Source organism: Vulpes lagopus, chromosome 12 (genome assembly GCF_018345385.1).
Source record: "Vulpes lagopus strain Blue_001 chromosome 12, ASM1834538v1, whole genome shotgun sequence".
In the NCBI taxonomy this organism is placed as follows: Eukaryota; Metazoa; Chordata; class Mammalia; order Carnivora; family Canidae; genus Vulpes; species Vulpes lagopus.
The window spans coordinates 34,737,975-34,859,870 of NC_054835.1; the positions used below are offsets into that span (position 1 = coordinate 34,737,975).

At 46.9% G+C, this 121,896-nt stretch overlaps 5 protein-coding genes and 1 long non-coding RNA gene across 17 annotated transcripts; 4 read left to right on the plus strand and 2 right to left on the minus strand.

The window, feature by feature from the left end:
• Positions 1 to 2,423: 2,423 nt before the first annotated feature.
• On the minus strand, positions 2,424 to 19,946 carry WFIKKN2 (WAP, follistatin/kazal, immunoglobulin, kunitz and netrin domain containing 2). Of its 3 annotated transcripts, XM_041723726.1 has the most exons (3): positions 19,887 to 19,946; positions 17,653 to 17,711; positions 2,424 to 5,207 (listed from the first exon to the last, which is right to left on the minus strand). In XM_041723726.1, exon 3 carries the CDS (start codon positions 5,136 to 5,138, stop codon positions 3,687 to 3,689), a length of 1,452 nt encoding a protein of 483 aa, XP_041579660.1. In that variant the 5' UTR covers positions 5,139 to 5,207; positions 17,653 to 17,711; positions 19,887 to 19,946; the 3' UTR covers positions 2,424 to 3,686. The 3 variants fall into 3 exon arrangements, with proteins under 3 accessions (XP_041579660.1, XP_041579661.1, XP_041579659.1); XM_041723727.1 differs by lacking the exons at positions 17,653 to 17,711; positions 19,887 to 19,946 and adding an exon at positions 8,962 to 9,281; XM_041723725.1 differs by lacking the exons at positions 17,653 to 17,711; positions 19,887 to 19,946 and adding an exon at positions 7,862 to 9,016.
• Positions 8,549 to 16,274, plus strand: LOC121472541. Of its 2 annotated transcripts, XM_041723729.1 has the most exons (3): positions 8,549 to 9,061; positions 9,267 to 9,494; positions 15,120 to 16,274. In XM_041723729.1, the coding sequence occupies exons 1-3, from the start codon at positions 8,549 to 8,551 to the stop codon at positions 15,219 to 15,221; spliced, it is 843 nt and encodes a 280-aa protein (XP_041579663.1). In that variant the 3' UTR covers positions 15,222 to 16,274. The 2 variants fall into 2 exon arrangements, with proteins under 2 accessions (XP_041579663.1, XP_041579662.1); XM_041723728.1 differs by lacking the exon at positions 15,120 to 16,274 and having other exon boundaries at positions 9,267 to 9,773.
• A 39,029-nt stretch (positions 19,947 to 58,975) lies between the features above and the next one.
• ANKRD40CL (ANKRD40 C-terminal like) lies at positions 58,976 to 65,314 on the plus strand. 2 transcript variants are annotated; one of them, XM_041723909.1, is made up of 6 exons: positions 59,022 to 59,129; positions 59,770 to 59,868; positions 60,140 to 60,277; positions 63,470 to 63,544; positions 64,133 to 64,308; positions 65,152 to 65,314. In XM_041723909.1, exons 3-6 carry the CDS (start codon positions 60,238 to 60,240, stop codon positions 65,293 to 65,295), a joined length of 435 nt encoding a protein of 144 aa, XP_041579843.1. In that variant the 5' UTR covers positions 59,022 to 59,129; positions 59,770 to 59,868; positions 60,140 to 60,237; the 3' UTR covers positions 65,296 to 65,314. The 2 variants fall into 2 exon arrangements, with proteins under 2 accessions (XP_041579842.1, XP_041579843.1); XM_041723908.1 differs by lacking the exon at positions 59,770 to 59,868 and having other exon boundaries at positions 58,976 to 59,129.
• A 7,088-nt stretch (positions 65,315 to 72,402) lies between these two features.
• Positions 72,403 to 98,525, minus strand: LUC7L3 (LUC7 like 3 pre-mRNA splicing factor). Of its 8 annotated transcripts, none has more exons than XM_041725090.1 (12): positions 98,282 to 98,525; positions 87,134 to 87,200; positions 84,076 to 84,115; positions 82,810 to 82,954; positions 82,311 to 82,385; positions 81,212 to 81,316; positions 79,685 to 79,846; positions 79,010 to 79,293; positions 78,020 to 78,180; positions 74,501 to 74,641; positions 74,290 to 74,395; positions 72,403 to 72,946 (listed from the first exon to the last, which is right to left on the minus strand). In XM_041725090.1, the coding sequence occupies exons 1-12, from the start codon at positions 98,378 to 98,380 to the stop codon at positions 72,913 to 72,915; spliced, it is 1,419 nt and encodes a 472-aa protein (XP_041581024.1). In that variant the 5' UTR covers positions 98,381 to 98,525; the 3' UTR covers positions 72,403 to 72,912. The 8 variants fall into 8 exon arrangements, with proteins under 8 accessions (XP_041581024.1, XP_041581028.1, XP_041581027.1 ...); XM_041725094.1 differs by adding an exon at positions 86,000 to 86,085 and having other exon boundaries at positions 72,403 to 74,395; positions 98,282 to 98,339; XM_041725093.1 differs by lacking the exon at positions 74,501 to 74,641.
• A 128-nt stretch (positions 98,526 to 98,653) lies between these two features.
• On the plus strand, positions 98,654 to 99,542 carry LOC121473098. The gene is made up of 3 exons (XR_005983098.1): positions 98,654 to 98,807; positions 99,061 to 99,249; positions 99,458 to 99,542. It is a non-coding gene; the product is annotated as an uncharacterized LOC121473098 (long non-coding RNA).
• A 9,314-nt stretch (positions 99,543 to 108,856) lies between these two features.
• ANKRD40 (ankyrin repeat domain 40) lies at positions 108,857 to 121,600 on the plus strand. The gene is made up of 5 exons (XM_041724220.1): positions 108,857 to 109,119; positions 114,035 to 114,183; positions 114,814 to 115,296; positions 118,027 to 118,208; positions 119,105 to 121,600. The coding sequence occupies exons 1-5, from the start codon at positions 108,986 to 108,988 to the stop codon at positions 119,249 to 119,251; spliced, it is 1,095 nt and encodes a 364-aa protein (XP_041580154.1). The 5' UTR covers positions 108,857 to 108,985; the 3' UTR covers positions 119,252 to 121,600.
• Positions 121,601 to 121,896: the final 296 nt, after the last annotated feature.

Consider the following 121,896-nt stretch of genomic DNA (forward strand, 5'->3'; position numbering starts at 1 on the left):
GCTCAGTGTTGTTGTGATACCAGAACAGTTGGACACTGGGCGCTCCCCCCAAGGAAATCACCATGCGGCTGTCTGTTCTCCCCCTTTCTTCATCAGGTCCCGCCCCTGGTCCCTGCTCTCTGGCCCCACTGTCCGGGGGGTGACATCAGACTATGGAGCAGCTGGCCAGACAATGGAGCAGAGTGTCCTAGGAGGCTGGAGGTGCTAGGGGAGGCAGAGGGTGGAAAAAGCCAAGCTGTCCTGCCCCAGAGGCCTTGGGATGGTTGGTCCGGAGACAGCCTGCGCCAGACCAGGCCTCTGAAGAGGCAAACAGCAATGGACTGGAGTGGGAGGAGGCTCAGGAGGGGGAGCAAACAGATGCAGGAAGGGAAGGAGTGAGTGTCCAGTGTAGACAGGAAGCCAGGTGAGTCTGGCCTCAGACCTGTAGGGGGGCTCCATTCCCCGGTGTCCTGGGGCCCAGGCTGGGGCCAAACCTCCCAAACTGGGTAACCAGCCTCCCCAAGTTCCCTGGTAACCAGGCCCTGGGAATTCAGCTCACCGTCTACAGAGCACCTGCAGAGGTTAGTTACTGTGTAACCCTTAGGCATCAGAGATCAAAGACTCACATTTGGTTTCAAGGACAGAAAAATAAATGCCATGTAGTAGGTTTAAAAGTAGAATAGATGCCCATTCCCTAAGTGCCTATGTTTTCTGAACCCCAAATCAGCCTATGCAGGGTGATCCGTCTGAATGTGCTCTGTGAGCAATAGAATAAAATATTTGAAGTTGTATGTTCGAGTCTGTGAAACCCCCGGCCCAGCAGGATGAGGCAAGGGCTTTAAGTCCTGGGGGTCTGTCTTTGGCCAGGCAGTTGCTGAGGGCCAAGAGGGGGCACAGGGACAGCCATCTGTGCCAGGCTCTGTCTCCTAGGCTTTTCATTATGGCAAGGTTAACAGGGCCAAGCTCCTCAAGTCTCCAGGAAGTGCACATACTACCCTCTGCTTTACAGACAAGGAAGCTAGGGCTCAGAGAGACACCAGGGAAGTGTCAGAGCCCAGATTCAGACCTAGGTTGTTCTGGCTGCACCAGCCGGGCTTTCTCTGAAGTGGGACAGGGACCCCAGGTCTTGGGCTATGAGTATGCTGTGAGCTGGTGAGAAGGAGCCTTGAAATCAGTTTCCCCTGAATGTCACACCTCCACCAGGCAGCCATGGGGCACAGGCCCCGTGTCTGTGCAAAAAGGGAGATGACAGGTCTAGCAGGTGGACACTTGGCCCTCAGGCTCTAAGGTAATGTGTTACTTATTGGGACACCTCAGCCTAGAAGCAGGTGCAACAGAATGTCCCCAAGTCCCTAAGGGTGGGTGAGGAGCTGAGTCCTCACCTCCCTGGTTCCCTGACCCACCTAGGGAGGGGCCTGTGGCGAGTACTCATACTTTCCTGGTGGCTAAGTGTGATGCTCAGCATTTTCCCAAAGGTGACTTGAGATGCTCCTACTCCTCTAGAATGGGAGGAACTTGTCTTCCTCATCCTGGCCTCCTCCAACAGAGTGAGCGAGAGACAGCATGAGCAGGGGCAGAGGGAGAGGGAGAAGCAGACTTCCCCACTGAGCAGGAAGCCCGATGCAGGGCTCGGTCCCAGGACCCTGAGATCATGACCTGACTCAAAGGCAGACGCTTAACTGAGTCACCCAGGTGCCCCTGGTCCCCTTCTTCTTGCAGGAATTATGTTTAAGAGGGGATTGGCTAGACTGGGCTGGGCTGGGCGGGGCTGGGTGGGGATTCCTCCTTGGGGCTATGGCCCTGAAAGATCCAGGGAAGTGGACAGGAGCTAGGTGTCTCTTGAGCTTGGCTGGCTTGCAGCCTGAGGGACAGACAAGCTGTGGGGCATGCCACCTCCACGGGCTACTGAACACATCCCCAAGGACAGGAAATAGTCCCAAGTACCTGAGAGTAAAGGTGCTGTTATCCCCATCATGAGAACTGAGCACATGACTGAGGGTTTTGGGACCAGGCCTCACCCAGGCCCTTAGGGAGCTTTGGCTGAGTGTCCTGCCTCTTCCTGCCCTATTCATGTCTCTTCCACTTTTGTGCTTCTAAATACGACACCATCAGTGGCAGGGTCTGGAGTCTGCCCCTGGCCCGATAGTATCGTGATGGGCAGGGAGCCTGAAACCTAAGTTAGAACATCTGGGCCTACATCCCCCATCTTCCTGCCCTCTGAGTTCCTGGGTAAGTCACCTGGCCTCTCTGGCCAAAGCCTTCCTGAGCTGTGGGGAGCACCCAGTTAAGGAACCTCAGAACTCCAAAGTGGAGCGAATGTTAGTGTCCCTCCATCACCCAAATGTGGTCCCATTGGCCAGACATCCCTCCTGCAAGGTCGCCAGAGCAAATGACACCACCGCCCCCTCCCCCACACTAAACCAAAGAAATCACACACGAAGGGCTGTTGATACTATGAACTTTTAATCGGTATCTTCCTCCCTACATTTGAGGAAGAAACAGGATGCCCCACAATGACCTTCTTCAGCTTTGGGGGTCCCGGACAGAATGAAGGGCTGAGGAGGAAAGGGGGGCAGATGTAGAGCTGACAGTGGCTTTCCCAAGTCCTTTAGTGTGTGTGTGTGTGTGGGGGGGTGGTGGTGGCTGGACCTGCACAGAAACGAGAAGTCACCAACAAGCTGCCGCAACCCCAAATCTGCCCTCCCTGCTCTCGCCTGGAGACGCCCTCAGGGCCCTGCAGCTCCCAAGGCCACCACCAGATGGAAGCATCGAGCAACATTCCTTTTCCTTCCCAAGCCTGACTCCCCTCCTCCCTCCTTTCTTTCAGGGAGCTTCCCACCCCAATCCTGACTTTCCCTTTATTTCCCTTCCCACCAAAACAGATCCTGGGGCTTCTATCTGCTTTCTGTCCAAGGAAGCCAGTGGCAGTTGAAAGCACCCTGTCCCTCAAATGGGACCATTTGACAGTTGGGAGGGCCAGCCATGGGTCTGCTTCTGGGGGCCCTGGGGAGGCGGGGGACTCTGGGGTCTGGACATTCCCATCAGTCAGCAGGAGCTGGGCAGTGACTAATATCTCTCTGTGTCCTAGCGCCTGGCTCCCGGTACGTGTTCTGAAAATGTCCCTTGAGTCAGACTGAGCAGAGCTAAGTTAATAAATTGACAATCAATGAACCAATCAATAAAGCCAAGGAGAAGCATGGAAACTGTATATTCTGCTGGTGCCATGGTGGCCTCAGAGTCCACAGAGCCAATTTGACCGAAGCACAGGCTCACCACCACCTCAGGGCAAATTGCATGCTTTCTCTCCCCACCTACCCTTTTGGCAAACAGATTCATTCCATGATTCCCGTGACCACGCAGTCGCCATCTCTGGAAGCCCAGCTGGGCACTGGCTGTGGGCCGACCAGCAAAGAGAAGGTCATAACGCCCAGGCTGACTGGTCATCAGGAATAGCTTCCAGGTGTCTACTGGCTTCTCCTTTTGTCCCCTTCAGCTAAAGAAGATACAGACCCCTGATTGAACCCAAAGACTAGAAGTTGATCTAAGAGCCTCTGGTAGATTTTTTCTGATGCACTGATTGCTGTTTCCCTGCTGGCCCAAGACTGTCTAACCTGCCCTTGCCCAGTTTGTGGACTGAGAGGCGTGAGGGGTGGATAGGTAGATGAGGGCGGGGGAGGGGGCTGGGGAGGGGCGGGGTGGGGGGGGCTTCAGTGCAAGCCCAGAAACTCCTTGAGGACGTCGCAGGTCTTCTTGTGCATGACCTCGCGCAGCTTCCTGACCCGCCGGCTGCTGGACGCCCCCACGAAGCTGTCGGGCCGCAGCATGGCCATGCCACCATCCACCTCACCCATGATGATGAGCGGTGTCTCGCCCACCGTCACATTGGGGCAGGGGCAGGTCCAGTCCACGTGGAGCAGGGTGACTTCCAGTGGCTCCTGGCCCAGGAACTTGAGGCCCATCTTCTCATCCTTGAGGACCTCGTCCACAGTCACCAGAGCGCGACCCGAGTCGGGCTCCTCGGTCAGCTCAGACACGCGGCCCAAGATGACAAAGTCGCTCCGACAGAAGCTGGTGACGAGCTTCTGCCTTGGCTTGCAGGCCCGGCAGCGCTGGTTCCCCCGAGGGAAGGGGCAGGACTCCTCGCAGGCCTCGCGGCTCTCAAAGTTGTTGCTGTTGCCCTCGCAGCCGCCGTAGACGAAGGACTGGCACTGGCCGCTCTGGCTGTTGTAAGCCCAGCGAGGGGCGTAGGCCTTGCAGGGCCCCTGCAGGGCGGGCAGGCTGCACACGGCCAGCGGCCCGCTCATGCAGGCCAGCATGCAGGCCTCATAGGTCTCAAAGTGGTTCCGGTTGCGGTGGCAGTGGCCAAAGGTGAAGGTGAGGCAGTTGTTGGCCTGCGCGTCGAAGTGCCAGCGGGTCTGCTCCTCGCCGCAGTCCTCGCTGTCGGGGGGCTTCAGGCACTCGGCCGCGGGGAAGGCCGTGCCGTTGGGGCCGCTCTCCAAGGTGGTCGCAGCCTGACCCCCCCTTACCACTGACAGTGGGAAGTCGGCACGCAGGACCCCGCCAGCATTCCGGGCTGTGCACGTATAGATGCCAGTGTCCTGGGGCTGGGCGTTGTAGATGACCAGCTGGGCGATGTTGGTGACCACCACGTTGCCCCGCACGTGGTTTGGCCGCATGACCACGTTCTCCCGATCTTCCAGCTGCTTCTCCCAGGTGATCTCAGGCCGGGGCCGGCCCACCACATCACAGAGGAAGCTCACCGTCTCACCCACGGTGACCGACTGGTGCACAGGGTGGTTGAGCAGAGCGGGGGCCACCATATCCATCCCGGGGGTCTCTGGGGAGGCGGTGGTGGGGCGCGCTGTGGTCTCAGGTGGCGGGGGACTGGTGTGTGGCCAGGTGAAGTGATAGCGGCAGGTGACGACGGCCAGCGTGATGCCCTTAGAGCAGGCCTCAGCATCCATGTAGCAACGGTTATAGTAGGTGAGGCCATCAGAGGCACACGTGAAGCTGGGCTCCTTCTCACAGCGATCTTTACACTTACACACGGGCTGACCGTCCCAGATGTCACACTCGGAGCCCTGCTGCAGACACATGAAGTGGTCGCAAGTGGCCTCCTTGGGCATGCCCACAGGGCCCTTCTTCCCTTTCACGTCCATGTACCGGGCGGCCACACAGCTCTTGGTCCCACACACGTTGGGGCAGCACTTCTCATAGGTCTCGCACTCCTGCAGGGAGCAAGATCAAGAGGCCTGAGCGAGGCTCCCCACCCCCACCCCCACAGCTTCTGAGGAAGGGAACTGAGCTCCCCACCTACGGGAGCCCCACATCTAGATGATGATGGGAGCTAGCGGACCCGTAGCTGCTGTCACTTACCAGGCCTTCTTGTGAGAACGTTTGTACCTGTCAACTTCCCTCCTGCTCATCATGGGACTGTGAGGTGGGCACAGCTATTATCCTCACTTCACAGGTAGTAGTAACTGAGGCACAGAGAGATCAGGTAACTTGACTTGCCCAAGGTCACACAGCTGTGAGAAGAGGCAGGCCACCTACGTCTGAGAGGGGAAGTTCTCTGACTACCATGTTATAGACGAAAATGCAGACTCAGAAAAGTGATGCCCACGTCCAGAGACTAGGCAAGTGGCAGAAAAGGGCTTCAAGCTCCAGGTAGATGGGATTCTGAAAGGAGATCGTGTCTTCCACATCATAGGGTTACCACAAAGGAGGTCTAGGTTGGAACAAATAAGCCTGCCTTTCTGTCTCTTTTCCACTGGGGTGAGGATGCCCTGGCCGAAATGAAGAGGTCACACCAAACCCTAAGGAGGAAAAATCGGACACCTCTGGCACAGATGCTCAAGGCCGGCCACACACGCGTCGGGAACAGCAGCTCTGTAGAGGGCCGGCGGCACAGGCCCGGGGATGCCAGGTCTACCTCGGAGGGCTGTGCCAGGCGCAGGTGCTCAGCTCTGACGTGTGGGACAAATCAACAAGGGAAACAGCCCCCCCTTGGGTGGCAAGGGTCAGCAAAGCCGTCAGCGAGGACTTACTAGGGCTGTAATCCCCCCTTGATTCGCTGTGGAGCCACGTAAGGCATTAGTTTAATTCCTCGAAATTAGCAACATGCTCTGGGGCCGACACAAACAAGGATTTCACGTGGTGTTTTCGACAATAACACCTCGTCCCCACTGGGCAGGCGGGCAGCGCTCCTAATCCTCCGCCCTGGTAGTAGCTCTGGGAATTACCCCCACTAGGGCTGGCCTCTTGTGGTTCCGACTTTTATTTCAGCCTCTTTGACATTCCACATCAGCTAAGAGGGGGAGATATCCCCCACCCGAGCTGTGTGGAGCCTGCCTGCTTGACTTGTTTACTGTTTTCCCCCTCTCAGCTCAGAATGGGGACTTTGTTTCGCAGTCCTTGCTTGGCATAGGCTCTAGGCCACACCAGGGGAGGCTTTGGGACAGGGATGGGCAGATCTTGGAGCTGGGGGTCTGAGGGTGAGAAACCCAGTGGGGGGTGGAGGGCGGGAGGGACTGAGTGTGGATAGGAGCATCCACTCTTGGGCCCAAGGTTCATAAAATTCCTTTAAGAGACTGGCCCAGGAAGCTCCTTTAGGACCCTAAAGTCCATGAAAGTTCCAGTCCCCAGAAACCTGGGGAAGGTATCTCTGGGCACAGGAAACCTAGAAGGACCCCTTAGAACAGTTTTGGCTTGAGAGCCCAGAATACACACGTAGGCAAATGAGTCCCTTGCCCCACACAGGTACCTTTTCCCCAACACACACAGAATCAGCCAGAGTCTCGCTGTCCCATGCTGCACCTGATTTATCAGGCCGGCCTGTGCTAGTGGAATAGATTTCACTGCCAGTGTAGCCAATGAGCCTCGTGACCTCAGCTGAATGGGAATTATCTGCACCTTCCCACTCCTTATCTTCCCTTTCCTCAGCACCACCATTGCTCACTCACAGCATCTGGCCTGAGAGGTCTGACAGTTGTGCCCCAGACACCATGGGGCAGAGACCGCTCTCTGCAGGGCAATCTTGGGCTTTTCTGTAGACTATATGCGTTTGGCAAATGGAGTATCTCTTATATTCCCTGGTGATGCCCAGCCCAGTCCAGCCCTGGGCCCTAGGAATTGGGCAGCCTTCTGCCCAGGCAGGTGCTAGGTACCAGTCGGCTCTTCTTCATCCCCTGTGGGGAGCAGCAGGAACAGCCCTTGGACTCGGGATCTGGGAAAGAACTGTCCTTAGCACCAGGCCTGCCCTTTGCCCCAGCTGCTCTAATGAGAGCAGAAGGGAGGACCGAGGAATATGGCAGATTGTAACTGAGTCCACTTCCCCTCCCAGGGACAACCAGAGAGTCTATCCAGAGCTGTTCCTGCCCACTCTCCCCATCAGGCTGGCCTGACCTCAGGGTCAGGGTGTGAACCCCTGGGGAGGTGGCCTGGAGGCCTCAGCTATGTCAGAGAGACACAGGTGTCAAGCCCACACTCCCGTCCCTGGCTGTGGGACCTTGGGCTGCTTGCTGCACTGTCCTGAGTGTCTGCTCTCACCTGTCGATGGGGGGCTGAAAGGCTGTGCCTGTCCACGCGATGTGCTTGGCCTAGTGCTGGCTCAGAGCAGCCCTTGGCAAACCTGAAACTAGGAATCCCAGGATTCCCCATCCCTGATGAACTTGGACATCACACCCACCTCTTCCTCTGGGCTTGAACTTGGACGGGCATCACGCCCTATTTATCTCCATGAGGCCTGGGGCCCAACTTCCTTCACGTTCCCAACTTCCTACCTTTCCTACGGGGGCCCCTGAGTCTCCCCACCCCACGGCTCCCAGTCACCCTCACTAACACACTCACGTGGTCCATGTCAGTCTTCTGGATTCTCACTCACCTGGTCTGTCTCACACTCCCGCTTGCAGGTGCTCTGGGCATCCACCCAGAGGTTGGGGTTCATGTCGTTGGGGCAGATGCCAGCATGGGAATAGCGGATGGGCGGCAGTGTCAGGCCTCTCGGGGGCACCCCGAGCAGCAGCAGCAGCAGCACTGCCACCTGCGCCCAGCGGGACCAGAGCCGGCAGCAGCACCCCGGGGCCCACATGATGTGGTCTGCGGTGGCTAGAGCCCTCCCCTGCAACGAGGCCAGGGGCTGGGGCCCACCAGGGCCGCCTCCTCCTCTGGGCTGCAGACACCTGCCCTCCCCACCCCAGCAGGCGGGCTTCCTCGCTGCCGCTGCCGCCGCCTCCACCAAGTCAGTGGAGCCCGCTGGGCTGTGCGGCTTCAGATAAAGGGAAGGTCTCTGCAAGGAAACTCCCTCTCCTGAGTGTGCAGGGAGAGGAGCCCGCAGCAGGGGCCCGAGCCTGGATTTATATCCTGGGCGCGCCACCCGAGTGGGAGCGAGCGAGCTAACCTGATGCCTGTCACAGGCAGGCTGCTGGCTCCTCTGTCCCGTGGCCGATCACAGACTTGTTGCAGAAGGGGAAAAAAAAAGCTGGAAGCGGTTTAGGCGGCGTATCTGGCACGGTGGGACACCTGCTTGTTTTTGACTCCAGGAGGCCTTTAACCCCTTCAAGGGCCAGAAATGGCATGTGCTTTGGGGGGAGCTGGCTCCGGGACACGCAAGCTCACTGTAAAGGAGTGGTTTGTTTCCCTTTCCCCCACCTCCCCGGGGCCGGGCCCCCTCCTCCGCGTGGCCACCTCCGAAGAACACACGATCGCTTGTTACAAGGAGGGACCTGCAGCCGCAGAGTTAGCATCGCCTGGCCCGATAGTACATTTGAGAGCAAATGACGTGGAAAAACAACAAGTTCACGGCCATTCCAGGGCGGGCCTGAGCAGCAGCGCCCTGCTGTGTAAGCTGCCTCCTGCCCCCGCACCCGGTCCCTCTGCGGGGGGTGCGCGCGGACAGCTCCCTATCTCTCGGGGGGCCGGGCAGTTCGCGTCTCAAGTTCCAACTTCGGTGAATTTTCCCCAAATCATTCCAGAGACACATACCAGATATGCTCCGGCTCCCCCGGCTCCCCCAGCTGCCGGGACGTATCACATTCCTCGCTCCTCGACTGACACACTCGGCGGCTCCAAGAAAACCTACGGGGTAAGTGTCTCAGGACGGCGCTGGGCAGCAGCCGGCCTCCCTGATGACCACTCGCCCCGGGGCTCCTGAGCTCTCTCATGTGTCTGGGTTTCCCCCACTTTACAAAGGAAATGTTTAGGGCCGGAGAGGGCCAGGGACTCGCCTAAGGTCAGCCACCACCGATGGGCGTAATAGTACTAAACACTAATATTTATGGGGCTCTCAGTTTGTGCCAGGCTCTCTATATGCATCACGACACTGCATCCTCAGGACAAATTACCTTCGTGGCAGATCGGAGGAGAAGACACCCAGAGAGGCTAAGCAACTCACCCTCGGTCGCACAGCTATGGGATGCCACGTTAAGACGAAAAATGGGGACACCAGCTTGCAGAATGTGGGCAGAGGCCTTTGGGAACCACTCCTTGCCCACCTGGCTGTCAGAACTGCTGTCAAGGTACAGCTTCGACTCTGGTTTTTACAGGTGGGACAAGAAGTTTGTGGAAAGATCAGATGCTATATTGGTAGAGAGGGCAGGGAAAGAGTTCAAAGCTGTGGTTGGGGGGGTAGCATTTCTGCCCCCCATGGCAGGAAACATCAGGTGCCTCCAACACCATCGAAAAGTGAGCTTCCTAAATGTGTTTGCGTGGGTCACTTGACCCCCAGAGGGTGTGGGGGGGGCACAGATCCCCAGAAGAGATGGGTACCTCCGAAAGGCCAAACTGCAAAGATTTGAGGAGCAGTGACCGATCTGCTGCATCCCAGGGATAGGAGATGGTGTAGGCTGAGCCCACTTCAGAGCCAGAAGAGACTTGGGAGGTCCCCAGCAGGGCTCTCATTTCTCAGGTGGGGAAACTGAATCCTGAACCCAGGCCCCCACTTTTCCAGGTTTTCTGTCCCCTTGAGGGCTACAGTTCGCCAGGTCTTCTGTCCCCTTGAGGGCTACGGTTTGCCATCTCCTTCGACTGTAAAAAGGCAGCATAATGCTTCTCTCCACCTTGCAGATTTTTCCTCGAGGGGTGTTGTGTCACCTTCTCCCAGCCCCATGCCAATTCTCTTCCCGTTGTGTGGGTCATTCTGCAAGATCTGTCTTTTCTGCTTATGTCACAGAGCTAATGAAGGGTGTCAGATCCTAATCCCCTAAATTATTGGAATAAACTTCCCTCCGAGGCCAGGCCCGGTAATGAAGCCAGACAGCGGGCGACGCCGGCTGCTTTGAATTCCCTGTAATTTCATAAACCCGTGTTCCAGCTGCTCGGAGCCGGCCTCAGCCCCGCACTTGATGAGTGCAGTTTGCGCAGCCTCCTTTGAAATCACAAAGGGGAATGGATGGTGACACATTTCTAAGCAGGACTTAGAAAAACTGTCACAGCCCTGTTACATGAGAACAAATATCCAGGGAGAGGAGGCTGATCTCTGGGGAGTCACCTGAGACCACTGGAGGTGATGGGAGAGCCTGGGGCCGACAGAGCAGAGGAGGCTGGGGTGGGGGGGTGGGGCGGTGGGGGTTGGCGTAAAGCAGGGGAAGCTCCTCCACCCCACCCGCTCCTCTAGCTCACCTCATGGGGTTGACTGGGAAAGGCCTCCATCCACCCAGCTCAGCCCTTACAAGAGTCACGGGCCTCTCTCCCGCCCAGGGCCCCATTTCTGGCCATTCCACTCCAAGAACTTTCAAAACAGCATTGGGGAAGAAGGGGCCTAGGACACCCCGGCTCTCCCTCTCAGCGCTTCCAAGTCTCCCACCAAAACACAGCTCAGAATAATAAATAACATCTGATCAGGGCTCAGAGCCCACACAGCGTTTTCACCTACATCATCCCACTGACCCTCACGCCAGCCCCGGGAGGGAGGCGGGGAGATGTTGCTGGGAGCTCCGTTGTACAAGAGAGGAAACCAAGTCACAGGAGGCTAGCTGGGCCTGCCCAGGCTCCCGCAGCTCATGCCCTCCCCTCCCGGACCCCAGTCCTGTGCTCTTCACACAAGCCATGCATGCTTCCAGCGTCTCCAGAAAGGCCCCTGCCAGCCGCCCCGCCAGCGCAGAGTGTTTATAAGCTGTTCTGGGAGCACTTTGAAGTCTCCTCCTGGGCCCCTCCCACAGTTCCTCAGATCTGGCTGCTCTGTCTCTGCCTTCTCTGGAGGGCTGGCAGGCACCCCACCCTCATCGCACCCCTGGTACCAAAGGAGGGCTCCCCATTCCCACTGTCCCCCTAGGCCTCCCTCCCTCCAGCATGAGTGTTGGCGGAGTAGAACCTGGGCTGAGTCCAGGTTGGCCTTACCTCAGGGGTGTCACCTGCCTTTCCCCCTCCCTGAAGGCATCAGGCACAGCTTGGTCACAAGAGGGCTGGGCTCTGATTTGGACTCAGAAGAATACCCTCCAGCTCCCACACCACAACCCCTTCACACCCTCCAGGGTGGGTTCAAGACGGGCTGTAGCTGCAGCTGTAAGAAGTCACCCCGGACAGTGAACTCTGGGTGCCCCTTGACCTCGGGTTCACCCTTCACATAACAACTTCCCAGCCACTGGGGCCTGGACAGGACAACACAGAGCAACACAGGTGACACCATTTTCCCAATGGGCCAGGTCTCTCCTCTCTGGAGACCAGCCACACACGTGGGGGATGACAGTGATGCCATGCCAGCATCTCAGATGCCGTGTTGCTTATGCAGAGACCAAACCTCTTGCATCTCCTCCCTCTTTCCTTACTTGATGGTTTTTGAAGCACCTACTATGTGCTTGGTTCTGGGTACAGGAGGAGATGACAGTCCTTGTCCAGAGAGAAAGGACAACATATAAACACATGATAAGACTAGAGAAGGCCCTCTCAAAGGTCCCAACAAGTGCTGGGGGTAGAGAGGGGGAGAGAGGCCCCCGGGCTGCAGACGTGAGGTGGGATGGGTCCTGAAGCCTGAGCGGGGAGTCTGCAAGCCAGAGCACAGAAGGCACTTTCCTACACACCCCCTTGGAAAGGCCTGGCCCACAGTGCAGCCTCCCTGGCCAAGGCCCTCCCTCTGCGGGGCCCAGGCCTCCAGAAAGAGGAGGTGAGAGGACAGTCAGTAGGTTTAGGAGACAGAGTGGGGGTGGGAGCTGTAGGTCTTGTTTCTGCATGGGGTAGCCCCAGCACAGTCAAAGCAGCAGCCCATTCCGGTCCACCCTGCTTGAGCCCCCAGACCTGAGGCAGCCATACTTTCTCCCAAACCACTGGAGGAGCCCAACTGCCTGGGAACCCCCCTGCCCTGAACTTTGATTTAAATTTATTTGGGAGGAGGGAGAAGGTAAGGAGCAAGAAACAGGGTGCTCAGATGGGTTCTCAGAAGACCCAGACCACCTCGGCTAAAGGCAGTGCTCAGTCAGAACCAAGCCAGGGAATTCAATAAAGCGGGTGGCTCATTACCCAGCTGGGGACCCTCCCGCCTGAGCAGCCGTGGGCCTGGGTTACATTACAGGGCTGTGTGAACTCTCCCCTCAGAGTGAGATTGCACCGGGTTTTAGAATAATTGTGGGGCCTCAGCAGATGGTGGAGGCAGACGGGGGGGCCTTCAGCTGTGGGACACGTGACTTGTCGGCATCTGTGCAGAGGAGGCCATGGGAGGGTCCCCATTGGGCCTCTGGGGGAGGCCGTGCTGAATCAAGATCTGAGATTATGGGGTTGGCTGTGGTGGGGCCTGGCCCAGTCCCCTAGGCCAGCCAGGACTCCTTAGACCCCTACCTGGGTGGGGGTGGGGATGGGGGGTGCAGGGGGGACCTGCTGGTGGGGCCAAGTCCCTGGAAGCTGGTTAGCATCTAAAGCAAGAACAGGAGACACCTGTGAGCTTCTGGGCACCTGTGAGGCCCTAAATGCCCTTCTGGAGAAGGTGGGCATCAAGTGCTCAGTGGATTTCAGCCCTGTGTCAGACCCCTCACCCACTTGCTTAGGATGAGCACTGTATGAGGAGTCCTGGGTTCTCAGCCTGGTCTGCCATCAACCCCGACTGAGGCCCCTTCCAGCTCCCTCTTCTGTGATCCCGTGTCCTGATTCCCCCAGCTTTGCCTTCATGGAATCAGCTTCAAAAAGCCCCGAGCAGCTCTCAGCCAAGACAAACATGGGAGTGAAGGAGCCAAAAGGCCGCAGGGCTGTGGGGCTCTGCTCTCAGTTCCTTGGCTGGGCTCTGCTGGGGAGAGAACAGCCCCCGATTCCACTTTTTCCAGACCTGGGGGCTCGGTGGGAATGCTATGCATGTAGGGGCCCAGCCTCCCTCCTGCTCAATCCCTAACCTGGAAGCTTCCTCCTTCCTTTCTTCCTCCAATGAGGGAGAAATGAGGTCTCAGGCCCTGGGGTCTCCCTGCTTACCTGCACGCTGCTGTGCAAAGGGCACATGTTCCCTAAAACCAGGTGTGCTCCTTACCCCCACTGCAGGGCTACTACGTGGTGGGGGTGGGGCGTGAGAAACAGGCTCCCCCCCTGCCCCCACCACACTGACCATCACTTCAAGAGTTCTGACTTCTTTTTTTTTTTTTTTTTTAAGATTTTATTTGTTCATGAGAGACACAGATTGAGAGAGAGAGAGAGAGAGACAGAGACAGAGACACAGGCAGAGGGAGAAGCAGGCTCCATGCAGGGAGCCGGACGTGGGACCTGATCCCGGGTCTCCAGGATCAGGCCCTGGGCTGAAGGCAGCGCTAAACCGCTGAGCCACTGGGGCTTAAAGACGGCTTCCCTAAGGCTTCTCCACGCCTTCAAGATGAGGGCCAAAGCCTTTAACGTGGACCACCGTGAACGTTTGCCTCAGTTTCCTTCTCCAGTCTTATCATTTGCTCCTCTTTCTCTCAAACTCTGGGAGCTGCCACATTGCTCTCTCAGAGCTTTAAAAGCTCCATGCTGTCTTTCCCCCCTGAGCCCCTCCAGTGTGCTCCGCGGCCACGATGCTCTCCTTTGTCCCGGGCACCTCCTTCCCAGCCTGTCCCAGGAGCCCCAAGCCTTTTAGGAGGCCTTCTTGATCTCAGAGGCTGACGAAGGTCCTCGCCACTTCTCACGGGGGGGGGGGGGGGGGGGGGACGGGACTCCTCATACTGTTTTGACAGTGAAAGAGCAAAACAAAACAAAAAGGCAAAATTGAGTTTTAAAACCTGTTGTAAGGGGCAACCTGGTGGCTCAGCGATTTAGCACTGCCTTTGGCCCAGGGCCTGATCCTGGAGCCCCAGGATCGGGTCCCACGTTGGGCTCCCTGCATGTAGCCTGCTTCTCCCTCTGCCTGTGTCTCTGCCTCTCTCTCTCTCTGTGTCTCTCATGAATAAATAAATAAAATCTTTAAAAAAATTTTTTAAATAAAATAAAGCCTGTTGTAAGGTTTAATCATTCCACACTGTCGGGACATACCACTGTTCCTGTGGGTGTAAATTGGTTCAGGGATAACATCAAAAATCCACGTTTGAGGTCCTTTGTGCATGCGGCCGGGCCCTTGTCCTTCCTGGGATCGATTGCCTGTGATATTCCTGGGTGCAGTTTATGTGGCATTGAAATTACTTATTCATCATCTATTACCTGGACCGGGCTGCAAACCCATGGCAGGCAGAGAGCACGCACTCAACCAGTGTATGTTGAATGAATGGATGGTTCACCAAGCAGAGGAGGGGTGAATATTCCTGGTGTCAGCCATACCTGAGAGAGACCAGTAGTCCTAGGACAGGAAACCAGAACTCCAAAGAGAAGCTCTGCCCATCCCTGGGCCTGCCAACCACTCTGGGTGAGAAGGAGCCTAGCGTCTACCAGGGGCAGCCCTGGACTGTTTGGCCAGAGAAGGCTTGGGCATCATGTGGACAGCACTGGAGGCAGAAGGAAGGTGACCCAGTGGGGTCCACCACACCCACCACGCAGCTCTTCATGCCTGCATCCCCCTTGGCTCCTTCCCAGGCTTCCATGAGGCCCTCTTTGACCATGCTCTTCCCTACTTCCAGAGCGATCTTTTCAAATTCCAAACTCGAACGTGTCACTTCCTTGCTCTAGAGGGTTGAATGGTGGCCTCCCCACCCCAAAAAAAGATAGGTCCATGTCCTAACCCCCAGAACCTGCGAATGTGATCTTACTTGGGGAATGGGTCTTTGCAGAGGGAATTAAGGATCTTGAAACGCGATCATCCCGGATTATCCAAGAGGGCCCTAAATCCAGTGACAGGTGTCCTCATAAGAGAAAGGCGGACAGAGCGCTGAGATGCCTGAGAGGGGAGGGCCCCATGAAGACGGAGGCAGAAGGGAGTGATGTGGCCACAAGTGGAGGAGCACCCCAGCCACCAGAAGCTGGAAGAGGCAAGAGAAGGATTCTCCCCTAAAGCCTCCAGGGAGACCGCAGCCTGCTGATACCTTGATGGCAGCCGTCTGGCCTCCAGAGCTGTGAGAGGACATTTCTGTTGGTCTAAGCCATTGTGTTTGTGGCGACTTGTCATGTCAGCCCCAAGAAACTAATACACCTGCCTAGAACTTTTCAAGGCCCTTCCCAATTAGAATTTATCGGTCTCCCGTGTCCTCTTCGATCTGCTCCTGCCATCTCCCCAGCCTCACTGCTTGCCCTGATGGTCCAGCTGGACAGGATAACTGGTGTTCTCCAAACATCCCACTAGGGCAACCGGCCCTCCTGGTTGGCCTGCGGCTGGCCTAGTTTTAGCACTGAAACCCTGGTATCCCAGGATACGCCTCAGTCCTGGGCGAACCAGAACAGTTGGTCACCTAAGTGTTACATTCTGTCCATACCTTCGTTCAGACCATCCTCTCTGCCCAAAATGTACAAGAAACTCTCCTGCAGGACTCCACCAGGCAAAGTGCTGGCCGGGCAGTCCAGAGACAGGGGATGAGTCTCAGGGAGCCCACGCCTGGACCACACAGTGACCCATGAGGGCAGCAGTTCTCTTGCCAGGGACCCAGAGTCAGTTGGCAGCCACGACTCGGAGCCCAGCTGCAGGAAAGGCTAACAAGTTGAGGTGGGCTGGTAGCCGGATTGTGGCTCCGGCCCCACGGGAGCCTTGCAGTGGGCACGTGTGCAGAGGAACTGAGACAGCGGAGTGGGTGGGAGTCACTGCCATGGCTGCTGGGAATGGGGGAGGCAGGCGCACATGCATTTGGGCAGCAAGAGTCCAATGATCCAGGGGGTTAAAGCTCAACAGTCGAAAGAACTACCAATTAGGGGGCACCTGGGTGGCTCAGTGGTTGAGTGTCTGCCTTTGGCTCTGGTTGTGATCCCGGGGTCCTGGGATCGAGTCCCATATCAGGCTCCCTGCAGGGAGCCTGCTTTCTCCCTCTGCCTATGTCTCTGCCTCTCTCTGTGTGTTTCTTATGAATAAATAAATAGGATCTTTAAAAAAAATAAAAATAAAAGAACTGCCAAGTAGGAGTGCATTGAGCAGCATATAACAGAGACTCTGAGCTTTGTGTCTTCAGTCCTTAGTTTACTGTTCACACAGAACCAGCAGTCCAGGGCAGCCCTGGCTCCTTTCTTTTCTGTCACCCTCAGCATGTAGCTTTTGTCCCTAACACCCAGTGATGGCTGCCCCCCTAGATACTTCCTCACTCCCGGCCCAGATTAGGGGAAAGGGTCAGAGCTCCTGGAACTGCATCCATCTATTCAGGGAGGTGATGCCTCCTAAGAGCCTGCCTGCCACCCTACATTGGCCAGCATGGTGCCATGTGACCCTAACTGCAAGGGGGGTCCAGAGAGTGATAGCTCTTGCTTTGCAGCAAGGGAAAAAGGGAGTCCTGATTGGCTTTGGGTGGTCATCCACACATCTGCCACAGCAGCCTTTCCTAGGACCTGCTCGCTGGTGGGGTATCTCATTTTTGTAGATCCTGGTTTTGTCTACACTGTGAACTAGCTTCTGCTTTTAGAATTGGAGTCAATTGCTATGCAGGACAGTGTGATGTTAGGTTAAAGATGGATCTGGATTCTCAGAGATCCCAGTGGTCCTGTGGGATACCAGTGGGTTATGATAAAGCTGGGCTGAGCCAGCCCCAAAGGCCCGGGAAGCAGAAGTGGGTAGGGTGCCATGCACACAGAGGAGATGACCAGCCTTGTTAAGCAGAGCTGGCTCTTAGCACTGCAGCCCCCATGAGAAGCTGAGCAAAGGCGGTACCTGGGAAGGGACCTTTGACTAGCCCACCTCAGCCCTGACTGTCTCGCAAATGAGCTCTGCCCGGAGGAAGGAAGGGAGGCCAGTGTCAGGCGATGAGTTTGGATTCAATTTTAGGGCTGAATGATGCCACTGAGACCCTGAAAGGTGGCAAGGGTCAGATGTAGAGGGTGGGGAGCCTTATGGAGGCACAGCAGCCTGGGGCAGAGCACTCTCAGGTAGGCCCTGGGTTAGAATCACATAGCAGGGAGGGAGGGAGGGAGGTCCTCCACTGGGGTTGAGGCCAGAGGGGCAGGAGAGAAGGAAGGAGGGTGCCAGGCTGAGCTTGTGTGCTGTCCCAGTGACTGCGGGCTGGCAGCAAAGTGGCTCAGTGGGGGCTTCGGCAGACAGACTCGGGACTGCCTTGTGCCTCCTTTCAGTTAATAAAACTGATGAGGGAAGGAGACAAGGAGGGGAACAGGGAGGATTACAGGACTGCCCCCCAGAATGAAGAAGAGACATGCTCGATGGAGGATAGCACTCACCTGGGGCAATCCAGGCTGATGGGTAGGACCTCATCACGACTCCCTCCAGGCTGCTGAGGCTGAGAAAGGACCAGGGATTCAGAGTGACTCAGATACCAGGCCACTGCCAGACCTCACTGAAAACTCTCCTGCTCATCAAACAACGGCACTTGTTTTAATCAACTCTGGGGCACCTGGGTGGCTCAGTGGTTGAGCGTCTGCCTTCAGTTCACAGCATGATCCCGGGGTCTAGGGATCAAGTTTTGCATCAGGCTCCTCACAGGGAGCCTGCTTCTCCCTCTGCCTATGTCTCTGCCTCTCTGTGTGTCTCTCATGAATAAATAAATAAAGTCTTAAAAAAAAATCAACTCAGCACAAACCTGTGGACCCACACCACCTAATCCAGAAGGCCAGAGGTCAATGCTTCATTAGCTCAACCACCAGGACCTGCCCCCTTTCAGTTCCTCCTAAACTACTTGGCTCGTTGCTTTCCTGGAGCATGTTCCCGTCATTGCTTCACTCTTTAGCAAAAACCCGTGGTCAAGATGGTCTCATAGTTAGGACACCCAGCAGGCTTCCCACGGCCAGAGCCGTCAAGAACTGAGCCCAACAGCTGGAAGCCTCGGCCTACCTACCCCAAGGGGCAAGAGGGCTGTAGGCCTCAGATGGGCTTTCAGGAGGCCGGGGCTGAGGAAGAGCCAGCTCTGAACGCAGCCTCCCTGTCATCTGCGACTACTGGAGGAGCAAACTTCTCCATGCTCCAGGCTCCCAAATGCTCTGACTGCAACACATAGCAAGAAATGCATTCTTTGTTGTGATTTGGGACACACATGCATATGCACAACTAAAACCAGAGGTTTATAACATTTTTTTTTCTTTTAACCCTCAACAGACACTAAGCCAACAGACCCAAATCACCCTTTGGAAGGTGATTATTCACTATTTACTCAGCAAGCATTTCTGAGGGATCACAGCATATCTTGGGCTGTACTTAGACCTGGGGAGATGGGTGGAGTAAAATAAGTGGCCTCATCAGTCATGGATTTGGAATTTTGGTGTAGGGGATGGAGACAGGACAAACGCTCACACCAACGTAAATGGCAAATGTCAAAGAAGCTTTAAGGTGCGTGATAGCCGGCAATTAAGCCTCCTCTCCCCGGCCCCATCTCTCCACCTGCAAAGGGCAGGAAGTCAGCTGGAGTGGACTCTGAACACCTGGCTGGCTCAAATTCTGGGGAAGAGCGTCAGGGGTTAGGAGCCCTGTTTCCAATTTAGAGCTGGGGTCGGGGAAGGGCTTCCGGAGGAAATGATGTGGACGCTGGGCTCCCTAACGATGAACCGTAGGCAGCCAGGGAAGGAGGGTGCAGCACACACACAGGCTGTGAGGTGCCAGGTGGCGCACATGAACCATCCAAGAACGGGAAGGCAGCCACAGAGACTGGAGAGAAGTGAGTCCACCCAAGTCCCCATGGGCTCCACTCAGAGGGGAGAGTCTCTAACCCATGTCGACACCAGCCACCAGAAAGGAGGCCCCAATCTTACATTCCATTTAAAAACATGTTTCCCTTGCCCTTTGCATTCTGTTTGGGCAGGTGTTGGGATGGGGATTTCAGAAAACAAACACACGAAACAAACCCAGCATACCCTAAGCGAAGGGCAGACCCCGGGGGACCTTTAGCCTGGACACTGCTCTAGCTTGCAGCCGCTCAAGAACACAAGACCCGCTCACCGGGTCGGTACTGGGGATCTCCTGTGAGCACAAAGTACGCTGCGGGCAGCTGGACACGGTGAGGGCAGGAAGTGGGCCAGGCCCTTTGGTCAGGATCGCCAGGAGGACTTCCTGCCAGGGAGGTGGCTGGAAGAAGATGCCTCTCTTGTGCCAAGCCCCAGGGGCAGGCATCGCGGCGGAGGACAGGGCAGGTGCTTCCCGAAGATGTGTGACGTGCTGTTCCCTAACTGCCAGTCAGCAGCAGGGAGGTGGCAGTGAGCTAGAAGGTGTACAAGGGACACGAGACACCTGTTTAAGGGAGTCAGTCCTGGGGCGCCCGGGTGGCTCAGTTGGTTAAGTGGCTGCTTTGGGTCCTGGGATGGAGCCCCAAGCCCCGCATCAGGGTCCCTGCTCAGCAGGGAGGCTGCATCTCCCTGTCCCTCTGCTCCTCCCTCCCATGCTCTCTCTCTCCCACAGTGAGAGAGAGCTGCTCTCTCAACTAAATAAGTAAAATCTTAGGAAAAGAGGGGGATTAGTCCTTCCATACCTTCAAGTTCCAACCCAGGGACAGTGACCTTGAATCTGCACGTCTGCCCAGTGTGGCCTCAGGTGCCAGAGGATCAGAGGAGGCAAAGATCCCTCCACCAAAGGCAGAGGGCATTAAGGTCAGGATGAGGGTTCCGTGTCTGAACCCTATGACTAATCCTCTTCCTCATGGGGTTTCCTGGCGGGGGATTGCACACACACAAAAGACAAGGGCCAGCAGGACCCAGGGCAGTGCCACATCCATCAATGTTAGTGTCTCAGGGGCTGCGCCGGAGCTCCTCTCAGTCTGCAGAGCCTCCCTAGTAAAATAGACCCTGACTGAGGAGGGAGCTCAGGCCAGGAGCCTCAGGGTGGGCTTCACCCTCCCAGCTTCCTTCCCAGGGTGCGAGCCGCTGGATCAAGCCGGCTGAGTGGACACCCAGCCACAGGTGGAGAAGATGGGCCGGAAAGAAGGGACGGCGGGGGGCAGGGGGGCCTACCAGCTAACCCATCCTGGGACAGTGGCTCCTGGTCTGTCAGCCACTGAAGAGAAGAGAGGAAAGAGAAAGAATGAGACTGTTTTCATGGAAGAGCAGAAGTGGAAAGAGGGCATGTGTGGAGGCCAAGTGCCTTTGTAAATAACCCCATCTGTGAGTAAACTGGCGTGAATGAGTGTTCTTGGAACCCACCCTGTAAGATGAGCCACCTTCCTCTCTTGTCCCATCCTCTCCAACTTCTATCCTCTTCTAACAGATGCGGTGTCCCTAGATTTAAGGTTAATGCTGCCACTGGTGCACTGGATGCCTCCCCTCTCCTCCCCTCCCTTCCCTTCCTCTCCCCTCCCCTCCTCTTTCTTTCCCTCCTCCTCTTCTCCCCTCCCCTCCCCTTCCACCTTCTTAGCAACTTGATACCATCAGTTATGCCTCCTCTCAACTGGATCATTTCCATTAGCATTTGGACACAAGTCTCACTCATCCTAAACAAGGAAATCATTCCCTCCACCCCACATTCCCCCTCTATCCACAACCCTGCCTCTCACCCTTGCAAAGTCATTCTGCATTTTCTATGTCCATTTTTCTGCCTCCCCAGTCCACGCCATCAGATCCAGCTCCCCACAGGCACTTTGCTAATGAACCTGCTGCTGAAGCCACCAGTGTCTGCCATGACCCGAAATGATACATCCAACCTAGTTTTCTCCACCTCCCTGGAGTGCGAGACCTTCTGACCCTTTGCTCTAGGGATATGGACCCCCCACCCAAGTTTCCACTCACTTCCCTCCCCCTCTCCTTTGTACCCACACTGTTATGCAGAGGGATGTGTCAAGGCTGTGTGTGCCCTGACACCTGCTCCTCTTGCACCACGCTGCCCCTCCCCCCCCAGCCAGGGGTTTTCAGTGCTGGCTACACAGGAGAATCATCTGGGAGCTTCTAATAAGTACTGGCACCTGAGTGCCGCCCTAGTTAACTCAAAGTCGCAAAAGTGGGGCCGGGATGTGATAGCTTTCAAGCTCCCAGGCGATTCTGAAGGTGCAGCCAGGGTTTGGAGCCGCTTCCCTAGGCGACCTTTCATGCCACGACTTCATGACCATGTAGGCGCCAGGAGACTTCAGAGTTGTATCTGCAGACTCTGAGACATCCAGAAACAATTCTTGGTTACCCAAAGGCATCTAACCAGATGTCTTCTCAGACAGGAAGTCGATTCAGCTTACAACCCACTCGAGTCTAACAGCTTATTCTAACACTAAGGTCATACAGTTCTTCCTTTTATCTACGGATAATCTTCCATAAAGGACTAATAGGGAAGATATTTCCTCTCTGGCCTAAGACCTTAACAGCATGTCCAGAATCAGGGTTTTTTTTTTTTTTCCAATAAGCTCTCTGCCCAACATGGGGCTTGAACTCATGACCCCAAGATCAAGAGTCACATGCTCTACCGACTGAACCAGCCAGACATCCCAAATTTATCATTTTTGCGTCTTAAATCATGAACGAAGACACTCTAGAATGTGAGAATGACTTTGACTGCCTTGGTGCATTTCTCTGCTTCTCAATTTCTCTCTCTCTCTCTCTCAAAAAAAAAAAAAAAGAAAAAAAGAAAAAAGAAAAAAGAAAAGAAAAAAGTTGCTGCTTTCTGCTTCATGCTTCCCGACCTGGGAAAGTGTCCTGCACATCCTGCCAGTCTCAGTTATCACACTGGGATATGACTACGTGCCTCCCCAACCAGACTTCAAGATCTTTGAAGGTAGGGACTATACCTTAGTCACCGCTGTGTCTCCCACACCCAGCATGGTGCCTGGCATAAAGTTTTGTTGAGTAAGGAATAGATGAATACACTTTTACAGGTGTCGCCCAAAGAATAAGCCACCACTCTGACTGGTGTCTTTGGCTGGGTTCGCAAAGAGGATACATGAGCTCTCAGCCTAGTAGCTATAATCGAGAAGGCAGGCCTATACCATGTGCAGAAAGTACATGGTCCTCTCCTGGGCATGAACATGAAGGAGGGTCTTGTAGAGAATTCCAAGCCTGTACCCATAAGTATCACCTGGAGGGCTTGCAGAACCTGTCCTGATCCTACTAGGAGAGGGAAGCTGTGTTTTCACACACTCCCACTGGCTGCAGACCAGAATTGAGGAGCAGTCTGACACTCCCCAAGAGCAATGTTTCTATCACTCAAATATTTGAGAAGTAAACCAAGGGAAAAAGAAAACACTTCAAGTAGTCCACCAGTAGCCCAGGTGGGAAACCACTTTTTAGAACCAAATTTGTCCCAGCACCCCCTGCTGGGGTGGGGAAGCTCCATGTGGGCACAGAAGGGACCCTGCAGACAGCATACGGGGCTCACCAATCTGGCAGCCTTCCCTGGTGGGCAAGGAGACCTCCTGTCTCCCCTGGGAGGCTGGAATACGTCATCTAAACGACAGAGACGAGGCGGGCTTTAAAGGTGCTTCTGGGGACATGTGTGCTCTTGGCTGTATTCGCCAGCCCCCGGCATACACCTGCCTGCCAAGGAGATTCTTCTCCCTTCCAGTGACTCCAAGAACAGATATGGAAATGTGGAGTCTATCCATGCAATGGAATATTATGCAACCAGGAGGACAAGATGTGTGCTATAACACAGGGGGGTCTTAAAAGCATTATGCTAAGTGAAAGAAGCTGGACTCAAAGGCCATGTGTTACATGATTCCATTTATATAAAATGTCCAGAACAAACGCCGGGAAACAGAAAGCAGATTAGTGGTTGCCAGGAGCTGGGAGGAGTGGAGAGTGACTGCTAATGGGCACGGAATTTCCTTCGGGGGTGATGGAAATGTTCTGGAACCAGATAATGGTGATGGTTGCCCAGTATTGTGAGTGTACTAAATGCTACTGAACTGTACGCCTTTACAATGCGTAAAATGGTAACTTTTATGTTATGGGTATTTTACCCCAATTTTTGGACACCCCGTGGTTCTGTGAGAACCCCCGGGGCTGGGCACTACTGGTCAGCTCAAAAGTTTAGGAGATCAGCCCAAGGATTGGTCTGGTTCCCCAAACCAGAGCATCAGCCAGAGCGCTCAGAAACAATAAGCATCATTGTGCCTCCCAGTCACCCATGACTGTTTCTACCCACAGAACACTTCTGACACCAAAGGTTGAGGGTGGGGATCCCACACTAACCAATTCTCCAACACCAGCTGGGTGACCTGCAATTTAATTTAATTCTGACGTTAAGTACCTGGAGTTAGCATCACACCCCACTGGCTAAGGGGCTCCGTCCTCCAAAAGTGCCCCCACTCCAGATGCCAGCTGCAAGCCTTGGACCACCAGGACTTCTGACTGACCAGTCGTAAATTTGGAAGGTTCCCCACAGCCCCTTCCCCAGATTTGATAATTTGCTGGAACAGCTCACAGAACCCAGGAATAGTTACTATCCCCGGTTTGTTATAAAGAATACAACTCATGGGGATCCCTGGGTGGCTCAGCAGTTTGGTGCCTGCCTTCGGCCCAGGGTGTGATCCTAGAGACCGGGGATCAAGTCCCATGTAGGGTTCCCTGCATGGAGCCTGCTTTTCCCTCTGCCTGTGTCTCTGCCTCTCTCTCTCTCTCTCTTTCTCTCATGAATAAATAAAATCTTAAAAAAAAAAAAAAAAAAAGAATACAACTCAGGAGCAGTCAGATGGAAGAGATGTGTGGGGCAGGATAATGGAGGGATTTCTGTGCCCTCACCAAGGGCACCACCTTCCCGGCACTGTGATGTGTTCCCCACCCAGAAGCTCTCTGAGCCCCTTACCCACCCCATAATCTGCGGTAGTGGTGGTGATGGGGGGTGATGGAGATATCATTACTTGGGCAGGATTGAGTGAATCATTGGCCATTAGTGATTAGCTCGTTCTGCAGCCCTCTCCCCTCCCGGGAGGCTGTGGTAGGGCTGTTGGGAGCTGACCTCGGCCCCCTGGCACTTGCAGAGCAGCGAGAGAGCAGCGGGCTGGGCACAGAAGACTCAGGTTCATCACGGAGGAGGACATGCTGGGGAAGCCCGGGGTGGCAGGTGAGCCAGGCCAGAGTGGTCCGGAGCACTGCAGGGGAAGCAGGCTGAAAGGTGAGTCGGAGTCTGGCAGGTGAGGACGGATGAATGGAGTGTTCCAGGCAGAGGGACTGGCAGGCTGAGGGCAGAGGGCAGAGGACTCTGTGAGAAACCAGAAGATGTACACAACTGACTGGAGATGGGGGAGAGGGAGAGGTATCTGGAAAGACAGGCTGGAGGTCAGGGCTGGGTGGTCAGTCCACGGTGAGGAGAAGCTTGCTCTTTACCGTAGGGAAACCTGCAACTCCTCTCTAGTCAAGTGACAACCAAGTTGTCTCCGAGATATCTGTTACTTGTCCACTTCTCTCTATCCTCCTTGTTATCCATCTGGTTTATGACACCATCGTCTTGTCCGAGAGTGGCTCTCCTACTCCTCTATCTCCTTTCTGGTCCCTCAACATCACTATCATAAGGAATTTTAGCCTTCCCCTTGACTAACCCCAAGCCCTCTTGGCCTCTTCCCACCTCCCTATCCCCCAGGGATGGCTCCAAGATGAAGGACATGACATGAAGGATGTCACCTGCTGTCACCATGTTGCCTTGACTCCTCATGGATACAAAGTAGCTGCAACAATTCCAGCGCCCTACAGAGACCAGCACACCCAGAAGGAGTTGGGTCTTTTCCCTCAACAGCTGTTTCTAGAAGGGGAGAAAATCCTTCCCAAAGGCATTTCTACAGGCTTCCCTTCAGGGCTGGTTCCTAAATCAATCCCTGCCCAAAGGATTGAGACATCGGGATCCACCACTGGGAAGTTGCCCACAAAGCCCAGGACTGCTGACATTAGAAAGAATCTGAGCTTTATCAATAAGAAGGTGGGGACAGCTATCGTCAGGAATCAACAGGTAACATTAGTTCCTGGGAACTCTGCATTTTACTCACAAACCCACTTCCCCTCCCCAGGACAAATCCATCCTAAAAAATATCTTTGTTGGATGCCACAGACACATAGCCCCTGTCCGCAGGCTTCCTTCTGCAGCATCTCTCACGGAAGGTCTGCAAAGACCCCAGCCTGGTCCTCCAGCCCCTGGCCATGCTACAGCATCCATCCTGAACGTCACAGCGGCCCTGGGCCCAGACCACACATTCCTCTTCCAAAGAGTAATTCCAGACACCCACAACTCCTGCTCTGTCGATTTTCTATTTTCAACATTATCCTGCCAACAGTTTAGCAGAGATGGAACCCTGATGCATTTCTTGGCTTAGTTCCACTAAGTACTGTGATTCGAGTTTGACGCTGCCTCGCTTCCAGTCCCAACAAACCCACATCTGACTGTGCCCTTCATGGTGGAAGGCGGGGATGGAACTTCTCCTTGTTCAATAAACAACTCTGGCATTGGCCGGAAGGAATACTGGGGAGCCCAGAAGGAGGTACAGAATGAGTCTTTATATCAGTTCTGAGTAGTGTCCTCCACCCGGATAGACAGCGGTGTGCTGGCCAATGACTAGTAACCCATCCTCATCTGCCTCCCCCTCCACCACACCTCTCTCTCTTTCATCTCTCTATAATGAATTTGACTCACATAAAGGTAATAAATACTCAAGACTAATCATTTTCTTTTTTTTTTAAGATTTTATTTATTTATTCATGAGGCACACACACAGAGGCAGAGACAGAGGCAGAGGGAGAAGCAGGCTCCCTGCTGGGAGCCTGATGCGGGACTCGATCCAGGACCCCGGGGATGATGTCCTGAGCTGAAGGCAGACGCTCAATCACTAAGCCACCCAGGCGTCCCAAAACCAATCGTTTTCTAATTATTCTACTACATGGCTGGGAATGGGGGAGAAATACATTCCTGAAAGGAAAAATCAAGGTGCTGTTGGCAGAAGGAAAGCTATGCAAACAAAAGTTAGCATAATTTTGAGGCCTCTCGGTGGGCTCCCACCTACCCTTCAAGCCTCCTGTCACACACACCACCCCCCTTCCCACCGGCAGTAGTTCCAAGCCTTACTGGATATTTCTCCACTCCTGGAACCTGCTTCACTCATACCCACCCCTGGACATTTGCACATCTTACAGTCCAGCCAAGCTAACTCCTGCTCATCTGTCAGGTCTTCATTTAGATGCTACTTCCTCCAGGAAGCCTTCCATGATCCTCAGTCTGGGTTACATAGATCTCCCCTGAGCCCCCATACCCATTTATACTTTATTTAACAAATATTTGTTGGTCACTTCCTTGTGCCAGGTTTTGCACTACTATATTATTCTTGTCTGAATGTTCCACGAGACCTTACACTCTGTGGGGGTCAGTATTTGATGTATCTTCCTCATCAGTATGTCTCCATGACACACAACAGTACATGGAACAGTTAACACGCTACAAGTTTTTGTTGGAAAAGAAAAAGAATACATTTCTTCTGGGAGAGGACAAAGGGGGACCAGTGGGCAGGGGTGTGACAAGTTGGTAGCCCTCCCAAGTCTAGGCCTCCATCTGCCCTCCTCTGTCAAGGCTCCTACACAGAGTCCCTCTCAGCCGGAGCAGCCCCTCATAGACTGTCGGATAAACAGGATCTTGCTTTAACACCACTCAGTGTCCCGCCTTAATGTCACCCACAGCCATGTCTTTTACGTCACATGTTTCCTGCGGCTTCTGTAACAAATTACTACAAATCTCCTGGCTTTAAACACAGACTTGGAGCACCGGGGTGGTTCAGTCAGGTAAATGTCCAACTCTTAATCTCGGCTCAGGTATTGATCTCACAGCCATGAGTTCGAGAAAAATAATAATAAAAATTTAAAAAATAATAATAAAATTTAAAAATACACGACAGACTTATTCTCCTTCCATTCCGGAGATCAGAAATCCAAAATGCTCTCACAGGAGTCAGATCAGGGTGTTAGCAGGAGATTCTTTCTGGAGTTTCTAAGTGGGGGTAGTGGGCTGGATGGTGGCCCCAAAGAGACATGTTCATGTCCTAACCCCTGAAACCTTCACAGAGAACCATATACAGCAAAACAGTGAATAGCACCTTCTATGGAAATGCATGTGATTAAGTTAAGGGCCTTGAGAGGAGCTTCTCTTGGATTTTCTGGATGGGCCTCAAGTGCAATCCCATGTATCCTCATAAGAGTCACACAGATGAGAAGACAGAGAACGCAGAAGACAATGTGACCACAGGGGCAGAGACTGGAGCCGCGTGACCATAAATCAGTGTCCATGGCCCCCAGAAGCTGAAAGCAGCAGAGACCCGAAGCTTCCAGAGAGCCCCCAGAGGGGGCTTGATCTCAACAGTGATTTTGGACTCCAGAACTGCTTTAAAAGACATTTCTGTTGTTTGAAGCCACCGAATTTGAGGTGATTTGTTACAGCAACCCCAGGAAACTAATACAGTAAGAATCTGTTCCTGGCCTTTTGGGCTTCTAGAGGCCACCTGCATTCCTTGGTTACGCCTCCCTCCTTCCTCCTCACACACCAGTGGCCCGACATCTTTCCCTCTTATAAGGATCTTTGTGATCCCACTGAGCCCACTGGGTAATCCCTGGAGCATTTCCCCATCTCAAGATCCTTAGCTTAATCTCATCTGTAAAGTTGCTTTTACCATGTGACGTACACACGGGTTCTGGGGATTAGGACATGGACATCTCGGAGGTCCATGGAGGCGTTACTCTGGCAACACACTCAGGTCCCTGGCTTTGGGGTGTTTTCCAAGCATGGTCTCCAGGGGACACCATTAGGATCTGAGGGTCCCCTGAACCTGCAGAAAGATTCAGCAGACTGTACATGCCTTCTCCTCTTCCTGCCATAAGATTTGGTCCTCTACCCACAGCTCTTGCCCTGGGAAGGCACCTGGGGCCCCTCTGGGTGGGGTGGCAGAGAAGTCCCCTCGATGGCTCTGGACCAGTTAAAATTCCTGAGGGGTTGGGTGGGGTTTGGCAGACCGCAGCCTCCTCTGCACACCATGGCTGCTTCAACCAAACTGGGGTCCAGCCAGCAGGAAGACACAGGCCCTGGAGGCACTGGTCATGCAACAGTGTGTGACAGAGAGAAAGTGGGTGGCCTGCGTGTTTAGAAACAGCACAGGCGCTCCAAAGAGGGCTGGGGCTTGAAGCTGAGTCAGAATCCCTTGTTCACTGGGCAGTGCTGTAGCCCCAGCTGACTGTGGCCTAAGGTGACAGGGACTATGTTGATCACCCTGTCCCCATTATTCCAAGGACAGCAGGCCGCTTATGCCCTCATGGAGTGTCACCTGTGGAAGTGGTTCTGAGTGAGCTTTTCGGAAGCATGGCCACCACCATGGCAAGGCAAGGCTAGTAAAGTTTGGGGGAAATCAGAGTGTGGTAGTGCGGGGGAAGGATGGAAGGGAGGGAGCCAAAGGGAGTGGCCTCCAGGACTGTGGGTTCCAAGGATTTGGGGAGAGCAGCTGGAGGGTCTGAAGACCCATGAGCCTTTGGCCCAGGGCATGATCCTGGGAATCAGGATCGAGTCCCACGTCGGGCTCCCCACAGGGCACCTGCTTCTCCCTCTGCCTGTGTCTCTGCCTCTCTTTGTGTCTCTCATGAATAAAGAAAATCTTAAAAAAAAGGGGGGGGGTCCCTGGGTGGCTCAGTGGTTTAGCGCCGCCTTCAGCCCAGGGCGTGATCCTGGAGTCCTGGGATCGAGTCCCACGTCGGGCTCCCTGCATGGAGCCTGCTTCTCCCTCTGCCTGTGTCTCTGCCTCTTTCCTCTCTGTGTCTCTCATGAATGAATAAATAAAATCTTAAAAAAAAAAAAAAAAAAAGGATGGTGTCTAGAGGCTAAGGGTCTGCTCCGTGCTCAGTGGGACCAGCCAGTCCCATTCCTCTGTGAATAACCCGGGACCACAGGACTGGGATAAGGGCGTGAAGCCACTGGACCACCAGGCATTTCAGTCTCCGTTCCGAACCACCAGCCTTGACGCACCTTCCTGGTCTCTCAATTCCCATTTGTTCTACCCTCAACTGCCTTGTCCTACTAGAACCCCATATTCGGTCTCATTTCCGTGGAAGCTCTGATCTTCCCTCTCCCCACATTTCAGACTGTGGCTCTGGCTCCAGATGCTTTGGCTGCTGGAGAGGCACAAGTCCGAAGTGTGTGGTCCCAGCAGTTCCTTCCTCACTCCACACGGAGGATTTCGACACCTCTGTCACCTGGCTGAGGAAAGGGGATCCAGCGAACTGTGAGAATGTTTGTGTCTGATGTGCAGGACACCCAGGGCTGGTCCTCCCCGGGGGCAGGGGGGCCCTTGTACGGACCAGGCAGGACTCTAAGAGGATCAAAGACACCAAGGTCACCTCCCTTTTCCGAGGCTCCCAACTATTATTTTAAAAACAAGGCTTCCAAAACCATGGCATGTTTTAAATGTTATCTTTCTTAAATGACTACTTTTGATGCGCACGCACACAAGCAATGAAATAGTTTCTTTCTCCACCCAGAAAGTATAAAAACCAATGTTGTTTTGAGAGATGCAAAATGTCACAACTTTTGCAGAAAAATTGCACCGATTTTGCATTTCCAGTAAGACGGAATATTGTATTAGTTAGGATTCAACGATAACTCTGTGTCACTGTATTAGTTTCCTGTGGCTGCTGTAACACATGACCACAAGCATGGTGGCTTCATTCAACAGGACTTATTCTCTCTCACTTTGGAGGCCAAAAGTCTGAAATCAGTTTTTGCTGGCCAAGGATCTAGGGAAGAATCCATTTATTGCCTCTTCTGGCTTCTGGGGGCTTCTAGCCCCCCAGCGGCTTCACCCCAACCTGCCTCTCTGGCCACATGCTTCTCTCCTCTTTTTTTTTTTTTAAGATTTTATCTATTTATTCATGAGAGACACACAGAGAGAGAGAGAGGCGCAGAGACACAGGCAGAGGGAGAAGCAGGTTCCATGCAAGGAGCCTGACGTGGGACTCGATCCTCGGTCTCCAGGATCACACCCCAGGCTGCAGGCGGTGCTAAACCGCTGCGCCACCAGGGCTGCCCTTCTCTCCTCTTTTTGGGTAACATCTCCCACTGCCTCCCTCTTACAGGAATACTTGTGGTGGTATTTAGGGCCCACTGAGACAATCCAGGACAATCTCCCCATCTCAAAATCCTTATCTTGATCACATTCTGTGCCATAGAAAGTAACATTTACATGTTCTAAGGATTAGGACTTGATTTCTTTGGGAAACTTTATTTAGCCCACCATACACTCATGGACTACAGACTTCAATATATTTTTAAAAGATTTTATTTATTTATTCATGTGAGACACACACATAGAGAGAGAGAGAGGCAGAGACACAGGCAGAAAGAGAAACAGGCTCCATGCGGGGAGCCCGACGTGGGACTCGATCCCAGGACCCCGGGATCACGACCTGAGCCAAATGCAGACACTCAACCGCTGAGCCACCCAGGTATCCTGACTTCAGTCTTTTAAAAATATCCTATACTAGGGACGTCTGGGTGGCTCAGTGGTTGAGCGCCTGCCTTCAGCTCAGGGCGTGATCCCAGGGTCCTGGGATGGAGTCCCACGTCGGATTCCCCACAGGGAGCCAGCTTCTCCCTCTGCCTGTGTCTCTGCTTCTCTCTGTGTGTCTCTCACAAATAAATAAATAAAATCTTTTTTTAAAAAAATCCTACACTAGAACAGTGCTACACACAGATAATTACAGGATTTGGAAACAGTATTAATTCATACAGGTGCCATGGTTCAGGGACAGAGCATCAATTCAAGGCTGTATGAGAACCTTCCAATCCTGCCAGTACCTCTCTGCTTCTGCATGGACAACCTTGCTTAGAGAGAACATGCAAAATCTTCATGTCAGGCCTTCTGGAAATATGAGGGCCCAGCCAATGGGAGTCCAGCAACCCCACTCCATACGAGCACCCAGCAATAGGCCCTGTGGCCAGTGCACCGTGGTGCCTTAACATCCCCAGGTAGGAAGTTCATTTGGAGCCCCACTTACATCCTCATCCAAGACTTAATGCTTTAAGCCTCCACGTGTTTCTCTGAAGGAGACCTATCTTATTATTCTTATTGTGCCAAAATACATCCAGCATAAATGCTACCATTTTAGCCAATTAAAAACGTACAGATCAAGTGTACCTCAGTCAGTTAAGCATCTGCCTTTGACTCAGGTCATGATCCCAGGGTCCTGGGACTGAGCCCCGGGTCAGGCTCTCTGCTCAGTGAGGAGTCTGCTTCTCCCTCTCCCTCTGCCAAATGCTCCCCCTGCTTGTGCTCGCTCTCTCACTCTCTCTCTGTCAAATAAATAAATAAATAAATAAATAAATAAATACAATCTTTTAAAAAATAAAAATAATACAAAAATAAAAATGTACAAATCAGTGGCATCAAGGACATTCACGATGTCGCACAGCATCTGTCACTGTCAACAGCAGCTAAACCCAGTCACATCCTGTCCCCCTGCCCCTGGCTCCTGGAAATCCTAATCTGCTTTCTGTGTCTATGGCTTTGTCTATTCTAGAGATTTCCTATAAACAGAACTGTACAGGGACACCTGGGTGGCTCGGCGGTTTAGCGCCTGCCTTCGGCCCAGGGTGTGATCCTGGAGTCCCAGGATCAAGTCCCACATCAGGCTCCCTGCGTGGAGCCTGCTTTTCCTTCTGACTGTGTCTCTGCCTCTCTCTCTGTCTCTCTGTCTCTGTGTGTGTGTCTCATGAATAAATAAATAAAATATTAAAAAATAAAAATAGGGCAGCCTGTGTGGCTCAGCGGTTTAGCGCCGCCTTCGGCCCAGGGCATGATCCTGGAGACCCAGGATCAAGTCCCACGTCGGGCTCCCTGCATGGAGCCTGCTTCTCCCTCTGCCTGTGTCTCTGCCCCTCTCACTCTCTCTCTCTCTCTTTCTCTCTCTCTGTCTGTCTCTGTGTCTCTCATGAATAAATAAATAAAATCTTTTTAAAAAATAAATAAAAATAAAAAATAAAGGGAACCGTACAATGTTGGTCTTTTGTGTCTGGCTTCTTTCCCTTAGCATCAAGTTGTCAAAGTTCATCCATTGTCATCCTTGGCTTGGGTTGTCTTCTACATTTGGCTATTCCTGACTGGAACCCCAGAGCCCCACTGGACCCTACATTCATCACCCCTGAAAAGGGCAGTTGTGCTGCCTCTAGGTCCATGAGCTTCTGTGCCAGACCAAACAGAACTGGACCTTCATCCAACACAAAGAATGTGGCCATGATAAATGGGGTTCCTTAATGAAACACACACCCACGTTCTGGTCTCCCTGTTCAGTGAACAGCCCCCTTCTTCCAGCTCTGTGGTCCTAGTGGGGTTGCCATGCCCTCCCAGAGTCCTGACTGATGTGGAGCTCTGAAGCTCTTCATGTTTCCCAGGAGTGAGAAACCGGGTCTGAGAGGAGGAGAGGACAGACTAGGGTAGGGGTGGGGAGAAAGAAGCAGAGCTGAGAGATGAGTCCTGGGGGGGCTGTGGGTCCCAGAGGCCACTGCGCCTGAGTGCAAGCCTTTCCTGTGGTTTGTTGGTTGATTCTGGTACATTCCTATTTCTGCTTAAGCTGCTTCATATTGGATGTTGGTCACACTTAACCCAAAGAATCCTGGGACATCGCCAGTCCTCTGCCACCACAAGCCTGGCGCTCTCTGAAGTGGGGAAGATGGGCAACTCCACCTTTGCCCAGACTACTACCACCTCGATGTAATGATTCTGTGGGATCCTAGGCATTTCACTGAGGTTTGAACTTCCAGGATGAACTGCATGGAGCTCAAATCTTCATAACACCTTGGGGGATGCAAAGCCTTGGCAAGCCCCTGGATGTCAAGAGTGCAAGAGGGTTTTTCGGTTACTCCTTGGACGGTTGGTCGTCAACCCTCAGCTCTTGGGATGTCTCCACCCCCGCTCCTCGTGTTATATAACAGGTAACAAATGGGATCCTGCAATGGGTCACCATGCACCCAGAGAACATCCCTGCATGCTGTCCAATGTGGCCAGGAAGGAGTCACAGGCCAGGGCAGTGTTGCTTCTGAGCCAGCTGGTCCTCAGGCCCATGGTTCCTAAATGTCGACCTTCCAGGCCCTGCTGGGTCTAGCCAGCCCCTCTCCAGGAGAAGCTAGGGCATGAAACTGGGGATTGACATTTCCCAGGGGGATTCCTCACCAGTGCAATTGCCTTTGTCTGATCAGTAATCCTCCCCTGCCTCCCCTTGGTAACAAGTTGTGAAATCAGAAAGTACAAGCCTTCCTTTTAAAATGAGAAGTGCAGAATGACAATTATAGAAATTTCTTCTGTTTAGTCTTCTTTAAAAGGGAACAAGGGACCAAGCAATTTCCTTGGCATCCCTCCAAAAGAGAAGTAGTGTGGTTATTAAAATAGTGTGCCTACTTTGTGCTAATGAGAAGAGCTGGAGAATATTAATGAACTCATGGACTCCACAGGGCCCTGATTATCTGACTCATCAAGCAAAGGTCCCAAGTACAATTAAAGGAGCCTCTTTTCTGGCCTCTATCATTAAGATACTTGGTCTGACTAATGTGCCACCACTCTATTTTAAAAGATGAGAATTTTCTTGTTGCATTTTTTTAAGAGTTTTATTTTTCCTTCCTTCTTTCCTTCCTTCCTTTCTTCTTTCCTTCCTTCCTTCCCTCCCTCCTTATTTTCAGTAGGCTCCACATGGAGCCCAATGCAGAGCTTGAACTCATGACCCTGAGATCAAGACCTGAGTTGAGATCAAGAATGGGATGCTTAATCGACTGCTTAAGAACTATATTAATATTGGGGTGCCTGGATGGCTCAGTCAGTTAAGCATCTGCCTTCAGCTCAGGTCAAGATCTTGGGGTCCTGGGATCGTGCCCCATGTTGGGCTCTCTGCTCAGTGGTGAGTCTCCTTCTCCCTCTCCCTCTGTGATCTCTCTGGCTCTCCCTCTCTCTCAAATAAATAAATCAATAATCTTTTAAAAAATTATATTAATATCTCTGTACATCAGTTTCTTCATCCGTACAATGGGATAATATAGTACTTACTTCATAGGCATATTTTGAAGATTCAAGAACCAGAAATCAATTAAGAAGTGTACCTGGAACTTGGAAGCAATAAAAATATTTGTCATTATCATCACCATCATCACCGTTATAAATACCAAGATTGTAAAACACGTTTTAGATAATTGTATGAAATCATAAAGTGTGGATAGGACAGGATGCAAAGATTGTGCGTGAATAACACCCGTTGTCGATCGCTTCAGACAGAAAGAAAAGCTCAGCGAACTCCAGAGATGCTTTTCCTTCTTTATTTTTTCCATCTAAGCTAGGTTCCTTTGTTTCACATGCTAAGAAAGATGGAGCAGAGAAGTAATTCAGTCCAGTATGCTCTGCAGATACTGGTTTTAGAATAAAGGTGCCTCTCACTATTTCTGAATTTTAGTGAAAGCAAAGCTTTGATTTCTCTCACCCAGACCCTGCCCAGGCTGCGGCGTCAGGCTGAACCCCATTCTGGCTACAGTGATTGCCAAGCCAGACCCATCGGGACCCTTCTCTGCTCTGGCCCTGCAGCTGATGGGGCTGGAAGGGCCGTTGGGCCTGGAGCTGCTGAAGGCATGGGAGCCCCGGGGAGCGCATCCCTGACTCCGCTTCCCAGCTCCTCAGAGATGCCCTAGCTGCTGCCACTCAGGCTCTCCTCACTGTCCTACTGACAAGGGCCCCTCGTTCTGTTTTGACCAGTTTGAGTAGATCCTGCCAAAGACACCCCATCATTTCTGGGGCTCCACAGAGACGAGAGAAACTGTATCACCATTCCCACAGCCCTACGGCCCAATAGCCAGCCTCCGAAACCAGGAGAAAGGTCCAGCCTTAAGTGCCAGCCATGAGACCCCCGGGGAACTGGGAAACCCGTGCACATCTGCAGCCCCTGGTCTTCTCTGAGCCAGCCCCACCCGGGGTGGTGCCTTTTGTGTGTTGCTGGGGACAGAAGATCGCAACAAGATTTGAGCACAGGTGTACCACTGGTCTGGGGACAGCTGGTCCTCACTGAGGCCAGTGTCCCAGGTAGGAGCAACTAAGGCCACCTTCAGAGGGCAGACGGACCATTTTTAGGGCCTGGCTCCCCAAGATGGAGCACATCAGACCACCACGGCCCAGCCATCAGAGGCAAGTGACTTGGCTTGTGCCCAGTGAGATCAGCCCTGTTTCCCGAGAACTTCCACATCTGATACCGGCCCGGGGAGCCGAGAGTGCTGAGCAGCTGTCAGAACCCCTGAGGATGGCAGCGAAGAGACCTTGTGACCTGCAAGCTTTGCGGCTACCTGTCATGCCGGGCTGAGTTAACGCTGCAGTAAACAAGCCCAAGAATGATAACGGCATAAATACAGTGGAGTTAGTTTCTCATTCACCTACACGGTCCCAGGCAGGCCCAGTTCTGGTGGTTGGTTGGAGGTGGAGATCTTCAAATACCTGGGCTCTGTCGCCTTCCACATGGCTTCCAGGATGGCCCCAGTGTTGACATCCAGTAATGAAAGGGGAAAGAGTGTGAAGAGCCACACAAGTAAGGAAGACTTTTATAGTTATAGCAGGCCTAGAAAAATGGGCATATTTCACAGGCTAGAACTCAGTCGCACGTCCACACTGAAGGGCAAGGGAGGTAGGTCTGGCTGTGTGCCCAGAATGATGAGGGTACCAGTTTGGAGAGCGGCTAGCAATCCTTGTCACACCATCCAACTGTGGTCACCATGGATATGAGGTTCACCTGTGTGCAGCGTTCAGGCTCCTGAAATCCCGAGCCCCCTGGCAGCTTCCATGGGCGTAGCTCCCACAGCGCACTAAACTATAAATTCCACTAGATGTCCCCGCCTTGGCCAGCCCCTCCTCTTCTGCCTCCCTTTTCTGTGCTGACATTCCTAAAGACACATCCCTGGGCCTCTTCTCTACTCTGTGCGTCTCCCCAGATGATCCCACCCTTCCATGGGGTTGATGACCACAGACTACACTGGCGACTTCCACATCATTCCCAGTGCCCAGCAGCTCACCCCCAGCAGCCAACATGACCTAATTTACAAACTGGATCTAGTCTTCCGGCCACTTCAAACCCATGCATGCCATCCCATCGCCCAAGAGGTCTCAATTCAGACTCTGGAGTCCAGGAGTCCTGGTCATCTGGCCCCTGCCTGCCTGTCTCCTCCTCTGCCACATTGCTGCCCTGCCCCTCATTTTGGTTCTTCCAGCCTCCCAGGTGATTTGCATCCTTGAAGGCATCCAGATTCCCTGGGTCTCCACCCCTTTGACTTCCAGGAAAACCCCATTCACCTCTCAGTAGTCATCCCAAAGGATGGCTCCCTACCTCTCTAGACCTCACTGGGGCTCCTCCCCCAGCCCTCCTGCCTATGCATGTTTCTGACCAGAGCATTTCTCCTTGTTGTCACTTTGCTTCTGTCACCCCCATGGCCCTGCATCTGCTGTATATGTGCTGTGTGAATGGTGCAGAGGCACAGGTTGAGTTTTGCTGCCACTAGCCAAGGAGCATGAAGGGTGCTGGCAAGTCCAGAAGTGATGAAGCAGGGAGAAAGGATGCTCCCTAGCAGGATTCAGAGGGAGCTCGATCCTGCCCATACCTTGACCTAGGAGTCTGGCTTCCAGAGCCATTAGAAGATTAATTTCTATTCCTTAAGCCCCCCCCAGTTCATAAAGCTTTGTTACAGCAACCGTGGGAACAAACACAGGGCAAAGACCAGGCATCAGAGTTGGGGGAGACATCTCCGATCAGTGATTTTTTGGAACCTCTGTCATGTTCATTTCTGTCCCTAGTTGTTCTTGTGAGGCCAATAGGAGCAAAGGCTGAGTAAGTGATGGAATTGCCAGGCAGAGAGTCTGGGGAGCCTTGGTCCTCAGTCCTTGTTTATGGAGAGGAGAAAGCCAGCGGTGGGCACACCAGGGTCAGGATCTTCTCACACCTGTGGCCTGCCACCCTGGGCCCCGGGCTGGCTCTGCCCCAGCCACTCAGCTCACACAGACCACCTGTGGTGCCCTCAGTGCTGCCTGGCTTCAGATTCACGCAGGCCAGAGCTCAACCCTGCCCACCACGCCCCGAGGAAGGCCCTGCCCATTTCTCTCCTGCGTGTGCTCCCAGCACCGAACCTGCCACCCGCCCCCCAGTCTGCTCCATCTGCTGAGCCCTGACATCTCCTCCTCCCTGCATCCTCCCCGAGCCCCCTTTCCTGGCATCTTCACCGTGGCAATGCCTTGGGACAGTTGAAGGGGGCCCGTGATGTCCTATAAAGAGAACAGGAGGAGGCTCACAGGCACTTGCCTTCAAATCCAGACTCTGCTCTTTCCAGCTGTGCGGCTCTGAGCTAGGTCCCCCCACCCCTCCAGGGGACATCCCCCCTTGTAAAGCTGAGATGGCTGCAGGGCCCTGGGAGGTGGCTGATCCCGGTTAGCAGAGGCTCCTTCCCTGGCTCCTGCGCCAGCCTCAGGAAGTCTACGAGAGCACTGAGGCTCGCGGGGAAAATAGTGTGTGCCTGTTGCATGCATTGCTCTGAGGAAGCAGTCCTTAGCCTTTCTCCAGTTCTCAGGGGGTTCCAGAAGTCAAGCCCAGGGCCCTCAGCACACTGCCCACTTAGCACGGCGTCTTTCCCGGGCTCCCACCACCAACCCCGCATCCTGCCCTGAGCTGCTGTGTAAAGGGACTCGCACAGGTACTTCTGGTTCACCGTGCCCGGCCCAGGGCTCGTTTGTAAAATCGAGTCTTAACACTGTCCCTTCCCTGCCCCCACGCTGTCTTCCTTCTGGTGCCTCCTCCTCAGCCTCCTTTGCTTCTGCCCTCTTTTGCCCACCCTTGGACGCCCGGTGGCCCCCAGAGTCTTGCCTCGCTCCCTGCCCACCTCACGCCACCCCTCTCCCCAGACAGGCTCCCCTGCTTCCATCGCTTCAGCCAGGCTTCAGCAGAGGTGATCCCAGTCGCTCTGACACCCAACCCCAAGGTCTCACAATAGAGGTGACTTTTTCCCCATAAAATCCAACTGATGCAGTGTTCCACAAAGCCATCAAGGAGCAGCCCCTGCCATCTTCACCACGTGGTTTGCACGCGGCCTTGGGCATCCACATGCAGCAGCTCAGAGAGCACATGGAGAAGGATGAGGAAGGTTTTATGGGTTTTTATGATACACATGTCACTTCCACCCACCCTCCATTGGCCAGAACTCGGCCGCTACAACAAAATACCCTAGACTGGGTGGCTTATCAACCACACACATTTATGCTCACAGATCTGGAAACCCGCAAGTCCAAGGTTAAGATTCCATGTCTGCTGAGACCTGCTTCCCAGTTCACAGATGGCTCTGCTGTGTCCTCGCACGGCAGAAGACGCAGGGAGCCCTCTGGGGTCTCTCGCTAAGGGCACTAAACCCAGTCACGAGGGCTCTACCCTCATGACCCAATCACCTTCCAAACGCCCCACCTCCTGATACCATCACATCAGGGCCTAGGATCTCAACATATGAATCTGCAGGGGACACAGTCATTCAGCCCAGAGCCAATGGACACGTCCAACTACAAGGAAGATGGGACACGCAGTCGAGTGGCGCAGCAGCAGAGGTGTTAGGTCGGGTGGGCAGCTAGCTGGTCCCCGCCACAGGCTGCCCATCTAGTCACTGAAGAGCCCCTCCCTTCTTCTTTTCCTTCATGGAGCTCACTCATTCCTCCCCACAGAGACAGCTGAGCCCCATGCCCTTGCTGTCTCTTGAGACTTTCCTCACCGCAGGCTGGGACCTCCAGGAGATGCAAGGTTCTCCCTTTGGGTCCTATGTGGTTCCTTACCTGCATCCTTCCCTCCCCCCAAACCTCAAATATACACAGCATTGTACGGTAGGCCTTGGGCAGGGTAACCATGATATAACACCCATGTAGGCTCTGAACACAGAGTCTGTGCCGTCCTGCTGGGCGAGTGCTGAGAAAGCCCCAAGCAGGGGCTCTCTGGGGGACCTCTTGTCCTCTGTGACCCCTGGTTTCACCTTCCAGGGGGTCTCGCCCTTTTGCTCCAAGGTCACATTTGAAGTGGGCGCATTGGGAATGGGCCTTCCTTGGGAGCTGCTCATCTTTCACTGCCTGCAGCTCTAGCTGGCAAAAGTTGTGAGGCCTGAAGGAAGCTTTAAGGCCCAAAGGGTTTTGGTGGGTTTTTTTTTTTTTTGGGGGGGGGGATTTATGTATTTATTCATGAGAGACACAGAGAGAGGCAAGAGACATAGGCCGAGGGAGAAGCATGCTTCCTGATGTAGACCCTGATCTAGACCCTGATGGGACCCTGATGTAGAACTCAATTCTGGAACCCTGGGATCAGACCTGAGCCACTCAGGCGTCCCAAGGTCCAAAGGGTTACAGGCTTGTTTTTAGCTCAGGTTTCTGGCTTAGTTGACAATACAGTTCCCTCAGAACCTGAAAAGGCTTCCTGTCAGCATCAGGTGCCAGTGACCACATGCAAAATTCATTTTGAGACACAGTACTCCAGAATGATTTTTTCTTTCTTTCTTTTTTTTTTTTTTTTCCTCCCTGGCCTTGGGCTATTCTCTCTCAGTGTACTAATGGCGATCCTGAGCCTCAAGCCCGGGAGGGAGGACGCTCCCTTACCCTGACCTTGCACAAGGCTGAGGCTTAATGGACTTTCACCGCACAAAGCTTGTTTAATATGATTTCCTTCTGTTTGGCCTCCAGAAGCGGTCAACTTTCCCAACCAAGGCCCCAAATTTCTGGAATCATTCTGTTTCATTTTAGTGGTGCTTGCAAATCAGCCAGTTCCGGCCTGGGCTCATCTTAGCCTTCTAATCCCCTTGCTAAATGCCTGCCTGTAACAACCAAGGCTCACTGTGACATTCTGTTTCACAGCCCCTTTGCTGGGAATGACAGGCTCCTGCTCTCCTCAGGCCACTGCATGGGATGGGGCTCTACTCTTCCAGACCCTGACTCCAAACCAATACCATATATTTAAATTTTTCATTATGGTTAACACCGGACTCCTAGCACCAATTTCTGTCTTAGTTAACTTAGTAACACTTATAAAAGAGATAAACCCCCACATTTCTTGTGCTAAACACACTATATTTTTTTTATTCGTATAAAAGGCATAATGGGGCACCTGGATGGCTCAGTAAGTTAAGTGTCTGCCTTCAGCTTGCGTCATGATCCCGGGGTCCTGGGATTGAACTCTACATTGGGCTCTCTGCTCAGCAAGGAGTCTGCTTCTCTCTTTCTCCCTCTCTCTCAAATAAATAAATAAAATCTTAAAATAAAAGGCAGAATGGGGGAGGGGGCAGGGATTAGGGCCCTCTGCTCCTTACAGTCCTGCAGTGAGTCAGACGCACTGAACCTGTGCCATTTTCAGTACATGGCTTCTAGGAGAGACCTGAACATCAGGATCCAGGCACAAGGAGACAAGAGCAGGGCAGGAGTGAGCCTGATTCTGGAACAGAACCAGACCCATCCGTTTACATATGGCTTCTGGCTGCTTTCATGCTACAGGGGCAGAGCTGATCAGCTGCTGTGAAGGTTGTCTGGCTTACAAAACCCCAAGTAGTTACTTATCCAGCCCTTTGCAGAAAACATCTACCAACCCCTGCGGGGGGATTGGCGCTCTGAGGGGCCAGGGGCCAGGCCTGGAAGTGCCATTATGATTTCACTCCTGTTCCATTGGTCAGAACCCAGCCACGTGGCCCCTCACCATAAGGGAAGCTGGCAAGCATGTGCTCAGTGAGCCCCTGGAAGGCAGGGGAGAGAGGAAAGAGGCAGAGTCATCGTCCTTCTATCCCCGCCAGAAACACCCTCCAGGCCCCGTGGCTTCTGACTCAGCATGCTTTCTCTCCTTCAGATCTGTATTTGCAGCCGGGCGCCTGACTCCCCAGGCTTCGCATCCTCCAACAAGACCTTGATCCTTTGCCCCCCAAATCTGTTTCTCCTTCTGTGGTTCGTAATTCATTCACTGAAGGGCCCACACCAGGAACCGCAGGATTGCCTGTGACCTTCCCATTCCCTCAGCCCCGTAGACACTTGCCACATGCCTTTGAACTTACAACTCCCAAATCTGCCCCCCTCTTCTCTGTACCCTGCTGTGGTCCTTGTATTAGCCTTCTAACTTGTGGCAAGAACCCCGATGACCCCTCCTCCAGCTTGTACACAGTGGTCCCAGTTGACTTCTCCAAAATCTGGTGTGCCTAAACCACTCCCCCGTATGAACTTCGTGCTGTCCCCAAAGGACACAGACATGTCACCTGGGACCACCCTTCTATGCAATGGCAGAATGGAGGTGGGAACTTGGGTTTCTGAACTCCCCCATTCTTTGCAGGATAAACCTCCAGGAAGCACAAAGAAAATTCTTTGCATAGCAGAAACTCTCAAACCAGTACAAAGGGGAGCGGCCCCCTTGCACACTCAGAGAAGAATTTTGCCATGGTCTGAGCTGTTTTGCTCCGTGGGGATGCAGTCATGTACTTCTCACCGGTTCTATCCCCTTGCCTCTGCCTTCCATCTGTTCTGTCTGTAAGAGACTCCTAGTACCCACAGCCTGTCGTGAACCCACATGTTCACAGAGGAAATCCACCCACCCAAAGAGAGGCGCCCCCTAGGGCAAAGCCCTTCCCAAAGACCCCCAAGTGTTCCTTAGGGTCTACCCCTCCCTCTACCCCTGCTCATGATGCTTTGAGGGACAAATAGAAGCCAAACTGGGCCAGGTTCCTCTGGAAAATCTAGGTTTGGTCCTCAGGGCTGCCTGGATGACCATTTTGTTTAATTGTGACTCCCCTGGTCACTCTCTGCCACTCTCCAGGGCTTCCCTGTGACACCCATCCTTCTCTGAAATAATCTTATCTTGCATGTGTGTGTGCTTACTCACCACCTGTCTCCCCACTAGAAAACAAAGTACCAAACCAGAGTGACAACATTGTCTCTATTTCCTGCCACTTCCCCAGCATCCCAGAAAGTGTCTGGTTTATCCTTAACACTCAATAAACTTTTGCTGATGAGTGAGTGAGTGGATGTGGTGGCTAGTGACACTGATGGTCTCTTGCTTCCCCCATGGAAGGTGGGATTCCCCCACCCCGCCATTTACCCATCTGTTTGCCAAAATTGCCAAAATGTAGGCCATTCTTTTTTTTTTTTTTTTAAGATTTTATTTATTTATTCATGAGAGATGCAGAGAAAGGGAGGCTGAGACATAGGCAGAGGAAGAAGCGGTGTCCCTGCCAGGAGCCCAATGCGGGACTCGACCCCAGGACCCCGGGATCACACCCTAAGCCGAAGGCAGACACTTAACCACTGAGCCACCCAGTTGCCCCAATGTCGGTCATTCTTTACTCTTGCCTCCCTTTCCTCCAGGGTGATCCTGGTGGGTCTGTCTTCCAGGTATACCCTGATGCTGACCACCTCCCATGGCGCCCATCACTACCACCAACTCCCCTTGCCAACTACAACAACCTCCCAAGGGGCTCTCCACTTCCCTGATGGAGTGGCCTCCTGGAAGAGTAATTTAGATGGCCTCACCCTCTGCTGGCCACCCTCTGACAGATCCCTTCACACCTGGAGGGTGTGGTGCTTGCCAGACCACAGAGCCCCACATGGCCAGCCCTACTTAACTCCATAATCTTCCTTCCTTCCTCTCTCTGCTTCACACACTCCGTTCCAGCTGCCTGGGCTTCTCACTGCTCCACAAGCACACCAAGTGCATCAGGCACACGCTGCCTCAGTGTCTTCAGTACTGCCCTGGCATGGAACCTTCTGCCCCACACATCCCTGTAGCTCACCCTCTCACTTCATTAAGTCTCAGCCCAAACATCTCATTAGCATTGGCTTCCCTGGCTGCTCTACCTACAATTGGGCCCATTCCTCCTCCCATTTCTTCATAGCACTTCCCCAACTTTGTTTCTCTGTTTATTGTGTGTCATAATCTCTAAAGTGTAAGCTCTCAAAAGGCAGGGACTTTGCAGGCTGCTGTGTCCCCAGTTGCAAATGCTCAATAGACATTTGTTAGGGGAGAACAAAACAGTGACTGAAGGAAAGATCCTTGAAGTCTTTATGCACCGGGGGAAGAAGCGGGGTTTGAAGATCAGGTCAAGTGCACAAGAGCCCCCACCCCCAGCTGTCATCTCTCCCTGCCTCCTCACCACATGGCATCTGCTCCCCCCAGGCTCAGCTGTATGGTATTTTGGCCAGTAGGATGCCAGCAGACAAGACACAGAGAGCTGTGCATTTCCTTCTGCTGTTCATGCTCTCTGCTTTGCTATGAGAGCCCCACCCCCCCACCCCAGGGGCCACCTGGGGCAGGTGGGGGGGGGCGGCGCTCAGTTGGTTAAGTGTCTGCCTTCTGCTCAGGTCATCATCCCGGGGTCCTGGGATCAAGCCCTGCATTGGGCTCCCTGCCCAGTGGGCAGTCTGCTTCTCCCTCTGCCCCTTCTCCTCCCCACTGCTTGTGCTCACTCTCTCTGTCAAATAAATAAATTAAATCTTAAATTAAAAAAGAAGAAGAAGAACAACAACAACAACAACACACCCAGGCAAGCCTGCAGGATGGTAAGAGAGTCGCAGATGTGTGGGGTAGAACATTCTGGGCCCAAGGAACAGCCAGTGCAGAGGTCCTCAAGGTAGGAGCTTGCCTGGTGTGTTTGAAAGAGCAAAGGGCCAGCGAGAGAGGGGACAGTTGCAGGGAGGTCACATGGGCCAGACCACAGAGGGCTTTGTAGACTCTTAGAAGATGTCGACTATTCCTCTAAGTGAAATGAGAAGCTGAGGAGGTGTGATCCAACTGGATTGCATTAGTGCTGCTGGAAGGCAGATTCAAGGTGACACAGAGCAGGGAAACATGGGGGCTTGGGGATGCCTCACTAATGAGACCAGGGTGGCCACCATGGAGGTGGGAAGAAGAGCTTAGAGGATTTGCAGAGGGACTGAAGTTGGGGGTGAGCCCATGAGACACAGCAGGAGTTCTGAGCTGAAGACAGCTCACAGACCCTGTATGAACAGACTTGAAGTCCTGCCCAGAGGTTCTCCACTCTCTCCCTTCCCGCTGCACTGGCCTCTTTCTCATTCTACTAACTCATTCAATTCTTTCCTGCCCCCAGGACCTTGGCACCTGCTATTGCATCTTTCCCCTTGATCTTTGCTTGGCTAAATCCCATCATGTGGTCACAGCTTAAAAGCACTTCACAGAGACCTTCCTGGGACCCCCCATTCACCCCTCTCTATATACTGTCTACCCTGTTAGTATTCCTCCTTCCACTCTCTCCGTTTCCGGTGCTCATTGTGATAACATACATAATCTTGTGCTTACTGGCTTGATGTCTGTCTCCCCTGGATCACAGAGAGCAGGGCCCCCCTTCCTAGCCAACCTCCAGAGACAGGCTGCCTGGATTCAAGTCTCCGTTCCTCCCATTGAAACCTGTGTGAGTTTGGAAAAGCTACTAAACCATCTGGCCTCAGTTTCCTCCTTGAAAACATGGCGTCAACTTTAAGGGCAAGACCCAATGAGATCATTGACATAAAGCACTTAGCTCAGTGCCTGGGACTTTGTTCAATAAACGTTAGCTATTCCGCTAGCCATGAAAAGAAGCCTGGTGTAAGAATTATCTAGAAGCACGTAGTCTGTTTACATGATTTAACTCTACTTGGCAAGCTCTCCGAGTGGCATAAACAAGCAGCACTCCAGGTACCAGACTGCCTAGATGAGGCAGGTTTGAAACTGCCTCTTGGCAAATGCACATTTGGGGAAATAAGAGAGATGTATGGCATTTGTTGTTTTTGGTTGCTTAGCATCCAAATACCCATGGGGGGTGGGGCAGGAATCCCAGGAGGGGCGGGAGGCAGGGTTCCCCTACGGAAGCCCAGTAAGGCCAGACTCCCAGATCTCTGCCGACAGAGCTTGGCTACTCAACCTGGGCTCATCCCACCAATAACTTTGTCACTGACTGAGGGTCATGGAGAAGCTGGGACCATTGAGATGTCACTCTTCGGGTGTTGGGGCACCAAGGCGCAGGGGAGGCTGCCATTCTCATTAGTCCTTCCCTGTGCGTCTGCCTCCTGGCCTTCTTGGGTTCATGCCCAAATGGTGAGCCTCGTTCTCCAGCCTACCCTGTGACTCTATGGGCCACCCGTCATCCTTCCAGAAAATTCCTTTCAGGCTGTCATTAACTAGAGTTATTTTCTGTTGTTGTAATTGGGAACTCTGACTCGTCTACCCTCCCAAAAGGGGCTGAGCACCAACCCTCTGAAAACCTCCACTGTCACCCATCACCCTCATCAACTCCACCCTACACATTACCGGGAGCACAAAAACTCCCTTGGAGTGCTGCAGGCCGTGAGTCACTCTGTACAGTACTCAGAGTACCCAGAAAGCAGGGGGAAAGGTGTGGCAGGCTGATATTTGGAAATATCAATCAGGCTTCTTTCCTGGTACATCATCCCGCCCTGCCCCACTACAAACAGTAGCAAGGATGTCTCCAGGGCAAGGCTGTTCCAGAAGAAGTGGAGAGAAGCGAAAGGAGCTGGGTCTTGAACCTTGAGCTTCAAAGCTGAGGTCCTTGCCATGCAAGAGCATGTTTCCTTCCCACCACTCCATCCCATTCTCTAGGCCGGAGACCCAATAGCATGGCTTGCCTGGGCAAAGAGGGCCTGAGGCAGCCCCGCCCCCGTTTCCCACAGAAGTGGCTGAGAGAGGGTTCTGGGGCCAGAAGACGCCAGGAGTCTGCATGATACAATGACCAAGGAGGCTGATGGAGCACGGGGCTTCTTGGTGGATGCTGGCAGGTGTAGGCACCATCGGGGATGGGCACCAGCACGAACAGCTGCCAGCAAAGAAGGGCCAGTGGGGCCCAAGCCCATGTTACAGAGGCCAACAGAGTGACCAAGACCAGAAGGCTTCTCTGACTGATAGCACTAGTTGGAACCCTGGGGAGAGGGGGAAACAAGGAAATCCAGAATTCTTTAAGAAAACGTTTCCACATGGGGATCCCTGGATGGCTCAGTGGTTGACCGCCTGCCTTCAGCCCAGGGCCTGTTCCTGGAGTCCCGGGATCGAGTCCCGCGTGGGGCTCCCTGCATGGAGCCTGCTTCTCCTTCTGCCTGTGTCTCTGCCTCTCTCTCTCTCTCTGTGTCTCTCATGAATAAATAAATAAAATATTTTTAAAAAAGAAAGAAAACGTCTCTACAGCATGCAACATGAAAAACTGAGATGGGAGTCAGTCCGTTTTGGAGGGGCACCTGGGGGGTGCAGCCGGTTAAACCATCACCTCTTGGTCTGCGCTGGCTCAGGACAGGATCTGGGGGGCGGGGAGGGCTGGGATCAAGCCCCGCATGGGGCGCTGCCCTCAGTGGGGGGGGGGGGCGTTCCACTGGAGATTCTCTCTCTCTCCCTCTGTCCCTCCCCCTGCTCGTGCAGGTTCTGTCTCTCTCAAATAAATAAATGTCTTTAAAAATAAAATAAAGCCAGTTACGGAAAATAAAAATGTCCACATATCCGACTGCAAAATTCCCTCCCTGCCCCCCTACAAAAGTACCCCACCTGAGGACCCCCCCCAGGCACTGCCCGAGGGAACAAGGGCTTATTTCAGGGGAGCTGCGGAGGCATCCCTGGCCCTCGGAAGCCTTGCTAGAAAACCTTGCATTTATTAGGCCCCTACTGTGTGCCAGGCACCGTGCTCAGCGGCGCACGCTTATTTCCGAGCGAGGCCGGGGCATCCTTCCGGCTCTCCGGGTGGGAAGCTGCTGGCGCCCCGGGCTCCTCCCCGAGCGGAGGAGCCCGAGCGGAGGAGCCGCGGCGCGGGGCAGGTGTGCACGCGGCGGCGCCTCCGGCGAGCGGGGAAAACTGCTCTGGGGCTTTAAACCCGAAGGTGTTGCTGGGAGCTGGGCGGCCTGGGAGGGACGAGGTGGGGAGCGCGGGGTCCAGGGGGGCCTCAGGCAGGCCCGGGGCGGCCCCTGCTGGACGAGACGAGCACAGCATCGGTGGCTCTGACCGCGCCCAGGGCGCCTGGCGGCGCGTGCGGGAGGCGCAGGTGGGTTGCTGGGAGGGGGCGGGGGAGGGGGGTCTGGACACCACTGGTTACCCCAGGGGGGCCCGTCTGCGGAGAAGCATCCTGTGAGGACAGACAGGAGGAGGCAAAGCCACCTTCTCTGAGCGCTCACCTCTGCTCAGATACACAGGCGCATGCAAACCAAGGTCACGACCTTGAGCATGGGACAAAGCAGATCTCTTGATCATGCGGAGGGGGACCCCAGAGGATGCACTGTGCACCCAGTAACCTAACATAAAGACCTATGTCCATCAAGAACGTGAAAGCCAACCCACAGGATGGGAGAAAATATTTGCAAATCATCAATCTGATGAGGGACTCGTGTTCATGATGCGTGCAAAACTGCCCTACGACTGGACAACGGAAAGTCAACCCAATTTAAAACGAGCAAAGAAAAAATAAATAAATAAAATGAGCAAAGGATTTGAATAGACGTTTCTCCAAAGAAGATAGACAATGGCCAAGAACATGAAACGATGCTCATGTCATCAGGGAAATACAAAACCACAAAGAGGTCCGGCCACCACTTCACACCCACCAGAGCGGCTACAATTAAAAAGACAGGTATGAGCCAAGATGTGGCTCAGTTGGAACCCTTTTACATTGCTGGTAACATTGTCAAATGGTGCAGCCACTTGGAGAACAGACTGGTAGTTCCTCGAAATGTCAAACATACCTTATAACAGGGCAATTCCATTGCTGGTATATTAACTCAAGAGAGTTTGTTTGTTTGTTTGTTGTTTGTTTGTTTGTTTGTTTGTTTGTTTTTGAGAGAGAGAGAGTGCAAGAGAATAAGTGGATGGGAGACAGGAAGAAGGAGAGAGAGAGAATCTTGAGGGGGATCCATGCCGAGCACCGAGCCAGATGCAGGGCTCCATCTCACAACCCTGAGATCATGACCTGAGATGAAATCAAAAGTCCTCGCCTGACTGAGCCACTGAAGTAACCCCCCAATTTTTTAAAATTAGCAAAACAAAACACATGGGCATCTGGGTGGCTCAGTCGGTTGAGTGCCAACTCTCGATTTTGTCTCAGGTCATGATCTTCGGGGTTGTGAGATAAAGCCCCGAGTCTGACTCCGAGCTCCACCTGGGGCCTGCTTAGGATTCTCTCTCCCCCTCTCCCTTTGCCCTTCCCTCAGCCTCATTTGCACACACACTCACTCTCTAAATAAATAAATAAACAAACAAACAAATAAATAAATAAATAAATAAATAAATAAATAAATAAATAATTTTTAAAAATCAAAATAAAATAAATATGTCCACACAAAAACTTGCACCGGAATGTTTACAGCAGCAGTATTCATAATAGCCGAAACCTAACAGGTGTTGATGGTATAGTGGTGAGCATAGCTGCCTTCCATAATAGCCCCAAAGTGGAGACAACCTGATGTCCATCAACTGATGAATAAAATGTGTGACATCTCCACCCAGTGAAAAATTATTCAGCAACAAAAGGAGTGAAGTGCTGATACATTCTATAATATGAACTCTGAAAATATTATGCTAAGTGAAAGAAGCCAGACACAAAAGGCCACATATTACATGATTCCACTTCAAATGTCCAGAATAGGCACGCCCATGGAGACACAAAGTAGATTAGTGGTGGCCAGGGGCTGGGAGAGCCAGGAGCGACGACTAATGGGTACTGGATCTCTTCTTGTGGGATGGAAATGTTCTGAAATAAGACTCTGGTGATGGTTGTCCAACCTTGGAAATATACCAAAAAGCCCTGAATCGTACACCTTTAAGTGGGTAAATTTTATGGTATGTGAATTATGTTTTAATAAAGCTGCTATTAAAAAACATAAACGCGGTGCCTGGGTGTCTGGGTCGGTTAAGCATCTACCTTCAGCTCAGGTCATGATCTCAAGGTCCTGGGATTGAGCCCCTCACTGGGCTCCCTGCTCAGCAGGGAGTCTGCTTCTCCCTCTCCCTCTGTGCACTCACTCTCTCTGTCTCTCTCTCATCTCTGCCTCTCTCTCTCTCTGTCCCTCTGTGCACTCACTCTCTCTCTCAAGTAAATAAATAAATCTTTAAAAAATAAAAATAGACCAAAAAATATACAAAGAAAAACTGTAGAAAATGCATGGAAAAATTGACAAATGGAAACACCTCTTAGTCCTTAACAGATCAGATATTTAAGAAACAATGAAAAGAATCATGTTTCTCAGAAGTTACAAGGGCTGCCCATCCACTCCTTATTTATTTATTTATTTATTTATTTATTTATTTATAATCTCTACACCCAATGTGGGGCTCAAACTCCTGACCCTGAGATCAAGAGTCACCCACTCTTCCGACTGACCCAGCCAGGTGCCCCTCATCCACTCCTTTACTCAACAAATTTATATTGAGCACCAATCATGTGCCAGGTATCATTCAAAGCCCTGGAGATACAGCTGTGGGGAGCAGTGCAGGGGGATCACTTATGTTCTAGAGGTAACATAGTATTTATAAACATTTACAAAAATTGACTTAGGCTGTGAAGGAAATCTCCATCAATTCCAAAAGAAATAGTACAGGCTGGTGATTTTTTAGCACCACAATTGAGCACATAAGAAATAAAGTAAAATAAAATCCTCCAACTGCTTAGAAACATTAATGCTCTCTCATAAACAACCTTATGTTCAAAGAGAACATGAAGACCCCATTGCAGAGCACTTGAAAAAATGAGTTTATGCATAAAACAGACACATGCATATCTACAGGATAACAGTTTTTCCAAGTACACTGTGAAAGTCCGAGCCAAAGGGGGGCTCCTCGTGATCACTGCTGTTATTTAACATTTTCCTGGAAGGAATGATCAATACTATTCTACAAGAGAACAAAATAAGAAGGGCCGTTGCTCACAAACAGCATCAGACTGGCAAAGATTGGAAAGATGAATTCCCATTGCTGCCAAGCACGGAGTGAAGCGAGCTCCAGCTGTCATGTAAAAGGCATGGATTGGTAAAGTGTGCCCTGGCTTCAGTTCAGCAATCCTACTTCTGGAAAGTTTCCTGTAGGAAACATGAGTGTTCAGGTGGACCTCTTGCAAGGTCAGCATTGTGGACAAATCAGCGAAAACATTCCACAGCCACATTCTGGAATACTCTGAGACAGCCAGGAAAAGAAGGAGGTCTATAAATCTGTTGTTCTCTGGCAGGGGGCAATTTTGCCCCCAAGGGGACATTGGTAACACTTGGAAACCTTTATTATTATCATCATATGGTGGAGGATGGGCAGAGGCCAGGGTAGGCATCTGGTGGGCAGAGGCCAGGGATGCTGCTCATCCTACAGAGCACAGCACTGCTCCCAAGGACTGATCTGACCCTCCATATCCATGGTGCCAAAGTTGAGAAACCCTGGTATAAAGTAACAGGGAGAAATACCAACAAGGAATTGTGTATTTTTTTTAAAGTTCAGAACCACATTTACATCATGATCCCATTTTTTTTTTAAATTTTATTTATTTATGATAGGCACACAGTGAGAGAGAGAGAGAGGCAGAGACATAGGCAGAGGGAGAAGCAGGCTCCATGCACCGGGAGCCCGACGTGGGATTCGATCCCGGGTCTCCAGGATCGCGCCCTGGGCCAAAGGCAGGCGCCAAACCGCTGCGCCACCCAGGGATCCCCCCATATTTTTTCTAAATATATTTATGCAGGTATGCACATAGAAAAAATACTGGAAAATTCATCCCAAACTGCACATTCATTCACAATTCTTTCATTCATTCAACCAACACTGGGGACCAGGAATGGGGGGGGGGCGGTTCTAGGCACCAGTCTGTTGCATGACCTGGGTACACATCAGGGAATAAAGCAGGGAAAATGTCTTCATGGGAACCCCGGGGTTCCTGGGAGTTGCCTGGGAGAACTGAATTTTCCTCTTTCCAGACTTTTGAGGTCTTGACCTTTTTTTTTTTTTAAACCAGGAGCATTATATTATCTTGTAAACAAAAAACAACAAATACTATATCAAACAACACACACACACAGATGCTGAGGGGAGGACATGAATGGGGCAGGGGGCTGGGTAGGTGCAGGAACACAAGTCAAAGCAGCAGGTGGACCGGGCAGGTGTTGGGACTCTCACCCCCAGCTTTTCCTGCTGCCTCTCCAAACCTCCTGGGGTGAAGGAGACCCCCACAACCCAAGAGAAATGCAGCAGGGGCAGCAGCTTGGGGAGTAGCCTGCAGAGGGCCCGGGCTACTCTTACCCGCTTAAACACTGTCCTGTGGTGGCATCTGATAGATAGTCCCGCCACCCCAACAAGTTAAGCTCTTGGACTGGCTCTTGTTCCCTTCATCCTAAATTCAAATCCTCATATCCTGCAACCACCCTGGGGACTCCGCTCTTTCACCCACCCTGGTGGTCCAAGCACTACTCAGTGGTTAAATAACCCACATGTCTGTCCAATGGAAAGCCAGCATCTTTCTCCAGGGAGCCATCTTGTTGATTCCAAGACCAAAGGAAAAGCATATATGGCCAAAGTAGTGCCCCTTCTCCCCAAGAGGAAGACAAAACCAAACAGCTGATGGAAGGTGGGGCTTCCCTCACCTCAGTTAAAGGGTCTTTGGAAACAAACCCATCCTTGGACAACAAAGGCCTCTGTGCATTCCTGCACCCTAGTGGGTATTCAAGGGCTTCATCTGAATTGGCTCAGGGCCACCAGAACTCCAGCCAGCAGTGACAATATACAGCAACAGATATGGAAAGTATTTTTGCATATTATATCCTTGAATTGTCCTCATAACTAGAACAGGTGGAATCATTATCAACGCCCATTGTATAGATGAAGAAACTGAGGCTCAAGGAGAAGTTAATCATCTATGGCCCCCCAACTCATAAGTAACAATGACTTCTCTTCCCACCCTCTCCTGGGCCCTCCCTTCCCAGTGCCCACATCCTTTGTACAGAACCAAAATGCCTTTTTAGCTGGATCACCAATCCTAGAAGCTAGCATGGATTTTTCCTCATTGATTTGACAGATACTTAGGAGGGCCTACTAAGGGCCGAGTACTACTTAGTGGGTCCACAGCCTTATCTCCCAGGAGCAGGCATGTCCTGGAGTGAGCAGCCAAGGTCCTCCTGCCTGGGTGCTGGATTGGTAAGCACAGAAGGTGGGCTTGGTTTCAGCCTCCTGCTCCCTTGCAGCCTCAGGTCTATTCAGGTCCAGTGGTGACACAACACCCCCGGGTCTTCTGGGGTTACCAGGAGCTCCCCACTGTCTTCTCCAGTGCACATAGGTGTGTGGGTGGGAGAGGCTCCATGAGCCTCCTTCTGGACCACCTTCCTTGATACCATACATTGAAAAATCTTTCTTCTTTTTTTTCAAAGGAATATACACAAGTAATTAAAATAGTAATAATAAAACAGCTTGCAAAGGAGGATCCCCAGCCTCAGGGAACCAGAATCTTTTACAATGGTCAGTATCCCTGCCTGACCTTTGCCTCTCCCCCCACCCCCAAGGAGTCATTATCTTTATTGTATGGGGAAGTTTAGAAGCCGCCCTTTGCTCTAGAGAGAGACACTGTCTCGAACTTCCAAGATTGTTCACTATACAAATATCCTTGAAAAAGTCCAAAGACAGCCAATGCCTATGCTCTATCTACTCACTGCATGCAAGAGACCTGTGAAGAATCTCCCAGCAATTAGAAAGTCCTACTAAATGATAAAGTCTAAACAATAGAAGAATGCAAAACGTGGCAAGATCTCAAGCTCCCACACTCCAGACCACTCTCCCCCTGCCCTAATCAGTCCAGGGCTGGGTAGCAGACAATTAGGCTGCCCCTACTTGCACCCCAGGGTCCAGTGAAGTGTTCATTTAAACTAACCAGTCCGAGGGACGCCTGGGTGGCTCAGTGGTTGAGCGTCTGCCTTTGGCTCAGGTCATGATCCCAGGGTCCTGGGATCGAGTTCCGCATCAGATTCTCTACAGGGAGCCTGCTTCTCCCTCTGCCTGTGTCTCTGCCTCTCTCTCTGTGTCTCTCATGAATAGATAAATAAAATCTTAAAAAGAACACAAACAACTAGCCAGTCCTAAATCTGCTTGGCCATTCTTCCCATGTAATAAAGTCTCTTGCCGACATTTCTCCCTTACTACCTCTGTCCCCCTGAGCCTGGTGCTTCTCTGTGTGCCACACCACGGCCCCTTCTTCTTGGGAACACTAACACTTGTTTCAGTGTTAGTGGTCCCCTAATCTCTTGGCCTCACCTCAATAATCATAAAACCCACATTCTAACACTCCATCTCTTACTCTCTGATTGGCAAAAATAACAAAGCTCGACAGCACCCTGAGACCATGGGGAAGCAAGCGCTCTTACATGTGGCTGGTGGGAATGAGAAAGGGTCAGTATTAATGGAGGACAATGTGGTCATATCTAACAAAACTACATAGGCATTTACTCTTTGACCTTCCAATCCTGCTTCTAGGAATCTACCCAGACAATATGCCTTCAACAGTAAAAAATACATAGGCAGATTACTAATTAAGGCATTGTCAGTAATTACAAAATATTGGAAATACGCTCAACACCTGTATGTAGGCAATTCATTGAATAGACTACAAAATACCCACACAGGGAAAGGAGATCTTTATGAACTGATATAAAATGATTTCCAGGGGCATCCGGCCAGCTCAGTCAAAAGAGCACACAACTCTTGATCTCGGGGTTGTGAATCCAAGCCCCATGTTGGGTGTAGAGATTACTTAAGAATAAAATCTTTAAAAATAAGGGTGTGTGAGTGGCTCAGTGGTGAGCATCTGTCTTTGGTTCGGGGTGTAATCTAGGGTCCTGGGATCGAGTCCTGCAACAGGTTCCCTGCAGGGAGCCTGCTTCTCCCTCTGCCTATGTCTCTGATGCTGTGTGTCTCATGAATAAATAAATAAAAATGTTTTAATCTTTAAAAATAAATAATTTCCAGATGGATTGTGAACAAGAAGCAAGGTAGAAAGCATATATGTACTACCTTTTCTGTAAGAAAAAGAAATAGTAAGAAAATAGACATTCCTCTGGTTAATTCTGCCAAAAGAAACCTAGAAAAGATAGCTCAGAAACTAAGGAGATTAGTTTCCTACAGGAAATAGATGAGAGCAAAATGGAAGGGTTGGAAATGTTGGATGTCACTTCTATGAATATAAATTTCTGAATAGTTTTAACTTTTTTTTTAAGATATGGGGTTGATCTCACGACACTGAGAGTCGTGAGATCAACCACGAATCAGTTGTTTAACTGACTGCACATCCTAGGTGCCCCGAACCATATTCATATTTTACATACTCAAAAAGCATCAACGGGGATTGGGATGAACTCTAAAACACACACACAATGAACCTAATTTCAAATGAGTGGCACTGGGACTATTTCCCGTGTACTGTAGGATTAGCAGAGGAGTAAATATATTTAAGGGGGCCAGGAGCCAGATTTCCCACTGTTGGGAAAAAGAGCTGTAATATGGAACTGAAGAAAGTGGGGGGAGAGAGCCCTGTGGGTGGGATGGAGCTGGAAATATCAGTCCTAAAACTTGTATCTTCGATTTATAAACACAGAAATGGATACAGATGTCTGTATATATGTGTGCATGAGTGGTTCCTGTTCTGTGCGCTCAAAGGCCCCCAAAGTATTCTTCTTGGCCTCCCTGCAGGAATGAGCATGTCTCTTCCTCCAACTAGAAGGAAACTGGCTCCTCGGAGAAGTGGTAGGTTCCAGGCCTGGGGTGGGAACAGTACAAGTTGAACCCAGAATATCTTGGTGTGCCAGAAACAAAATAATGGAGATATGTCACGGGATGTGGGAAACAGCTGGAGGCACATACTGTATAAAGGTGGGATCATTTAAATATCAAAATAAATAACGAGAGGGACACCTGACTGGCTCAGTCAGCGGAGTGTGCAACTCTTGATCTCGGGGTTGTGAGTTCAAGCCCCATGTTCAGTCTAGAGATAACTTTAAAAAATAAAATCTTTTGGGGCACCTGGGTGGCTCAGTCAGTTAAGTGCCTGACTCTAGGTTTCAGCTCAGGTCATGATCTCAGGGTCGTGATATCAGCCCCGACCAGGCTCCACACCCGGCACTTAAGATTCTCTCTCTCTCCCTCTGTCCATCCTCCCTAAAAACAAACAAACAAACAAATAAAATCCTTTAAAACAAAAGCCATTAAAAAAATCACAGAAAAATTAAAAAATGATAATAATGGATCATAACCCAATGAATAAAATAAGAATCCATGAGTCCATGCTGATGATGGGTGAATGAATGAATGAGAAGGAAAGCCCTTCCTTACAGTAAGAATACCAAATATATATGTAGAAAGAATAATGATATTAGGGGCATCTGGGTAGCTCAGTTGGTTAAGTGTCTGACTCTTGATATCAGCTGGGGTTGTGACCTCAGGGTCCTGAGAAGGCTCCACATTCAGTGGGGAGTCTGCCTGAGATTCTCTCTCCCTGTCCATCTGTACCTCCTCCCGCTCACATGCACACATGCTCATTCTCTCTCTCTCTCTCAAGATATATGAGTAAAATTTAAAAAAAGAATAATGGAATTAGAGAATCACCATTGTGCAATCATTACAAGTCACTACTGATTCAAGCTAAAATCTTCAATGAATTTTAAATACTAAGGGGTGGAGATTTGAAAAATTTGGTTTCACAATATCTTCCCATAACATACATATGAATTGCAAAGAGAAAAAAACAAACCCTGCAATGGGAAAGCCTGGAAGATATCTCCTCTCAAAAGTAGTTGAAGTCACCATCCCCTCAAATGGGACAAACGAACATGTGCCCCCATGTGATGCACTAAGAAAGACCTGCCGGCGTTTCTACAGTATTCCCACCAAAGGGCTTGATTTGAATCTATCATGAGGAGGCATCAGACAAAACCAGCTGAGGGACAAATGACAAAATTACTGGCTTGGACTCTTCAAAAACAAAAGCTGAAGAACTTTTCTGGATTAAAGAAATGTGTGAGATGTAAATGCAGGGCATGATCCTGAATTGAATCCTGGACCAGGACACACACACAAATGCTAGAAAGGATGTTATGAGTTAATTGATAAAATTTGAGTATGGGCTGCAGTCTAGGTAATGACATTATATCCATGCTAGATTTCCGGATTTTGATCCTTGTATTTTTCTAAAGATTTTATTTATTTATTTGAGAGAGAGAGCTTGAGAGCATGAGCAGGGGGAGGAGCAGAGAGAGAGGGAGAAGCAGACTCCCCACAGGGAGCCTGACTCGGGCTCGAACCCAGGACCCTGAGATCATGACCTAAGCTGAAGGCAGATGCTTAACCAGCTAAGCCACCCAGGCACCCCTCATCCTTGTACCTTGATATGGAAGAGAATATCCTTGATATTAGGAAATATAGCCTCAAGTCTTTAGGGATAAAGGAGCATGATATCTACAACTTACTTTCAAATGATTGAGGGGGGGTAGGTGTGTTTGTGCGTGTGTGTATATTACATATACACATATACATGTATTCACATACTTAGAGAATATTAAAGCAAATGTGGCAAAATGTGAACCATTGATAAAAAGATTCTCGGGATCCCTGGGTGGCGCAGCGGTTTGGCGCCTGCCTTTGGCCCAGGGCGCGATCCTGGAGACTCGGGATCGAATCCCACGTCGGGCTCCCGGTGCATGGAGCCTGCTTCTCCCTCTGCCTGTGTCTCTGCCTCTCTCTCTCTCACTGTGTGCCTATCATAAATTAAAAAAAAAACAAAAAAAAAACAACAAAAAAAAGATTCTCACAACTTTTTTTTTAAGATTTTATTTATTTATTCATGAGAGACACAAAGAGGCAGAGACATAGGCAGAGGGAGAAGCAGGCTCCCCATGGGGAACTCAGTGAGGGACTTGACCTCAAGACCTGGGGATCATGACCTGAGCCAAAGGCAGACACTCAACCACTGAGCCACCCAGGTGTCCCAATTCTTGCAATTCTTATGTCAGTTTGAAACTACATAAAAATTACAAGCCACCCTCATACACAAAAAAGCTAATACATAAATAAAAGGGCCACTAAGTGCCTATCATGAGTGCTTTTTCATGAATGAAAAAGATCCACCCCAAGGCCTGTGTGGTTGCCTCCCCATCAAGCAGTTTGTTTTCTTCTTAGCTAACTGACCCTGATGTTGAGTGCCATTAGACTGGATTTTGGTTTTTGGTTTTTTAAATTTAATTTAGGGCAGCCTGGGTGGCTCAGCGGTTTAGTGCTGCCTTCAGCCCAGAGCATGATCCTGAAGACCCCGGATCCTGTGTCGGGTTCCCTGCATGGAGCCTGCTTCTCCCTCTGCCTCTCTCTATCTCTCTCTGTGTGTATTTCATGAATAAATAAATAAAATGTTTTAAAAATAAATAATTTAATTTAATTAATTTATTTGAAAGAGAGAGAGAGTAGGAAAAGGAGCAGAGGAAGAGGGACAAGCAGACTCCCCAATGAGCACGGAGCCCAATGTGGGGCTTGATCCAAGGATCCTGAGATCACAACCTGAGCCAAAACCGAGAGCTGCCCAACTGAATGAGCCACCCAGTTGACCCACCATTAAACTGTTTAAACTAGAGCATGTAATATTTTGCTTGAAAACAGTTTTTAAAAAATTTTTTTTTTATTTTTTAAATTTTTTTTTTAATTTTTATTTATTTATGATAGTCACAGAGAGAGAGAGAGAGGCAGAGACACAGGCAGAGGGAGAAGCAGGCTCCATGCACCGGGAGCCTGACGTGGGATTCGATCCCGGGTCTCCAGGATCGCGCCCTGGGCCAAAGGCAGGCACCAAACCGCTGCGCCACCCAGGGATCCCAGTTTTTTAAAAATTAATTGAAAGGGGAGTGCTTGGTTGCCTCAGAGCATGTAACTCTCAACACTAGGGTTGTGGATTCGAGTCCCATATTGAATGTAGAGATAACTTAAAAAATTAAAATCTTGGGATGCCTGGGTGGCTCAGTGGTTGAGCATCTGCCTTCTGCTCAGGGCGTGATCCTGGAGTCCTGGGATCAAGTCCCGCATCTGGCTCCTTGCATGGAGCCTGCTTCTCCTTCTGCCTGTTGTCTCTGCCTCTCTGTGTGCGTCTCTCATGAATAAATAAATCTTTAAAAAAATTAAAATCTTTAAAAATGAATTAATTAGTTAAAATAAATTAGAAGGGGGGGATCCCTCGGTGGTGCAGTGGTTTGGCGCCTGCCTTTGGCCCAGGGCGCGATCCTGGAGACCCGGGATCAAATCCCACGTCAGGCTCCCGGTGCATGGAGCCTGCTTCTCCCTCTGCCTATGTCTCTGCCTCTCTCTCTCTCTCTCTGTGACTATCATAAATAAATAAAAATTTAAAAAAATTTAAAAAAATTAAGAAATAAAATAAAATAAATTAGAAGGGGGAAAAAAAACCCTCAAATGAGAAGAAAGTATCATTGAGTGATTCCATGAACGAATGAATCCATGAATGGGGAGTGGGTGAACGAGGGCAGAGCAGTAAGTGGGAACGGACGGAGCCTGCTGTCCAAGCCTGTTCATCTCGGCCTCTCTGCCCCTCTAGGCCCTTTTTATGCTGACCACACCCCGGCAGCCAGGCTGGCCAAAGTGCATGTTCCTCCCCTTCTCGGGAGGTGAGGCCGGGCAGATCCCTACGGCTTCCTCCTCTGCCAGAGCCCCACCTCCCTCCATTCCCCACAGGAAGGGCGCACTGGGGAGGCAGTCAGGCTGGTGATCAGGCGGCCCAGAGCCAGCCCCGGGCCTGTGGCTGGGAGCCCGGGTGCCTGTCGGTGAGCATTTCCCTTTCTTATATCTCTGCTCCCCCTCTGTCCCCTTGAGCAGTTGGACCAGATCGGTGGTTCTCGACTTGGGCCACACATTAAAATCAGCTGGGGATCTTTTAAGAATTTCAGAGCCCAGAAGGCTCCCCAGACCCACACTATGTTGGACTCTTCAGAGGGTGGAACCCAGGCCCCCATGGTTTTTAGGGCTTCCCGGGTGACCCCAAGGCTCCTGTCACTGGAGGGTTAAATGAAATGCGAGAGTCATCACCAGACCCATGGGTTCCTCTCCTCAACACCCCCTGGAGGCAGCAGCTCTTTCTCGGACTTTGCCCAGCTCCACACACCCTTCACCAAACCTTCTGCTCTGGCCCCCAGCCTTCTCCACTTTTTTTTTTCTATGATTTTATTTATTTATTCATGAGAGACACACAGAGAGGCAGAGACATAGGCAAAGAGAGAAGCAGACTCACGGGGGGGCGGGGGGGGGCGGGGGGAGATCACACCCTGAGCCAAAGGCAGACGCTGAGCCACCAGGTGCCCCCAAATTCACCATTTTTATGTTTAAAATAAAAGGATCTGGGATCATGGCCAAGGCAGAGTCTCCCAGGTATGGGCTGGGGTCTTCCTGCTTTCTTGTCACTCATAGCTGCTGAGGACGGGGTTGAGAGAAAAGGGAGATAATTGGGGAGGATGGAGAGCCTGTTGGAGCCAAGAACCTAAGCGTTTGGCTTTTCTTCTCCCTGAGGTAGGATCTTGCTAACCTTTTCCAAGGAGGGTGAACCCTGCCCGGGTCTAGCTGGGGGCCAGTGGCTGAGCTTCCTGGGGGGCACGTTCCCTTGGGTGAGCCCTATTAGCCTCCGGTGTCACCGGGTGGACACAGACCAAGGAGGGAGGAGGGAGCCATGAACTTCCCTTGCACCATCCCGTGCCCCTGAGTCTTACTTGGCCCATCTATGAAATAGGCCCCCCCGCCCCATCTCACCAGGCCAGTTACAGACCACATTGTTTCACTGCAGACTGATGCACTGAGTTTCTGAAGGTGCTTCCTATGTGGTTGGGGACTTGTGCATATATGTGAGAGGGGATACTGATCTGAGGGACAACAGAGCTCACCATGGCTGAACCCCAACAGGATGTGAGCGAGAAGCCAGCAGGTGAGTCTGGAAGTCCTGTCTCCCATGTGGTCCTCGAAGATTTGGGAGGGGCCTGAGGGAGGTACAGGAGGGATGCTGCAGCCTGTATGGCCAGTGGCCCTCCCCAGCTCTGCCACCGGTGAAGCCAGGAGCAGAGCAAGTAGACGGAGCATCCTTTAGGGGGAAGCACATATCTGTAGCTGTGATGAAGAGCAGTAGCAGCCAGTGGTTTCTGGCGCTCACTTCTCTGCTTCTTACAACCTCGCAAGGCAGAGGTTTATGAATCCCATTTTCCAGATCAGAGAACTGAAGCTCAGAGGGGTTAAGTAACCTGTCTAACGAGTCACTGCCACTGTGGCAGAGGAAAACTTCAAACCCTGATCCACCTGACTTCAAAGGGGGGGGTGTGCTTTCTGACCTCCACAAGACCCTGGCCACACACAGAGGATCCTAATCTGACAGGTTCATCAGAAAGGAACATGCTTTTACAGCAGGCCAGGCTGGGGGAGGTTCTGGTACTCTGTGTGGGGTGAGTGGTGGAGGGCAGGAAACGCATCATTTCAGATAGGGTACCAGAGGCTCGCTCTTCCTTTCTTTTTTTGTGAGAGACACAGAGAGGCAGAAACACAGGCAGAGGGAGAAGGAGGCTCCTCGAGGGGAGCCCGATGCAGGATTCAAACCCAGGACCCCAGGATCAAGACCTGAACAGAAGGCAGATGGTCAACCACTGAGCCTCTTAGAGCCCTGGGTGCCAGAGGCTCTGAAAGGCTTCCCAGGAGAGGGGCTCACTCCGTGGCCCAAAATGCAGAGCACAGAGGAGACTGCAGATCCTGCTGCCCTGGGAGAGGCTGGGGAGAGACTGGGCAGTGGAGAGAGTACTTTCTGAGCCTGGAGCAAGGCTGGCTTCTTGGGTCTGCAATCACAGCAGCTGTGCAGGGCCCCCCATTTAGAAAAGGTCCCACATTTGGGATTAAAAGCTCTGTGGTCGCTGGCTTGACATTTTATTTATTTAAAAAATATTTTATTTAAATTCAATTTGCCCACATAGAGTGCCCTCAACCCTTCAAGTGCCCTCTGGCTTGACATTTTACATAATTTTATCTTGTCTATTTTGTAAGTGAAGCCAGCCAGGACGATGGAGCATGTGCTGGGGGAGTGGGAGCTGGGAGCCTTGACCCCTGCATGTGCACGCACTCCCACTCCCCATCCCTACCAGAGTCCTCGTTCTGTTGTCCCCTTCAGCCCCTGGCAGGCACTCAAGTAAGGGTCCCAGTTGAGGCTGGAAAGGCAGGGCATGCTCCAAGGGTGACAGGCAGGAACCTCTCCCCAACCCCCAGCCAGATACAGATGGGTGCAGGTGGGGAGGTGGTGATTCCTGGGGGAGTCGCCCATCTGCCATCGGTTAGGGATGTGGCTTGGGGAAGCTGTTTTGCACACCTTCCTTTTGCTCTGGGCCCCACTGGTGTAGCGGGCCTTGGTCACATCCAGGTCCTGCCATCTACTCATGGGATAGGCTCAAGCAAGTTACTTTACCTCCTTTCAGCCTTAATTTTCTTATCTGAAATGGGGATGTCAACACCCCAAAGGATTTTTTTTTTTTGAGGATAGTAAGGTTTCTATTTTTGCTTTTTTCCAAAATGCAAATATGATTATGACAGCCTCGGGCTGAGAACTATCTAAGGCTTGGTTGGTGTTTTAGAATAAAAACGAAAACCTCTCACCTGGTCTAGTACTTTCCAATAACAGTATCACATAAACCACGTAGATATTTAAAAATTTCCTCATGACCACATTTTAAAAAGTCACGACAGGTGAAAATAATTTTAATATAGCTAATCCCTTAATACATCAAAATTATCATTTTCACATACAACCAGTATTAAAAAGTACACATTTCACTTCTTTTCCGGTCTTTAAAATTGTATTTAGGGACACCTGGGTGGCTCAGAGGTTAAGCATCTATCTGCCTTTAGCTCAGGGAGTGATTTGGAGTCCCAGAATGGAGTCCCACGTTGGGCTCCCTGCATGGAGCCTGCCTTCTCCCTCTGCCTGTGTCTCTGCCTCTCTATCTCTCATGAATAAATAAAATCTTTAAAAAATAAAATTGTATTTAAAATTGTATTTTATGTATTTATCTCATTTCTTGTGGCTACTCAGTTGGACGGCCCAGGCCGCCGGGCCACAATCCCATGACCCTGCGGCCGCCTGCCCCACTTCACACCGACCCTCCATGGTCTCTGCCCCGCAGCCTTTCCTTCCTCAAAAGCTCCACTCCACCCACCCACAGGTTCCTGTTGCTGTTTCTAGCCCCAGGAATCTCATCTCTTCTTCTCCCCCTGGATCTAGTGAAGCCCAGCCCTCAGGGTGCTCTTCCTTGACCCCTTTCCATGCCTTCATGCTATATTGTGTCTCTGGCCTCATCGTCCCCCGCAGTTGTAATGTCACGTTTACTTGAGGTCACTTGACCAGAATCTACCTCTCCTCTAGTTTTGCCAACTCTAGGATAGAGACCACTATGGGCTGTTGTAGTGGCAGCTCTAATCCTGTCCCCAACACTTAGCACAGGGCCTGGTGCAGAGAGGGCTCCCTCATAGAGCAGGGCGGGTGCAGTGAGAAGGGGAAAGGCCTGCCCCCCTGGAAAGCACTCTTCCCTTCCCTCTGGCTGAGAAGATGCCTTAGAAAGGGACTGCACCCGCTGGAGAATTGGGGACGCGAGGCACTCAGTGCCCAAAATATTTAAGTAGAAACTTGAGTTAAGCACACAGATTATAAATATTTCTTCCCCAGATTACATACCACTTAAAAATAGCATCTCAGCTCCTTTGCATGATTTGGGCCGTGATGAACGAAAATTACTCTTCAAGTCTTAACATAATTACTGCCCTTTTCGTGACTTGGCTTTTCCCTTGAGGAGGCAGGACAGGGGAGCAGGAAGTGGAGAAGGGGCATCATCCCAGCTTAACTGGCAGAGCTGGAGGAGAGCCAAACGCTGAGGGGCTGTGTTTTCTCAACGCTTTTTTTTAAAGATTTTATTTATTTGAGAAAGCACAAGAGGCAGGAGGGGCAGAGAAAGAAGCAGGCCCCCGCACTAACCAGGGAACCCAGCGAGGAGCTTGATCCCAGGATGAGATCATGATTTGAGCTGAAAGCAGCAGGTGCTTAACCGACTGAACCACACAGGTGCCCCCAATGCTTTCTTTTTCTCTTTCCCAGGTGAATATAAACAAGGTTTGGATCCACAGCTGCCTACCGATCCAGGGGATGGCAGACCTGAGAACACCTGCGTAGGTGAGGACTCAGCCCCAAGACCATGTGGCAAAGCCAAACGCATTCCTTGGGTTCTTCTGCCTTCAAACAATGCTTCTCCTTCTTGGGACAGTGAGTGTGAAGATTCACTCAGCACCACTGTCCCCCTCCCAACAAAAGATGGTGCAATTATCCTGTTTCTCAGGCCCTGTCACCTTGAAGTCCCAGGAATGTGTGTGTGTGGAGGGGTGCAATAGGAATCACACAGAATCATCTGCACCTCAACACAACTGCTTCTCTAGGATAGAGCTCGAGGTTCAACATTTCCTTGAAGCTTTCCAAATAACCGAGTTCAAACACCTACCATGTACATTATTGAATATTTTCAATACTATCCCGCCTTCAAACTGCAAGCTTTTGGTGAGCATAATGGACGTCCACCCCAGAGCTTGCCCAACACCCCAAGAAAAGCCTCAGATAATTTGAAGTTTATATATACCAATCAAAGCTGCAGGTCTACTCATTATTCAGTTTTTGGGATGACCTATGCGGTAAGAATGGATGAGGTCAACTGAAAGGCTTTAAATTGGTATTTTGTTTCTTTTGCAAATGAATTTGCGGGTGATCTAGAGCTGGTGCTGAAAGTCAGAATTCAGAGTCCCAGAGAAAATGACTTCATTGAAGTTGAACTGAACCGAGAAGAGCTGAGTTACCAGAATCTACTAAAAGTCAGTTGCTGTGAACTGGGGATTGAACCAGAGCAAGTGAAGACCATCAGAAAGCTACCAAACACACTGCTCAGGAAGGTAGGGTTTGCAAGTCTCTCAATGCAGACTGGGTTCTAAATGGGCAAAATTAATGTTTTGTGAAGCTAATCATTTAGCCTTTGCATTTCTAATGCAAAAACAAATTCAAGACACTGGGAAACTCTGGCTGCAAGAGAGCCAAACATGGTAGCTAGGAAATTCTCAAACCAGTGCTTTTACCGATTTGCACACCTGAATTATAAGCCCTTTAAAAGGGTCTGAATTATAACCAATGCCCAAATTGAAGACTCAGTTCAATGCATATGACCCCTTCCACCTCTGCAAACCTGGCTGGTTGACAGTAAATGGCATGGTCCCCGGGAAGGAAAAAAGACTAACTTACTACCTTTATTTGCTTACAATAGTTCAGCCTTTGTAATTTCATGAAACAAAATTGTTTTGCATTTTTATCGATATTTCAGATTCAAAATATAGATCTCTATTTTTAATTTCAGAAGGAAAAAAATCTCATTTCTCTGGACACTTTATTTAAAAAGCTTTCAGAATGCTTTTAACAATTCTCATTGATGCCATGGCTAATAGTATATTCATTGTAAAGGAACAGCAGGATGATTGTATTTTCCAGATTTTTTTAAATGCCCTTTTCTTCAGCAGTATCAATCTGCTATATAGTCCCCTTAGAAACCTACAATACAGACCAAAAAAAGAAGAAACAAAAACAAAAACCTCTCAACTGCTACCTCAGTTTACCACAAATAGAGAAACTGATACAGTAATATCCCGAGTTTAGGCAAGAATCCCAAAATGCTGGCCATTATTTTTAACCTTAATAATTTCACATGCTACTTATAAAGCACCATATAATTTCTTTTACATGTTAAGGACAAAGACATTCTAAGACTACGGGACTTTCAGGAAATAGAACTCATTTTAATGAAAAATGGAAGCTCTGAATTAGAAGAATACACACCATCCCTGATAGAGAAGCCCTGCTACAACAGCAATGCTGCAAAACTAACCTATTAAAAAAATTCTGGAAATGAAACACTGGAATCCATGTTTTGTAAATAACCAGGTGGGAATGCATGTACCGGTTTGCTAACTTCATCTGTATACTTTGGAAAACTGTTCCCTTGATTCAGACTTCTCTGGGCAGGGAGAAATTTCAAAGTGCTTTGACAGAGCTTTTTTTTTTTTTTTTTTTAAACTGTATATTATGATACTTATCCCAAGTTTATTTTGTAGAGTTGTACCTCAATCCTGATCAGGCATAGGTATTTACTACTAAGGTTCAGTCAGGATGAATAGCTGAGGTCTGTTCGTGTGAACTGCCCCAGGGCAGGGTAAGCTGATAGAGCTGGGAAAGCCAAGACCCCCTCGTTCAATCGGTGCTCCACTTTAAAAAGATTTTTAGTAATCTCTACACCCAACGTGGGGCTCAAACTCACAACCTTGAGATCGATTCACAGGATCCTCCCACCTTGAGCCAGCCAGGCAACACCCCTCCCAGCCCCCACTGGTGCTCCATTTTTAAAAGCATGTCACACCACCGGGGCACCTGCGTGCTAGTCAGTTAAGTGTCCAACTGTTGGTTTTAGCTGAGGTCAGGTCAGGGTCCTGGGATTGAGCCCCATGTTGGGCTCTAGGCTGTGTGGAGTCTTAAGATTCTCCTCTACGTCTGTCCCTCCCAAGCTCACTCTAAAATAAATATCTTAAGGAAAAATTTAAAAAGCATGTCCCACATATCACATAATTTCCTTACACTTTTAAACTTGCCTATAAAATAGCAGGACTTAATAGGACTTGAGTTACCACTGAGGCCATTTTTAACATACAACTTGTAGAACAGCCAAGATACAGCTCACAGCACTAAACTCTGCTAATCAGATGAAGAAAACAAAGTTGGCACCCTTACCAACAACTAGCTCAAAGCTAGACTCCTCCTACCATAATACCTAGAATCCTTCTGGGTCCACTAGCCCAAACTTCTAGTTAAGAACTGCTGGAATTGGGGCAGCCCAGGTGGCTCAGCGGTTTAGCGCTGCCTTCAGCCCAGGGTGTGATCCTAGAGACCCGGGATCGAGTCCTATGTCGGGCTCCCTGCGTGGAGCTTGCTTCTTCCTCTCTCTCTCTCATGAAAAATAAAAATCTTAAAAAAAACCCTGCTGGAATAGGGGGCACCTGGGTGGCTCAGTTGGTTAAGCACCTGATTTTGGCTCAGGTCATGATCTTGGTGCCCAGCGGTGGGCTCCCTGCTCAGCGGGGGTTCTGCTTGTCCCTCTCCCTGTGCCCCTAGTTGCTCATTCTCTCTCGAATAAACAAAATATTAAAAGAAAAAAACTGCTGGTACTTTGGAGGCACTCAGCTAGATGCTTGACCCCATTTACCCACTTAACACAGACCATACAGTCACTTATCTTCAGTTATTATTCCTGGACTCTTAATTCTCATGGAACTGAGCAGTAAAATACCAGCACCCCTTCTGGGGAAGCAATGTCGTCTCTCTCAGCAAGCACATTAATAGGTCACCATGGCCTCCTCTCCAAATTCTCAATACCTGAGAGCTTTGATGAAGTGTGGGGGACACACCAACACTACACTAACACCCAACTAAGTAAGGCTTTAAAAAGCATGGGTACAGGGACGCTTGGGTGACTCAGCAGTTGAGCATCTGTCTTTGGCCCAGGGCATGATCCTGGAGTTCCAGGATTGAGTCCCACAATGGGCTCCCTACATGGAGCCTGCTTCTCCCTCTGCCTCTCATGAATAAACAAAATCTTATATATATATATATATACACACACACATACACACATACACACACACACACACACACAGAGAGAGAGAGAGAGAGAGAGAAGACCTGAATGTGCAATTTGCTTAATACCTGTGGACCTCTTTGGGTGGGAGCACTTCAGCTTGAAATATAAGCTCATCACCAAAGGCACAGGTTTTCAAAAGACAATATATCCCCTAATGCAAGCCCATTTCACATAAGTGCCTTTCCACTGCCACAGGATGATGGACAGGATCAACCCCCAAGTGCCACTTCCCTAAGGTACCTCAACTTTGAGTAAGGAAAATTTGGGCAGGAGCTCAGGATTGACTGTTAGTGGCCCCAAATCACCTCTGGAAGTGAGATTTTAGGTGGCGTTTTTAGGTGAACACGGTAGAATAAATTTGAAAAAAGTGACGGGAGGAAAGCTTACACTATGTGGATAGCAGAACCTAATGTTGCCTCATGGTTAATTACAGCAATTCAACAGGGGCAGCAATTTATCATCAGGCTGTTGAGCAAATTCAATATCCAAACATAGTTTGCACAACAAAAATTATAAAAACTTATATCCTGTAACAAACATGAATGGTCTTAAGGCTGAAGATTAAAATTTGAGACTTCAAGAGTAACTTTCATTATAATTTATACTTCATGCAGAGATTGTGGAAACTAATTTCTGAAGGTACAATTCCACTGCCTACAATTCCACTGGACTTTCACAACAATGTCATTTTAAGATTTTTAAGTCATTGAAATCAATCAGGTACTATAATGCTTATCCTAAAAGGTTCCAGAACACATGCAGGTTAAAACATGGAATGATCTAGAATTCTTCTGTCATTCACAACCTACGTTCATTTACAATGAGGTGTCTAGTAGTGCCCCCTTCCATCCCTCAGAGCAGAAGTCCATCCTGTACAGCTCATAGGCCTGACAGATGCCACCAGGAGAAGGTGGCAGTGTTCCTCTTTTGCTCACCAATCTACCCAAGGTATCAGAATAGTACCTGGCACATCAGCACTTGGGGATACACAGAATGAACCTAGGGCTAGGCCCTAAACTCCCACCAAGGGATTAAAGGCTGGCTGGGAGGCCACAGTTGGGGGTAAGAGGTCCACTGCTGATGCAGGTGAATTTTATGCACCTGCAGATACATTTCTACTTTCAATGACTTCCCTTTTAAAGTGTGAACATCTAACACTTCACAGTACCCCTCATTAAGAGAACAAAGCCAAAATGGAACTGCCCCTCTGATCTGACAATCTAATTTGAACAGGAGAAGGCTGTGCTGACCATGGGCCAGGCGTACTGTTCTTCTCACTCAGTAGTTCCCTTTCTGGAAGGGCGTGAATTTGCAAGAAACGTACAGCAGAACAAAAGCAGTAGCTCCCCCGCTGACACCCAAATTAAAATTATGTAAAGACAAAAATAACTGATGACAAAGAAAATACACTTAGGTTCAGCTTCTAGCTTTTAAAGAACTACAATTAAGGTCCTAATTCTGGTGCTCAAGAAGCCGAACCTTTTACACACCTGCCAGTCATTAAAAAAGGATAAATTTCATTAAATATGCTTACATATTTTATTAGTCACTACCTACTCCAAGACCTTTTCCCATTTTAATTTAAATTTTATTAAGAAATATCATACATATACAAAAGCACATAAACATACAGTTTAAAAAAGAAACCGCCCACCCAGCTTTAGCAACAAAGCATCATTAGCAGTTCCTCTGAAGGCTGTTGTTCCTTGCTCTCCACGGTCTCCTCTCCCTTCGATAGAACAGGTTAACACTGAATTTCATGTTAATCATTTCCTTGCTTTGCTTTTATTTACCATAGATTTAACTTAACAGCTTGGTGTTGACTTTCTCAGAAACGGAACCATAGTGGATGTACTCTTCTGCACCTTGCTTTCTCGACCACGGAGATTCATCCGTGTTCACACGTGTAGCCATAGCTCAGTTCAACTTCTGTGCAATTCCACTGTAGGAACAAGCCACGGAATCTATCCAGTGGACTGAAGGACAGGTGGGGTCTTCCCAGTTTGTTTTTGTTTTCCTTTTCTTCCTATTACAAACAATGTTGTTATGACATTTTCACATCCATGTCCTGACACATATGTCTCAGAGTTTCTCTAGGGTATATATCTAGGAGTGGAATAGCCACAAGAGAAATTAGGGCATGGCCACTTATGCCAAACTACTTCCCAAAGCTGTTGTTCCTAAACATTCTTAACCTGTTGACAACTGGGCTACTTGGGAGGGCTGAGGGGAAGAAACAGATCAACTATGACTCTCAAACTGCATTTTTAAAGTAGGAAATTTAAAAATCTGATACAACAATGAAAAACATTTATTTCTTTGCTTTGGTTTACTTGAAATGTACTTTAAAAAACTACATGTTAAAACTTAAAAGGGCGGTCTCCTAGATCTCAAATATCTTTAAATATACGGAGTGAAAACAGCAAGATTTAAAACAGAAGGTGTACTTCATATATTAAAAAAAGGTCTATACATATATGCTTACATCCCCCACCACCCACCTCCCTCCAGAAAGAGTAATTGTTAACAGCAGTAGCTCTTGGAGAGGAAGAACAGGGACAAGACGACGGAGAGATCACTTAACACTTCTGTTGTTTTTCTGAACCATGTGCAACCATGTACAAGCATTACAATACAAAATTCTTTAAAAGTAGTCACCTGGGGTTCTTTCATAACAACTAAAAATCAGTCTGAACTCACACTTGAAAACCAGCCCTGAACGAAGTCTCATCCCACAGAAAATATACACAATAAATTCTGAAGTGTTTTCCTTTTGTTTCATGCACTTTAGAATGTTTAAAAATATTCACATAGCCCATCTAAAATGCATTTTTAAAAGCACAGAAAGGATGCAAGTTCAAAACACTCTCACCCTAAATTGTTCCGTTGTAACAGCTCTAAAAACTTTAATCAGAAGGTGCCTAACAACCTGTATGTAGTCAAACAATGTTTTCTCAGACCTCGAAAGTAGGGTGGTTTGTCCTCTGTGACACTAACTATATATTGAAGAAACCAGACAGATTGCCTGCAGGTGTAATGCTATAAGGAGAGGAGATAAATATCTAAGTTGAAACATGACTAGTTTATTCTAATCTCAAGAAGGCAAGAAATGGGTTTTAACCCAGTATGAAAACTACAGCTGACCCTTGAACAACATGATTTTGAACTGCATGGGTCCCCCCCCCCCCAACACACAGCCCAATACTGTAAATGTATTCTCTCTTCCTTATGATTTTCTTAACACTTTTTCTCTAGCTTACTTTACTGTAATCATACAATATGTAAACACCCCTAACCTCCCTGGACACTGTTCCAGGGTCAACTGTAAATATACTGCCATCTGTTTCAAGAAAAAAGGTCTTAACAAAAAGGGAGGTGATGCGTAGAGTCTTTCTATATTGCAGAGGGGAGGATGCCAGAGCAATAGACTCATTAATTGGTCCCCTTGAGATACACAATGGAAAAGAAGTACCAGTCCAGCACTACAGTTGAGGACTCTGGCCAATTAAAAGTTCATCCCATTTATTTTCATTAATGAACTTGTTTCTTAACTTTTAGAAATACATGCTGAAATATTTACAAGCTAAATGATACATCTGAGGACTTGCTTGAAAATGATAGGAGGCAGGGGATACATATACACATGCATGTACATATATAAAATAAGACTAGCCACTGAGTCTAACTAGTGGTGAGTTTTAATAGAGGCTAATTATACTGTTCTACTTTTATGTAGGTCTTAAATTTTCCAAAATAAAAAGTTAAAAAAATCTGATTGCTCGCATTCCATTCCAATCTTATCGAGTAATCTTCTGAGTAATAAAATCTGGCTCTCCTCACCGGCTTTTCACAGAGAAAATACACATGACAAACTGACAACTGTTTGGCCTTAAAGACACAAATGTGTATTTCTCTTTCAAATGGCACACAGCCTCTACATTGGGTTCTTATGAATTTGGTAAGAATCATTTCCTCTTGAGGCTGATTAAACTTTGGATATTGAGGGCAACCCAACGTCTGGATCTCCAACTAAAACCAGATCTTAGTTATGGCCACCCCAAGGGGCCAGGCCTCTCCCTGAAATCCTAACCAGACTTCAATCATGATCAACACGTCTAAGGGTCCCAAGAATCATGAAGATGACGACTTTCTATGAACTCATTTACTGTACCTCACTGAAGTTTGCTACTGATTCTAGATAAGGCAGAAAAAATCTGGCATTTTAATTCCTTAATAATAATTTAGTACCTTAATACTATAATAAATTGTTTTTTCTTGATACTGAATAATAGAATATGGCAAACTAGCACTTTAATTCCTTTACTTTATAACCACAATCTTGTCAAACTACTACACAAAGCCATCCTTGGCTGACTTTATGTTAGATTGTTTCGTATCTCATCTTAATCCTGATGAAGAGAGAAGCCATTCACCACCTGCTGCATCTCCCAGATCAGCCAGTAAGCCAGGAGTGCTTTGTGTTCCTAGCATGATCTCACACAGAGCACCTCTGATGTGGTAGTTTCATTACTTTCCAAAGCTTGGCAGAGAGTATTTTAGTATATTCTGTGATCGTTCACCATGTCTATGAGAATGAATACAGTGCCCTAATAGGCACTATACCAAGAGGAGCAGACACAGATCCCATGTGCTAGCTTTCTCAACATGACCTTGCATGACCATATGACCTTGCATTAAGTCATTTAACCCAATTACTTGGTTTCACTACCTATAAAGGGACAGCAAGATTTGAAAATTATAAATCACAAAGAATTGCTATGATATATGTAGCTGAAAACACAGTTGACAAAGCTAGCTATAGAAAGATACATGCTGCCAAATTAGCTGTATGTGAAAAAAAATCACCTGCTTAAGCATCAGTTTTTAAAATAAATCCCTATTATGTGTACAGACACAGAAACGAATACATTTGTAATCTGACAAGACCAAGTTAAAAGAAATCTTGATACAGGATTTGAAACAAAGACCAAAAGCTAATCAAAAGCTCCTGAATGCTCTTCTACATTATTTCATAGCTAGAGGACAGTGTTCATCAGAAGGATATTTTGAATTTTCTACTACTAAAGGAATCTCTTAGGGATGTAAAAATATATTCTAGTTCACTGTACATCTTTGCTATTAAAAGCAGAATTCAAATTTATTCATAACCACCCAAAATTGAAGCACCATTATTTAAAACATTTAAACTGCGAAAATTCTATAAAATAGTCTTAAACAGAACAATCAGATAAAACTGTACACCAACACACCTCTAGTAACAGTGCACTTCATATTTAAAACAAGGGACTAGTTCAGAGTCAATAGCTTTATTAGAAAAAGATTAATACTAAAACTTTTCAATGACAGAGACAATCAAATTTGTAACAGAAAGTCAGAGATACTTTATTTTCACTTCTAAATCCAAAGGCTAGGTATAGCAGAGTTGTAAAAATGGAATCCCACTTAGTCTGATTTACACAAATACTAACGTTTAATCCTGTTTTCAAAGTCCAAGAATGAAAACTTGCAATTAAACACTGAGCAAGCCACATGTTTAGGTAATATTTCTTAAAAAGTCTTAAAGAAAAAAATATGATACAGGACCTAAGTTTTCAGTGGCATATATATGCTATCAACACATGTTCTGAAATCTGGTAAGGTCACATCAGTCCTGAATTAATTTTTAATTAAAAAAACAAAACAAAACAAAACAAACAAAAAAAACAAAACAAAAAACAACTAACTGAGCTTTATACTTTTTCTATGCCACTATAGTTTTCTTTCACCTCATTTTAATGTCGATCTTCACTTTAAGCCGTTTTCAGTTTTCTTCCAAAAATCTTCGAACAGTAGTCCTACAATGCAAAATTTGGGGAAAAATGATAATTAGACGACATGTAAAAGGCAAATTTTTATGACTAAGTGTTGGCCCAGTCACTAACTGCTAATTAACATATGTATATGGAATGTTTGTATTCTTTTTAATTCTCAAGGCATCAGTGTGGACTTAAAGCCTTGTGCCTGTGTATGCTTGCCTATGTGTGAATGGCTCACACACAAACATAATAATATTGCTGTCCTAGAAGAAGAAAGCCATCGACAAACCAATTTGGTACTTCCTTTCATTTATTTTATCCCAAGCCACTAGCCCAAAGAATGAATAGTTTATAGGTTTTAAGAACTCTTATAAAACCTAACTTTTCATAGTTCTTTAAAAACCCAAATTCATTCTATATGATCCATCAGATCTTTGTGTTTCACAGATTGGAGGTATCTGTCCTTGCTACTCACTGCCGCTTTAAACGTATCAGCCAGTTGACTACTTCCTATGTACCTATGGCTGACTGCAAATGCTCCTACACCGTAGGAAATATTAAACACATACCTCTTTAAAGACTTGAGAATTGCATTGAATGTAACAAGGCGAATAATATGAAGTGTTTATTGTATTTAAAATTCTTTAAAGATATCTAATTCTGGGCACCACTGCATCCCTACATATAGTTGAAAAAAAATTCCATTCTGTTAACATTTGATTTAAGTTTTCACGCAATACACAAAAAACCCCTCTGTGCTTCTTGTAAAGAACAAAAAAGATACACAACAGTTAAGCGTAAAGATCACAGGCAATAGCATTCAAACATGGATGTGGGTAGAGAAAGGAGTACCTGGCATGAGTACCTGCTTAGTTTGACTGAATCCTTGATTTTTAATTTGGCTTTTCATGGGCCGCTCACAACACCAACGCTGTGTGAGGTATGGTAGTCAGCTGCAATAATTCATAAACCCTACACTTCCATCAATCCAATGCTACTGGCTCTCGAGTTACAGAACAAACTGCATTAGAATGCAAGGCAATAAAGCAAAAAACTAGAAACATCCTTGACAAAGAAATACTAGCAGTTTAATTAAAACAAAGTAGTCCAACATGTGCCTCAGAAATATTTAAGTTTTTAAAGCATATGTCTCTGCCAATGTACCAACACAAGATGGACTTAATACCAAAAAGAAAAAAAAAAACAGTTCAACCTTTTTATTAAAAAAAAGAAAAAAAAAGAAATGACAGCAAAATCCCTAAAAAAAAGGATAATTAACTTTTCAATGGCGACTATATTACAAACGTGGGCAATAATTTCCAAAGAGGCACACTAATGGGGGCACGAGTCTGCTACAAAATAGCTGAGACAAAACAATGTACCTCAAAATGTTTTGCAGGACTACACTGTCTTTTCCTTCAGAAGATGCTTTTGTATGTCTTCTTACTCGGCTTAGCTCCATCTTCATCTGTGCATACTTACGCTGCACTGTCAAACAGTAACAAAAAGCCCTAATCAAAGTGAGAAACAATACACTTACCTCTGTCTGATCTGAGGTCTTATCAGATCAGTTTTAATTGGACTGAGTGTCACCTTCAGATTTAATGTCTTCACTGGTCCCATTGACCTCATTCTTAGTATCACTTTCCTTTGATTCAGTGTTTGTGTCTTCACTCTGTTTTTCTCGACTACTGGACTTCACACTACTTTTTTTATCATCAGATCCCCTCTTTTCTGCCATAAAAGAAGACATTGATCGTGGATTTTAAAGTAAAATACAATACATACATGACATTTTGAAAAGTGAAACAATTGAGAGAGAAAAGACAATTATTTCCCACAGACTGCAAGTAACACAGTTTGGTCAATCTATTAAAGGGATAAAATTTGTAATTTATGAAACAGGGAGAGGGCTGAACTGGGAATTAAGAGAAAGCAAAAGGTAAACAGGAGGCAAATTCTGTCTAACTGGTGAAAAGCTATTAAGTACGAGCAACTCCAAATGACTGCAGGATCTAAGATTTAAGTAAGTTTCAATTTGCGTAAGGAACATCAAAACGCAATGGGAAAGGTATGGAAGATAGTACACAAAAACTGTTCACATGAAATAAATTATGAAGGTAAAAAAGTAAAAACAGTAACTGCAAAAGGTGAAAAGCTGAACACTTAATGGGCATGTTTCTCCAACTATAGATTTTTTAATACAAAAGATTACTTACATATGTACATATTTGAATACCTAAAAGGAACAAGCCCAATAAAAGAAAGTGGATCTCAGATCTCAATCCAAGTACTGAACTTTAGTGCTTTGCTAAGAAAAGTAATATATATGCCATCTCAGAGTTGTTTTTCCAAAAGAAGAAAAATAAAATTCAACTCAGCTGTGAATAAAGAATGGAAAAAGTAAATCTCAATTTTTTCTCCCACTGTTTTCCTTGGAATGGTAAACCTCAGACTAGGGGCAAAAAGTGGTACACGGAGCAAGTATATCCAGCCTTTTCAGTTCCAAGTATTGCCTAACAAATGATTTCTACAGAAAATGTTAATGCAAACTACAAACTTTGTGGAAAAATTATTTTTCCCCTTAAAATTACATTAAGAATAGCTGGTCTAGCAGAGTAGTTCATAGACAGAAAGACGTTTTAAGAGAAGCACAACCCTCTACAGATTCTAGACAAAGTTGTTAAGACACAACAGCATGTAACTGGGAGAGGGATGGTAATGAAAACAAAATATGGTGGTGGCAGGGGGCACTCATTCAAAGAATGGAAGAACTGAAGAACTTATGTGAAGGAGCATATTCAGTCCATAAGACTTGCAAAATGCACACGAAGCAAAGTCCAAGTGGCTGACTGCAGGACTTGCTCCATGTCTGTCCGTCGACTTATGAGAACTGTGCCAGTACAGTGTGCTCTAACTGACCTTGTGGGAAAGTCCTCCCTTTGTGCCTTATGGGCTTCTCCGGTGCACAGGTAGCTTCAATGAAGAAGAGTCGTCTTGTTGCCCCGTAGAGGACTAGTAGTCAGTCCAATAATCTTATCTTCTGCCCTATGTAGATATGGTAGATCTTAATAGTCCTAAGGACATCCACAAAGTACGGTGGATTTCAGGGCTACAGATTAAAAAAGGAAACTCTCTTGACAGAGAGAACTCTAAATTGGTTGGTGTTAAGAAATATAGGTCTGTGGAAGAAACCACTTTTCACTGTGGAGTTGAAGTGCTTCCATCACAGCACCTGGAGTAGTGAACTCCGCCTCTTGTGCCATTATCAAATGCTGTTCCTGCAGAGTTCAGGCCTTCCGTCATTTATATACCTAGGAGAGCCTGAATGCCCACATGGCATTTTCAAAAGTCAATAAATTGTATCATTTCTAAAAGAGATCCCCAAGTTTAAGACAAATCTATAATGCATTCCCAATCTTTCAAGGTGGACCTGATGCAGAGCTTTTCTCCAAATTAAATCTTCTCTCCTTCCTCTGTACCTCACCAGGAATAATCCCTGTTTCTCCATAAACCAAACACAGTGCAGCTTCTTTACTTAAGCAAGTGTTTTAGTATTTCTATGATGTCATTATTACAATTAGGATTTTATTATAGCTCAACAATTCAGGACATCTTTGTGCTCTATCCAGAAATGACACAAACATGTCTGTTTTTAGTCAGGCCAGAGCCATTTACTGCTCATCGTTGATCACAGTTATGAAGGCTAGCTAGCTTTTGTTCCCGAGAACAAATCCAACTATTTTAAGTGACATGAAGTATGATATAGCAAAGAGCTTTAGTTCTCAAAGACAAATGATTAATTTGATCTCTGACATTCACTGTCTGGATCTTGAGATTAGACCCTTCACCCAAAAGATACATTATATTAAAAAAGTCTTTAAAAAAGGCTGGGTGAAACTTTCTTAGGACTAATGTCAAATCAGTTAATCATTTGTAGCAACTGTGTGTTGAATCACAGAATTAAGTTCTAATCTTAAAGCTCATGACAGTAAGTTTAATTGGCTCCATGTTGCAGAAAAATCCAAATATATGTAAATATTTTTAAAAGAAAAGGTATACCTATTTGAGGAAGAATGAAAGTGTAAGACCAAAAGTGTCCAATGTTTGTGCTACTAGTTCTCTAACTCTAACAAAAACCTATGTCTGCCCCCCAAAAAAACCCACAAAAAAACAAAAACCATAGAATAGTTCCATAAAAGAAATTAAGAAATGGGTGTCACATAAAAGTCCAGTTTAATAAACTCAAAACACAGCAGCACATATGTTGGGTGATTGAACATGGACACAGAGAGCAGAACAGGATGGAACAAGCAGAGCCAAGAAAATTAGAAATAGGCCCTTGCTCTCATTCCTAAAAACCATGCAAAGCAGAACGGCCCAGTCAATACAAAATGAAAGATGCTCAAAGAATCTAAAGAAAATACAGAAAGGAGATCCTGATGATTAAAATAATTATCTTTCAGTGAAGACTAAGCTAAAAGATGAGAATATCCATGTGAAAACATGCCGAAGACAAAATGAAAAAGTCCATTAACAGTGCAGTGAATAGTGCATTCCAGCCATCGGAATGCCACAGAAAACCAAAGGGAAAAGTAGAAGGGAAAGAGCATGTTGTTTCAATAGAAACCACGGTTAAGACATAGGTAAGGTATTCAACTTCTGCAAACTCAGAAGTTAATTACAGAGTTAAATGAAGGCTGCACATGAGGATCAATGCAACACAGCACACTTACTCTGCAAGACATACTATGGAACACACAGCAGATAAAAAAAAGGTTGCCAATAAACAAGCTAATAATTTCTATAGTCTAATAACCCTGAAAAGTAATGCAATACTTGGAAAAATAGGGATAATAAACCTTCAAGTTAACAAATGAAGGATGTGGTTTTAACGTGTTCTAAGGAAACATCAGGTCAACTATCATTCACACAAATCAGAGCAGAAAAGGGGAAAATAATGCCTGTTTCCTACTGAATGGTGCTTGTGGTAAGTATAAAGAAGAATACGGTTTGAAATGGAACTCTGCCTATGCCCAAAGAAATGTGAGTGGGGACAAAAGAGTGTGAAGTAGTCTCTTATTAATAAATTAAATTCTCACATAAACTAACCTTTCTCCTTGGATTTTCTATCTTGTTCTCTGTCCCGACTTTTGCTCCTATGCTTATAGGACTTTCGATCCCGACTTTTTGATCTTCTTCGATCCCGACTACGAGATCTATGCTTTCTTTCTGATCTATCATGGCTTCTGCTTCTTCGTCGATCTCTACTTCTTCACAATTGAAAACAAAAGAAAAACAACTTCAGCTGACGTTACAATGAGAAAAAAAAATCTTGACAATTATACGCCGTTCATTAACAAGATCAAGTATCCTTAAAAGGCAGAGTCCACTAATACATATTTACAGTAGAAATCTTAAGAATTGAAAATGAATAAAAATCTAACTTTAATTTCTCAAATAGTACTTAGTAATCTTTTTTTTTTTTTTTTTTTGAGAAAGAGAGGGCAAGCACACAGGTGGGGAGGAGAGAGGGAGAGAATCTTTAGCAGGCTCCATGCTGAACATAGAGAGCCCGATGTGGTGCTTTATCTCATGACCTGAGCTGAAATCAAGAGTCACAGACGCTTAACCGACAGAGCCACCCAGGCACCCCTATCATTGTGCTTTTTAAAACTCTTCAATCCCAACTCTTAAACAGTAAAATGGATTTCATTTTCCATATTTTTAAAGAATTACAAAACATTTTAGTTATGTTCTGCATGATGTCATCCAAAGCAAAAGTAGGTAACTTTACCAAAGTGACTTATAATAATTTAAATGTCTTCTTAGAATCAGTGAGAATAGAATCACTTAAAGAGACCATCTGGTAACATGTACTTCCTAGGAAGAGTGCATCAAACCTCTTCCGACTGGTGGGAAGTAAAAAGAAGTTGCCTTGAAGATAGACTGGCTTACTGATTCTACTCTCATACTCCACTCCATCCTAATGCCTGACAATACTTAAGAACTTCCCAAGGACCACAAAGATAACACTGGCAATTGCTACTGTTCAGGGCCTACTCGTTACACACTAGGCACCGTCTTGCATGCTCTATATACCTGCTTCGCCTTCTTTCTCTACTTCGCGATCTCTTGTGGTCCCGAGACCTGCTGCACCTTCGGTCTGAAGTTCGGCTTGAATGCCGACTTCGTGAACGACTTCTCTTTCTTCTTTCTCTGTCTCTTGCCCTTTCTTTCTCTCTTTCCTCCTCTTCTCTCCGTCTTTTCCTTTCTCTTTCTTCTCTTTCTCTCTCCCGCTCTTTTTCTCTTTCTTCTCGTTCTTGTTTCTCCTTTTTTAAACGCTCATCACGATCAGGTTCTTCAGTTCTTTTTCTTAACTTTTCCTGAAAGAAAACAAGTTTGATTTTTATAGAATACCCTTAAAAACACTATCAAATAATGGTTACCTAATGTAAAGCATGTGTAGATCAACTTACGGAATTTCACACCCTAAAAGAAAAATGCAGAAATTCCAACACCATGTTTGTATGCAAGATGTTATTACTTGACTAAGTCCTTAGGGATAGTCTCCCAAATTCCTGACACAAGAGCATGAAGAAAATAAAGTGCTCTGATAATCTGATGGACAGTAAAATTTTATAGGGATCATCAGTTTCAAATAAGACACAGAAGCAAAATATCAACAAGAGGCCTATGTCTCTATGTGATCAACTTTTAGCCCTCCTAAAACAGAGTATTAGCTGTGGCTAAAGTGCATGCTTGAAAGAAACTTACTTTTAATTCTTCTACAGTAGCTTTAATTTTGGCATAGCCCATGTGCTGTTTTCCCATCAAATGGTCATCTACCCGGGACTGGGCATCTCCTACTATCAAAAAGGCTCCACATACTTCACAAACTTCCATTTGTTTTTCTTGGGCAGCAAAACTTTCAATCGTCTAAAATGATAAATCAGTTTATTAGAAGAGTATCTGAGGAAGAGAGAACAAAATCCAAAATAGTACTTAAAATCTAGAATAGATTTCTAATTCCATGTATTTCTCCAAAACTCTAATATTGAGCAGCAACTAATCAACTTTTAGAGCAAGGAAGCAAGGCAACAGCAACCAACTTTCTATACTAAAAAGAAGTGTTGAGACCCCATCACTCAATTGTAACAAATGAATTGCTCACACCACCTTGAAAAAGGTTAACTGTCTTTCAGAAAGGTACCTATTCTAGTCCAAATTCATTTCTTAGGTTTAAAAGGCTAAAGATGTGCTCTAAGTCAGTAGAGCATGTGGCTCTTGATCTCAGGGTTGTGAGTTCAAGCCTACAATGGGGATAGAGCTTACTTAAAAAAAAAAAAAAAAAAAAAAAATTGGGGCAGCCAAGGGGGCTCAGCGGTTTAGCACTGCCTTCAGCCCAGGGCCTGATCCTGGAGACCCAGGATTGAGTCCCACGTCAGGCTCCCTGCATGGAGCCTGCTTCTCCTTCTGCCTGTGTCTCTGCCTTTCTGCCTCATCTCTCTATATATACATATATCATGAATAAATAAATAAAATCTTAAAAAAAAAATTGTTTCCCCCTAAAATGCTTAGGAAACTGAATTCACTAAGCATAATCTGTACATATCCTATTCAATATCTAGGAACCATTGGCCAATTATATCCTACCATCAATATCCAAAACATACATATTACATTCTCTAATTAATACAAAAAAGTAGAAAATACTTTGAGTATACCAATTTTGAGCTAAGGTAAGTATGTATGGGGTAATTTATTTTAACAAGAAAATTAAGGGGCGCCTGGGTGGCTCAGTCTAGCAACCGACTCGATTTCAGCTTGGGTCATGATCTTAGGGTCATGGTGGGCTCCCAACTCAGTGAGGAGTCTGCTTCTTTTCCTTTCCTTCTTTCCCCACTTGCACGCATACGCTCTAAAAATAAATGTATCTTTAAGAAAGAGAGAGAGAGAAAGACCAACCCAGGCCCCAATGAATAGTCATGATCTAAGCCATGGGTTGGCATGTAGCAGCTAGAAGCTTGCTTTTGTAAATAAAGTTTTATTGGAACACAGCCACATTCAAATGTTTATGCATTATTCAAAGCTACTTTCATAATATAAAGCCAGAGCTTGGTAGCTGCTAGGGACCCTGTGTACTACAAACTTAGTTATTTACTGTGTGGCCCTTCAAGATACAATTTGCAGCTCTTGATTTAGAACATTAGAAAACTGTTTACTAAGACTGTCAAATAGGAAGAGGTCCTAGTAATTCACAGCTAAACAGCCGGGATAAATCAAAATGAGGTTGCTACTCACCGAGGTTGTGGACCTAAGCAATTCTCTCTCTTCTTTTAACTGTTCAACTAATTTCATCATTCCCTGGGCTTCTTCTACTTTTCCTTCAGATCCTAATTCTTCAATCTAAGGGAATTTAAAAAAAAGAAAGGCAAAGCGGTCAAGACTCCTTTCTAACCAACTATTCAAGTATTTTTCTGTTCTTCCCCAAACTTCATTAGCCTTTCGAGTTGTTTTGGGTCTCTCATTTGGTTTTGTTTATTGAAGTATCTTTGGGTTAAATCAACTTTTTTTTTTTACAGCATTAATAAAGTGTATTTGACATGCAATAACTACATATTTTTAAGGTGCACAATCTGATAACTTTTGACAACCATGAAACTAACCCCTTCATCTAGATAATGAACACATGCATCACCCCAAATCTTTGTAATACACCTCTTCCTTGAGCAACTACTGATCTGCTGTCACTATAGATGTTTCCCTTTTCTAGAATTTTATATAAATGGAATTATGGGGAAAAATGGAATTATGTACTTATTTCTTTTTTTTTTAAGTCTGGTTTCTTTCGCTCAGCCTAATTATCTTAAAATTTACCCTCAGTATTACATGTAGTTGATTCATTTTTATTAATGAGCACTATTCTACTATACATCATAGCATTTATCCATTCACCTACTGACAAACATTTGAGCTGGTTCCAGTTTAGGGATTTTGCCAATTATGAACAAAGATGCTATGAGCACTGATATACAAGTCTGTAAATATATGCTTTTGTTTCTTTTGGATCAATATCTAGGACTGGAATGATTCATGGTGGATCTTTTTTAACTTTTTAAGAAACCTACTCTTTTTCCAAAGTGGTTATGCCATCTTACATCCCACCAGCAGTGTAGGACTGTTCCGGTTTGCCCACATCTTCATTAACACTTGGAATGGTCTTTTTAATTTTAGCCATTCTGACAGAGATACAATAAATATCTCATTGTGGCTTTAATTTATATTTTCCTAAAGACTAATGACTTTGAGCATCTTTACATATATGTATTTGACAGCCCTTTAACTTCTTTGGTTAAGTGTCTATTCCAAATATTTTGTTGTTCATGTACACAATTCTTACCTGTTGCAGGAGTACATCAATTTTATCTGTTAGAACCTGAATTTTTTCTTCATTTTTGCCTGTTGGGCCAGCTGCCTATTGAAGAGATAATAAAATGTATTATCATAAATAAAAAACAAATATTGGGCTCCCTGCATGAAGCCTACTTCTCCCTCTGCTTATGTCTCTGCCTCTTTCTCTGTGTCTCTCATGAATAAATAAATCTTTAAAAAAAAAAAAAGTTAAAATGTTGTGTCACAAGGATAGTAACCCAGTCACCTTCATTTTCTGGTACTCAATTACATATTTCATCAGTTGCTGATAATTAGGAGAAAAATCTAAATGAGTAGCAAAATGAGTACTACTAATAAAGACTGGAAAAAATGAGTTACTTTTAAGTTTATGTCATTCTAGAGCACAAATTATTGAACCTGACCACAAGTTTCAATATTAGGGAGGTCTCTGGGTCTCCAGAGAACAAAGACACTTTACAAAGACTACAAATTAATTTCATACTCACCCCAGAGGACTGCTGGTTTTGAGATAATGCCAAACGAGCATGGCCCCGTCTAATTCTACGTTCTACTTCTGCAAGTAAGCTCTGTAGGTATCGCAGAAAATCTCTCTCATAGCCAACCTTCATAAAACGAGAACTCTTCTCATACCTGGTTAAGAACAAACAGAATTTCTTTCTTTCCAAATCTTTATCCATTACAACTCACATATTCTATCTTAACTAATCTTATAGAGACTGTTGCATTTACTCTGAAGAGTAAACCGGGTGCATAAGAAGTCCATTTCTTTTTTTTTTTTTTCAAGATTTTATTTATTCATGACAGACACAGAGAGAGGCAGAGACATAGGCAGAGGGGAGAAGCAGACTCCATGCAGGAAGCTCACTGTGGGACTTGATCCCAGGACTCTGGGATCACACCCTGAACCAAAGGCAGATGCTCAACTGCTGAGCCACCCAGGCATCCCTAGAAATGGACTTCTTGGGCAGCCTGGGTGGCTTAGTGGTTTAGTGCTGCCTTCAGCCCAGCACGGGATCCTGGAGACCCAGGATCGAGTCCCGCGTCAGGCTCCCTGTATCTCTCACGAATAAATAAATAAAATCTTAAAAAAAAAAAAAAAAAGTTCCATTTCTAGTCCCTTATCCAACCTCATAAAGGGAAGGTAGTACTTAGTATTATGTGTGGTTAAGAGCACGGATTTTAAAATATGGAAAATCTAGGTGCTTGAACACCAGCTCTATCACAATACTGGATCTGTGACCCTAGCCCCAGGACAAGTTTTATTTCTAAAATCAGGACTGATAAAAAACAAACATGATACAGACAAAAAGCTTAGCATTCAGCAGAACTTACACATATAATATGTACTCATATGGTACATATTATTATGGTACTCATATTCAAAAATGATTGTATCACTTTTGTAACTATGACTTTCTACCACCCCACCTAATGTATAATAACCTCAGCAAGACATTGATTTTATACTAATTCTAGTTACTTCTTCAATCCTTGTCCCCTTTAAACCAAAGAACAGGGGCACCTAGGTGGCTCAGCAGTTTAGTGCCTCCCTTCGGCCCGGGGCGTGATCCTGGAATCCCGGGATCAAGTCCTGCATCGGGTTCCCTGCATGGAGCCTGCTTCTCCCTCTGCCTGTGTTTCTGCCTCTCTCTCTGTGTATCTCATGAATAAATAAATAAAGTCTTTAAAAAACAAAACAAAAAAACAAAGAACTACTAAGTAAGGGGAAATGACCAAAAAAGATAACTTACTGTTTTCGAAGGTTTTCATCATGAATTTTTTCACAAGGACCTGGCGGGGGGTGCGGGGGGAGGGAAGAATGAGAAATATGATTGTAGAAGTTATTGGTGATGTTAACCTTTTCTCGCACCAAAACAAGAAGTTCTTAGAGAGAGAGAGAGAGAGAGAAAGACCCATTTTATCACAGAATGGTCTGTATTACCTAAATTGAGCCACAAAACAATGTGCCCTAGTAAACACGTGAAAATTGCTCTCCTTAATCTTTAAGATCAGTATAATGGAGAGCAACTATATGGTAAGAAAAGAGAAGAAAAACGAGGTAATGGGAGGAAAGAAATTGTACCCACTGTCACCTGAAAAAACCGTGATGAGGGTGAACCAATGGTCTACCACTCATCTTTTACTAATTTGGGGCATCCACAAATGAAGCCAAATAAGTACAAGGATGTTTGAGCCCTACTCCTTCCTATTTCCAGAAGGCAATTTCATTCATGTCACCTATGCCTTCTGGAATATACTTCCACATTTCTAAACTATTCATTTTTCTTGGTATATCTTAGACATCGAAATTTTATGTCAAAAAAGTTTTTAGATTAAATAAACACTTTATATTTTGACTGTGCAAGTACTGTTACCCGCTGAGCCAAACAAAAGGGGCATTATGACGACTTAGGATATACTTCATATTTCTGTTGGAATTCTTTTCGTTTATTAGTTTTTTGTAATTCTGAACTCTTCTCAAACACTTTAAAGTCAGCTACAGAGATTCTCTCAAGATTCCAAATCTATCAGATAACCAGCTTCAGTTTTGCCCCTGAGCTTTCTATTCTGCTTTGATCTGGTCTCTGTATTTTCTAAACTCACTAGTAAGAGTTGTCATCCTGAGAGGTTCCTTTTCTGGTCTGTATTGGATGAAGTTTACTGGATCTCGTTTTTCTCCTTGGTTTTATACCCATGTGTTGGTGGAGTTTCCAGAGAAAAGAATCATGGGAGATTAATTTGTTGAGATCTTGCATGTCTGAAAATGTCTTTTTTCACTCTCATACTTTGAATGTTTGGCTATATAGCTAACCTAGGAATATTTTTTCGCTCAAAATCCTGAAGGTGTTTCTCCAAAGTCTTCAAGCTTCCAGTGTTGTTACTGACAAATCTGAGGCCATGCTGATTTATAATCCTATGTGTCCCTGTCCCACCCCCACCACCCTGAAATTTCAGTGGTATGTCTTGGGATGGATCATTTTTCATCCTTTGTGCTGAGCATTTAAGGACACACTCAATCTAATGTTCTTCAGTATTGCAAAATTTTTAATGTCCTTCCTTCTGCTTTCTCTAGAACTCCTAATTAGTGTTGTACTAATAGAATTTCTTCAAATTTTAGTTTTTTTCTGTCGGATCACCCAATATTCCAGCAAATTTCTTTGATTTTATTCTCAAACTTTTACACTGACTTTATTTCACTCTTCAGTCCTATTTTCCAAGAGCTCTTTCTGGTTTTTCAAAAGTTCTCTTTTTATAATAACACCCTATTCCTGATATCCTCTCTTATTTCTCCAAAGATACTAAATTTAGTTAAGACTTAGTATCTTAGGGCACCTGGCTGGCTCAGTAGATAGAACATGCAACTCCTGATCTCAGGGCCAGGCGTTCCCATGTTGGGTATAGAGGTTACTTTAAAAACAAAAAAATTCAGTATCTTTTCTTCTACTTTCCCTATCATCTCTAATTCCACTAAACTTCCCCCCTCCCCTGTTGATTTTGGCTAATCTATTATTTGAAGGTTTCCTTCAAATGTCTAACTGGTATTCCTTGGCTGGCAAATCACTTCCAAAATCTAACTGGAAGTTGGTATGCACAGGCAGGGTTTGTCAACTATTATGGGCTTTACCACAGGAAAATCAGCAGCAAAATTCTTTTAGATTCCCCAAGGGTCAGTACCTGTAGATCACTTCTCTGGAACTGTTCACTTTCTCTAAAGAATCCTCTTCTCTTCTGCCTGGGGAAAAACATCTGGCTGTATCCTTCTAGGAACAGGGCAGAGGAAGGGAATGGGAAAACCCCACTATTAAGAATATAGACTTAACTCTCTTAATAAGTCTCATTTTACTCATTACTGCCCTGTGCTGTGTCTGGAATCCCAATATCTAAATTCGTCCAGCCCTAATGGGCTTCTGATGCTCTAGAGCAAGCACCATGCTTAATGAATTAACTTCTCTTTTATATTTCTAGAATGATACTAATTATGTACCATCCTTGGGAGAAGAAAATTCACTCAATTTTTTTTTCTTTCTGTGGTTCAGATGAACTACAGTCTCGGTCCAATTTCTATAGAAAAACACCTCCTAGTGTCTCCTCAGGGGCAAGGGTAGGAGAGGTATAATCACCAGATGCACAGGTATAAAGAGTCCCTCCAAGGACATCTGGCACTGCCTTTTTAGTTGGGAGAGGTTTTTGGTTCTCACAGTTGAGAGGTATTATTGGCATCTAGTGGGGCCAGAAATGCTACTAAACGTCAGCCCCCCTAAAACAAAATTATCCAGTTCAAAATATCAAATGTCAAGGTTGAGAGATCCTAAACTAGACTAATTTTTCATTTTCAGCCCCATGATTCAACTGACTGCTATGGTACCTGGTGCCTCCAAATGCTGAGCCTGTCCAGGGTTCTGCTGATCACTCACTCACTTCCTTTTATTATCCCCTTCTGCAGGCTTTTAGAGTACAGGTTTCTCTGCTCTGTTGAATCTGCTGCTACTCTTCCATCCGCTTGTCATCTTCCAAAAAATGTGTTGATATCTCTAATGTTATCTCCTCTTCTGTTTATACCTTTTTTGTTTTTAAATTTTCATTTTAGTGGAGGGTTTTGGGAAGGAATGGAAATAGACATGTATGTTCACTTAAGCCACCATGTTTAACTAGACTGGCATTTATTAATATGTTCAAAAATCTAAGCCAGGAAGAAAATCATTTTATCAACAAACCTTATATATAAGAAAAAACTTTTCAAAATTTATAAAGTACTAGTTTTTATTTTACATCATACTTTGATAAAGGCTACACAGAAAATTCACTTACCAAGATCAGAACGAGTGTTTGTGAACAATTCCGCAGGACAAAAACCACAGAGATAATATTTACAAACCTAGTGAAGAAAAACAAAAGTACTTAACTTTTAAAAATTGTTCAGCTTTAGAAGTATATTGGAAAAGGGTGCCAAATTACTATTGTCTCATTTCTTAAGCTTTTATCTTTTAACCAAATAAGAACGATTTCATTTGTTAAAAGACATTAATTTAGGGACTTTCAAATTCCCAGATTTTAGTAAAAAATGTGCAGGATGGACAAAGAGTTACTAATATTTTCTACTATCTACTTTTGATCACTGCTCTCCCCACATAGCAACAACAAATATGGAAAAGATACCCAGAGACCAAATTTTATTAAAATAAAAACAAAAAACCTACACTGTTATTATTGTTCTAAATTTATTAAAGACCAGAACCAATTTACAGATTAGGATTTGGAAATCACTATCTAAATTACAAATAACAGGGGGATCCCTGGGTGGCTCAGCGGTTTAGTGCCTGCCTTTGGCCCGGGGTGTGATCCTGGAGTCCTGGGATCGAGTCCCACATCGGGCTCCCTTCATGGAGCCTGCTTCTCCCTCTGCCTGTGTCTCTGCACCTCTCTCTCTCTGTGTATAAATAAACAATTTATTTAAAAAAAAAAAAAACATTTATTTAGAGCAATCTGGATCAATATAAGATCCAGACTTCTTTTTTTTAATATTTTATTTATTTATTCATGAGACAGAGACAGAGACAGAGACAGAAAGAGAGAAAGAGAGAGAGAGAGAGAGAGAGAGAGAGAGAGATACAGGCAGAGGGAGAAGCATGCTCCATGCAGGGAGCCTGACGTGGGACTCGATCCCGAGTCTCCAGGATCATGCCCTGGGCTGAAGGTGGCGCTAAACCACTGAGCCACCCGGGCTGCCCAAGATCCAGACTTCAACTAACTACAATGTACTGGATATTGTCACATACACCAGCACTTTACTGAGCAACTCCTGATGGGCTCAGGCTCCTACAGTATGAGCAGACTATAATCAGGAAACCAACTTCTAATTCTCTCCATCAGTACTTTTGAAACTTCTTCAGATCCATCTCAAGACTGCTCTAGTTGATATTTAATTCTATATACTAGAAACCAAAAACTGTTAAGCACAATTCCAAAGTGTCTCTTTCTTATAATACTTCATTGTTGAGGATTGGATGTTAGGACTGGATGTTAAATTTGAAATTATATTCTTCCTTAAAGATCAACTCTTTTTTTTCTTTTTTAAAGCAATCTCCATGGGGAACCTGGCTGACTCAGTAGAACATGCAACCCTTGATCTCAGGGTTGTGAGTCTGAGCCTCATGTTGGGCATAGAAATTACTTTTAAATAAATCACTGGGAGCAGAGATTACAAATCATCTCTACGCCCATTGTGGAGATCAAACCCACAACCTCAAGATCAAGAGTCGCATGCTCTACTGACTGAGCCAATCAAGCACCCCAAAGGTCAACTGTTTCACACTTGAATATGGTTCCATAAACTGTGTCCAGAAGAATTAAGGTCGTAAAGAACAAAGATTCAAAAATCAGGGGTGCCCGGGTGGCTTGTCGGCTCAGGTCATGATTTCAGGGTCCTACTAGGATGAAGCCCCACATCAGGTTCCCTGCTCAATAAGGAGTCTGCTTCTCCCTCCTCCTGCTTTCTCTCAAATAAATAAAATCTTAAAAAAATATATTTAAAAAATCATATCTAAACAGCAGATTTAGTTTTATATTAATATTATCCTGTTATACATAGCCATATGTCAAGAGTATCTTTGAATCATTTTCTTTTCTTTAGCAGTTCTTCTAAATACTGTTTTTTTTTTTTAAATTATTATTTGGAACGTAAACAGTATTCTTATAAATTATTAAAAATATTCCTAAATGCCCAAATAGTTAATGTTCTTTCAAATTATTTCCAAACTTTCAGTGTCCATGTAACATTTAAAAATGCTATATACTGGGATGCCTGGGTGGCTCAGTGGTCAAGCGTCTGCCTTCAGCCCAGGGCAGGATCCTAGAGTCCTGGGATTGAGTCCCACACTGGGCTCCCTGCGTGGAGCCTGCTTCTCTCTCTGCCTATGTCTCTGCCCCTCCACCTCTGTCTCTCATGAATAAATAAAATCTTTAAAAATAAATTAGTTAAAAAAATTAAAAAATAAAAATGCTATATACTTTCCCAATTATCAAAGAGTCTGATTTGTTACACTTGGCATCCACATTAAGTGTATCACAATAAAATACCAATGCCAATACTCAATTTAAAAAATATTTAGGCATCTCTTTTATTTGAGGGAGGGAGGAAAGAGACAAGGTATGCCATTTATCTTTCAGACTATTAACCCTGGTTTCAAGGGCTCAAAAATTAACAAATTTCCAATAACTGTAATAATTACATATAAGAGCTTAGTAATAGCTACTGCCAGCATTTACCATTATTTACATCTAAAAATTGTATGGTAATATAGTTTAAAATTAAATTTAGTATACAGCACTCATAGGTATGAAACTTTACTATTGTGCATCTTATTTTGATTTTATTTTTAATAGCGTTCCTATTTATCATCATAACTAATATAAGACTACTATTCCTTTGTTTAAACTGTGTCAATCTCTAGGATCCTCAAAAATGGCTCATCACGAAAACAAGAGGGGCACCCAGCTGACTCAAGTCAGTGGAGCATGCAACTCTTGATCTTGGGGTTGTGAATTTGAGCCCCATGCTGGGTATAGAGATTACTTAAATAAATTTAAAAAAATAATAAAGTGGCCTTTAAGTGACAGTTTAATTTTAACAAGTAAAAAATGGCACTTCAACAATCACTTAATACTATGTGCTAAAAACAATTCAGGAAATCCAAGAATGAGTAAGCCCCACTCAAGATCAGTCTAATGAAGACAATCAAAAACAAAAAATACAATATACTAGAATATATACGCAACACCAGGTACAGAAGTGATTTTAGTCAGGAATGTCTGGTCATCAGGTGGTAAAGCCTGAACTGGTACTTAGATTCAGAAGTAAAAAGACTGCAAGACATTCTAGTCATAAGGAAAACAAAAACAGTATGTGAAAAAAGTAACAGTATGAAATGGGCATGGGTAAACATATATATAGACAACAAAGTGCAGAGTTTCAATCCGGGCTGACACCCACTGTGAACTACAGACTTTAACTCTGCCTTGGTTTCCTCATATTTAAAAAAGGAGACTATTTCACAGGAGATTATAACACTTTAAATTACATGTTTGTTACACTGGGAGAGATGGGCAATTTGTCTGATTTTTACAATACTTCAGTTACTTTTTAAAAAATGGTTTTAGGCACTATATACACCAGGTAAGACATGCCTGCCAGCGGGCTAATCAGGTGCTACTTACAACTTAGTCTGATCACCCCATGTGAGACCAGGGAGATCAACCATTCAACCTGCCCTAAAGCTATCTAGCTATTTACAGAATCCAGATTAGAACCCACTTTTCTAATCAGGTTCTGTATGTTCTTTCCATTCTTCAACACTCCTTAAGTTAAGATACTACTGTAAGCACATCAAAATGTTACTCTATTCATTAAACTCTAGTTAATTAGATTGCTTTTTTTATTTAAGATTTTATTTATTTATCTGACAGACAGCACAAGCAGGGGGAGCTGCAGAGGAAAAGGGAGAAGCAGGCTCTCAGCTGAGCAGGGAGCCCCATGTGGGACTTGATCCCATGACCCTGGGATCATGATGACTTGAGCCAAAGGCAGACACTTAACCAACTGAACCACCCAGACACCCCTAGACTGCCTCTTTTAACCCACCCCAGGGACTAAGGATCACTCTCTCTCTCTTTTTCTTTTTTTTAAAGATTTTTATTTATTTATTCATGAGAGACAGAGACAGAGAGAGAGAGAAAGGCAGAGACATAAGCAGGTTCCATGCAGGGAGCCTGATATGCAACTCGATCCCGGGACCCCAGGACCACACCCTGGGCCAAAGGCAGGCATTTAACCACAGCCACCCAGACATCCCACTATGATATTTTTTTAAAGATTTTATTTATATACTAAATAAATTTATTTATTTATTAAATATTTATTTATTCATGACACACACACACACACACACACACACACAAAGGCAGACAGGCAGAGGGAGAAGCAGGCTCCATGCAGGGAGCCCCATGTGGGACTCAATCCCGGGTCCCCAGGATCACGCCCTGGGCCGAAGGTGGCGCTAAACCGCTGAGCCACCCAGGGATCCCCCACTAAGATCTTTAACTAAAAATACTAACAATCTTTTAGTCAGCAAGTCTTCACTAAATATCCATCATGGAGCTAACAATCGGATAACCAAGGTGGAAGGGGTAATAGGTACCAAGGGAGTGGGATAGCCAAAATTCTTGTCATTTATCTCCTGATAAATCTAAGGTAGCACCACTGATGAGAAGAGTTCAATCTCAATATCATCCTTTAGTGAATTTACTACCAGTGAAGAAAAAAAAAATTAAGGAAAGTTTTTTTTTAAGTTTTTTTTTTTAACGTAATCTCTACACCCGATGTGGGGCTCAAACTCACAACCCCAAGATCCCAAGATCAAGAGTCACACATTCTACAAACTAAACAAGTCAGGTACCCCAACTAAGGTAGATTTCTATGTACCAACAAGGAAAGATGCCACAATAAAAATGAAAATTGTTAAACGTTTATGTATTACATAATATTATATTGAGCTACCTATAGCTTTCAGGTATATATACATACATATATACCCCCCACACACATATATATACATAGGTATATGTCTGTAAGTTATCAGGACAGGCTCAGACACATACCATTTTTTTAAGTTTTCCAAGGGAATTTGTTATTGGGAGGGGATTCTACTTTTTAAAATTAAAATGTCACTTAAAAAAAAGTCACTTAAAATAAATTCCACTTTATTTTTTTTAAGATTCTTTTTTTAAAAATTCATTTAAGTAATCTCTACACCCAGCATGGGGCAGTTTATTTCTAAGTTAAATTTTAATTTTTCACAGTAAGCATGTCTCCTCTGGTGAAAAATAATTTTAGGGGTGCCTGCTTCTCCCGCTCCTGCTGCCCCCCCCACTTGTGCTCTCTGGCTCTCACTATCAAATAAATAAAATCTTTAAAAGTAATAATAATTTTAATGATGCTAAACTCAAAGGAAAACATAATAAAATCAATTCCCTCCCAATATGTTAATGGAATCAATCTTTAACGAGGACTTAACACACACACTGGAAAGCTTAAGCAAGCATAAGTAACTCAGAAAACTCAGAATATTGCTGAGACTTCCACTGTAACAAACCTTTTTTTTTTTTTAAGCATTTACTCTTCAATTCTTCAAGGCACAATCCATTCTGGTCATCGATTTAGACCACTTCTGATAACAAAAGTACCTGAAGAATACCTTATTGATCTTTTATATACATTTGTAAGATGAAAAACAAATCAGACTGCAAATTCTTTTAAAGCCTAAGCCATGTACCAATTTTTGGTCCAAATTGTGTAGGATAAGTTAAACTTAAATTGCATTCTATTAACCAATATAAGTATATTTCTGTAAGCACAGTTACACTGAAATGTTTTAAAAATAAGAAAAACATTGATTTTTGTCTTTCTACACCCACCTGAATCAAACAGTTCTCCCTTGAGCTAATCAAATATTTTCAATGCCGCCTGCATTATTTTTGTTAAAGTGCTTTCCCAAGTCAGTTGAATTCCTAGTTGTTTCTCACCCAACAGTCAGGCCAGATAGTTGTTATTACAGATCGTAAAGCCTTCAAATCATTAAAGGACATATAAATGTCTTTACAACTGTAATATGCTCTAACAGAACTATAATACAGGCCCCTAGCTAAAATACTGTCTGTGAATGTCTTTGAGAGTTTCTCTGGTATTCTAAGTTACTAACAATCGTGGATATATTTTTGGTTCCATGAGATAACAAGTTCCATTTTATAAACAAATCATCAACAGAATTATTTATTCAATTTCTACATCAGGTTATCTAAAAATTCATCATGTTGACAACAGTCAATCTGATATTCAACCTCCTGCTTAGAAGTCTTCAATTGTTTCCCAATGTAATTTAGTCGTTCCAACTTTGAACAAGGCTTATAAAAAGCACTCAAACACAGATTCCTGACCATCTATCCACACGTCCTCTCCCCCAACAAAAACAAACAATGACTCCATTGTAACACTATTCAATTTTTCAGGCCTAAGATTTTCTCCAGCCTCTAGTAACATCTGTCTTCTCTCCCATTCCCTGGGGTCATTCCTACCAATCCTTCAGGTCCCAGTACTTAAGGGTCACTGTAAGAGGCCTTTCCCAAGTACATACGCCAGTCTAGATTATTAGATGCCCCTCTAATGTATGCTTTTCTAGACCCTATACATGTCCTACTGTGGCATGTGCCACATTGTTTTACAAAAGCACGTTTACTCCTTTATATCTGCCACCAGATTGATGATGCTCTTAAGCCAAATGCCTATCTCTGTTATTATAGTGCTACATTTTCGTTGAATAAATGAATACAATAAATTTCCCCAAGTTACAACTAAGAAATGATGAGAAAACTGGGGGGGCACCTGGATGCTACAGTCAGTTAAGCAGCTGACTCTTGGTTTCTGCTCAGGTGGTGATCTCAGTGTCATGAGATGGAGCCCTGTGACCCCTTGTCACAGAGTCTACTTAAGAGTCTCCCTCCATCCCTCCCCTCCAAACAAATCTTAAAAAAAGAGAAATGATGAAAAAATTAAACATATTTCATAAAACAATGAAGCACTATTATTACTAACTTAAGCTACTCTCTCCCTTTGTGAAGAAATCAACTCTAATGACACACATTTTTCTTAAAGGAATCAAACAAATATTAAAGAAATACCTTAATATTTTCAATGTGATGATAGTATTGTGGTTATGCCTTCTTGAAATCCTTGTATTTTAGAGATGTATGATGATGTCTTTAAAGCTTAAATGATAGATTTGCTTCAAAAAAGGAAAGGATAAGGAATATAGAGACAATACTGGCAATGTGTTGATAATGTTGCATTGGGTATGGTTACATAGAGAATTCATTATAATATTCACTCTACTTTTGTATATGTTTTGGGAAGAAAAAGCAAACAACAGTTACATACACATACAACACATAGACTGGTGCCAATTTGAAGAAGCCCAACACTTAACATGTACTACAGAATACGACCAGAAATGCCTACATTTCTGACAGAATATTTTGGTGACTCTGAATTAAATCTAGTGAAATACTTAGATGTCATGCACTATAATTACCAATTTTCAAAGTTTACAAGTAAAAATGTGGACAGAGCTTTAGCTTTTCTTTTCCAAATAGTTTTCAGTGTCGATGAAAATATTTGTTAACATCCTGAAGATTTTAGAAAGGAACATTTAGTTCAATTACCTTCCTAAATTACTAAATCTTCACCAAACGGGGGGGGGGGGGGCATACTTGAATTTGATAAATTATAAAAGAAATCTCATTTTGGATATTATCAGAATCAGAGGTAAGTCAACAGTTAAATAATTTCATTTCTGGGTTGAGATTTACAATGTAAAAACCTCTTTTTGAAGTACAAAGTTCCTGTTATATTATACAAAAGATAATGAAGATTCTATACCAAACTTTAAAGTACCCTGCAGGGCAGCTCTGGTGGCGGTTTAGCGCCGCCTGCAGCCCGGGGTGTGATCCTGGAGACCCGGGATCCAGTACCACATCGGGCTTCCTGCATGGAGCCTGCTTCTCCATCTGCCTGTGTCTCTGCCCCTCTTTCGCTCTCTCTGAATGAATAAATAAATAAATCTAATAAATAAATAAAGTCCCCTGCAAAGAATTAAAAATAGGGGGCACCTGGGTGGCTCAGTGGGTTAAGTGTCCAATTCTTGATTTTAGCTCAGGTCAAGATCTTAGGGTCGTGAGACGGAGTTCTGTGCTGCGCTCAGTGCTGGGCATGGAGCCTGCTTAAGATTCTCTCTCCCCTCCTCTGCCCCTCCCTCCTCTCATAATTTTTTGAGGGAGAAATTCCCTACAATCTATTCAGCTAATGTGAAAGCTATTTATTCATGCCTTCTCTGGCAAACACTGAAATATCCCCAAGTGGACACTAACTGAAAGGTACTCACAATAGGTAGTTAAAAATCACATGGTTTCTTCGTTGCTGTGGACAGAGCAAATAAACTGCTTTATGCAAAAATATTAATCTCAAGGAAATGTAAAATATTAATAAACAAGGCAGTAAGATATATGAATGAATCCTTGCAATAGTATTAAAAGTAATTTGACTTTAAGGGCAGCCCAGGTGGCTCAGCGGTTTAGCGCTGCTTTCGGCCCAGAGCATGATCCTGGAGACCAGGGATCAAGTCCCACGTCGGGCTCCCTGCATGGAGCCTCCTTCTCCCTCTGCCTGTGTCTCTGCCTCTCTCCCTCCCTGTGTCTCATGAACAGATAAACAAAACCTTAAAAAATAAAATAAAAGTAATTTGACTTTAGCTGAAAACTTCCTCTCAAATCTGGCTGGAAAGGCCTGTAAAACCCCAGTAAAGCACTTTCCAAGATTCAACCGGGATAGTGGTTCCGTATATACACCATTACAAACAAAGGAAAAACCAATAATTAGCATCACCGAAGCATCCTTTACTTAAAATGAAGCCTCAAGTGCTACTAGCTCACAACTAAAAACCCAGGTGTGTCAGGAAACTGTAGTGCACAAGATTTAGAATGCATAAGAGGCCATTTAAAGAAAATCCTGATTTCCGGAGCTTTCCCTCAGACCTACAGATCATAATCTCTTATGGATGAGGTACAGAAATCTGCATTTAAAACAAATTCCACAAGTCAGTCACAGACTTCCAAAAAGTACCTTTACCACTAAGGTAAAGTTTCCATTTCAATTGTTAAACAAAAGAACTCCACCCAGCCGAAACAGCTTTTCCCATCTAGTGCAAATGCAGCAAGGAAATTTTTCAAGATTAGAATAGGAATGTAAAAATATTTGGTAATATCAGGTTGCAGTGATCCTGAAACCTTTACAGTATATGCTAGGGTTGTCCATTCCTCCAGGATTTTTACCACTAACAACCAACAGCTAAGACTATGCAAATAACCCGGAAATGATGCCGTGAGCTTCCACAGCTTTATTATACCCTGGAGTCATTCAGTTATAGTTAGACTAGGCCATGTGCTTTGTTCCAGGTCAACACCAACCTCCTCCCGCCACCCCACCCCCACCCCTACAGACATGAATCTGAAATCGGTAATTGATTTTTTCAAATACTTGAACAGAGAATGAAGTGCAACCTACCATTAAAGGCATAAGAGAAGGATTGTAGCTGAAATGATATAAGACCAAGTTGCTATTCCACAGCTCCACTGCTAACTATAAACCCAGGTATAGAGAGCAATGTGGCAATAAAATACAATCAGGAAAACAAAGTTTCTCCACAACACGTGTTCAAAACCAAGGAGGCATAGATGTTAGACTACTCCAATTGATGACCAGGCAATCAAAAGCAATTTTCTCTTTAATCCAAATGTCCTAAATTATAATGTTCTTTTCTTTGCAAGGCAAGATGGAAAGATTCCTAAGTAGTAAAAAACAAAACAAAACAAAACTGACTTCATTCTGACAAATGCCTAGAAAGAGGGTCAAAACAAGCAACAAAGTTACTCATCTTCCTATTTTAACAAGCAGGGAGAAAAAACCCAATGTCAAAAAACAAAACCAAAAAAAACAAAACAAAACAAAACAAAACAGGAAAGAAAGGCAGGCAGGCTTTCCAAAAGCTTCCCCTCTTGAGGTCAGTGACAGATGTGTGAATTTGACCGCACACAATAAATTCTACCATAATCCTTCACGCTACTTTGGAATCAAGCAACACTCCAATACAGCTTTAGCCACTATTTGTTAAGACACGGAAAGGACTCATGTAGCACCTGCTTATTTTCCTGCATTGCAAAAGAGAAATTTTACTCTGACCAAAACCTACATTAAAAAAAAAAAAAAAAAGAGTAAGCAACTAGCCTTTTAAAAAAGCCTATCTGCAGTATATATATTTTGATTAGTAACTGCCTTTAAATTACCATGTTGTTTGACTATAACCGCAAGCTCAATAAAATTAAAAATCTACGCCTGTTCTTCAAGTTGAGACTTAGCATAAACATAACGCTCCATATTCAAAACACTTGAAAGACACTGGCATCCGCAGAGAGTCAGTTCGACAGAATTGTGGAAGGTGAACAAGACTACAAATATTGGGTTTAGTTCTGCCACTTAACTTGCCAAGAGACCTTGGGCAGCCTCTCAAGTCTCACCTGTGAAACCGGGTTTCTATTTACCCCTATTCAAAAGGTAAAGAAGGACCAAGTGAGTTTTGCTCTATCCAAGTATAACGAACACTTTTGTTAGTTTCAGGTGTACAATACAGTGATTCAACAATTCTTACGTTTCTCAGTGCTCATCAAGATACGTGTACTCTTATCGAAGGAGTGTTTTACGTGAAAGAAAAAACCCTTGACAACCATCTACATGAAGGGCTTCCTAAAACGTCCTGCACCCCCCCCCCCCGGCAGTATCTGTAAAATCATCACGGGAAACCTTACCTTCACGTTCCATGACCTCTTAAAAATCTAAATTTCCTCACAGAAGCGTCGAAATCGAACCATTACTGAAGGGATAAATAGGGTGCCGCGATTTTTACCAGCAACCCTGGCCAGAAATTTCGCTCTCAATACGACGCTCCACCCAAATAACGGAAGAATTTGTCTTTTTTTTTTCCCCCCTGTTTCATAACGAGGCGAAAACTCTAGAGCCTCTAAAATGTAATAAATTCCTTTCCCGCGTTTCCCTGCCTCGTTAAGGTGCTCTTCGAGCGTGCCAAGGGCCCTCCTGGACTTCCCCAACACTAAAACAACAACAACAAATCATCCTCCTCCCCGGACCCGGGCGGGCTCCTCCCTCGCCGCCACAGGATCAGACAGTCGACCCCGCGCGGCCCGCGCCCCACACCGCGCCGCCGGCCGGCCGGGCCCCAGCCCGCGCCGCTCCCCTCCCCCACGGCGCCCGGGCACAGACCCAAGGCCCGCGGGACTTACACTCTCGTGGTCCCACCGCACGTTGCTGCGCTTCTCGTCCGGGGCGAGGTTTCGGTCCCGGCCCATTAACTCATCCAACAGTTGCGCGGCCGAAATCATGGTGCTTTTCTCGGGCGGCTGCTCCCACCAGCCCTGGCACCCGCCAAAGGAAACGCCGCGACACGGTCGCCTACCCCTTCAGCCCGCTCGCAGGCCCAAAAGCCTCCTCTAATGAGGAGCCGATAAGACAAAATGGCCGCCGCGCGGGCGCCTTCCCAGCATGCCGTGCGCGCGCGTGCGCCCGCGGGGACACGCCCAGGTCTGGGAGGTGAGCTCGAGCCCCGCTTCCGCCGGCCCGGGGGCGGGGCCTGTCGCCGCCGGGCTGGGATCCCGCCCCTGCCGGGTGGCACCGCCCTCCTCCGCGCTGGGCTGCGCCGAGGGCCGCGCGGTTCCGTGACGCTGCGCGCCTGCCTCGCCCGGCGCGCGCCGCCTCCGCGTTCTTTCACGCGGGACGATGCGAGCGTCCGTGCTGAGATGAGGAAAGGGGGTAGGGTAGCCTTTGGCACCCCGCGGTGCGGTCGGTACCGTCTCCCCGGGGAGGAACTGAAGCCCGTGTGCACACTCCTCCTGTGTCTGAGCACGCCTCCTCCCTCTCCTGCCGGGCGCTCCTCCCCTCCCAGGCCCCCTGATTCACTGGCTGGGAGATGGAGCGGGAAGAGAGAGATCCTTTTTTTTTTTTTTTTTTGTACTTACTCGAATTAATCGAGTTTTTTGTCTAACATTTTATTTATTAATGACAGACCCCGAGAGAGAGGCGGAGACACAGGCAGAGGGAGAAGCAGGCTCCCTCTGGGGAGCCCGATGCGGGACTCGATCCCAGGACCCTGGGACCACGACCTCCGCCAAACGCAGACGCTCAACCGCTGAGCCACCCAGTTTGTTTTTCAGCTATTCGTCTGTTGAACAATTGAGTATTTACCGTGTGCCAGGTAAGCCCTTGAAGGTTGAAGCTAAGTCCTTGCGCCCCAGACCTTGAGGATTCTTGACGGAGACAGTCGGTAAAGAAAATGAAATCTATCCATATAAATTGTGGTTAAGTTCTCCATCACAGTGAAGGGTATGGACTCTAAAGCCACATCAGCCTGCTTTGGTGATAATCCTGGCTCTGCCTCTCTGTGCCTTCTTTTTCCCATCTAGAAAATGGAACTTACAATAGTGGCCCCGATAAAAAGAAATAACAGGGCCCAGATTGAAGTCACTGTTGAAAAAACCCCACTACAGGGACGCCTGGGTGGCTCAGCGGTTGAGCGTCTGCCTTCAGCCCAGGGCGTGATCCTGGAGACCTGGGATCCAGTCCCACGTTGGGCTCCCTGCATGGAGCCTGCTTCTCCCTCTGCCTGTGTCTCTGCCTCTCTGTGTCTCTCATGAATAAATAAAATCTTAGAAGAAGAAAAAAAAGAACCCCCCCCATTACGACTTAATATGTAACCTAATTGCAGTTTTAGCCTCTCCCAGGAGAAGAATTTAAACCAGTAAATTGGGGATCCCTGGGTGGCGCAGCGGTTTGGCGCCTGCCTTTGGCCCAGGGCGAATCCCACGTCGGGCTCCCGGTGCATGGAGCCTGCTTCTCTCTCTGCCTATGTCTCTGCCTCTCTCTCTCTGTGTGTGTGACTATCATAAATAAAAATTAAAAAAATAAAAAGTAAAAAAAAAATAAACCAGTAAATCTGGTGGGGTACCTGGGGTACCTGGTGGTTCATGGTTGAGCATCTGCCTTTGGCTCAGGGTCTGCCTTTGGCTCAGGGGGTGATCCCGAGTCCTGGGATCGTGCTTCTCCCTCTATGTCTCTGCCTCTCTCTGTGTCTTTCATGAATAAATAAAATATTTTTTAAAATAAACCAATAAATCTGGAATTTCCTGATCAGCACTAGTGAGGTAACTTGCCTGAAACAGTCCAGTCTTAACTTCTTTGTCCCATCATTCTTCTACCTACAAAATCCTTTCATTTTGTATAGCACCTCAGAGTTGTCTACTTGCTGGATGGGAGTTTACTAGTTGAATTTTTTTTTTTTTTTAACAGTCCCCTGCACAGGGTGTTATTGTGAAGATTAAATTAATTGATACAATGTATGGCATGTAGAACAGGCCCAACATATTTTAAGTTCATTTAATCATTTGTTATAATAAGGGGGGGGGGAAACAGGGTTCTGTTGAAGTGTAACAGAGAGGACTCTGGAAATTACTTTAGACCTAAAAGAAGGATTCAACCAAGCAAAGTGAAGAGAAAAGAATTCAAGGCAGGGAGAGTAGCATATATGAAGGCCATGTCATATGAAACAGTGTTCATCATTATTTCATATATACATAAGACTACAGGTCCTGGGTATGCAGGATGCCTGTTAGATGGCCTGAGGATGCCAAACATTCAAGAAACTCTGCTTTTGACTTAGGTAGAGAAGGAACCAGCAAAAGATACTGTGAAAGGGAAGCCGAAGAGGTAAAAGGAAAATCTGAAGACCATAGAGTCAGGGATGGTAAAACAAATAAACAACAAAAATAGAAATTGTTTTGGGGATCCCTGGGTGGCTCAGTGGTTTTGCGCTGCCTTCAGCTCAGGGTGTGACCCTGGAGTCCCAGGATCGAGTCCCACATCAGGCTCCCTGCATGGAGCCTGCTTCTCCTTCTGCCTGTGTCTCTGCCTCTCTCTCTGTCTTTCATGAATAAATAAATAAATAAATAAAATCTTTAAAAAACAAACAACTGTTTCAAGAAGATTGCAGAAGACTGTAGAAGGTCTAGTATGAAAAGACCCAAAGTATCCATTGGCTCTTAGAGTCAGAAGCCAGATTGGAGGGGCGCCTGGGTGACTAGTTCAGCTCAGGTCATGATCCGGGGGTCCTGGGATTGAGCCCTCCTTTTGGGCTCCCTGCACAATGGGGAGTCTACTTCTCCCTCTCCCTTTGCCCCTCCACCTCATTCATGCTCTATCAGTCTCTCTCTCTCTCTCAAATAAAATCTAGAAAAAAAAAGAAGAAGCTAGATTGGAATGGATTGGAGAATGAAAGGGGAATTGGGAAATTAAATGGTGATTGGACAACTCATCTTAAGAAGGGAAGGAGTGTGGGGATCCCTGGGTGGCTCAGTGGTTTGGCACCTGCCTTCAGCCCAGGATGTGGTCCTGGAGTCCCACATTAGGCTCCCTGCATGGAGCCTGCTTCTCCCTCTGCCTGTGTCTTTGTGTGTGTGTGTGTCTCTCATGAATAAATGAATAAAATCTTTAAAAAAAAAAAAAAAAGAAGGAAAGGACTGAGGGGCACCTGGGTGGCTCCATCAGTTAAGTGCCTGACTATTTCAGCTCAGGTCATGATTTCAGGGCTTACCTGAAATTATGGTCATAAAATTGGAGCCCTGAGTTGCGCTCTGAGCTGAGCGGGGAGTTTGCTTGAGATTTCTCCTTTTTGATGTGCTCGTTCTCTCTCTCTCTCTCTAAAATAAATCATTAAAAAACATAAAAGAAGGGAAGGAATGAAATGAGATGAAAACTAAAATGAGGTATGGGTCAAAGGAAGCTTTTTCTTTTTAAGAACTTATTTATTTATTTGACACACAGAGAGGGCACAAATAGGCAGACTGGCAGGCAGAGGGAGAGGGAGAAGCAGGCTCCTCACTAAGAAGAGAGCCTGATGCAGGTTAAAATACCAGGAGCCTGGGATCATGACCTTAGGCAAAGGTAGACACTTAACCAACCGACAGAGCCACCCAGGTGCCTCAAGGGAGGCTTTTGTTTAAAGGGAAATTAGGATATGTTTAATGTCAGAGGAAGAGGTGGAAGATGAAAGGTGTAAGGTGGTTATTTTTCAAGTTTTATTTTTATTTAAGTAATCTCTACATCCAGTGTGGGGCTTGAACTCTCAACCCTGAGACCCAAGAGTCACATGCTTTTTCAGCTGAGCCAGCTGGGTGCCCCAAAAGTTGTAAGTTTTTAAGAAGGTGGTAGTAGAGCTCCTCTGTCTGCCTGATGGGATGCTGCCCGATTCATGAGTCATTTAATAAAGCCGATTAGATCTTCAATTTTTTTTTTAAGATTTTATTTATTTATTAGAGCACGAACAAGGGGAGGAGCAAAGGGAAAGGGAGAAGCAGACTTCTCTCTGAGCAGGAAGGATCCCAGAACGCTGAGATCACACACAACCTGAGCTGAAGGCAGATACTTAACTGACTGAGCCACCCAGGCGCCCCAGATCTTCAAACATAAAAAAGAAGGATGGAAGGGTGATCTGGCTGCAACATCTGTCACCGCATTGATTGCCAGGGTTGATTGCCAGCTGATCTGGCCGGCTAGGTGGGTGTTACCTATCTGCCTCACCCTCACCACTCCTTGTGCATCTCCCCACTCTCAAAAGTTAAAAGCTTGGTCAAAGAGGAAAGCCTTCCCCAATAGAGGAGGACCATGTTTCTGTCAAAGTTATATGAGTAGAGGGATGCCTGAGTGGCTCAGAGTTTGAGCATCTGCCTTTGACTCAGGGCATGATCCTGGGATCCAGAATCAAGTCCTACATCAGGCTCCCTGCACGGAGCCTGCTTCTCCCTCTGCCTGTGTCTCTGCCTCTCTCTCTGTATGTCTCTCATGAATAAATAAATCTTTAAAAAAAAGATAAAGGTTATATGAGTAGCTGTGCTCCCCTGTTGGAACCTCCCAAGCAAGTTCTCAAGGTCCATTTGTAGGAGAACATAGGGTAGTCAAGCTTTATTATTATTATTTAAGATTTTAATTATTTGAGAGAGAGAGGGAAGGAGAGAGTACAAGCAGGAGGGGCAGAGGGAGGGGGAGAAGCAGGCTCCCTGCTCTGCAGGGAGCCCGATGCAGGGCTTGATACCCAGACACCGAGATCATGACCTGAGCTGAAGGCAGACGCTTAACCAACTGAGCCACCCAGGTGCCCCAAGCTTTATTATTTTTTAAAAAGGAAAAATAAAAAAGAAGAGGAGGAAGAAGAAGATAATGGTTGTATAAGCTTCAGAGCATATTTGTAGCTATTGGCCTTTGCTACAAGAAAGGACCTTTCTCTTCTGAAACAAGAAAGACAAAAAGACACATCAGTTTGTAGATACAACAGTGAGATAAAAGTTTTCTCAGCTGATGGCTACTCTTTGCTCAATGAAGCACTTTTTCTTACAGATTTTATTTATTCATGAGAAACACACACAGAGAGAGAGAGAGGCAGACATACAGGCAGAGGGAGAAGCAGAACTCTGGGATCACACTCTGAGTTGAAGGCAGACAGATGCTCAACCGCTGAGCCACCCAGGTGTCCCCTCAATGAAGCATTTTTTGAAGATTCACCAGTGCCACAACCACCAAAAAGGGGGAGAAAGTATACATCTCGAACCAGAGTTCTTATAAAAGCTGAATGCAATGTTACAGTTTCTACTCACTAAAACTTTTAAATCTAATTCCCTCATTCATTCCACAAACTTTACTGGTATATGTGCTCCATGCCAGGAACTGTACTCTGTGCCAGGAATTGGATTAGTGGCTGGGAATGCTAAGACAGTTATATAAGACCCTTCTCCCACAGAGCTCCTGATCAATGGAAGAAAAAAAAGGAACAATAACTTGAAATGAAGTGAAAATACTAAATGCTTTTGAATCTTATCCAGTCACACCCTCAGCAAGACTTACACTACAAGTCTCCTTTCCCTAGACTCAAGGGCAGACACAATTCCATGTGTATTACAACTACAGATAATGGATTCATTCATCTATCCTACATTAATTCAACCAGCACCAGTGTCATCTGTTTTCAGACTCTGCTGGGCATCAGGGACTGAGAAATGAAAGTAGTCTTTATTAACATCACAATGCCTAGTTTACCATTAACTTCTACAGATTATATGAGTTGGTTGTTTCCTAATGATGAGAAGACAAGCAAAAGCAACTTAATCTTATCAGCCAGTGGTCTCCAGACCCCATTCCATACATGTTACTGATGGAAAGTACTAACTGACTGAATTGTGTCCCCTCCCCCCTCAAATTCATATGTTGAAATTCTAATCCTCAGTATCTCAGAATGTGACTATATTTGGAGATAGGCCCTTCATTTTTTTTTTTTTTAAGATTTTATTTATTTATGAGACACAGAGAGAGAGAGGCAAAGACACAGGCAGAGGAACAGGCAGGCTCCATGCAGGGAGCCCGATGTGGGACTCCCTCCCGAGACTCCAGGATCTCACCCTGAGCCAAAGGCAGACAGGCGCTCAACCACTGAGCCACCCAGGCATCCCTGAGATAGGGCCTTTAAAGTGGTAATGAATCACCTGGGTGGCTCAAATGGTTAAGCATCCAATTCTTGATCTCAGCTAGGGTCTTGATCTCATCTTAAGCTGGACAAGGAGCCTACTTAAAAAAAAAAGATGATTAAGTTAAAATAAGGCTACTGGGGAACAGAAGCATGGGCAAACTGATATAACTGGTGTCCTTATAAGAAAAGATTTGGACACACAAAGAGACACCAGGGAGGTATGCACACAGAGGGAGGACCATGCCAGGACATGGAGGGAAGAGGGCTACCTGCAAGCCAAGGATGGAGGCCTCAAGAGAAACCAAACCCATTGACACCTTGATCTGGGACTTTTCACTTCCAGAACTATAAGAAAATACATTTCTGTTGTTTAAACCACCCAGTCTGTGGTATTTCATTATGGCAGCTCTAGCAAGCTAACATAGAAAAAGAAATCATAGGGACACCTGGGTGGCTCAGTGGTTGAGCGTCTGCCTTTGGCTCAAGTCCTGATCCTGGGGTCCTGGGATGAAGTCTTACATGAGGTTCCCAAGAGGGAGCCTGCTTCTCCCTCTGCCTCTCTCTGTGTGTCTCACATGAATAAATAAAAATCTTAAAAAAGAAAAAGAAAGAAAGAGATCACAATTACTATAGGTCTCCTAACTGCTTCCAGTTTCCATGACTCCATCCTCCATCTGCTTTGCTGCCTCAGTCATTTTGATAAATGTAAATCTGGTCGTATCTCTTTCCTGCTCGAAACCCTTCAATGGCTCCCCATCACCCCCAGTCTAAAATTCAAAAACCACAAGGTCACCCGTGATCTGACCTGCCTCTAACTTCATCTGCTACTGGTTCCCCACACCGTGTAAGCCCCTGTTTCCTACCACCACCGTACACTATGTCCTGCTGCTCCAGGCATGGGATGCTCTTCCCTCACTCCACCAACTACCACCCATATTTCTCAACTCTATGAAGCCAACCTGGACCCTCCTTGTCCACCTGCCACACACAACCAAACATCCTCTTTTAGTGCCATGATTTTACCTTAAACAGATTTGCACGTTCTGGGGTCGGCCACACTATATTGCAAATATGAGTCTTTCCCTTTATTTATTTTTTTAAAAGATTTTATTTATTTTTTCATGACAGAGAGAGAGAGAGAGAGAGAGAAGCAGAGACACAGGCAGAGGGAGAAGCAGGTTCCATTTCATTCAGGGAGCCTGATGTGGGACTCGATCCCGGGTCCCCAGGATCACACCCAGGGCTGAAAGTGGTGCTAAACCGCTGGGCCACCAGGGCTGCCCGAGTCTTTCCCTTTAAAATGAAAGTTTTTTCGGTCATATGCCATGTCTTATTCATCCCTGTATTCCCAGATTCCTGCACACTATATATGTAGGGAATAGCTCCTATTCACTCCTAACCACATGAAAGACAGTCTGGCCGCCACCCCTACTGCTCCATGGCAGCTTCCTTCTCCAAGGTCACCAGCAGCACCACCTTGTGGCTAAATCCATTCTACACTTGTCAATCCTTTCTTGCTCTTTCTGCAAGATTTGACACTGTGGGTCATTCTCTTTGCTCCAAATGTTCCCCATTCCTTTCTTTTTCCTCCTACTATTTCAGCTGCTCCTTTTCAAGCTCATTTGTGGATTTTTTCTGTCCATCATTAAAACGTTGGGTGTTCTTTGGGGTTCTGTACTTGGCTGTCTTCTCTTGGTACTCAACACACTCTGGTGGGGCTGTCCCCTCTGTTCCCATGACTTCAGCTAGCACCTTTTACTGATGACTACCAAATTCAAATCACCAGTCAAGAACTACTTTCTAAATGCCATACCCATATACACAGCTCTTTATGGGCATCTCTACTTAACAGGAAAATCAGAAAAGAAGCATGGGCTATGGAATCAAACTGCTTGAGTTCAAAGCCTTGCTCTATTACTAACTAAGCTGTATGGTGTTGGGCAAGTTACCTCTCTGTGCCTCAGATAATAACGATGGTTCTAACTCATGGGGTCATTGGGAGAATTAAATGAGATAATCCAGGTACAACACTTAGCATAGTACCTGGCAATGAGTCAATTAATTAATTAAAGGTCTTCAGAAGGCTCAGCTCAGCAGAATCAAAAGTGAATTCATCACCAAACTTGAAACCTGTTCTTCCTTCTTTGACTCAAATCTCAGTAAATGGCACCATTATCTCCCCAGCCAGAGACCTGGGTGTTATCCTTCATGATCACACTGCCTTCCCAGTCTATTGGGGGCTCTTCCTTGACTGGACTTTGCCATCACATACCTTCGATCTATTGAGCCTTTCCCATGTCCGGACCTTACATATTCGTTCAATCCGTAGAACAACCCAGCAAAGTAGGTGCTAATATTATCACTTCTATTTTGCAGATGCAGAATTTGAGGCACAGAAAGGTTAAGTAACTTACCTAAGAAGATATGAGTGCCAAAAGCTGGGATGCAAATCCATGCAGTCTGGTTTTAATCTTCATGCTCACGAATACTGTGCCATATGTCTGTACTACTTCTATTGTAATACTTATCACCTTCTATTGTTTGCCTCTCTCCCCTGCCAGACTGTATTCTTTGAAATCAGCGACTTTTGTTTGCAGCAACACCTTCAGTGACTAGAATAGTGCCTAGAATAATACCCAGTGAGTTAGAGACCAAAGGAAGTATAAACAAATGAGGTAAAAGAATAGCCATCAGGTTGCATTCAGTTATGGCCAGGGTTAGAGGTTTTGTTTGCAGAGAAAGCTTTTGTTGTTGTTGTTTGTGTGTGTTTTAATGTGAGGATAACAAAAAGACTGGAGTCAAAGATAAGCAGAGGTCCAGTTTAAGAAGATATTAACATCCACTGATTTAACAGTTATTTTAGGGCTCACGCTGTAATCCTTTTAAGGAAGGCTTCACAGACTTTGTCGTGCAGTCACTACCAATTTTTTAAAACTGCTTTTTTAAAAAAGAGGCCACTACCTACTCCCGTGTCACTCAAATTATGTTAAAGGACCCAATTCCAGTGCGCAGCACGTCAGCCTCAGATGCAGTATCACGCTGGATCTGAGAATTAAAATTTAAATTGGGGGACATATAAAAATGTAAGCTCAAGCTGAGTTCCAATTTGCTTGGGGGTCAATGGAAGTGCGCAGTCGGTTTATAGTCGGCACCACCTGGTGTGCACTGAGTACTGTGCGAATGACTGTGTCAGAATAAACAGACATGGGTTTTTCTTAAACAGTAGCAAGAAAAATGCTTGTCATGCAGACCCTGGGCAGCCCCAAGAGAGGGAAATGAAAAGTCCATGCCTACATTCGTCCCTTCCTAGTTCATCTCCTCCCTTTGTTCAGGCCTTTCTCCTATCCACCCCAGGGTGGTTTCCTTAGTCCTCCCGACTCCATCTGCAAGGTTCCATCCTGTGCAGCACTGGAAGATCTCTCCGAGGCACCTGGGCTCAGCAAAACAATATTCTGTTTTCCTCCCACGGTGTGTGTGTGTGGGGGGGGGGGCGCAAACCAGTGCCAGCCCAGGCTCTGAGGTCCTCATGCAGGAGTCGGGCAAAATGCTGTGTATATACCGCCTCCGTGGGTGCTTTTCTTTACGCTCTTCTATCCTTACATGGCCTTCACGAAGAGTCCTTAATCATGTACAAGCAGTAGGAAATTACAGCCTATAGACTCCCAGGCACAATATAAATATTTCCCTGAAAGCCAAAATTAGAAGACCTCTCTAAAATGAGCCGTAAGACAACAGCGATATTCGAAGCCGATGGTCCCCGGCACTGTCAAGAGAAGAAGGAGCAGTGTAAAGTCTCCGCAACTGCGGGCGGATGCTAGGAGCATCGTTTTCAGCCCGTTTCCCCATCCTGCTGGGCAGGAGTCGGCTCAGATAGGGAAAAAGAGCCCAGCAGACTTGGGTGGTGAAAAACACCAGTTGTTGTTGTTGTTGTTGTTATTATTATCTTTGAGGCCTCGGCCAGCAGCCTGCGCAGGGATGAGGCTTCTCCGGCGCCCCGCCCGGCTGTGCCCTCCGCGCGCGCCGCCCTCCTCCCCCAGCCGCGGGGCGGGCAGCGCTAAGAATAGCGCATGAATCACGGCGGGGCCGGTCGGTGCGGCGGTTACATAAACAGCCGGCCGGGCGCCGCGGCCCAGGGTAGGAACGGAAACCATCTGGGTCGGGGTTGTCACTGCGAATTGGGTCCCCCGGAGGCGGCCGGCAGGAGGCGCGGCCGGGGCGGAGGCTGGGGCCCGCGGCCGGGAGCAGCCGGGGGGCGGCGGCGGCGGGCGGGAGCAGCAGCCCCGGGCCGGGCGCCAGCAGGGCGGGCGAGCCCCGCGCTCTCCGCATGGCGGGGAGCGGGCCGCGGCGGCGGCGGCGCTGACGGGCCCGGGGCGGGGCGGGGCGGGGCGGGGCGGCCGGGCGGGGGCCTGGGCCCGAGGGGAAGATGAGCGCGCTCCTAGAGCAGAAGGAGCAGCAGGAGAGGCTGCGGGAGGCCGCGGCCTTGGGGGACATTCGGGAGGTGCAGAAACTGGTGGAGAGCGGGGTGGATGTGAACTCCCAAAATGAGGTCAACGGCTGGTAAGTGGGGAGCGGGGGAGGCCCAGGTCAGAGCAGCGGGCCGGGGGGAGGGGCGCCCCTGCCGCCGAGGCCCGGCGCTGCCCGCGGACGCCCGCGGAGGCGTGGCCGGGCGCCGGGGCTCGGAGGCCTGCGCTCGCGAGGCCAGCCCGGGCTCCCCCTCCCCGCCGCCCCCCTGCGCGGTGCCGCCGCCCGCGCGGCCCTCCCAGCCCCCGCCCACGTGGGCCTCCCGGGGCAGCGCCCCCCCACCCCCCACCCCCCGCCCCCCGCCCCCCGCCGGGCCTGGCCACCCTCCCCTCCGCACCCCGCTGGCTCGCCGGGCCGGAGGGAGCCCTGCCGGCTGCGATTCGATTGATCCCGCACGCTCGTTCGTATGGCGCGCACCCCAGTTCCGGGGGTTGAATTATTTTGCCGTAGGAGCTTCTGGAGAACACACCTGTGCACAGCAGAAAAAAAAAAAAAAAAGCATTTAAGCAACCGAGCAACTATGAATCTTATAAATTAGCACGGTTTCTTTTCCCAAGACCGGAAGAAAAAAAAAATCACTCGCATCACTCTTGTGTCTCTCTCTCTGTGGTCTCACTGCACCAGTGATTTGCAGCTGCCTGTGGAAGGCAGACCTACTCGGTCCCCCGCAGTGTTTTTGCTTTATTTCCTTATTACAATTTTACATATAGAATTTGAATCCAGACTCTCGATGTTTGCCTGCAGACTGAGTCCTTCCCAACTAAAGGAGTCCCCATCTTAGGATGTGCTGGTCAAATTTTTAGTGTTAAGTTACCGAATGTGGTGTTATTCTGTCCTCTTCACACTTCATTTTTGGAGTTTTATTTGAGCCAAGTCGTGCTTAACCTTAGGCCTGTTTTTGCTAGCTTAAAGTGAGTTTGGAAAGGTTTTATTTTTTAAAAGTGGAATCCTACATTTTGGAATGGAGAGGGACATCGGAGATGGCTCCAACTGCAGAGAATAATAACCTGCCCTAACTAAGGTCACACAGCTATGGACAGGCTAACCAGAACCACAACCATGGTTTCCTGACTCGCTTGTAGACTTACCTACCTCCTAAGGAAAACAGCCTAGATAGCTATCCAGAAGGCCAGGAAACAGTGGCCTGCTGCCTTTTGGTTTTGTTTTCCTTAAAAGTGTTTGCAAACAAGCTTGCTGCTCTGTGCGTACCTTTTCTGAGCCTTGCTCTATGGTTTACAAGCTGTGACTCACTGTTTTGGCAGTGGGAGGCAGTGTTGTGTAGAAGGAGTCCAGTCTTTCCAGCAGGTTCTTCACCCTTCCCTGCTTTAGCTAATACAACCTTGCCTGGGTAACTTCATTTCCCAGTCATTTGAGAAGAGTGTTGTGAGCAAGGAAGGAGAAGAAGCATAGTATGAATCGCTAACATGCATTGAGTTTGCTCTTGACATAAACAAGGCTCTGAGAGCTGAGCCTTATCTCATTCACAACTACTCAAGAACAGAGATGTTACTCTCTCTGCTGTATGGATGGGGAAACCGAGGCCTGGCAAGATTAAGTAATTTCCCCAAGGTCATAGGATTTACTGAAAAGGAAGCCAGCATCTGACTCCAGACCCTACTTTCCTAACCACAATGCCTGCCACGTTGCAGTAGGTGTTTGGTATTTGTAAGTTGAATCTGAAGCAACCTGAAGAGGCTTCTCCTCAATGGGAGAAGATGTCTGTTAGGCACCTCATGTTGGAGGTTCAAGCTTGCATTCGTGATCTCCCCTCATCCCCCTAATTGCCCCAGGCCTGCTCCTCTGAGGCCTACTCAACTCGGCATCTGGGGTGCTCAGACCAGAGCCGATGGTGCCCTGATGGTGTCCTTGCCTCCTGTCTCCCTCATATTCCACATCCAGCCAGTCAGCTAATTCTGTCAGCCTCATCTACAGCTGTAGTTAGAATCGTAACACTTCTCATTAGCTCTACCTCTACACCTCTGGTACACAGCCACCATCGTCCTGTTGCTTGGATTCTCGCTGCAGCCCCCCCGACTAGTCTCCTTGCTTCTACCCTTCCACCCTGCAATCTTCTCAGCACAGCAACCAGAGGGATCCCGACATAAAACATAAATCGTAAGTCGGATCCTTTCATTCTGCTCAGAACCCTCTAGTGGTCACCATCCCACTCTGAGGAAAAGCCTACAGTACTGGAGTTTCTACTTCCTGTCCCTACCGCTCTACCTCCTTACCCCTATGTCTCATCTCTGTTTGCCTCCTTGCTCCCCTGGCCTCCTGGCTTTTCTTGGAACACCAGGCACCATCCTGATTCAAGGCCTCCGTGGTTTTTCTTCCCTCTTAAGTCTAAAATGCTTTTACTCCCTCACCTTCTTTAGGTCTTAGTGTAGATAGGTTGGTGAGCCTTTCCTGGACCCTTGATTTAAGATGGCACCATGCCCCTGCCCTGCCTCTAGCATTCCCAAGTCCCTTCCCTTGCTTTATTGTCTGTGTAATGCTTAATCACCACCTGGCATACTATTGGTTTGGCTTATTTATTTGCTGACTGTCTCTGTTTCCTCTTCCATAAAATGGGAGGAATATTGAAAATAGCATTAACTCATGGGCTTTTCAGAGATTGAATGAGTTAATGTATGTGAAGCCTTTAGAACAGTGTCCCCCATGTAAAAAAGCATCATATCTGTGTTAATTATTATTTTCTTATTATTAAGCAGTGCGCTAGCTAATGGGATACAAAGGTTACCCTCAAATTTAATCTCTAGCATAGATAAGCGGAATGGTTACTGCTTTCAATCTGTAGTTGCTCAATAACCACAATTTCAGCACTGATGAATGATACCCAGTGCCTCTGGTCTGAAATACTTCCCAAGGCTAACTGGATATACTGATTGCAAATTTAAAGCCTGAAGAGTTGAAGTTCAGAGATAGAATTCCCACATCAGTTGTAATTCTAGTGTGTGCAAACCCCTTGGCTTTAAGAAACAAGGATAATGGCTGGTGAAGAAGTTGAAAATGCTTCCTGGCTGAGTTATGGCTGCCCAGAGCCATACAGGTCTGGGCTGTAAATGATGATCACTCAGGGCGTGGGGTTGTGGAGATCATTCCGTGTTGACTTAACCCCACTTTACATGGTGATGCTTTAGCTAGTTGGTTTTCCCAGAGTGTCTCAGACCCGCTGGCAGTAAATTACCTTCTTCAGTCTCAAGCTTGTCATGAACAAGTGATTTACTACCAGCGAGTGAGTACTTTATTTCCAAAAGGGAACATACTTTTCTCATCATGATCCATTCATTTTTGAATGCTAGCTTATCATTATAATTATTCACTTTTCAAGCCTGTGCCACAGATACACACACACACACACACACACACACACACACACACACACACGTACTCTTTCGCTCTGTCTCTCTCTCAGCTGCAGTTTGCCCACAATCAAGGATGTTTGGATCCTTCCACTCTGAGCAATGTCCACCTTGTTCTTGGTTCATTTGTTCAGCGATTAAGTACCTGTATGTCCAAGCAGACACTTCCTTATCTTCGTGAGCTTGTATTTCAGAAATTGAGATCAAGCCTCTTATTTCTCCCAAATTGGCAATCTTTTCTTCATACAGTTTACCTTAAAGGTACCTGGGTAACCTAATTCTTTTTTATTTTTATTTTTTATTTTATTTTTTATTATTTTTTTTGGGTAACCTAATTCTAATGAATAATAGTGTGGAATATCACTCTGAAATATCAGTGGAGTGGTTCCCAGCCAGCCAGACAGGCTCGCTTTCTGTAAGTCAGAAATGTTTAGCAGGCCAGGGCAAATCGATGTCTCCTTGGAACCAAATGAACTTTCTGGATAGTTAAGACTTCCAGGTTGGTGACCTATCCCTCAGTACTGAACACATCATTCTGTTCTTTACTATATTGTATTTGACCATAAACTGAAGATACTTACCTCCGTTAGAGAATTGATGAGTGAGGACATTTCAGAACAGAGGGGAAAAATACTTTCCTTCTACAATAATCGTTCAGCTTTGGCAACTGGGGATGAATTTAGTAACTTTGAATCCTTTCATTTCTGTTAAGATGGAGTTTTTAACCAGCATGCTAATTACATTGCTAAGCAGTGTTAAAATAATAGCCCTTCAGAGTGCACATAATTCCTTCCTATGTATACAATAGTAAATAATTAGTTTTACTTAAATGAGTCTAATATGTTAGAAGAGCTTGTTCTTGAAAATTTTGGTCATTGATGTACATTTTTCAAGTGCCTTAGGAATTAAAGTCTGTGTGCCGTGTCTTACGCTTAAGCAGATGAGCCTTCTGGAGGGACTAGAGGAGCCAACTTTTTCAAAAATGGAAATTTCAAAACCTTGTGTGTGTGTGTGTGTGTGTGTGTGTGTGTGAAGGAAAGAAAAGGCAAAGAGTGAGCAACTGAGATTCATCTGAGAATATCTACTATAGCAATAATAATTTCAGCAGCAGAGCAAGCTGTAGATGATTATTAGCCTGATGATATTTAATCTTCGCGTGTCATTTGATGCATATGGAGCAAGTTACTATTGTTCCTGAAAAGGGAATGTGGCACTCTAAAAATAAAAACATTTTAAGGAGACTGGGACAATCTAATGAACATTACTGATGGAAAACCACTCAGCAGTACCAGTAGAGGTAGCTGGCCAGTGAAGCCCCCTGGAAGCCATTGAAACAAAAGCACCTTGAATAAATTGGTTTTTCCCAAGGGCCTGGAAAGAAATTTAGAAATAAATTTCAAGCATACTAAATATTTTGATCATCTGCTTTCTGAAAAGAAAAGCTGAGGTTGCCAGCCTGGCTTCCTGGTTCTGGCTGAACTCTTAATGGGCTTGCGTATATTTCTTGACTAGCATATGGAATTTGAAATCCCAAACCACCTCTCCTTGGTTAACTCTGTTTTTCTTTTTTTTTTCTTTTCTGCGGACAGGACCTGTTTACACTGGGCATGTAAACGCAATCATGGTCAGGTGGTCTCTTACTTACTACAATCAGGAGCTGACAAAGAGATTCTTACAACAAAAGGAGAAATGCCAGTCCAACTGACATCAAGGAGGGAAATTAGGAAGATCATGGGAGGTGAGTCTGTGTTTGGGGGCAACTTTTGATTTTGTCAAACTAATTTCAGACTTGCAGTATTATTGGCTGTGTTCTTTTTTTTTCTTTAAGATTTTATTTATTTATTTGAGAGAGTGAGAGAGCATGATTAAGGGGAGGTCAGAGGAAGGAGTAGACTCCCCACTGAGCAGGGAGCCCCATATGGGACTCGATTCCAGGACTCCCGGATTATGACCTCAGCCCAAGGCAGACGCTGAACCGACTGAGCCATCCAGGCCCCCTACTGGCTACACTCTTGATGGCAGTCAAACCACAAATACATTTTTTAAAATTTATTTTTCTTTATTTCTTTATGATACAAATACATTTTTAAAAGCAAAAGTAATATTACTGTGCCAAGACAGTAATTCCATGTGGTTTCCAGGCAGGTAGGCATTTTCAGGTTTTATATTTTTAATCTGTGAGACTTAAGGTGGCAAAAATGGTAATCACAAACTTTGATGAAACAGTCCTTTCTCTTCTGATTTGAAGAGGCAGTGAACACTGAACAAAATATGTCATATACCAAAGAACACTAGCTTTCACAAGACACTCTTTTCTGGGTGATCTTTAAAGGGCCGTGTAAATGCTCTGTGTTCTCTTCTTTGTAAGTGGAAGAAGACGATGGTGCCGACTGCCTCCCCCAGCTAAAGAAGGAGTCAGAACTGCCCTTTGTTCCCAACTACTTGGCCAACCCAGCCTTCCCTTTTATCTACACCCCTGCGGCAGAGGATCCAGGCCAGCTACAGAATGGGGGCCCCTCCACACCGCCGGCATCACCCCCTGCAGATGGCTCTCCTCCATTGCTCCCCACGGGGGAGGCTCCCCCGGCGGGGGCCTTTCCACGGGACCACACCTCTTTGGCTCTGGTTCAGAACCGGGATGTGTCTGCCCCCTCTGCCATACTCAGAACACCAGAAAGCACAAAACCGGGTCCTGTCTGTCAGCCACCAGTGAGTCAGAGCCGCTCGCTGTTCTCTTCTGTCCCGTCCAAGCCGCCAGTGTCTCTGGAGCCTCAAAATGGGACCTACACAGGCCCGACGCCAGCATTCCAGCCATTCTTCTTCACAGGGGCATTTCCATTTAACATGCAAGGTAAGCCTGCTGCAGTCTGCGGCTGTCCAGAGGTTTCCTGCTGTACCTCCTGGGTGGTGGTGGGGAGGAGGGTGTTGGGTAGTGTCGGTAGGGTGGGATTTATTTATGTACAGAAATCTATTCACAATCTTACAGAAATTTTGCAAGACTTGTATGAGGAGCTCTCTTTGATTCACAAATTGTTTACTTTTTGCCCTTTTGCTTTGAAATAGTTAAGTGTATATTTCCTAAGAACAAGGATGGTCTCTCTTACATAACCACAGTCCAATGATCAAATTTAGGAAATGTAACCTTGCTATAATACCATTCTCCAATCCAGGCCATTTTTAGATATTGTCAGTTGTCTCCATGGTGCTCTCTGCACTGCCTCTACCCCTGCCTCCTGCCCCCAGCCCCCAGCCCCTCCTGGGGTTACCCGTTGCATTTAGCTATCCTATTGTTCCCTTCTCCTTTCACCTGGAAGGTTTCTCAGCCTTTCTCTATAATTTTGGACCTCTAGTTTTGAAGAGTCCAGTCCAGGTATTGTGTAGAATATGATCCTCTATCACTTTTCTCTATATACTATTTGGTATTCTACTGTAAACAGGGGCCTCCCCTTCTCCTTCTCCTCCATGTATATCAGTATGAACTTGTAGATTCTTGTAGATTTTTTTTTTTTTTAAGATTTTGTTTATTCATGAGAGACACACAGAGAGGTGCAGAGGGAGAAACAAGCTCCCTCTGAGGAGCCCAATGCGGGACTTGATCCTAGCCAACCACTGAGCCACCCAGGTGCCCCTCATAGATTCTTTACATTAGGTTATAATGCATTATTATCTTTATCTTTTTTTTTTTAAGATTTTATTTATTTATCTGAAAGAGAGCATGAGTGAGAGAACACAGCCGGGAGAGAGGGAGAGGGAGAAGCAGACTCCCCTGCTGAGCAGAAAGCCTAATGCAAGGCTCGATTCCAGGACCCTGGGATCTTGACCTGAGCCGAAGACTTAACCAACTGAGCCCCCCAGGCACCCGCATTACTGTCATTATCTTGATGTTCAAATTATGCCAGATCTGTCCAGAGGGAACCCCTTCAAGCCACTTCCCATGTCGCTTGGACGTGTCCCATCATTCTTGGAGCATTTCCTGACTTTCTAATCCAGGAAGAGGGTCCAGGCTCCTACTGTTACCTCCCTCGCCCCAGCCCTGGAGTCAGCCATTTCTCTAAGAAGTCCTGTTCTTTCAGATGAGAGTGGTGTTCAGGTACTAGGATCTGGACACTGGGTACACTTAAAGTCCAGGTGTGTCATGTCTTCTAGGTCTACATGGAGGACAGAGCCAGGAAAGAAAGGAAGAAAAAAGCAAACAAACATACATGCACATTCATATATACACTTTTCCCTACATTTCTGTATCTATTTATCTTTTTTTTTAAGATTTTATTTATTTATGTATTTATTCACGAGAGACACAGAGAGAGAGAGAGAGAGAGGCAGAGACATAGGCAGAGGGAGAAGCGGGCTCCATGCAGGGAGCCCCATGTGAGATTCGATTCCAGCTCCCGGGCTCACTGAGCCAAAGGCAGATGCTCAACTGTTGAGCCATTTAGGCGTCCTGTATCTATCTTTTTTTTATTTTTTATTTTTTATTTTTATTTTTTTTGTCCTGTATCTATCTTTATAAAAATATTAAAAGACATAAGTTCATCCAGATACCTCCAATTCTATCAGACACCACAAGATACAGGCCAGTCTTACCTTCACTTTTTCCACATAAGTCACTTCGTCCTTTTCTGGTTTGAAGGACCTGCTACTCTAGACGCTGGTGACAGTGGCCTAGGCATGCTATGAGGGACTCGTACATAAGGAGCAAAACAGAACCACCAAACCCACCTAGGCACTTAGCTTGGGCCATCTTGGCAGCCAGGCTCAGAATTTAGGGGCAGACTGCTTAGATCCCAGACCCTGAATGAAGTGCACAGATTGCTTCCGTGTTGAGGTATCCTGCATTCAGATCATAGACTGTTTTTTTCTTTTCTTTTTTTTTTAAGATTTTATTTATTCATGAGAGACACAGAGAGAGAGAGAGAGAGGCAGAGACACAGGCAGAGGGAGGAGAAGCAGGTTCCACACAGGGAGCCTGACATGGGACTCGATCCCGGGTCTCCAGGATCAGGCCCTGGGCTGAAGCAGCGCTAAACCGCTGAGCCACCAGGGCTGCCCTAGAGTGTCTTTTTCATACTAGTAAGTTATCTTTCTGCTCTCTCACTGTATTTACTGCCAGGAGGTTCATCTTTCATAAATGCACTTAGAGTCACAGTCATTACGTTCTCATAGAGTCACTCCTCTCCCATATCTTCTGTGTGCCTTTTCTTCAGCTCTCTTCCCATTCCCTGCTCATGTGTGGTTTGATTCTCAAATCCATTCGTGTGCCTTTATGTCAGCTCCAGCAGCAGAAGCAAATTGTCCTTCTACACACTGGATGGTTGTCTCTCCCAGCCCCTGCCCTTACACAACCCCCTTTTATTCTGTGAACCCTGTCTTTGCCATAGGGAAGACAGTGCAGGAAGCCGCTGGCAGAGCCAGAAATGGGGTTGAGCTCACCCCCACTGAAGGAGCTGGGTTTTCTCATTGAGAGGTACAGCCTTCGGCACAGGGCATGATTATGTATGATCATCTTCTGGAAAAGATCTTAAATTACATTGGCTGACTGTGTAGGAACCATCCATTACCATTTCTCTCTCCTTTTTTCTAGAGCTGGTACTCAAGGTGAGGATTCAGAACCCATCTCTTCGAGAAAATGATTTCATTGAAATTGAACTGGACCGGCAGGAGCTCACCTATCAAGAATTGCTCAGAGTGAGCTGCTGTGAGCTGGGGGTTAATCCAGACCAAGTGGAGAAGATCAGAAAGTTACCCAATACCCTGGTAAGAAAGGTAAGAACGGTCTGTTAAGCATGTGTGGTTGGTAGCTTTTTTGCATTTTGGAAAATAGCCAGTTTCCTCCTTAGCTGTATGAATCATAGTTGAGAACTGAAAAGAGACCAGAAAAGGAGCAAAGGGTGGTTTTCCAGACACTATCACTGAGCTTTTCTTTCCCTCTACTAGGTCTACTCGGACATGACATTTTTGAAAGTTGTAGGTGCCCGAGAGAATTTCCTGAGCTGCCACTCACATGTACCTATTTTTGGTTGTTTGTGTAGTGACATGTAAGGATTACTTAGTGTACCAGCAGATATTAAGAACCTGGTTAAATTACAGGGCAAACCCACATGGATACATGTGTGGGCCTGCCAACATCTGTGGTTTTTCAGGGCACCTGGGAAAACTGATCTAAATGGCCTCTCACTTCGGGGGGTGCTTATCCTAGGGCAGCTGCTGTTAAGGGCTCCTGCGCCCTGCCGACCCAACTCACACCCCTGGGGAACTTCCTGCACTATCTATACTCTCAGTGACATTGTGCCATAGGGGTCTTCTTCTCCTTCCTCTTCTTCCTCCTCTTCCCCCCACCCTCGTCCCCCACTTCCTTTGCCTCCTCCCCTCCTCCTTCCCCCATCTCCCTCTCCTCCCCTCTCCTCCCTTCTCCTTCCCCATTTCTCCCCTTTCTCTTCCTCCTCCCCCTCTTCCTCTTCCTTCCTCTCTGTCCTCCCACCTCTCCCTTTCCCCTCCTCTTCCTCCTCCTCCCCCCCTCCTCCTCTTCCTACTCTTGCTCCTTATACTAGTAAGCCGCCTTTGGGGCTTTAAAATGAGCTGAGATACTGGTATGGACACAACACACCAAACACATAGAGACAAGTGATGACTCCTAATCTGTTTAATCTATTTTGTTTTAGGACAAAGATGTCGCTCGACTCCAAGACTTTCAGGAGCTGGAACTGGTTCTAATGATAAGTGAAAACAATTTTCTGTTCAGAAATGCTGCATCCACACTGACTGAAAGACCTTGCTACAACAGGAGGGCTTCCAAACTGACTTACTGACACAGTGGGGACTATCGCTGAGTACTGTGACAGTGTGCAGCACCTCTGGGCCAAGGCCAAGCCATGGATCTGAATGCCTTGGGCTCCCGGGAGGGCCCCGGTGCCACTGTGTAGTGTACACTAACATGGTTCTGCCAAGGTAGGAAGCCCCTGACACCCACCCCACCCCCCAGCAGCGGTGCCACTCCTCCAAGCCTCTTGGTGCACAATAAACCGATTGCTTGAAGCTGCAAACAGCTGAGAAGTGGTCTGGAGAGGCAGAAGCTGGCAGTTCTGAATCCCCTGTCTCATGTGCCCCGAGTAAGTGAGTGGTCCCAGCAGATGAGAGAGAGCAGAGCAGGCCTCTTACAGCCACGCCTGTGGCCAGTGCACCTGCAGGGCGGGCCTGGGCCTGCTCTATGGGTGGTGCACCCTTGCGCCTCTGCACCCTGGGCCGGTTGCAGAGGAAACTGGGGAAAGCACAGGTACCGGGCAGAGACTTTTTGTGTGACTAGTGGCTGTGAAGTTTCACATAACATATTTATACACGTTACTCAGGTTCAAAGTATTTAAGAATACAGTTACCTAGTTGTAAGTCCGCTGTTAACCAAAAGAGCTGCCCCTACCCCCGCTACCCCTTTAATCCTTTTTTGAGTGCTCACCGGCTTCTCTAGTCCACCATTGCCTGGACAGTCATCGCTGCATTAACTATGTGGCCACTAGAGGGCTCTCTGATGCTTTCCAGAAGAACAACTGCTATTTTTTTTTTTTCCTTTTTTTTCTTTTTTTTCCTTTCAATCTCTGAAGTGGTTCCTGTCCTCTCCATGTTTTCATCACACTGTCTGAGAAGAGCACAAACATCACCAGGTCCGTATTCTCCACTTTCATTTCCCACCAGAAATGAAGAGCATTTTTTGAAACCGAGCCTGTTGCTGTTTTTAAGGTTATTGTGGGAAACCTGACCTAAGGGAGTTAGCATCTTTATTTTTATATCAAAGATAAAGGTTATTTTGAAATTATCAGGATTTTTACACAATCCTGAAATCTGTTGCTTTTGTAAACAAAGTATTTCCCCACCACCACCACCACAGGTCCACTTCACAAAGTCAGTTGTGAGCTTACCAGGCTTTGTTCAGGAAGACACCTGATGAAGACTCTTGAGCCTGGCCTACGAGTTTTTTTTTTTTTTTTAAAGAGTGCATTCAAGAATTCTTTTCCTTTTCCTCGGTGTCATTAATGTTAGAGGAGCCACTGTCTTGTTGAAATAAACAGCTTAACTTTAGAAATAAGAACGAGCACACTTAGACGAACAGGAGGGCAGGGGTTCGAAGCCAGCTGTTGAAGAGCATCCCTGCTGTCTTAAGAAGCGTTTTCCCCATAGTGCCTATAGTTTCCAAAGAGACTTAACTTCCTAACTGTGTTAATTTTATTGGAACACTGCAACCGATGGAGCGAGAACACACAGAAGGCGTCAACGGAAGAGAATGTTGTGCTAAGCTAATGGCCTCCTGCGGTTGCCTCAGTGCTGAGCTGAGGTGGAGGTGTTTTCAAGGCCAACTTCCTGGAGTCACTCTGTTCTGTGACTTCACCGTCCTCCACCAATTACCCGATGGTGACTTACCCTTGCATGGTATTGGCATCACCGAGGAAAGGTTACTTATCATCCCTTCTCTGAAAGGCTTTGAAGAGGAATCCTCCCTTGTGTTTCAAGCAACCAGAAGCTAGTTTACCTAAACACACTAACCTTTTTTCCTTCCCTTTGGAAAAAGTTAACAACGTACTGATAACATGAAGGCTAGTTCCATCCTGAAGGAAATAAGTCCAGTATTAATTTATGTGTAAATCACTGGGGTTAAACTCCTCTAGCCATCTAGATCAATTAGAGACTCAGAAGCAGTGGAGGTCCCTGCCCGGAGGCGGTCCTACGGGAGGAGTAGCTCCAGGGCATTTGCCGGGCTTAGAAACAGAGGTTAGCAAGGGAGACAGGGAGACCCTAGTGAAGGTGAGGGCAAGGGTGGGGCTTGGTGGCTCCGGTGGGGGCTGAGCCCTCCGCTGGCCTCTCTTCTCCTTTAAAAAGTCTTCTGTGGTCAACTGACTCCTGCGTCTGGCGGTGGGATGAGACTGCACAGTTGATGGTAGGTGAGTTTAAAGTCTTAATCTATGCATTCAGAGAAATATTTTTATATGCTTTGTGTAATTTATAACAAGGACTTTTTTTTTAGCTTTGTTAACTGTGAATTCACCCCTCCTCCACTGCATATTTAAAGCATGTGTTCACACTATGTGTAAACATTCACTGAAGACTTTATTCCTTGTGCATTGCCGACTGTTCATAACAAGTATCATTAAAATAAAATATTAACAGACTGAGCCCATATCCTTTAATTTTGGCTCCTAAGCAGTACTGCCCTTCTAACCTTGGTGGGGGGTGCAGTTTTCAGATTCCTGGACAGCCCAAGGGACATAGTGCTCTGGAGGAAAAAATAGAAGGGACCGTTGCCCCCACCTGAGGCACCTCTGTCCTGTGGCTGCTGGGTTCTCAGGCCCTGTCACTTGGCACCTAGAGACAGATATGTTGTGCAGTGCCTTTTCTCCTGGCTCACAGCAGTCAGCTTCATTTCCCTGGAGGAGCTGAGCCAGTTAGATGGAGGTCATCCTCTATTAAC

Coding starts and splice junctions, on each gene's coding strand:
- WFIKKN2 (XM_041723725.1), bottom strand. CDS start 8,068: ATGTGGGCCCCGGGGTGCTGCTGCCGGCTCTGGTCCCGCTGGGCGCAG. Junction 5,208..7,861: donor GGGAGTGTGAGACAGACCAG/GTGAGTGAGAAT, acceptor TGCTCCCTGCAG/GAGTGCGAGACCTATGAGAA.
- LOC121472541 (XM_041723728.1), top strand. CDS start 8,549: ATGGCATGTGCTTTGGGGGGAGCTGGCTCCGGGACACGCAAGCTCACT. Junction 9,062..9,266: donor GCTCCAAGAAAACCTACGGG/GTAAGTGTCTCA, acceptor TGGGGCTCTCAG/TTTGTGCCAGGCTCTCTATA.
- ANKRD40CL (XM_041723908.1), top strand. CDS start 60,238: ATGGCTGAACCCCAACAGGATGTGAGCGAGAAGCCAGCAG. Junction 63,545..64,132: donor ACCTGAGAACACCTGCGTAG/GTGAGGACTCAG, acceptor CGGGTGATCTAG/AGCTGGTGCTGAAAGTCAGA. Junction 64,309..65,151: donor CAAACACACTGCTCAGGAAG/GTAGGGTTTGCA, acceptor TTACATGTTAAG/GACAAAGACATTCTAAGACT.
- LUC7L3 (XM_041725089.1), bottom strand. CDS start 98,380: ATGATTTCGGCCGCGCAACTGTTGGATGAGTTAATGGGCCGGGACCGA. Junction 82,955..84,075: donor GATGAAAACCTTCGAAAACA/GTAAGTTATCTT, acceptor GTTCTTAACCAG/GTATGAGAAGAGTTCTCGTT. Junction 79,847..81,211: donor TGCTTAGGTCCACAACCTCG/GTGAGTAGCAAC, acceptor TTATCATTTTAG/ACGATTGAAAGTTTTGCTGC.
- ANKRD40 (XM_041724220.1), top strand. CDS start 108,986: ATGAGCGCGCTCCTAGAGCAGAAGGAGCAGCAGGAGAGGCTGCGGGAG. Junction 114,184..114,813: donor AATTAGGAAGATCATGGGAG/GTGAGTCTGTGT, acceptor CTTCTTTGTAAG/TGGAAGAAGACGATGGTGCC. Junction 115,297..118,026: donor ATTTCCATTTAACATGCAAG/GTAAGCCTGCTG, acceptor CCTTTTTTCTAG/AGCTGGTACTCAAGGTGAGG.